The sequence below is a fragment of the Cebus imitator genome, unplaced genomic scaffold, assembly GCF_001604975.1.
Source record: "Cebus imitator isolate Cc_AM_T3 unplaced genomic scaffold, Cebus_imitator-1.0 Scaffold551, whole genome shotgun sequence".
In the NCBI taxonomy this organism is placed as follows: Eukaryota; Metazoa; Chordata; class Mammalia; order Primates; family Cebidae; genus Cebus; species Cebus imitator.
The window spans coordinates 1-144,179 of record NW_016107866.1 but is presented as its reverse complement, the minus strand read 5'-3'; the positions used below and the strand labels follow the sequence as shown (position 1 = coordinate 144,179).

The 144,179-nt window shown below is 32.9% G+C and overlaps 1 protein-coding gene across 1 annotated transcript; it reads right to left on the bottom strand.

Moving 5' to 3' along the window:
- Window positions 1-52,734: 52,734 nt before the first annotated feature.
- LOC108293853 (MAM domain-containing glycosylphosphatidylinositol anchor protein 2) lies at window positions 52,735-132,983 on the bottom strand (the record flags this gene model as incomplete). Its single annotated transcript, XM_017515448.2, has 8 exons — window positions 52,735-54,847; window positions 58,142-58,247; window positions 70,068-70,198; window positions 85,500-85,658; window positions 86,125-86,280; window positions 89,922-89,942; window positions 94,044-94,221; window positions 132,817-132,983. Coding segments are annotated over 8 exons (1,007 nt in total), but the record flags the coding sequence as incomplete, so codon positions are not given.
- Window positions 132,984-144,179: the final 11,196 nt, after the last annotated feature.

Below are 144,179 nucleotides of genomic sequence, written 5' to 3'. Positions count from 1 at the left end.
GTATCCTTGGGTAGTTATTTTTAGTGTCAGGTTTTGTTTACACAGAAACTACAGAGAAATATCTTTGAATATAAAAATTTCGAATATTTAAATAAATACACCAACGTTCATGACTTTATTCTCGAGTATTGTTGGAATAATGCAGCAAAATCATGACAAAAATATCTATAGCTTTCTTCACTTGATTGGTCTCAGATTGTGAGCTATATTATGATAAAGCTACAATTTTGTAACTGTTACTTAATAAACATATAGAAATATAGTATACAATAGAAGCCCTCTGTTTGTGGTGGGCTAGAATAAATTAACAAACCACAGAACATTCAAGAATTTCTTTTTATTAAATGAAATAAAATAAATAAATTATGTTTATTGTTTGACTTTGTGTTATCTAAATGTTAACTTAAAGCAGCATGTTTTCTTCTGGCTATTTATCTTCTATGTTGAAATAGCAGAATCCCATGCAAAGAGACTCCTTTGAAAGATTTATAGCTTAAGGCATGTAATAAGGCAGCACTGTGTTTATCTCATTCCCTCTAGACTCACTATGCTATTTCTGCTGAGTAGTGATACTGATTGAAGTATTTTAAGATTCTGCAAGAGATGTCCTGATGTGATTATAAAGCACTGAATTTTGTTCCTTCCCTGTCTTCCCACTCGATGCTATAAAAATTCATATGCGTAGTTTCACTGGTTAAAAACATTCAGTTGACTTCTCTAACCCAAACTCCTATTGAAAGCCCAGGTTTGCTGTTTCGAGTAATAGTGAAATTTATAACTTTCAAGGTCTGCATAATGTCTCTGATTCCCACAACCTAATATCCTTTTCAAAACTTTTAAAGGATGAAAGTTTCCACTTCCAATACCTAAGTATAAACCATGGAAGAGGGGATAAAGAAGGGGGTCCTCAACAAGGCATCTGTGCAAATTAATGGAAGCATTATGGTTATGATGGCCAAATATTCAGCCCACATAGTATTTTAACCAGGATGGTTTTAAAATGAAGCTTTGTGTTCATCAAAGTAATCCATGAATGTGTAATATAAACTCACAAGTCTTACAGAAATACAAACATTCCTCTCCCCACCAGCCTCTACAGTTTGTCCCCATAGAGCCACCTCCTTTTAGTTGTTTTTCCCTCAAATATTTAACTTCAGATTTCTCATGATTTTTTATTTTGCTATTTTTCAAGTTATTAATTGTGGGTATTTATTTGTCCTATGAAAGATAAAGATTTAGAACTCTTATAGAAAGTCATGTGTATGCTTCACTTTTTCTTGCACCATCTCCTGAAGTTATATCAAAAACTTAAGTCAATATTTAATTTAAAATAAGTATTAATGTATAACTAAAATTTAAGTAGTACACTGTAATTACATTTCTTTTCTTGTACAATCATTTATTTTCCTAGAGACAATAGTTTGTCATCATCATTCTTTCATTTACTTAATTTCCTATTAATGTAATGCTATTTTTTCCCAAATTAGCAGAAAAATTTAAAGTTCTATAGAGTACAGTGAGGATAGAATACAGCAAAGCTCTTTAAAGTCCTGTCCTCCTATGCTTTCTTTAATTTAGAGGCTAGAAAACAAATTTTCATCTTCACAGAATACATTGCAATATGACCCAGTCCTTGGCAATGATATGTAGGTGGAAGTTACTGAGTAGAGCTTCCAAGAATTTTTTGTAAAATGTAAGATTTGATTTCTGTACTTCTTTGACCTTCTGCTTTTTTATCTTCCTGTCTAAAGCAAACCTTTTGATTTTTTGTCTTCCTGCTTAAAGCAGTGAATCAGATGTCTGAACATGTTTGTAACCATGAGACAATAATGAGATCAAAATTTATACTCTTGTGATGTCAGGTGTTATGGGTTGAGTTGTACCCTTCCCCACCCCACCCCCAAATTCGTATGTTGACTCCTAACTGCCTGTTTCAGAAAGTGCACTTATTTGGAGACAGGTTCATTGTGGATGAAATTAGTTAAAGGTGGGCCCCTAATCCAACTTGACTGGTGTTCTTATAAAAAGGGAAGTTTGGACATAGATCCCCACACAGAGAGAAAACACCATGTGAAGATGAAGGCAGAGATCAGAGTAATACAGCAAAAGCCAAGGATTGATAAAGATTGCCAGCAAACCACTAGAAGCTAGTAGAGGGGCATGGAACATATTCTCCCCACAACCCCCAGGAAGACCCGTTGTTGATCCTGGACTTCTACCCTCTAGAATTGAGACAAAAAAATCTTTCTTGGTCGGGCATGGTGGCTCACGCCTGTAATCCTAGCACTTTGGGAGGCTGAGGCAGGCGGATCATGATGTCAAAAGATCAAGAGATCGAGACCATCCTGACCAACGTGGCGAAACCCCGTCTCTACTAAAAATACAAAAAAAAAAAAATTACTTAGGCTTAGTGGCAGGTGCCTGTAGTCCCAGCTACTCCGGAGGCTGAGGCAGGAGACTCACTTGAACCTGGGAAGTGGAGGTTGCAGTGAGCCAAGATTGTGCCACTGCACTCCATCCCGGCGATAGAGCGAGACTCCATCTCAAAAAAAAAAAAAAAAGAATCTTGTTCTTTAAGTCCCCCAGCTTGTGTACTTTGTTATGGTAGCCCTTGCAAACTAACACAGCATAATGCTGGAAGAAACCTGAGTCTCTGGTAATATTGAGACCTAAAGTGTCTAGTTCCTCTCCAGTACTGTTGTGTGAGACATGAGACACATAATTCTTTATTACTTAAAGCTGCTGTTTGTTGAGTTTTTTTATTATGAACAGCCTGCCACTTCATGACTGGTACAACTGCTTTCAATACTGTTTTCAATTTGTAAAATGTGTTAGGTAATCTATCAACAACACTTTTCTCTACAAAAGCCACTTCTTAGAACTCTCCATCCTGCCAACCCATTTTAGCCATGTTACTTCCTACTCTTGTTGAAATCTTCCATATGGGAATCCTCCTTTATATTTATTCAAGGAATTTCTTCTATTTCTTCTGTGTGTTTGATCCCATGTTTCTTAAAATCCAGATTCCTTTTCTCAAAATTAAGCTCTTAATATAAGAGCTCCCTGAGAAATAGTACAAGGGAGAGGAACTTCCTGAAAACTTATACATTAGAAAATATCTTTATTCTGTCATTGCCAAGTTTGATTGATAATTTGGCTGCACGTAGAATTCTATATAGGTGAATATATTCCATAGATTAATTATAATGTTTTTCTCATAATTTTGAAGATGTTATTACAGTGACCTTCAGATTATAGGGTTCCTTTGAGAAGTTCAGTATTCTAATTCTTCTACCTCTGTCTCTCTTTTATGCACAGGCAGACACACACACACACACACACACACACACACACACACACACAAGTTTAAATGCCCTTGGCTATCCAATATTTCACAGTTTTGCTCTTTAGTTTCTTTAATTGATTTTTCTGAATGATACCCGTTTCAATCGATTCTGAGAAACATTTTTCTGTTTTTATTTCTACGTTAATATCCCCATTCATTTTATTTGTTTTCCTTTTCTGAGAACACTATCATTGAATAGTTGGCCTCTTAGACTTAGGCTCTAATTATCTTTTTATTCATTTCAATATTCAGTCTTACTTTTTTGGTTCTAGTTTGTGTAAAGTTTCATCCTTTTGTCTTCTGACTTACATATTTAAGTATCAAAGGCTGTTTTCTATGCTCTGAATGTTCTTTTTCTCATAGTATTCTATCTCCCTCAGAACTCTAATGACAGCCTTTTGAGATGTTTGCCTGTTTCTTGCATTGTATTTTGTCCCTTCTATTTTCCTTTATTTTTTATGTTGGGTGTTTTCTTTTAAAATCTGGTGATACTTCACATTTATATTTGAAGTGAGATTCTAAAAAGATTATTGACATAGATATGTATCTGAGAGAGCTCATGGTAGCTTGCTAAAATTTCATTAAGACATTGCAGAATTTCACTATTGGCAGATCTTTTCCCCACCAAGTGCCTTTCAGTTTTTCTAGAGATGAGTCCTATAGTCTCTTATCTGAAGATCTGTATCCTTGACTATTAGATTACTATGGACTGAGCCAGGAACAAGACTACAGGAAGGGTATCAACTTTCAGTATACTGCCTTTCACTTCCCGCATCATTTGCAGCAAAGTACCTCAACATCTTATGTTGCTGAGTTTCACATTCAATTTCTCCTGAAAAATGGGATATTGCTGATTTTGGCCAACACTGAGTTGCAAAGGGAAGCTAGAGGTCTGTTCCTTGTCGTGTCTTAAACGATCGTGCCAGTTTTCAGCTCCTACTCTCTCCCCTACCTACTTTGGCTCCTTTTGTGATTTCCTTCTTAGTTTTTGCAAGGCAGAGTAGCTGGCTTTTAATTGGCTTCTCCGCTGCAGGCATGTGCCTTCATTCCTTGTTCTGCTGTGCCAATCATTACATCCATGCTCTTCTTTCCATCTTGCAAAAATATGTTGACCTCTCTTGTTCTTGTCCACTATTCTTTTCTTTCTGTATTAGATCAAAATGTTTTTATTATTCCACTGCTGTTTCTGTGATGAATTTTAGAGAGAACCGAGGGATATCCATGGATTAAATCTACCATGATTGAATGAAAATATGAGTAGCATTTAAAAAAAAAAAAAAAAACTTCTCATTGAAAAAGGAGCTATAGATTCTGCCAGGAAGGGATAGCTATAGATGGGAGGAAATGAAAGTCACTCTTCAGAACCATTTAATCTTAATTAACAGATTACAATAACAGATGACTGGTAATGAGACCAGTAGTAGAAACTCAAGTTGCATGTACTACAGCTTGTAAAAAGAATCGTAGCATTCATATTATCACAAACAAGCTAATCTTTTCCATGTTAAATGAAAAAATACTGAAACACTTTATTAAATTTCCAATAGCTGAATATGCAATAAATTGTCAAAATGTCAAATATTGTGAGCCAGCATCCTTGGTATCAACAGCAATCTTCATGTAGATTTTACATATTTTGCATATACCCTTATTTTTTAAAAATAGTGAGCCAACATTTGAAAATCGTAAAATTTCAAGTAAATAAACTGTTTTCCCTTTTAAAATATCGAATATCTGATAACCTTCCTGGCGATGTTCAGGTGAAACTGAAAATCAGGTAACCTTTCAGTAGGGATAAAGGTCCTGTTATTTGTTCTTTCGCAATAACTCATGTGTTTATTCGAATACAGTGAAATAGAGCTATCACACAGTCAACGTATATGAGCATCTAAGATACAATGTCTTGGCTCACAGGACCATAGTAGAAAGTAATGCTCCAGCCAGGAAGGATAGGGGATAGGCAAGAAACTTTTAACTGAACATTGTCTATAAATCAACTAAATTTTAAACTTTAAGTTGCTGAGTTAACTAAAAGTACCAAAATTGTGTTTTCTTTCTGTTGGCAGAAAGAGGGCCTCCAGAGCAAATGGGAATTCAGTTATAGACAAATTAAGATAGCTACACCTGCTCTCCTCAGATTTGGATTGTAAATTTCATACCCATCATAATTATAATGATATTATCCTTATATTTGCCTCACTTATAAAAATGTATTAAAAGAACATAGTTTTCTTTCCTTTTGTCTATTGCAGTCTTTATTTTTGATATATAGTTTAATATATATTAATATATAGTTTGCCCATATATACAAATTCTGAAACCTTGTTTGACAAAGATCATCTGGACAGCAGGATATCAGTACCTAATGATACTTTTCTCCATATGGGAGAACATAGTTTAAGACAAAGGGTAGTATTTTAGGAGTCTTATAACCTAGGTTCTACTAGGTTACATGTAGATTCGGCAAGTTACTTTGGATGTTTTAATGCCTGTCTATCCCCATATTCAGAATAGATTTTATAGTGACTGTTTAAACTTCATAACTTTTATAAACTAATAGTGGTAAAAATGGGTGAAAATTAAGATAAAGGCACTTAAAATGTAAAGTTAACATATTATACATGGCATTATTACATAAATAATGATTGCTGTTTTGAATGAACCCTATAATATTCTCAACAAGACTGACTTTATAAATTAATTCTTACAAGGTTTTGTCAATGAAAGTGAGGCTATTTGAAATTAGAATGCAAAACCTAAAATGCAATAAAAAAATAAAAAAGAATGCAAGACACAACCAGTGTTTATTTTCTTATTATATTGAATTGGTACCTATATAGATGAATATATTCATATGTATTGGTATGTAAATTAGGAAACTCAATATTCCATTCTAGCATAAACTCCCTTAGCTAAGAACTTAAAAGTTACATTTCCTCAATTTTCTTTTGCAGTTACCATCCTTATCCAGCAAATATGTATATCCATAAGAGATGTTGATGCAAGTAGGCTAAGTCAGATGGAAAAATAGTTAAATGGAAGGTTGTTTCTAAGTAAGGTGATAATGTTCTGAAGCAAGAAGCTGTAGCAATAACTTCCTTTTCAGCAGTTATCTTCCAATTCAACAGCATTTGAAACCTCCCAAATTGTAGCAAAAGCAAAATAACCTAGAAAAGTCTCTCTAAAATTATTTCTTTAACCTTTAAATGATGTCATAAGCACTTAATTTTCCATATTGCATACTTTTTTGTTAAAACTAGCTAGTGTGGATTGGTTGACTTCTTCTGAGGTGAGCAATTCAGACATAGTTTGTATTTTGATACCTACATGTCATTAAATGACTTTTCATGATGAACCATTTTATTCCAAAAGTGACTTGTGGGTTTCTGTAAAGGCACAATAGAGTGACATTTGCCATCTAATAGACAAACTGAAATTGAACATTGATCAAATTATTTCAGACTCTCCAGAAAAATTCCACTGTATTTGATGGCTATTTTTTCAGTTTTTCTTTCTTATGAAGATGTAGCCAGAGTAGGAAATTATTATTTTATTAAATACAATATGTGCGTATTTCCCTTTGAGTTTTACAACTAAATATGTGTTGCATATTGTGAAAGAGAATATTGAGGCTCACCTTTAAATATCTAAGATTAATATTGAATTTGCATAATCGGAATATAACCAAGAATTCATGGTCATGATCACAGGTAGATAAAAGATATAAATGAGACTGATTTTATTTAAAAATACAATAATTTTGTTGGCAAACAAAAAACAAGATGTATAAAAACTGTCTTCACTTCCATTAAACAAAATCAAAGACAAAAGATTAAAGAATGTTTCATAAAATATTTCAGTAACATATGAATATGTGAAATTATTTTAATAGTCAATTTAATGTGAAACATTGGGAAACTGCATCTAATTAGCAAAAAAAGAGGCTAGTTTGTTCTATACTTTATTATAAATGTTTTGTTGCAGTTTGTAAGTATTACTGACTTCATTAATATGGTAAATAGATTCTAAGGTCATATTCATGATCTTCACCTTCTGATATTTACACCCTAATTTTCTCCCTCCAAGTGCAGTCTGGAAGTCTGTAAATAACTGAATGCTGTAAATAAGCATGTTAGTGAAATAACAAACCCTTTCCCAGTCAAGCATCAGATGAGTCCTTCCTTAACCCAGGCCAAAACCTTGATTTTAGCTTTGTAAATGACCCAGCTAAGCAGTGCCCAGAGCCCTAACCCATAGAAATTGTGAAGTGATGAATGTGCATTACATCATGCAGTTTATGATAATATTGTTACTTAGCAATAGATAACTAATGCAGCCAATTTTATGTAATCATAACTTTATTACAACCATAGAACTGAATATTCTTATGTATTCTTATTAGATAATAAAATACACACATGGTATAAATAAATCACATAGGAAATGAATAAAATTAGTTTATATTCTATAAAACTCAAAAATATATGTTGTAAACAACTACTTGTAATCAATCCAAAAGTATACTTAAAAATGATTAATTATGAAATTTATCATATGATAATAGCAGTTTCTGAGACGCATTTTTCTATAGGTAATCTCTTAGAAGTTCCATTTGGTCAATAATGTTGAATAAACATATATTAAATATGCATTTAATATATGTTTATAAATGCATTTGCTATTGAATTACTTCATTTAACTTGGGTATGTATAACATAGTAAAGTCTCAATTATTGTGTGAGTTTCTCCCAACTATAATGACATAGCATAGTTTTCTCATTTCAAGGCTTTAATTAATTTACATTATAAGTATTATAAAAATGTTAGTTATATACCAAAGGAAAGAAATAGCATAATAAATGCTATGAAAAAATCACTAGCTTCAACAATTGTCAAGTCATGTTAATCTTTCTTGTTGTATACTTCCATCTATTTCCTCAGATTTCATATAACTATACATGTAAATATCTCAATAAGTAGCTCTAAATCCTAAAAAAAAGAAAATATTTGAATGCATTTTGCTTAGCTACCAAAATTAATAATTTCATTAAATATACTTCTGTTTTTCAATTTTCCAATTGTGTCACAAATATTATTATTTTTTACAGTTTGTTCACTTGGATCATGACTCATGTATTCAGAGTAAGTCTTTTATTAATCTATTAATATAATTTCTCCCATCTCTCTCTGTTGTTTTTTTTTTTTTTTTTTTTTTTTTTTTGGAAAATATTGATAGAAGAAACCCTTTTTTTTGCTCTGGTAAATTATTCACAATTTAGGTTCTGTTTATTGCATTTCTCCAGGTGGTATTTAGTAGGTTTCTCTGCTTCTATAAATTGACATTGATAGAAAATATATATCAGTCTGCAAGATTACTTCATGGTTGGTGTTTGATGCATATGATGTCTGGTAGAATCTCTGTATTTCTTAAATAAGATAAAAAGAAAATAATTTTTTTGAAAACTTTTTAACTCTTATGGGTAGAAGGAAAAATTTTTACATTTTTAAAAAAAATTCTAAGAAAACTTATAACGGCTACAATTTCAGAATTGTAATTTCAGGATAGCAGCATGAGAAGAACAATGATTTACATGTATACAAACAAATTTCAGTTTTTAGATTCAAGCAAATTATAATGTATAAAACTCTTTACAAGTGAATGCAAATTACGTAGTATTTATTTCAAAATACTGATATTATAAATGAATCTACAGAATTTTACAAAGACTTACAAATGAAATTAGAGTTTCATTCAAACTTGATTTTCAATGCTAATTTTCGTTAGCAGAATTCCGAAGGAGTAAACATGTATGCAAAAATGTGAATGGCCCTTCATGTTTTATTTGTTATTAGTTTTGATATCTCTAACTAGGAACACGGAAGGAAATAAATGCAGTATTGTTATAGAGTTTCTGAAATACTGGGCCAGTGGTACAATCTTTTCAAAAATATATATTTTGTTTAAAAGTGTAACCTGAGCTTACTAAGTGGATTAATGCATGAAATGGAACACACTGGATTTGATGGTAGCATTCACTGTTATTCAGTTTGGAAAGGGAAATTCATAAAAATTTCCCTCTTCATCATGCTTCTGTGAACCTGCTTTAAGTAAAAAATGGACTTCTACTGAGAATTCTGAAACAGACTTTCAGAGAAATAAAAAGTTTTCATTGAAGGGGAAAGCAATATTTGTTCTGTATTTGTATCTAAAAATATATTGAAAAGTTTGGGGGTTTTATTGTGATTACACTTTTTACAGCATATTATCCACAAATATGTATTCCTTTTATTTTCTCTCTAAGAATTTTAAAGATTTAAAAGAGCATTACGTTTTTCTCTAAAGGCAGAACTTTAAAAAAACATCTCCTGCCCAGCTTTCTCCCACATAAACCCCATAGAGATGACAAAGACCTCTCTTTGATAGATTAATAGATCAATTGATTTCTTAATAAATGTATTCTACAATAATCCTTCTTTGAGTTTTGCTTTGAAATTACTTTTAATGAGTCATTTTCTGACCTTTCTACTTAAAATAGTAACTGTACCACCATTCTACTTTCCATCAGAATTTCTTATTCTTTTAACTCTGTTCTTTTTCTCTTGAACACTTATCATCATAGAAGCTACAATATAATTTATTTATTTAAAATATTTAACCTTCCTCTCTTTCTACTAAAATATAAGCTCCTTGTGAGCAAGAATTCTTAATTTTATTACTTCTTAGTTTGTATTTTCCCAGCACTGAGAATGCCTGTTCATAGTAGCATTTCATAAACATAATTGAATGAACAAGTCCCACAGATAAATGCTGAAACAAGTTACAGCAGCTGAAGTTCTTACTTTCTATTTCATAATTCTCAGGCTATAGGTGACAGCTTTGAATGTAATTGATGCTACAGGAGAACAGAATTCACATTTTATTAAAGTGACTTGGATATTAATAACCAATATATAAATAATACTGCAATACAGTCAGTAGTTTGTATCATGTTAAAGTTATTGTTATAATGCACATCAGAAATTAAAATAATAGCTAGTGAATTAATTGCCCTGATGAAATTTTTGACTCTTTTTAAGCTATGTTTGCACAATGTAATAAAATAATTCTTACCATTTTTTACCGTATTTTCCAACTGATAAAATTAGAACACACTTTACATGTTCTTTCTTCCCCAGCTTTTCAGTCCAGAAGTGACAGGATACTACAGGCAAGGTAATTCCTTTCATTGTCAACATTCATAGGGTGACATACAATGAGTTCTACTTGCGTTTCAATTTGTATCAGCTCCCACATGCAAAGTCACATGACTTTAGAAGTGACTCTAAAAAATAAAATGGCTCTTAGAGGACTAGAGCAAAACATCCAGCCATAGTTGTAAGCCTTATAAAAAAAAGTGCAGCCCCTTGTGAATTACACAATAAAAAAGCCCCCATATAAGAGGACCTCTGAAGAAAAGAGAAAAATATATAACTTAAAATATCTTGAAAATAAGTGTGAATATGAGTTCAAAAGATAGTTAAGAGATTCATTTTCATAAGAATACCTAAGATTACACTTATAATGTGTTCTAGCATTGAAGTGTATCACTAGTTACTAAACATTAATTTACAAATAACACATTCAGTCTTTGTTCTTTTATCAAAAGAGAAAATTCTAGCTTAAATTCTATTCAGTGTGGGGGAAGGGGCAAGAAAGTAAAAAAGATTCAAATGGTTCCATGCAAGTACCACATTTTTCAAATGGAAGAACTTCTAACTGGACCAGAAGTTAATACTGCTAATGTACTTTTCATTGAAACAATTTTTAATAAGTACAAATAAATGACATTAAGGTTCAGAACCTAATATACGCCTGACAGTCAAGTCCTTTTCTTATTTATTCACCAAAAGTGTTGTGAGGATAATTAAAACAAGTACTCAATATCCAAAGTTTTAAACACAAACTTTCCTAAAAACAGAGTCATTCATAACAAGACATGCTCCTAGTGATATTTTGCAGTCAATCCTAAAACACGTTTTGATTTATAGCTCATGATACTTAGGTGAGGAACGATCTTGATAATATTTATAGCATTTTTACTTAATTATATCTTTTAATCAAAACAAATTTGAAGAAGTGATTTTAATAGAACCTGATATTACTTGGAAGTGATGAGTTACTAACATGTAGAAATGAATGAAGTTTTTTTCATGATGACTGCTTCTATAAGGAAATGACTTGTAATTAATGAATGTTTACTATGGTAAACTGAATTTAATCTAGATGATGTCTCAGTATTGCTTTCTCATAATTAATTTTACCCAAAACAATTAGTCCTTTCCATTCCTCGTCTCAGTTCTGTAGTCTCCAGACACTTCATTTATTCCATGACTTAGCATTTTTTGCTTGTTTAAATATTCTGTAAAAGTTTTTCTGTTATTCACCATGCACATCTCCATTATTTGCCAAGCATGCTTTCAGTATGTCATATTCTAGCTGAATTTTGTCCCTTTATGAATGCCTTCTACATTCTGCAAGTCTGCTTTGTTTCACAAAACAAATTTTACAGTTTTAATTATTTTATTTCTTACATTCATCATTCAAATTACTCTGATGCAAAATTTAACCTATTCCTTTTTAACTCATGATTGTTTTTTAAATTTGTATATGAATAGATAAATATTCTTTTTTTCTAAATATTCATAAATTCCCTGTGGGAGTATTATGGGCTGAGATTTTTATGCATTATTTTTTTCTTTATTTTAAAAAATATATTAGATGATTTTATGGAGATTTATAAATATATTTTTCATTTTGCTGATGTTTGATGTTATCTTTTTAATTATTAGAAATTAGATATATTAATATATTATGCAGCAGGTTCAGTGCTAAGTAATCTATATATATTATTTTAATATATTAAAATAACTCTATAAAAATTTATGTCATTAAACCCACCCTTCAATTGATGAAACTTAGGAACAGATATTCTAAGTAAATTTCCCAGGCTGGTTTTATAGCTAACAAATGAAATACTTTAAATTATGATTCCCTAACCACAAATCTTGTATTCTTTAAATATAGATTCATGCATTTTACTATATTATTAATGGACAGCAGGTTCATTTTGTTCAAGGACTGATGATGCTTTTCTTCAGTACATTTAAAAGAGATTTTTTTAATTTTGGAAAACAGATGTGCCAAAGGCTGATAATGTCCAATCTGAAGCCTTCAAGGTCAGTGTTTTAGATCTGTGGCCTGGGGAAAAGTATGAAGTTAAAATAAATAAACTAAACACCCCTTAGAGGTTTGAATATGTAGATTCAAATATATGCATCACACCTATGTGTAACCTCTGCCCATTTGGTCCTCCAGGCCCACCATTGTTTGATATCTAAACCTAAGTGGCATGGGAGGAGGGTACAGTGTGAAAAGTTATAATTATCCCAATATCTTTATTTTCCTGACCATCACACAGCCACCTAATAGATGCTTCCAGAGAATGTGAGAAGAGATCGGGACGTTGTCAGTTTTGTCCATAGTATGTAGTCAGTGTCCTCCTTCCAGTCCAGAGACTCACATGTACTAGGGCGGTATGGCTCTTTCTCAATCCTGCTTCAAGTGTGCATTTGTAGAATTATAACCGATGATATCTTTATTTGAAAAAAGAACTTCCCCAGTTTGTTTAACTATTTGTCATTTAACTTTTTTGACCCTTTTAGGGCTATTTTAATGAGAAATAGAGAGGCAATCACAGACAGAAAAACTTAGTTAACAGCTTCTGGAAGCCCTAGCTTGTGTTCACTGACACAAATATAGTATTTGGACATCAAAAAACCTCTGAAGCCAGTATTTTCTCAACCAGATATTAATTCAAAAAATGTTTACTTTTCCTTCATGTTTTTGGACCATTTGCTTTCAGATAAAATATATTCAAATACTCTATACAAACACATACATATCTAAAATTAAGAGATATCCAGAATATTTGAGAAAGTTTGAGAAAGGTCATATACATACACTTTCTAAAATAATTTAATAAAAAAATTGCATCAACTTTAAAAACATAATTTGATGAAAGTAGCATGTTTCTTTTATATTTGTCAAAATTGTTAAAGAAATGACTTAATTTAACTTGAAAATTTATTCACAGATATAATTACCTATCTGTCTTAACAATGTTTGGAATTCAAAGTCCTATGCCCATTAACTGCATATTCTCTCTATTCTCAAAGTATATTATGTATTTAAAATTATACACACCCCCATGAGTATATGCATGTGTATATATGTATATATATAAATGAACCTTGTTTTCAGATTTCAGATATGGTTGTTGTTTTCCTAGAGCTAGCATTCCCTTCTACTATGCCTCAGCTCATTTTTTATTCTACTTTCAAATGTCTTCAGAGATTTTTCATTAAAAAAAAAAAAATCTGTGCTCTGCTCTTTACAGAGTTTCTTGGGCTTTCTGATTGTTGCTATTCCAGTCATCAGTCCAGGTTTCTTTCCCAAAATTTCCTTTTTTCCTTTGCCTGATACCCTCATGCTTAGCTATTTGCTGCTGCTTCACCACCACCCATTTTCTAATCATCACTGCTTCCCTTCATCCCAGGCTCCTCCTTCTTGCTGCTGCTATTCCAAACTAGCTTCATCCTTTGCTTTCATGCCTGTATTGATGCTTCTTTTCATAAAATACTTTCCTGTTTTCTTTTGTCTATTTTTGTAGATTCAATTAAAGTCTATCTTTTGCGTAAAGCCTTGCCAAAGAACACAAATGCTGATTTTCTTCCAGATTCCTAAACTCCTTATCGTCAACAAAAAAGGATAAAGTACTTACCTAATTATTTATCCTTCTATATTGTTTATGCTGAAATTTCAAAAGTTCAGTTGTTCAAACTACAATTTTTCTCCTACAACACTTTTTCACAATGGTAGGAGAGTTGCATTATGAGAACTCTTACTAGAAAGAGTTATTAAAAAAATATGCGACCACACTAGTGGACTCCATCTTGGTTTGATTCACTGTACTAATTTGACTTAGCAGCCCTAAAGTGTACAGAAAGAGAAAAAACTCCTTGAATTACTTCATAGATCAGCAATCAGCCGAAACAGTACTCCCCAGAAGCCAACCAATCCTCAGTTGTCAAAGACAGACTTAACTCACAGAACAATCACTTTTTCTGATAAAATATTTTGGGCTTTCCCGTAATAAGACCTTCCTATGCCTGTTTGGAGTTATTGGCCTTCACAGAGAGTGCTCTTCCTTATTATGTACATAAGTTGATAAAACATACTTTTTAAAATGTAACAGTATGATTCTACTACAGATATAAAATTACTGTATGTCAAATATTGTATACAAACTTATTGAAGGAACCAATTTTCATTCAAATAAAAATTTGGCGTATAAAATATATGCTTGCACACCTTGGAGATGTTACAGGCTACATTCCAGACCACCACGATAAAGTGAATATAGTAATAAGGTGATTGCTTCATTCACAAAAACCATTTTTCTTTGGTTTTCCAATGCATATAAAAGTTATGTTTACAATATACTGTAGTCTATTAAGTGTGCAATAGCATTTTGTCTAAAAATATGTACATAACTAAACTAAAAACAGTACTTCGTTGCTAAAAAACTTATGACCATCAGAGCCTTCAGAGAGTTGTGATCTTTTTGCTGGAGAAGGATCTTGCCTCTATGTTGATGGCTGCTAACTGCTAACTATGTTGGTGGTTGCTGAAGGTTGGGTGGCTGTGGCAAATTTTTAAAATATGACAGCAGTGAAGTTTCTGCCCCAACAATTGACTCTTTATTCATGAAAAATTTCTCTGTAGCATACAATGTTCTTCAATAACATTTCACTCACAACACAACATCTTTCAAAATTAGAGTCAATCCTCTCAAATCCGGTTACTGCCTTATAAACAAAATTGATTAAATATTCTAAACCTTTTGTTGCCATTCCAACAACACTGACAGCAACTTCACCAGGTTGTGAATGTTTTTGAAATGACAACAACAATTTGGAATATTGAATAACTAGATTGTGCCTCAAGAAACCACTTTCATGCCTCATCCATAAGAAAAAAACTCCTCATCAATTAAAAATTTATCATCAGATTGCAGGAAATTATTCACATCTTTAGGCTCCACTTCTAATTCTATTCCATTGCTCTTTCTACCACATCTGCAATTATTTCCTCCACTGAAGTTTTAAATCCCTAAAAAATCATCCATGAGATTTGGAATCATCCAAACTTTTGTTAATGTTGACGTTTTGACCTTGTCCTGTAAATCATGAATGTTCTTAATTGCATCTAGAATAATATATCATATCCAGAAAGTTTTTAATGTACTTTTCCCAGATTTATTAAAAGTATCACTATTTATTGCAGCAAGAGCTGTATGAAGTGTATTTCATAGATAATAAGACTTGAAAGTCAAAATTACTCCTTGATCCATTGGCTGAAGAATGGATATTTTGTTAGCAAGCATGAACACAACATTAATCTCCTTGTACATCTCTTTTAAACTCTTAGGTGACCAGGTGCATTGTCAATGAGCAGTAATGCTTTGAAAGAAATCTCTTTTTCTGAGCATTGGGTCTCAACGGTAGGCATAAAATACTCTGTAAACCATATCATAAACTAATGTACTGTCATCCAGACTTTGTTGTTTAATTTATAGAGCACAGAAAGAGTACATTTAGCATAATTCTTAGGGCTTCTATGCTTTTCAGAATGGTCAACAAGCATTCATTACAACTTAAAGTCATCAGCTGCATTTTCTCCTAAAAAAATGAGTCAGCCAGCCCTTTGAAGTTGTGAAGCCAGGCACTGATTTCTCTTCTACTTTGAAAGTCCTAGATGGCATATTGTTTTCAATAGAAAGCTGTTTCATCTACATTGAAAATCTGTTGTTTTGTGTAGACACGTTCATTAACGACCTCAACTAGATCTTCTGGATCAAGTTTCTACTTGCTTCTATCTCAGCACTTGCTGCTTTGTCTTGAACTTTTTATGTTACGGAGATGGCTTCTTTCCTTAAACCTCATGAACCGATGTGTGTTAACTTCACATTTTTCGTCTGCAATTTCCCCACCTCTCTCAGCATTCATAGAATTGAAGAGAGGTAAGTCCTTGTTCTGTATTAGGCTTACAAGAATATTGTTGCTGATTTGATCTTTTATCCAGACCACTAAACTTTCTCCATATCAGCAATAAGGGTGTTTGTTTTCTTATCATTTGTGTGTTCACTGGAGTAGTACTTTTAATCTCCTTCAAGAATTTTAACTTTGTATTAAAAAATTGGCTGTTTGGTGCAAGAGGCCCGGCTTTTAGTTGCTTAGCTCTTGACATTCCTTCCTCATTAAGCTTAATCATTTCTAGCTATAGATTTAACATGAGAGACATGAGACTCTTCCTTTCACTTGAACGCTTAGAAGTCACCGCAGAACTATTAATTTGTCTATTTCAATATCACTGTGTCTCAGAGAATATGGAGATCAGAGACAGAGAGACAGAGAAAGGCAGAGAGAAGAACTGCTGGTTGGTGGAGCAGTCAGAATGCTTACACAATACATGTCAATTAAGTTTGCCATCTTATGAGTACAGCCCACAGAGCTCCAAAGAAATTACAATAATAACATCAAAGACCACTGAGCATAGATCATGATAACAAATATAATGAAAAGTTTGAAATATTTTGAGAATTACTAAAATGTAATAGAGAGATGAAGTGAGCATGTGCTATTGGAAAAATGGTGCCACTAGACTTGCTTAATACAGGTTGCCTGAAATTTTCAATTTGTAAAAAATACATCAGTGAAGCACAGTAAAATGAGGTATGCCTGTATTATATATATACATATTATCTAATGGAAATTACATACTTGTATTAATATGGACGAGAAACATTTGCATTCCTATCAGTTTTCTACAACAAACTAAGTTGTTTTTAATCACTCAGGAATGTAAAAAAGACTTGACAAAATAATGAAAGATACACATTCTTTTTTTCACTTTTATTTTAGACTTGGGAGTACATGTGATGGTTTGTGACACAGGTAAACACAAGTCATGGAGTTTGATTGTACATATTATTTCATCACCCAGTTATTAAGCCCATTAGCAAATAGTTAATCTTTTCTGCTGCTCTCCCCCCTCCCACCATTCACTCTCATGTAGACCTCATTGTCTGTCATTTACTTCTTTGTGTTTATAAGTGCTTATCAATTAGGTCCCTCTTGTGAGTACCTGGGTTTTCTGTTTCTACATTAGTTTGCTAAGGATAGTAGCCTGCAGTTGGATCCGTGTTCCTAGGAAAGATGTGATCTCATTTTTTTTGTAGCTGCACTATATTCCATGTTATATATGGACCACATTTTCTTTATGAAATCTGTCATTGATGGGTATTTAGGTTGATTTCATGTCTTTGGTATTGTGAATGGTGCTTCAGTGAACATTCACATTCGTGTGTCTTTGTGGTAGAATGATTTATATTCCTCTGGGTATATACTCAGTAATGGGATTCATGGGTTGAAGGGTAATTCTGCTTTTAGCTCTTTGAAGAATCTCCATACTATTTTTAACAATGGTTGAACAAATTTATACTCCTACCAACAGTGCATATGGGTTCCCTTTTCTCCACAACCTTGCCAGCATCTGCTATTTTTTGACTTTTTACTAATAGCCATTCTGACTAGTGTGACATAGTATCTCGTTGTGTTTTGGAGTTATATTTTTCTAATGATCAGTGATATTGAGCTTTTTTGTTCATATGATTCTTGGCCACATGTATGTTGTCTTTTGAGAAGTGTCTATGTCCTTTGCCCACTTTTTAATGGGTTTTTTTTCTCATAAATTTGTTTAAGTTCCTTATTGATGATGGATACTAGACCTCCATCACATGCATTGTTTGCAAAAATTTTCTCCCATTATCTAGGTTGTCTGGTTTTTGTGTTGATAGTTTATTTTGCTGTACAGAAGCTCTAAGTTTAATTAGATATCACTTGTCAATTTTTGCTTTTGTCATTATTGATTTTGGTGTCTTCATCGTGAAATCTTTGCCTGTTCCTATATCCAGAATGGTATTCCTTAGATTGTTTTTCAGGATTTTTATAGATTTAGGTTTTACATTTAAGTCTTTAATCTATTTTGAGTTAATTTTTATGTATGGTTTAAGGAAAGTGTCCAGCTTCAATCTTCTGCATATGTCTAGCCAGTTATCCCAGCATAATTTATTGAATAGAGAGTCTTTTCTCCATGGCTTGTTTTTGTCAGCTTGATGGTCTCAAATGTGCACCTTATTTCTGGTCTCTCTATTCTGTTCCATTGGTCTTTGTGCTTGGTTTTGTACCATGTTGTTTTTGATTACTTTAGCTTTGTAGTGTAGTTTGAAGTTAAGTAAGGTTATACTTCCCACTTTGTTCTTTTTGCTTAGGTTTGCTTTGGCTATTTGGGCTCTTTGTTGGTCCCATATGAATTTTAAAATAGTTTTTTTCCAGTTCTGTGAAGAATGTCATTAATAGTTTGATAGGCATAGCATTGAGTCTGTAAGTTGCTTTGGCCAGTATAGCCATTTTAATGATAGTTGATTCTTCCTGTTCATAAGCATGGGATGTTTTCCATTTGTCTGTGTCTTTTCCAATTTCTTTGAGCAGTGTTTGGTAATTCTCATTGTAGCAATCTTTCACCTCCCTGGTTAGCTGTATTTCCAGGTATTTTATTCTTTTTGTGACAATTGCGAATGGGATTGCCTTTCTGATTTGGCTCTTGGTTTGGCTGTTGTTGTGTATAGGAATGCTAGTCATTTTTGTACATTGATTTTGTATCCTGCAATTTTGCTGAAGTTATTTATCAGCTGAAGGAGCTTTTGGGCCAAGATTATGGTGTTTTCTCTATGTAGAATCCTGTCATCTGCAAACAGAAAGTTTTACTTTTTCTCTTCCTATTTGGATGCCATTTATTTCTTTCTCTTGCCTGATTGCTCTGGCTAGGATTTCGATACTATGTTGAATAGAAGTTGTGAGAGAGGGCATTCTTGTCTTGTGCCAGTTTTCAAGTGGAATGCTTCCAGGTTTTGCTCACTCAATATAATGTTGGCTGTGGTTTTGTCATGGAAGGCTCTTATTATTTTGAGGTGTAGTCCTTGAATACCTACTGTATTGAGAGACTTTAACATGAAGCGGTGTTGAAATTTATCAAAATGTACATTATTATTGAATCAGATTATTCGTAGAAGTATCTACAATACATGGCCTAACAATCCATTGTAAGAATAGTCATTGTTTTTGTTTATTTCTTGACAGAGTATATTGAGGAAGTTTTCCACCTTGTAAATTAGTAGTTTCTGAGTTATTGTTTTATTGTTATTAAGCACCTATCAGGTTCTAGAAGTAATACGCATTAGAGTTGCAAAGATTTAAACAAAAGAGAGAGGGAAAGAGACAAATTCCTGCCTCACAAGCATCTCACAGCCAGACACAGTAAAATCATGTAAAATAAATTATAAAACAATATGACAAATATGAGATAAAAGTATAAGTATAAAGTGTACCATTCACTTTTGCTTCCAAGAGTGCCAAAAAACTTTGTAAGTTTTTAGATTAATAAAGCATTTAAAAAAAATAAATTTATTTAAGTTAACAAAGTGTGAGTCTACTTAAAATTAAGGAAAGAGGACAACTGAAAATTTAGAAACACTGTAAAGAGCAAAAGCAAATATAAAAGCCCATGCTTTAATACACAGCAATTAAGATTAATCCATTGGAATTCCCTCAGACTTGAGATGGCCTTCTTCAATCTTCTTTCTTGAGTGTAAATCTTAATGTGCTATTTAAGGTCTCTAAACTCTGCACCTGTTACTTTCTTTCTAGTACTACTTTTACTGCAATACATTTTCAAGACTCTTAAAGCATTGGCTTTGTTCACCATCCTCTCTGTATTATTGCCATGGCAAACTTATTACTCTTAAATCTGTGTTTGCTGATCTTTGGGGGAAAAATAAATGTTATATTTATTTTAGAAATGTGCCGAAATATGTCTGACATTCCTACATACTTTTTTGTTTTCTTTTTTTCAGTTTCATGAAGAACAACCTTAAAGACGCTATCTCTTCAGGGCCCAGCACTTCCTTTAGTTTGGCTCCTTTCAACTCAGAGCCAACAACAACAACAGAAACCCAAAAACAAAGCAAAACAACTGTAAGTTGTGTTTTCTTTTGTTTTGTGTATATTTTATCTACATTTCTAATATTATCTTCTGGTTATGTAACAATGTTAATTTACATTGTCATGATGATTAATTGTTACTTGTCATTTTTTTTTCAGTTTCCTATTCTGTCCCTATTTTCTGTAGATTCGTTATTAAAACTTAAGATTAAAATTGGAAGAGGCTCATAGGAAAGAATTAGTTTTGTTTGCAAGTGCAAATAGTAAATAAGCTGGTTGTCCTCATACTCTGTTTCGAGATTTTGAAGGAAGTTCAAGAATAGTCAATTAATAGCTTTATTTTTAAAATATAGTTGAGTTTTAATTTATAATAACTTCAGGCTGACTCCTCTTTCAAAGAAACTTTTGTGTTTCTTTCTCTAGCCTTGCTTTACTATAAAATAAAACAAATATTTTTTCATGATTGGCCAAGTCATGGTGTCGTAGAATCAGAGGGTTTTGTTTATGATGTTTTCCGTTTATTCTATTTAGTTCTAATGACAATTGGTGTGAAACAGTAATGACGTGAAGAACACTGGTCTAGTGCTTACTTTTATCCAATACTCTTTCATATGAGCCTAATAAAACTAATCAATTTTCAAACCATTATTACTTTTGGAATTGCTCCTAGTTGAGAAAAAAATAACAATTTTCTTATTTCATCTTCTCAGGAGTCATTCTTTCTTTATCATTACCCTCATTTTTGCGATAAAATTAATTTTTTTCTTTCATAGTAACAAAATTTATGGCATCAGTTTATTAAAAGGTGTGAAGAAGTCAGCTACATAACCAGTGCTGACAGCTATAATTCATTTCCTCAGCAATCAATATGCCCTAAAATGAAATCATTTATGAAAGCATCTCAGAAAGCAATTTATAGGAATCAGTTACTACCACATGCTTGAGAGGTATTATAAGCTGTTATCTAATAATAAAGAGAACAATCTATCAAATATAACTGACCGAGAAATGATAAATTAATGGAATGATGATCAAAAGAATAGCAAAAGACATTACAACAGGGATTGTAACTGTATTCCATATTTTCAAGAACCTAGAGAAAGATTGAACGTGTTAAGTTGTATTAGTCCATTTTCATGCTGCTGATATAGACTTGAGACTGGGCAATTTACAAAAGAAAGAGGTTTAATTGGGCCAAGTGCGGTGGCTCAAGCCTGTAATCCCAGCACTTTGAGAGGCTGAGGTGGGCGGATCACAAGGTCAAGAGATTGAGACCATCCTGGCCAACATGGTGAAATCCCATCTCTACTAAAAATACAAAAATTAGGCCTGGCGCGGTGGCTCATGCCTGTAATCCTAGCACTTTGGGAGGCCGAGGTGGGTGGATCACCTGAGGTCAGGAGGTCATGAACAGCCTGGCCATCAGGGTGAAACCCTATCTTTAAAAAAAAAGAAGAAAGAGGTTTAATTGGACTTACACATGGCAGGGGAAGCCTCACAATAATGACAAAAGGCAAGTAGGAGCAAGTCACCTCTTAAGTGGATGGTAGCAGGCAAAGAGAGAGTCTGGGCAGAGAAACTCCCCCTTATGATACCATCAGATCTCATGAGACTTAATTGCTATCATGAGAGCAGCATGGGAAAGACCTGCACCCATGATTCAGCTACCTCCCACCAGGTCCCTCTCACAGCACGTGGGAATTCAAGATAAGATTTGGATGGGGACACAACCAGACACTACATAAGTAGAAACAGAAGAATTAAAAAGACACAAATCAATTTCTAGAAATGAAAATATGTTTAAGATTAAACAATACACTTGATGGAACTAACAGAGGTTATGTTTTGTAGAAAAAAAGTAATGAATTTAAAGACATAGCAATAGAAAATATCCAAAAGGAAATGCATAGAAAAATGAACAGATTATCATTGAGCTATGGGACAACTTCAAGCAGCCTAATATGTGTATTATTAAAATAACTGAAGTCTCCGCAAGAGCTGTGTATGGTGGTTTTAAAATATAACCACAAATTCATTGATATTCTTTCTTTAATATATGGAGCCTTGTATTAATGATCTTGAATGTGGAGATGGACTTATGACTTGGTTCTAAAGAATAGAATAAAGTGACAATGATGGAGTGTGACTTTGGAAAGTAGGTCATATAAGGTACCATAGCTTTCTTTTCAGTCCCTCACATTTGAGAAGAAATTAGCCGCCACGTTGTAAAAATAGGCCTATGTGGTAAAAAACTAACACCTTTTGCCAACAAGGATTGAGGAACTGAGGCATCGCATCCTGCCAACAGCCATGTGAGTGAGCTACCTTTTAACACATTCTTTAGTCCAGACAAGCCATTAGATGACAGCAGCCCTGTCCAACAACTGACTATAACCGCATCAGAGACTCTGGTTCAGAACTATCCAGTAAGCTTCTTCTGAATTCCTACTTACAGAAATGATGTAATATTCGGTTATTAAAACTGCTAGTTTTTAGAATAACATGTTATACAGCAATAGATTACTAATACACATTTTTGTGCCTAAAAAATGAGGAGCTGCCAAAAAATAATCCTATCCTGTGAGAATGACTATTAAACTGAACAGTGGGAAGAAGCTGGGAACATTTAAGACGGTTTATAAAAGCTGAAAAAGCCTAGAATAAAGTGTTTGTAGAAGCACCATGGACTTTTGGTAGGCTGTAAGTGAGGACTTAAAGGTAAGTGAGAAAAATGTAAAATTGGAGGAGAGCGGATACTTGTTATGTAGTGGGAGTTAGAAATACTGTCCCCTCTGATAAAGTTTAAAATAAAAACTACACCTAATGAACTGGATTATCTAGCTAAAGATATTCCCACCCTCTGTGTTGAACATGCTGTCTGGTGGCTTCTCACTGCTTACAATAAAATGTGAGAGGAAAGAGATGAACAATGGAAATGCTCTAAAACATTAATAGAGGTTTTATAGCATTGGAAATTATCAGACTTTCCAAAAAGCAAACCATGTTAAAAATCAAGCAATGGCTCCCAAGAAATGGTCAAATAGAGTTCACTGTAAGAAAATCATTGTCCACATATGAAACCAAAGGCATGGATGTAAAATCCTTTGTTAAGATCTCAGAAATATCAATAGGCTTGCCTCAGACAAAAGATCTGTTCAAGAATTTAATTAATCATCTCCTGGATCCTCTCAACCAAATGATAGGTTTTCAAAGAAGTTTAAAGGCATTGTCCTTGCTGTCACAGTAGAAGTCTTATGTAGAGAAGTCTCATCTTGATGAAATTTATGAGTATAACTTTTGAAAATGGGCATGCTTGGATCTGTCATGGCACTGGTAGGTGTGATTTAGTATGGTAATTATCACATAATTAAGTCTGGGATATGGCATGGGTCAAACCCAACACTGTTTTGGACCCACCCAATTTTAACCAGCTTATGCCCCACCCTGTTTTGTAAGGATCTTGTCAGCCCAGCCTCATCCTCGTCCTTGTAGCTAATGTTAAGACCTCCTTTCTGGCTGTTAGGTGAAATTACTGCTTGATGTTTTCCCCAATTCTCCTGTGACCACCCAGCATTCCTATTTTATAGATGTTTCTTTAATTAGGGGGTGGAATAGTCATTAGATACTCTGAAAAAGGAAAGAATTTTAGGAACCCTCAGTTACTGACCCCTTTCCCCCTTCTTTGGATTTGCCTGAGCCATGGACATGTCACCCTGATAGGGATTTTAGCCATTATCTCTTACTTATGTTGGGTTTTCTGTTATCCTGTGGTCTTTGCCTAGTTCTTATTTTAACTGTCTTTTGGATTTTTCCATTGTCCTGTTACCACATAGTGCTATTCCTACATCATATCCATCTCTCCTCCACCAGTTAATCTGCTTTGGAAGAAACTGATCCCACCATAACCTATGTGACTGGACTTTTTTATTTAAGACTTTAGATTTCATTCCTTTAACTTCAGTGGTTGTTTCTGAGGTAGATATATGACATACAACTAGTAATTAGGATGAATGTTAGATATTTAATATTCTGTAAGAATAGCTCCCTCTTCTCTTTTGGATGATGGTATACATGATGTGAAGCCTTCAAGTGCTGCAGTAATTTGGCTATCATGAAGGAAAGGAGTCTTATGCAAAAGCAAACTGTACAGTGAAGAAAATAAATAGAATTCTTTACTGACTATTTAGGCACTAAATTAAACAATTGCAGAAGTTCACTCTGTATCTGCACTTTCAATGATGTAAGCCAACTTTATTTAGGTTTCTTGTTACTTGTAAGTATTTGCATCCTGAAAGAATAATGTTTATGAAATTATTTTATGAAATTGGTTATGACATTTTCCTCCATAAAGCCATTTTATAATTTCCAATTGTCTAGGGGGTAAAGATACAGTTTATAACATAATCAGCCGGTCACTGCCTAAAGTAGACTAGGGAGGCTACCCTCCCCTTCACTTTCTAAACTTCAGCCCACAGTTCTTTCATTCTTTCAAATACACCACATCCTATCCTGCTTGAGGATTTTGTTTATGCTATTTTCTCCACCTGGAATGCCTCCGCTTGCCTATTCATTGAGCATATCTCACCCTGACAAATAATTCTTCCGAGACACCTTTACTTATGACCACCCAACCAGATTACATATTCTGAATATTATTCCATTTTTTTGGCTCAGTTGATAAATGTCTGCCTCCCCAAAGGATTTCAAAGCATACAAGTTACAAGTATTGTGAGCCTAGGGTACCCACACTTCTGTCTAAGCTGGTTACAATGATGAGGATTCCTACAACCTCCTCCTTCAGGTTCGATCGTTTCTAGAATGGCTCATAGAACTCAGGAAGACATTTTACTTAGCTGTCATTGGTTTATTACAAAGAGTACAATAAAAACCAGCCAGATTAAGAGGTACATTGGGCTAGGCCTGGAAGGATCCTGAACACAGAAGTTTGGGTGTACTACCCTTTCAGCATGTGAATACGTTTGCCAACTCTGAAGTTCTGCAAATATCCTTGTTTAGGGTTTTCTTGGCTTTTTTTTTTTTTTTTTTTTTTTTTTTTTTTTTTTTTTTTTTTTTTTTTTTTTTACAGGCAAGGGGTCCTGATCCAGATCGCAAGACAGAGTTCTTAGATCTTGCACAAGAAACAATTCAGGGCAAGTCCGGAGAGTAAAGTGAAAGCAAATTTATTAGGAAAGTGAAGCAATGAAAGAATGGCTCCATAGACAGAGCAGCCCTGAAGGCTGCTGGTTGCCTGTTTTTATGGTTATTTCTTGATGATATGCTAAACAAGAGGTGATTATTCATGGATCTCCTGTTTAGACTATATAGGGTGACTTCCTGACATTGACATGGCATTTGGAACCTGTCATGGCACTGATAGAAGTGTAGTGGTGAGGATGACCAGAGGTCACTCTCATGGCCATCTTGGTTTTAGTGGGCTTTCTCCAGCTTCTTCTATGCAACATGTTTTATCAGCAAGGTCTTTAAGACCTGTATCTGGTGCTAACCTCCTATCTCATCCTGTGACTTAGAATGCCTTAACCATCTGGGAATGCAGCCCAGTAGGTTTCTGCCTCATTTTACCCAGCTCCTATTCAAGATGCAGTTGTTCTGATTCACAGGCCAGTACAGTTTCAATACATAAGCATGATTGATCACATTAATGGCCATTAGCTATTAACTCAATCTTCAGCCCCTCTCCTCTCTTTGGTAGTTATAGGATGTGGCTAAACTATTTAAGCTTCAAGTCAAGACTTGGTCTTTCTGGCATCCAGACACCATCCTGAAGCTATCTAGAAGCACCTTAGTCAAAAGTCATACATTAGCATATGAAAGGCATTCATCACTCATGAGATTCCAAGGTTTTAAGAAACTGCCTACTTGCCAGTAAACAGGAACTAAGCCCAAATATACATTTTTTTTAAATGTTACCACAGACATGAAATTTTTTAATGTGGTTAGAATGGTTTATAATAAATGACAATTACTAGGAAAGACATTTTTATTTTATGATATGGTCATAAATGAGGGAACGTTTGAATAATAAACTTGTCTTTAAATATTGAACTATACTGGTTTTTGGAGATAATAAAACAAGAAAAAAAACTCCAGTGCTTCCTAAAACAGAGTTGACTCACTTCCTAAAATATCTTTTAACTATTATATATGTGAAATAAGCAAACTTCCAAAATGATTCTAAAATTATATTTTAAGATATATATGACTTTAGCTTGCTTAATTTATTTTTGTTAGTTTGAGTCTTTTGGCAGAAGAGATACTTTGGGTTTCTTTTTCTTAATTTCCAGATAGTGAAAAATTTATAATTAAGTAAAGCATTACTATTATTAATGAAATAATTTATACTTGTATATTATTATAAGGTTTTTCAATCAGTTATGTGGTACATGGTAACTGTTACATATGTGGTTGTGATTTTTTTTACACCTGTGAATGCTGGATTTATGTAATATTCTTCTGTATCCCATTTTCTCCTTGGAAATTTGCAGTGTTGAAAAATACATGGAATTTAAGATTGGACTGTTTTAGCCTGGGAGATGTTGAAGGCATAGCATCAGTTTTCATGGCAGTTGCCTTATTCTTCAACTGCTGGGGAAAACAAACAAACAAAAAAACGAATAATGAAATAAACAAAAAAATTAGGTTCTAATCAGGCATCCAAGAAATCTCTGTTTTGTCTCACATTTCAGGAGATTGAGAAGAAAATGGATGAAATAAAATGATTTTATAAATGTCTTATGATATTAATATTTCTTAGAGAACAAGCTGTTGAAATGTTAAAAGCTGCTAAAATAAGGGGATATATTTGGGAGCAGATTACATTGCCAGTTTTTCATTGCACATTTTATAGCCCTCCCTAAAGAACATGGTGTGATAACGCTCACAAATATAATCTGACATGGGCCAAAGAGTGGAAAATAATTTCTGCTAGGATACAGTACAATTATTAAGTATAATCAAAGTAATGCCCTGATCATGTTCAGTGATTTGGGAATGCATCAGAGATATTGATAATGGATGGCCTAAATACTTAATTTGTCTGAAATGAAAGAAAAAGTGACTCACAAATGTAAGAGTCTTGGATATGCCCCTGGCTGAACAGAGATGATGTGTTCGTCCCTTGAAGAAGCAATGAATCCTCATTGAAAATGGGTTAGGATATCAAGATTATTGATACTACACACATATCAAAATGAATCAATAGATTTACCCATAACACAATGAGGCTTTTGAGAGAAGCAGGGAAGCCTCCCAAGCACATCCTAAAATGGCTTGATATAGCAAGGAGAAATGACTAATCTAGGCTTTCATTGGAGTTAAGTGTGGGGCTGATATGATAGTTTCCTTATGAAATTCAGGTACCATGTGATTTGAACTTTTTGCCAGTGCCACAGGAGACAGCATATAATTTTCGGATTCGTTTGCCCAAACGTGGGACAAGAAGAGAAGAGGGAGAGGGGAAGGTTGAAATTGTCTGCAGTTTAACATTTAATATTGAGTCAGCCCTTCTATTACAATAGGTTTATTTGACAAGTCTTGTACAACAGAGTCCTGCTTAGGTATTCGGTATACCTTATCCCCAAGGGAAGGGTCCTTTTCTACTGACCCCACCCTGTGTACCACCACCATCATAGCCACTAATGTTCCAGTCTGGAAGAGAAGTTTTGCTACTGATAAAAAGAGAGGAGACCTAACTGAATCTTAATGCTAAGATGCACATATTTTTAAGAAAAACAAATAATTGTAGGGCTCTTGCTTGTAGGGCTTTTTCTTCCTCGTGGGTTATAGGTGAAGACCTCAGTGAGACATCTCTTTTAGCTGTTTTAATTTTCTCTCCTTTTAAGCCTTTTTTTAAAAAATCATATTCTCTTTTCTGGCCTTTTTGTCCATGTTCTCCTTTTAGATATCTTACTCTGCTTCCTCTTTTTATTGTGGGGAATATTTCTTTGTCTAGACTCACGTAGCTGTTTGTAATCTTATTACTAGTGGTACTGAAAATTTAAATAAGGCCTTGGCAAGAGTATGTATACAGTATGTTGGAATGCCTATTGTTGCTCACATATTGTCCTGGTCAATTCCTATGATAAATTCTCATCATAACTAGCACACAGTAAACAAGACTGAATAATTCTCAGTCACATATATTTGATAATATTCTAAACAAGTCATTGGATGTAACTTAGCACAGTGCCAGACATATAGCAAACCTCAGGAAATGTTAGCTATTATTATTATTATTATTATTGAGGGACTGTGTTAAGGGAAAAAAAAAAAAAAAAAAACTTCTTGAGTCCACAAGGGGCGTGGGTTCAAAGGCAGGAGCTTCCCAGCACCACATATCCATCCACACCCCCATCCGGCAACCTAGAGTTCTGTCTGACTTTCCCTAGCTCGGACTAGGTAGAGGAATCCAGGTGGGCCTCTTTGTTCAAAAAGCCCTTGGAAAGTTCTGGGAGGAGGGACCTCTGTTGGGCACCAAGTAGCCAAACTGGTATCAAAGATCAATCACTACAGCAGAAGTTTGAAGGAACTTATCTCATTGGATAAGAATATGAATGGGGCAGGAATAACTTCAGAGTTAAAATCCCATAGCTCCTTAGCTATACGGATTCGTAACTTGGATCCCCTCCCATGGCAGCATGGGAGCTTGCTCTCTCTCTCTTTCTCTCTCTGCCTAATAAATTGCACTCTGCTGAACTCTTTAGGTCCATGATATTTATTTGAATGGTAAGCTCATCAGGCCTTCAGGGCCATTTTCCCCATTCCTGGGGTAAGAGAGGCCAAGGAGCTGGGCACATCAGAGTGGGGAACTGGGGAAATCTTTGAGATACCCCCGCTCCCTCCCTGGGTGACATTATTGTAACATTATAACATTATTATAACTAGCACATATTGTGTTCTTGATTTCATGGTTATGAGAATAGAATTAGGAAAATCTTGGTTTGCTATCAAGGGAAGATGTATATATATATATATATATATATATATATATATATATACCCTTTCCATATGTGTATCCACATGATGGATGGGTTTTGTGATATGTTCTGCTATAAACCTTTTAAAGAAGCCATGATAATCTCTCAAACTCTCAGAATGTTAATGTGAACTTGGGAATTATGGCAAGAATTTATTTTTTTCCTCATAACATGTATCACCATCTAACATAATTTACTTTCAAAGTTATATTGATTGTTTATCATCAGTCTCTCCACAACTAAAATAAACAGTCAGGAAATCTGGATATGTATCTGCTTTGTTCACTGACATCCAAGTTTCAAATGCCAGAAACAGAATCTGGCACATAATAAGCACTCAGTAAATATTTACTGCATGCACAAGAAAGCCAATTGGTGACAGAAAGAGGAAAATAGATTCAAATAGAAATAGACATACAGAGATAGCTGAGGCACTGTAAATGGGGAGATATATCGTGCACATTCTTAATGTTCTGTTGCTTATACAAGCCTTAGATTTGAAAATAATTCTGTTCCCTAGCCAAGTAAGAGTTCCTCCTCACTGACGTTGTTACAGTCAGTCTCTTAGACCCAGGCACATCCTTACTTCTACCATGCACTGCCTGAAAAAAACCTGTTCCTGAGATCAACAGTGACTAGCAAAAACACAAACAAAAAATATCCTAGACTATGAAACAAAGCATCTACAAAATGCATTTCAAAATCATTTTGCCTCTCAATATACCATGGGCTTTTTAATATCTATAACTGAGTAGTAGTCATTATAAGAGACTTGATTATTAAATCCATTCATTAATATTTATCAATTATAAAAGCATTTTAAAGTAGACTGGCATAAAGATAGCTAGTTGCAAGATTCAGAATAAATAATTCTTAGAGTAAACTTATTTTTATTTAAAAAAGCAAACCCAGGGGTTGCTATATATGGTGTTTCTTTTGAAGCCAGAGCTGAAATATGAAAGTAAACCAATTGATTAAAACTTCTTCAAGCTTTAAATATATGTACTATGTTTATGCCCTTTTGTTCTTCATGTCCTTATGTAATTTAACATATCTATAAGGTCAGATATATTTTTTGCTTATTAATTGAATAACCTTGAATAATTAGCTCTCTACTCAAGAATGGGTGTTTTTTCCCCTTTTTCCTTTGAACAGCTTCACATTACAGTGTTTAGCATTTGCAGTAAGATTTCAGGATAGTTCTTTCTTTGAATCTCAAGTATTGAGAGAAAGCTAACTTTGTGGACTACAATTTGTCACATCAAATTTAATCCATTTAATATTCCAAAAAAGGCTCTTAAAATTTCTAACTTCTTAAGAACCTGCAGTTCTTAAACTGCTTATGTTATGGTGTATTTTTCCTTTTTTCATATGTAATGATAACTTTTCATTCCTGCAATCCTGCTCTTCTTGAATATACAGATGATCCAAATGGTAATGAAGTGATTGAGTGCTTACCTTTATGGGGTGCATTAGCTCTTTCAGACCACTTATGTCCATTTAGTAAATTGCTACTCCAGTGCATTAAGTGGAACTCCAGTAGCCTAAAATTGTTAATGCACTTAATAATTTGGCACTTGTAATTGCCAGTGATGGTGGTACATTTGCTTTCAGATTCTCATAGTAATGATTATGAAAAAAGAATTTGTGCCCAAAGAATTACATGGTTGGCCATTAGAATTATATAGGCTCTTTAAAATGTATAATAAACCCCTTTGCCATCTAATATTAAATAATGGATACTTCAGAAGATGCTGCCAAAGATTTTTTTTCTTCTCAAAATGCAGAATTTGTTCCTCCATGCAGTAAAAGAAGCCGCATGCCTATCCTCCAGTATTTCAGTGCTATAATTTCATTTTGTCCTTATAATTAACTGCATCGCCACTGGAAAAAACCTCATGTTAAAGTAAAATAATACATGTTATGGAGAGAAACAGAAATGTCAGAATACAACATTTCAGTTATGTAGCATGAAAGAGTTCTGGACATGTAATTGGCAGCATGATGACTATAGTTAATAATACTGTGTATACCTGAAAATTGCTAAGAGGGTAGATCCTGAATCTCAACACACACGCACAAAGGTGATGAATAGGTTAATTAGCTTGATAGTGGCAATTGTTTCACAATGTATATGTATATCAAAAAGTCACACTGTTCACCTTAAATATATACAATTTTTATTTGTCAATTGTAAGTCATTAAAGGTTAGAGGGAAATGATATCACAGAATGACAGGGAATGTGGCAGATCCTTCCGACAGCTGAAAGACTATACCTTCCCGTCTACAATGCAGAATCCCACATTTAAAATGCTACAGGGATTTCTTTTCTTGTAAGCATAAATTTTTTTGTATAAAAAAACAATGGTTAGTTTTTATCCAAATTGAAGGCATAATCGCATATTTCTAATTTTCTATGTTGCACAAAATGACTACTCAGTTATTAAAGGCAACCATGGGTAACAAGTAATTAGTTTTAGCCAACAGACTTCCTTTATGGCTCATTTAAAGCTACCCATTATCTCTCACTGCAGTGTGGCTCACCTTTGTCAATGTAACAATCAGAGAAGCAGCATCTTTAAGATGATGCACTTTCCAAAACATAAGCAAATGTTACGGAAGATCTAATTCATCCTCCATGTTTCAATTCTAAAAGTTCAGCAGAATTCACCATGTGTTTTCAGGCTTCTTAATTTCTTGGTATTCACTTCTTAATTAGTTGGTGGGAGGTAAACCAAGCTCTATAATCCTGAGAGGAATCCATGTAAGGGCAGTGTTTAATTGGAGGTTTAAAATCATTTGGAAATTGTTGTTACCCTTAAATATATGGTGTCTCTCCATCAGGCTGGTGTCATTAAATGTAGCTGATATAGATCATGAGTCAGCTTATAAGCCAGAAAATGAAACTACTTTGTTTATGATTTGCTTCTGTAAAATTTCTGCTGTACTCTGTGAAGAGTTTAGTCTCAGTCAAGTATAAACATAAAATGGCTTTATTTTACCTGTAACTCTTACCCACTCTGTTCTGTTACCATTATTTTTGCTGAGTATCAAAATCACTTTTGAATATTTTAGTCTGATTCCATGACTTGATATTCACCTTGGGTTATTACAACCATGTGATTAGTTACCGAGATTCTATCCTACAGACTTAAAAATGTAGATTCATGTTTACTTAATGTTCTTCCCCGTCCCCCTATTCAGGATCAGTAAACTTGTAGGGAATGTAAACTTGGTCTGTTTCTCTGAAACGGCCTTTCCACTGCCCTTGCTCTCAGGGGGTGGAACCAAAAGGAAGAGGGAAAGATGACTGTTTTTTAATGCCTGTGGCAATGTATCTGATTCCTATGATCAGTCACACATAACACAAACAGCCACACAATAGAGATGATAAAGTTGTGGTCCTTTCTATGTTGGTCATCACCTTGAGACAGTCAAGTATAAAGGGGTCCATGGGGAACCTTCCACGGGCCTGCGCACTGGGAGAACGGGGTGGAGCTCTGGGAAGTTTGCGCCCTTTGCAGTGGGGAGGAGCCTGGCCGCTCCTGTTTCAGGATGGCAGCTGAGGGTTCAATCTGTGAGATGAGGGCCTGTTAATAGGAACCCCTCTCTGGCTTGCTGTTTTTTCCGTTTTTCTTTGCACCCAGTAAATTCCGTTTCTTCCACCCTTCTCTGTGTCCGTGAGCCTAATCTTTCCTGGTTGTGGGACAAAAACCCAGCTTTTAGCTGAAGTATGGAGGAAGTCATCCTACAACAATCTCTTGTGTAGTTTATAGGAACAATAAGAAAGGCAAAAGTTTCACTGAGAAGACGCTTCATTTTAAACAGTCTCTCTAGGCATGGGGAATTTATTCTGGCTTGGGCTACATCTTTCAGTAGGGGGCTTTACTCTGCATTCCTCTGTGTGGATCCTCTTGCTCGATGTTGCAGTAAGTGAGGCACACTGCCTCTAGAAACTTCACCAACTTCTTATGTCCCAGATCTGGGGAGCTAGAAACACCAGAGATCTGTCTTCACTACCTTTCAGGAACCTACAGTGGAGAGATGGTCTTCAGTCAGTCTCACAGTATTACTAAGTTATCCTGGCTGAAATGGCACCTTACAGCCCTCAGGTGTGTGCTGCTCTGGTTGACCGGATGCTTCTGAACTTTTTAAGTATTCACTCAAACTATTTTGTTTGTTTGTTTTTTAAGAGACAGAGTTTTCTCTGTCCCCTGGCTAGAGTGCAATGGCCCAATTGTGGCTCACTGCAGCCTCAAACTCCTGGACCCAAGCAATTCTCTCATCTCAGCCTCTCTAATTCCTGAATTACAGATACCAACCATGTACCTGGCCCTATTTATATGTCCACAAGAGCTGTGGACAATACCTTCATGTTATGGTTCTCAAACTATGATGTTCATGTTTCACTTAGGGAGCTTTTAAAAATACAGATGATGGTTTATTTTAAGAATATGTACTGAGCTAAGGACAATTTATAAATATGGGCCTCACTTGGATAAACATACAGTGAAAAACAAAAAACTTGAAAATACAGACTGCCTCAAACAGACCTCCAACTTCGGTTGTGATTCCAATGTGGCTTAGCAGAAATCTGTGGGGTTCTATCATCTATGAGACAGCATGTCTGCACATGGCTTTTCTTCTGAGACGTTATGAACTACTTTTTCTTTACCATCAATATTTTCCCCAACTTCTGGTTTTTAGAATACTTGCTTCTTATATTTTTTAGAATGCCTGCTCTAGAGTATCCCTTTTTCTACAATAGAAAACAACTAATTGTAAACTCAGCCCCATCAGAAGCTAATATTAGACCAAAGGATTTAAGGAAACCTGTCCCAAAATTTTGGGGCTTAGCCCCAAGTTAACATTCTTGGCATTTGGATCTTTGTTTTCCTGTAATTTAGTGAAATTTAATTTAATAACCAATTAATTAGTAAATGCTTTGTGCTTGACACTGTTTATGTCCCAGGAATAAATTTGAATAAGGGATTCATAGTGTGAGAGAGAAGACCAAAGAATACTTATAAACAAATTAGGTAGTTACAGTATATTTTGGGAAAATTGAGGGAGCCAAAACTAACTCAACTGAGAAGGTGTATCATGGAAGAGGGAGTACATAAATTGGGTCTGATAGGGTGATTAAATTTTGAGTTGCTAGATTCAACTTTGACTCCCTCAATAATAGTTGTCTCCCCCAATGCCCACTCATCTCAGAGGACAGGAAGAATTCTAGGGCTTTATTTTTCTAATATTGAATGACAGCAAGACAAAACAATATAAGCCATGCTAATAAATGATGAGGGAACAAGCCCAAGTGAACATAAAATAATAAATTTTAGTGGAAAACAGCAAAAGATAGCTCATTGTAAAACTAGAACTTAAGAAAACACTGAGTAAAGTATGCATGAGGCCATTTTGTGCAGAAATAAAAGAAGATATCTTGGAAAGGAAGATGTCATGATCAAAATTATATTGTCAGAGAACAAAGGATATATTAATAAAATCAGTAATGCAAAGGGATGGGAAGAAGAATGTATTGGTAGAATTTACTGACTGATCAGATTCTAAAAAGATAATGAAACAAAGAAAGATAGGAGTTGGATTCTAAAATTTTAGATGTTTTCTCTGGAAATATAGATTGGAGAAACATTTAAAGATAAAGACAACTGACTTCTCTATTTAGAAGTCAATTAGAGTTGTAAATGATGTTGTAAATGATGATAAATATATCTCTAATTTTTTTAATGTCTGAAATGTGAGAGCTTACCTGAAAATAGCCCCTGTCATCCATCTTCTAAAACAAAATGTGGTGCACAGGAGAAGAGAGATATGTGTAATAATCAACACACCTCTTATAAATTTTAATATCATTTTTATATTTAAAAATCCTATTAAAAATCAATTCTAGCTTTCAATCCTAGCATAATTGTTTGAGAGATATCTGATGTCTAATTAATTCTATACATGTGTGATTCTTGCTTTTTATTTTTTTCTGTTCCCCCATTAGGGAAGAAAGAAAGAGAAAAGATGAATTTTTAGGTAATTTTCATTACTAGTTTGATACAAATGAATGCTTTTTTCTCTCTATTTATTTATCATATAGATAAATACACCTTTTTAAATTTATTTCCTTAGCTGTTCTTAAACCTATGAAGAGCAAATAATCTTACAACATCCTACAATTCCAATGCTTTCCTTCTCCCTGTCTTTATTTTTACTTATTATTTATAGTACTTGTCACAATTCAATGTATAATGAAGTTTTTGTACGTTTGTTTGTTTGTGGTGGCAGTGGTGGTGGTTGTGTTTATACATCTGTTAGAACATAAGCTACATAAATGTAGTTATTTTTGTCTTTTATGCTGTTGTGTTCTTAATATGTAGAACAATGCCTGGCTCATAGATGACACTGATTTGTTGTAGTTCTTATTATCAAATGAAAAGGGAGGCAGATACATTTATGAACCCATCACCTTAAAAATGCCCATCACATTTGTGAATAGAAACATTTTATTACAACTTAGAGACTGATTAAACAAAAATGAAACAACTTTGACTATAATATCACTATGAAAGTTGTCACTTTACAGAATCATTCAATGTGCAGAAATTTCTATAGATTAGGGATAGAATATGGTTGAAATAAAATACAGGTAGTCCTCTAAATCCAGTGATTTTATTTCTAGGTTATTCTTCTTTTATGCTTGCAACACAGCTCTGGAAGGTTTGCTTGCAATAGCTAATCAGATAAGTACTAATTTACTTGAGCATAAAGAAAGTCGGACTTGTAATAGCTTCTTTAGAAATGGGCATATTTACCCAAAGACTCTTAAATATAGTTTGTTTCTCAATTGACTGCATAGATCACAGATGTTGATAAGCCCCAGGTAGTAAATAACTTTTTAAAAATTAAATTTAGGTTTTAGGTCAGAGCTAACCTCACAAAAGACAGTTTGCTTATGTTATACCTCCAGAATTTTTAATTCACTTGCTTTATAGCTGTAACTAATAATTTTGCAAAATATCAGATCTAAGAGAAGTGAGGGCTCCGAGCAACTGACCTTGACAGAGCCTCACAGCATCCTTTCTCTAGAGTGTCTGCATTCCCTCCATTCACGATCACCATATTTTGGTAACTGTAGCAGTTTCACAAAACAAAGGGATACTGGGTTCATGCACTAAGAGTAGTTTGTAGAGATAGACTATTATCTTATTTTAAAGGTGATTCTCCTGAATTTTTCAATGCAAAACCAAGAGTGGAACCAATATTCACAAATACTGGGTGGGATATATTTAAGAAACATTTACTGAGAACTGAATAGAGCTACTGCAAATATGCACGTAAATATTTCATTCAAGATTTATTACTGTTTCCCACCAAGAAGACTGAGACTAGATTGCCTTAAATATAAAAAAGCAAAAGCTCACTTAAATTGATGGTATTAACTTGAGAATGGGCAGTGTCATACATCTTGTTCATATTGCATTCCCAGTTCTAAGCAGTGTGCGTAGCTTGTAATAGCATACTATATAGTTCTGTGGAATTCATGCATGCTTGAAGAAATGAATTCAGAAGTAAAAAGAAAGCAGAATAGTCTAATTCTAGGAAGACTGAGTTGTAAGGCCTATTTCTAGTTAGTACAGGCAAACCCATCTGCCTTTCCCTCAATACTAAGCACCTAACCAACTCACAGTTAAAAAGAATATAAATCCAAATGTAGAAAAACAAACACAAAAACAAATCAGAGAAATTGGAAGCAACAAATATTATAATTTAAACTGTTTTTAAAAGTTTTAAATATTCTTATGCCAGCAGATATTTCCTAGAACAAATTATTCCTTTCTAACAGAACACATTATATTTCATATGGGACACTGCTGTTATACTATCAAGTTTCAAAATTGATATTTTTCTAAGCTTATTCTTTGGGACAGAAAATAAATTTATTGAAGGAATTAGCAGTAGCAGTACTAGGAAATTTTTTCAGAAGAGGCATGACTTTCTTCTTTGTGTATTCATTATAAATATAAACATTAATCCTGTTTCTTTGACTTACTTATATGAATTCTGCCTTTATGAAGTTTATCTCTACTCAGTTTCAACGTAGAATTAACAGTCTAGAGATTCCTTCTTGATCTATATAGCCAAGTAGAAACAGTCATAGTACTTCTTAACAAACTCTTGTCCATGAGTGAAGGGGAAATTACAGATAGATTTTCCTTACAACTAAATCATGTCATTTCTTTAGCAATATCAGTACACTTGCACTTAAACCTCTTAGTCAGACCAAGTACTCAGTGTGTCAGAAAAGTCTTTTATATATTTTTGATATCAAAAAATTTCATATTATTACCATGAAAATTTAAGTTCTTCTCTTGAGCCTGCGTTCAGTGCTAAGGATGAATGAAGGAGACTATTGAAGTTTAAACACCATGTCTTCCTTGTACTCAATGTGACTCTGAATCCAAAATGCAAAGTGTCACAAGGGATCTGAATTTGGCTTATTCATGTGAAGACTGCTGTGTACAAATAACACTAAAATAATCGAAGTGGCTGCAGTTACATGAACCTTAGTTTATGTTGATACATTACAGATAATTTCAAACTAGGATGAACATGATCAAATTTTGATGAGAATGTAAATCTTTTTCAATATTTTATCCTTTAAACTTCTGTATGACGTACAGATTCATGATTCCTTGTCAAAAGATTAGTTTAGCTTCTGAAAGATCATCCCCATAACATTTATTCTAAATTATAAGATGTTTGGGAGAAATATGCTCTCTCTATATATATTTGTGTGTGTGCTTATTTATCTGTGTATCTACACATAAAACAATTGTGTGTGCATATATATTCATATACACATACATATATGTATAAACATGTATTCATAATTTTATGCATGTGTGTCTGTAATTATAAATAATTCGAATTATTGGCATTTCTTATTTTTGCATTAAATAGCTTTGTCAGTCTTCCCAACATCTTTAAGAATATCCCGAATATGTTCTCCATATATTATGCCTTTAAATTAAAAAATTAAACTATCACACCATTAATACATTAATTCACTTTATATCTACAAATATTATTGGGATTATGAGACAGTGTATTATAGTGATGAACGTTAAAAGACCCTGGTTTTAGTTCTAGGTGTGTTATGTTATGGGGCCTGAGAGGGTCAATTATAAAATCTCTGCACTCCAGCTTACTTATCCTTACAATGAGTATTCTATTATTTATTCTGACTGTCTCACAGAACATTTAGGAATATCGCATTAAGGTTTTATTAGATAATTTCAAGACAGTTAATTCCTATAAGCATTAATAATATTAAATATTATAATAAAACAAATGATACAACAGGAACAATAAAGTCTTTATTCTATACATTCTGATGTACAAATTTTAATGATTTTTTGAATTTTTTCTGTATACATACATTGTTATCAGTTTTGTTTCCTACATATTTAGTTTAATTCAACAAATATTAATTGAGCACCTGATATATACCAGTTTTTGGAATTGCATGAAAGGGAACATAAAACTAATAAGAAATAATGCCTGCTCTTAAGGAGCTTACAGTCTCCATTAAGGAAATAAGTCAAGGACCTAATAGTTATGATATAAAGCAAAATATCATAAAAGAGGTGCCAAAACATGTTACGGAGTTCAAGAAAGTTATCAGAATAATAGTGAGTATTTGACATGAATGTGCAAGAATGAGTAGGACTCCTACCTCAAGACCATAAGCTAGAAGTCACTTAAGTCAAGTGGAATAGTAAGATAAAGATTGAAGAATTTAGGAAGTGTTAATATGTCCTAGGGAGAGATGCTTTTCAGTAAAATTGCAATGCATAGTAATCTGGCAAGATATATTATAAACATTTAAGAAAAATTGTGGGTACACACTTAGGAGTGTGTACCTTAGTCAGCATACAACACGTAGATACTAAGGATCCCTGAGCAGGGGACCAAAATATTTGAGGCTCCACATTCATGTAAAAAAGTACGACTATCTTTAGGAAGACAAATTTGACAGGGTTACGAAGATGAATCTCAGGTACAAGGTAATGACATGAGTTAATATGCTATTACAATGTCAAGAAAGGTAAAACTGCCTGAATTTCTGTGAAAGAATGAAATTTTAGAAGGGTTAGATTTGACAGAATAAGGAAGCAATACTGATTAAATTCTGGATACAACAAATGGAGGCAAATATGATTTTATGGGGTTTGAATATACTTGAACATAGTTGATTGGAGAATGGGAGCATAATACTGACCAAATTAACCAAGATAGAGAATTCAGAAGAATTTCATAATTTAGGAGAAAAAACGTGTTTTAGGGATGAAGAGGAAGCTGATTTCTGATTTGGACTGTAGAGTATATGATTCATCATAAATTTGGAATCTATATAACAAATATAGTCTGGGAGATTGAAGTCACTTTGGATATCATCCATTGAGCTGTAGTTCTTATAATGGGTAGGATGAACGTAGACCTATGGAAAACAACTACTGTTAAAGATAAAAGAAGAAATAGGTAGTATGTGAAGCAATGGATAGTACTCAAAACAATTAGGAGAAACCAGAAAACACAGTAACACCAACATGTTTGAATTTCAAAATTAAAAATTGTTATGAACAGTAGCAGAAAGAATAAAATGACTGAAGAAAATGAATCTTTGGGAAAATCTTTGGACTTGGCTTTTAAGGGATCAATAGAGAGGAAATACAGTCTCATTTATCGCCATTTAACAAATACTTGAAACCCTCCTATGAATTTTTTTAAAGGTAAGCAAAACAAGCCTATTTCCTCTGGCTTCCTAGAGCTCACAATGTAATAAGCTGATAATTAACGGACAATAATAAAATACACAAATATTCATTTAAAGTTTTGAGGAATGTTCTAAGGGAAAGGATAAATAATAGAAAAAAAAGTACTTGGCCTAAATGATAAAGAAAGGACTTTAAGAGGATTGCATGCATAAGCTGAGACCAGGAATGAACTGGAAGAAGGAAGAGGGGGTTAGAGCAGTAGAGACAAAACAGAAGCAGACACAACCCTGAGTATGGAGGTGGCACTGGGGAAACTAAAAAAAAAAAAAAAAAAATAAAAAACGAAACTAAAAAAAAAAAAAAAAAAAAGTTCTGAAGCAATGAAGTTCTGAGTGAGGATGGTAGGATAATCATTCATTTCTTTATTTAAATCTGATGACAGATTATATTATGTGATATGTCCTGGGAATACCAATGTCCAATGTCCATCAAATGGGATAGAAGGCTGGATTGGTGAGAAGGAACTAGGTCATCCAGGTTTTATGTCCTACTTTAAGGAATTCTGTCTGTTTTTGGCGATCAATGGGAAACTATTAAAAGGCTTTAAGAAGGAGAATGTGTATAGTATTTGCATTTTAAGACAATCACGTAAGCTATAACGTAGAGAATGACTGGAGATGGCGGGATTGGATGTAAAGATCTACAAGAAGTTATTGCAGTATCCTAGCAAGAGTACATGGCAACCTAGTCTAGGATAGTGACATTTGAGATGACAAAAAGATTTGAAATATATTCCGGAGGCAAAACAAATAGATGTGGTGATTGATTGAATAGAGGAATGAAGAATGTGGAGGTATCAAGGTTGATTCCCAGGTTTCTGGCTTAAATTGTCGTGACTGTTGCTGTCATTCTAGACAAGAAGAGTACTGGAGAAGCATAGGGTATTAATACACCAGTGAGAAATACAAATTTTGACATTTTTATTCAACAATGATAATGAAACTATCAATTTAGCTGCACAATCTTAGTCCCATTTCTGACCGATAATAAGCATGGTCCAATGTTTTGCCGAAAGTAGCAGGTTTGTCCATGGAGTTTATCTCTCCATGTACAGCTAATTAGGATCGGGTTTGAATCTACACCACTGGCCTCATTACCACATGCCCAAATCAACTGAGCTAACTAGGCCAGAGAGATGAAAAGAAATGCACTCACTGTGATGGAGATTACTTTCATATGCAGTGCACTATTTTCCAGAACAAATAAATACAGTTGAGAGACTATAAATGAGATCAACAAATAATTAGCATACTGAAAAGAAGAGATCAGAGTGGGAAAATAGTCTCAAACCACATGCCCATTATATTCTAACACAGAAATTCTGCATGTTTCTTCCAGTATTTAAACTTGTCATTGTTACCAATCATTCATGTACATATTACAGTTTTCATGAACTCAAAATCAAGATTGTTTTTTTTCTTCCAAATAATATTCCCAACTTAAACTTTGAATTAAGTATGCTTCACCGAGTAGAGCATATTTGGACTCTTCAACTCACTTGATTTCCTCTGCCAATGTGCACCATTAAGTGATATTTGCCTTTGGTAAGTATCCTGTTTTCAGTATCCCAGCACATCGCTAGGACTTCACTAGGCAGACTTGTGGTTCTCCTTACTGTATGATACTTCCATATAGAATGCCTAAAGCTTTATTTTCTAGGCCAAATCTAGAAAAGATCCACTTTTGAAATATAAAAACCTCAAATAAAACCTTTCCTTGCACTGAACCATTTTCTTCCTTTTCTCTCATCAAGTGTTTTCTTTGTTCTTTTTTTAAGACAACAAAATTGATGTATGTTCAATGTAAAAAAAAAAAAATGCCCAGAAAGAAAACAGTAAATGAATAAAAAATGAAACTGCTTAGCTATATCTACGAGACAGGAAGAATCCTAGCAGTTTGGGGCATACATATTTTTATAACTATATCAGATGACATAAAACTTTATGTATTTTTTTAGCCAAACAATATCTAGTGGACATATTTGTATATTAATCCATATGCCCTATGTTAAGTTTGAGCCCATTGTCTTAAACAGATTCTTGCTTCTCTCTTCTGAAAATGAATCATTGTCTTAGTTTGGTTCTTTCATAACTAGTGTTTGAAACAAGGGTTTCAATGCAGTATTTTACCTGCATGGTGATGCCAGTCAATTCTAAGAAACATATGAGGAAGTGAGAAAGGGAAGTTAAGGCAACCAACAGAGGATTGCTCTTAATCCAGGGACCTTAGTGAGTAATAAATTTGGTCCCACTGGAGAACTCTGGGTGTCTATAAAACAGGCTCCTCAGAGCTATTCTCCCTCATGGATGGAAAGCTGAGGAGTTGATCCAAGGCTGCTGGTGTGCAGGGTGGGGAAACAGGTTAGTGTCTGGTTGTGGTGGTGTTAAATGTCTGACACTTTTGAATTACAATCATGGATAGGCCCTGGCTCCTGAAAAAATCTCTCATGTAATCAGCTGTCTTCAGGATGCACTGTTCTATTAAACCTGGAGTAGAATTAAGAACACAAATGCTTTATGTCATGCTCCCTTCTAATGGGCATTTATGGCTGTCTGATTTTTTACATGATGTAATTCCTATTAGTGATATTAAAGAGTAATTCAAAAAAATCAAGGTTGTTAAGTTGTGGGTATGTTTTGGGATAAAGAGATGCAACTTTCTTCTGCTTAAATGAATGTTTCTGTGGAATGTCAGATAATATATAATTAACTTTACATTTTAAATTCTAAATTTAAATTTAATACTTAAAATATCTTTTAACCACATTTATTTGATAATTTTACATATTTCATCATTGTTATGAAAAAAGCCAGTAATTTGAGCTAAAATAAATGTACCTAACATAATAGCAAGTCTAAAAATTTGTTTTATTTTCTATTTTAAGATAAGGTCAATGTTGATTTGAAAAGAACAATGAGGAGAAAATATTTAGTAGTTAAGACTAGACAAAGCATCCTTAAACTTTACATCAAAAAAGCACAATCTATAAAAGAAAAAAAAATAAATTGAAGCTTATCAAAATGGAAAACTTTTTCTCTGCAAAATACCATGTGAAAAAAAATGGTAAGACAAGGTGCAGTCCAGGAGAAAATATTTGAAAGTCACATATATGACCGATGACTTTGATGTCAAATATAAAAAGAGCTCTCAAAACGAAATGATATAAAAATGCATTTATCAAACAGGCAAAGGACATGGTTAGACATTTCACAGAAGAGGATATTCAGGTGGCAAATGAAAAGATGTTCAACTTTATTAGCCTTTAGAAAATGCAAACTGAAGCCACAATGAGATATCACTACACACCTATCAGAATAGTTAAAACAAAAACAAAACAGTGACAATGACATATGTTGGTGAGAATGTACAGAAATTGGGTCACTCATATTATTGGCAGAAATGCAAAGTGAAATCCTCACTCTGGAAAGCAATTTGGCAGTCTCTTATACAACTAAACATGAACTACTATGTTGCATGCCATTACATTCCTGAACATTTATCTCAGAGTAATGGAAATCTAAGTTCACACAAAAATGTGTACAGGATTCTTCATAGCAGCTTTATTTATAATAGCCCTGCACTGGAAACAATCCAGATGTCCTTTAATGGATAAATGGTTCCAAAAATGTATGTGCATACTACACAATATTACTCAGCAATAAAAAGGCACAATCTATTGATACATACCACAACTTGGATAAATCTCCAGGAAATTAGGCTGAAAAAAGCAACTCCCCAATATTTATGTATCATATGATACCACTTATGTAACATTCCTTAAGTGACAAAACTGTCGGAATGGAGAACAGACTAATTGTTGCCAGTAGTATAGGATTGGCTGGCCTAAGGGAGATGTATTGTCAAAAGGCAGCACTAAAGGGATCCTTGTGGTGATTGAACTGTTGTATGTTGTCTATGGTGATGGATACAAGAACCTAGAGATGTGTTTAAAATACATAGAATTAAATACACACATACGCACAAGCACAAATAAAATAGGGAACAGTATTAGTGGACTGTATCAATGTCAATGTGTTTATGATATTGTACCACAGTTTTAAAGGTTATCATTGAGTGAAAATGGGTAAACTGTGTATGAAACCTTTGTATTATCTCTTACAACTGCCTGTAAATCTAATTATGTCAAAATAAAAGGCTAAATGTTTACAAATTAATATTTCTCTCTAGAATATATGTACATATATAAATATTAATGGTTAACTTTTAAGAATGCCAAACTTGTGCTTATTCACTAACAATGTCTAATTTTTCTTATATTCTAAAATAAGCATAATTATTCAAAATTGTTTATATTAGAAAGTAATACCAGAGGACTTACTTCATTTGAGAGCTAATATAATTTATGTCAGTTAAATAAGAATATTAAAATATTTGAATCATTAAAGTATTGTAGAAAATTCTTACTTGTCTGTCCTCAAGATAAAACAAAATTTAAAAAAACACAAGGGTTATTCATGAAAAAAATTAAAAATTATTTAAGAAGATAGATTACTAAATTAAGCCATTATTTTGAAAAAAATATTTCTTTGCTAAATATTATACCTGATATGCATTACGTCATTTAATCATCATGATATTATGAGATAGGTACTATTACTGCCGGCCCCCCCCTTTTTTTTATAGGTGAGTAAACACTTACGTAGCACTTCTTATTTACTAGTAATGTTATAAGTGTTTTATTTATACTAGCTCATAAATTAGGCAATATACTACCCGCTATTACACATGAAGGAATTGAGGGAAATTGTATAAGGAAGAAACCAGGTAGTCTGGCTCCAGGCCACTCTATGGTGTATCCAGGGAACACTGAGGAACAGAGAATTTAAACCAACTACATAAGGTCACACAGCTACTAATGGTAAAATTAGAATTTGAATGTGTGTTCTTTCCACTACACCAATGTTTACCAAATTATGTTGTTTTGATCACATGCATCAGAATTATTTAAGCAGCTTGTTTAAAACCCAGGCCCCATCTCTCTTGAATCTAAACCTCTGGTGCCAAAATCTTGGAATTTGAATTGTCAACAACTATCCTAGGAGATTTTGATTAACATTAAAATCTGCATCTGGCTGCATTCTAATACACAAAACAGGTTTACTGTGAGGCTCAAATAAAATATCTGGAATAATTATAAGTAATGCCATATTTTATCAACTTTAATGTTTATTTTTATTTTTTCGAGTCAGAGTTTTTGCTCTGTTGCCCAGGCTGGAGTGCAATGGTGCGATCTTGGCTCACTACAACCTCTGCCTCTTAGGTTCAAGCAATTCTCCTGCCTCATGTCCTGAGTAGCTGGGATTACAGGCACCTGCCACCACACCCAGCTAATTTTTGTATTTTTAGTAGAGACAGGGTTTCACCATGTTGGCCAGGCTGATCTTGAACTCCTGACCTCAGGTGATCCACCTACCTCAGCCTTCCAAAGTCCTGGGATTACAGGCGAGAGCCACCACACCTGGCCAGTTAATGTTTAATTTTTTAAAAAACATTTTAACATCTCTGAAATAGGACTGACTGTTAAAACTGGTGTTTCTTCTAATCACAATAAAAACAGATTTCTCTCCTTCTTCATGCTATGTTAAATGGTGTTGCCTTAGATTTGTTGATGTATGCGGGTTTACTGGGTATTAAAATACAAGAGAGATTGCTTCTTAAGCACTATTTTTTTTCCTCCTGGGTCACATGTGAAAGGGTGCCCTTCTACATGCTCTGAGAGTCAGGGTTCTGGAAAAAAAGTCTTAAGTCTTCCATAATGTGTAGAGTCACATATACTATACATAAATCACTAACCCATGAACAGATAAAATAATGAGTTTGAGAACAATTTGAAAATGATAAATCATTATGTAAATGCTGTGTGTATGAATGTAAGTGTAAGCATGGGCTCGAAGTAGGATTATTAGAGAAAGTAGAAATAACTTGATAATGCTCATTTTCAAACTTGGCATATGTGCACTGAAACAGACATCATGATTTTCAACATTCTTCTTTTTCTTTCTCTAATAATAGGAAGCATATCAAAAATGAGTTAGTGCTCCAATGCTTGCTGTGCTCTAGGAAATTATTTAAATGCTTTTCTCAGATTATCTCATATAACCATCCCATCAATCCTATGAAATACCATATTATTACTGTTGCTGTTATCCCTATTTTACAGGAGAAAAAAAACCTCAGTTGTAGGAACATTAAATAAGTTGAATAAAATGACTTAATGAGAAAGTGCTAGAGTAAGAATGTTAGCAGAAGCACTTTGAGGCAGGAACTTCCTTGTTGAAATATGTCTTAAAGTAAAAGTTACTCTAAACTAACCTACATAATGTCACTTCACATAACACAGGAAGAAGAAAGTAGGCAGAGAAGCCAAGTTGTAAATAGTCACTGAAAAGGAGAGAAAGCAAGAAGAACATGTGGTAAAATATTTGCGAATGTGTTTATTGCAACCCCTTTTCAAATTTACTTGATTCGAATACTTTATTTTCACTTTCTAGATTTTATGTCGCTACCAAATGCATTTGACTATGAAATTTTCCTTTCGTCTCTCTCATACTGATGTGACCACTCATTTAAATAATTTCATTTTAAACTACATTATCCATACCTACTCATATTGTCCCCATCTCTGTGACCTCATTGTCTATGTTTCTGTTTTATAAACTCTACCACTCTGCTCTTTGAGCCGCTGCATATATCTGACAGCTAGACATTCTTCTCATTCTATCTACATTTTCGGTATTGGGTATGCAATCTGAACCTATTCTCAGAGAAATTATAAAATAAGTGTAGTCTTTCAAGTCCTATACATCTTCTTTTAGCATGCTTTTCCATCTTCTTCCTAGTCCTTTCTGGTAAGTTTTCTCAGCCTATTATTCTAGTTATTGGAAGATTTTGATCTGATAAAATGTACCCCATAATATTAGGAACTAATATCTTTCTCTTATGAAAGTATTTGTAGTTTAAAGGAAGATTGAATGAAAAAAAATAGTGCTAAGGAGGAAGGAATGGATAACTGAGTGAGAAATTGTAGAATAATTGGATCATATTCTGTAGTGGGGGATTGATTAAGAATGGATACCCTTCCAGTGCCCCCAGATGCAACTGCATTGGAAAAGCTTTCTGGATACATTCAAAATCTCAGTCTTGTACATGATATTGTCAAAATCTGAAAAAAAGAATGATGTATGTTTATGTCATTAAAAATTACAATATACATTGTAGTACTTATTTTTCATTTACTTAATTATTATTTGGCTGGCGTATGTTAGCACCATACCATCCTTATATTTTGGACTCATTGGCCTGTTGAATTGTGTTAGTTTTGCAAATGAAAACATGTAATTCAAAGCAGAAACAAGTTAAAATAATAAAAATTAAGAATCCTCTCTATTCAATGCTGTTTCCAATTTTGAAAATTAATTTGTTTCTTATTATTTTGTTCCATTTGTAAGAATGTAGTTTTTGCTACATAAATTATTACCCCCAAATAGTCTTAATTTTAAAATTTTGTTTTACAATTCAGATTATCATACAACTCTGAAAAATATTTGCATGTCTAAATACATTACACTTCAATTTTAGATTCCAAGTAATACATTCTGCAACAAAGTCTAGAAAGGAACTAAGAGTTTGAATTTAGCTGGAGCTTATATGATCCTACTGATATAAAATGAAGCATAATATTCTATAATTAGTACATTTTAGTTATCTAGATTTCCTAAAATATTATTCTCATGTATAATTCTGATATCTAACATAAAATATGCAGTATTTATCTAATTTTACTTAGTTTAAACATATAATGATATTGTTTGCAGAAACATTAACATTTGCTCTTTTATTAAGAAATACAATTGTTTTCTGTTAAAGTAAGAAGTGCTAGAAAATTCTGTTGCAAATGGTTTAAACTGTTGCTTCAGTTGGCTTCTCATTTTTCTCAATATACAGGAGATCTCTCCAGTCTATGAATTTTCATTGATTTCCTTAGTGAAAGATGAAGTTGCTGCTTATTTCTAGGTTCACTGAATAAGTTCTGGTCTAAATATGGCTCTAAATCGTAAATTATTTCAATAATCATTAATTCAGTAGTCTCCGTAGAAGCATGACTTACAATTTACCTAAGTTCAATAGAGGCTACTAAAGATGTAAAAGACACATCCTTGCAATGGAAGAGGTTACAGTTTCATTTGGGAAGCACATATGTAGACCACTAAAGACTACAGAAAATACAAATATAGGTAAGATCCTTAATTCAACTATTATACTAAAACAGCATATGAAAAATAAATAGTAATGAACACATAGTTAGAAAGCAGTTGGGAAGCTGACTTTTGAATACTGTTATGGTTCTGTTAATGTTAATTGTCACTGCATTTCCAAAATTTTGTAGATTTGTTTAGAGATATAATACCAAAAATAAAAACAAAATTATGCTAAAATGTCAGTAGGGAAACAATGATAATCAAGTTTATTTTCTGAACTCCCTTTATACTTCAGTTCACTTAATCATTGTCAAGCAATATTATTTGTTTCTCTAAGAAAACTCACGTTTAGCCAAGCATCCCCATGAAATATGTGATTATGTTTCAGATATCAGATCTATCTTCCTAAATAACATTAGCACCATTAAGCCACGATTATTTCATATATCATTCAGAAGCCTAGAGTTAATAAACTGATTTATAATTCCTAGATCACATTCATTCAGGAAGATTTTAGTGTCTGCTTGTTTAACACAATCCTATAAATGATCCCTTAGAAAGGATGTAAAAATCAGCACATATCTTAATGGGCTAATTGTGCTCACTGCAGTGTTGAGTCTATAAAAGATTTTCAGTAGTGAGAGAAATGATGGCATTTTCATCTTAAATTGCAAACATAATTGGTGTTCTAAATATCTTTTTGTTTCTACCTTAAGTGCTTATTGGCAGCAGAAATTTCCCCAAAACACTAATAGAGTATTTAACATAATTTCATTTATTGAAAAAAAAAATCCAAGGGAAAATAACATACATCTATCTGAAACTATTTAGCAGGAGGAAAATATCAAAAGGAAAATGTAATTAAATCTAAACTTCAAAATTTCAAATGTAACTAATATTCAATATAAATTTAACACAATGTATATTTGATTAAACGTACACATTTAAATATATTGATGAAACTAAAGAAAGAAAAATGATATCCTGGAAATCCAGGACAACAATTAAGAGCCATACAAAAACAAATTGAAACTAACAAGCTAATCCCTATTTTATAGAATTTCCCATTTTTTATTGAAAAATAAGAATACATTTTAGCTTAACTCATGGAAAATTAGTACAATTGAAATTAAATGCAATCAGTTGTAAATATTTCCTTGAGAAAACTATTTCAGTTTTTACCCATAGTTTAACCTCTGGCCTACTAAACATTTTGAATTCCAGTTCCCTAATTTCAATATATTCAATGTAGGTTCAGGGTAGTGATATCACCACTCGTAATTTATTAAGCTCTAATTTAATATATGTTAATAAAGTCATCCATATACAAATATATGGAATATTTCGCCCTCTCTAAGCCTTGCTTCTTTTTCTAAGCAGACATGAATATATGGATTGATTCAGAACTGACATAGTTGACGTTAGGATTTCAAGTCTTTAGTCTTTCTTTTTCTACGTAATAACAATATACATGTTTACTGATAAATATTATGGATATTCAGCAAAGAACATTTTATATTAGATTTGAAAAAAGTTCTGATCATTCTGTGGTAGGTTTTCTCTTAAGCAGAAGTAGAAAATGCCAGACATTGCTTTTTAAAAATAAGCACTAAGAAAACTAATAAACTGATTAATCACAAAGGGAACATTGTAGGAAAGGAAAGAGCTTGGGATTGAACCCTATGATTTTATTGTTTTCACAGAAAATGCAATAACTCCTCATTGACATCAACTACCCAGTTGCAAGAAGAGTGTACCTTCTGCTTTAGTGAGACACAGATGAAGCAATTAGCAATAAGTAGTCATCAACCAAGAAGCAAATTAATTTGGGGTAAAGTTTTTCCAGTTTCCATGTCTGTTGATTGGCCCTGATCTTTGAAAGGCACATTAAAAAAGAAAAGGTTTCTGGTAAAATGCATTCATAAGAATACTTGGAAATCACCATATAAAAATCAGATTATTCCATCACCATCTGTCAAATCACTAATCAGAGCAAAGAAAATCAGTCATGAAAAACACCACAGCCAGGTTCATAGAGTCTTAATTACATAACTAAATGAATTAATTGTTCTTCAGGTTACACATTTTATTGACATATATGTTTATTATAAAGTCTTTAAAATAAAAATGCATGTTTGGTGAAAAGTTAATACAGTTGTAATTTGTATTTCATCATATTTTAAAATACAAAAGAATGGAATTATTTTTACTCTATTACATGATGTAACTGACTAGCTGGGTTGTAATTCTCAATATTATAATATCATAATTCATTGCCATGCCAAAGTCAATTCTGTGATATTTGTGAAATGAAATACCTTTAGTTTAGCCTATTGCATGACATTGTGGTATACCATGCATCTTTCAAATCTTTTAAAGAAAAGTTAATGGCAGGCCAAACTTGTGACAAAATATTGTCAATAACATGAAGGTGGAAACATTTTAAACACGTATATATAGCATACTGGGATTTGTGGTAGAACTGAAAAACAAGTAACAGGAAAAAGAAAAAAAAAGTGAATCTAGGTATGCATATCATGTATTTCAGAGAAGACGCAGATTTTTAAAATGGACAAAATAAAAGTTACATTATTTTTAAATACTGCATAGTCAATGAGCATTTGATGTAAATCTTACAAATATGGTTGGGTGTTTTTTCTCACTTTAGGGTTTGTTGAAAAGTAGTCATATTAGGCATTGTTTGGCACTTCTGGCAATGTTAGTGACTTTAGTGAATTTTATTATGTCTATGATGCATTTTATATATCACTACAAAGAAATGCTGCCAATTGCAATTAAAATAGGCCCAATTGCAGAGATGTGAACATGTAGAGAGACAAGCATTCTTGAACTGATGAAATAGAATAATGCTTCTAATTAATTGGGATGAATTACTGGCAATAAGAGATTACATGGTATATTCATTCTTCCAGAACATTAAAAACTCCATTGCCTGGTTCCTTTCCTTAAAAGAACAAAAAATATTGGTATCAATTAGACTTTAAATATGTTATCAAAATGGAAAAGGAAAAATATGTTGGTGAGTCCAGTTCATAATAAATACAAAAAATATTAGGAAAAGGAAGGTAGTTGCTAAGGGTGTTTTAAAAGTTTCATTATTTTTACTAATATTAATGAAGAGCCTACTTAACAAAATTTACATTTCACTTATCCCAATCTTTTAAAATTTCTACATTTTTATCCATTTACTTTCAATTAAAGCAACTGAACATAAGATCTGAAGTGAAAAACGTTGATTCAAATTGTTTGTTGGTTTACATGAATAATCCAGAACCCACTTGAGATATACATTTTATTACCATCTCAATAAGTCTGATTGCTTCACACTTCTGATTGCCCCTTTGTTCTTCACATTCATCTACAGCTTTTTAAAAAATTTAAGCAAAATTAATTTGTGAAGTACCAGCCAGTTCTCATCAACTTCTGAAGCATTGTATATTCTTAACTGTTTGAGAGGGTGGGAAAGATTTTAGTATTTTATAAATGCTTAGTAGTAGGATTGAAACTTTTTCTTATAGTAGTTTCTTTGTGCATAATTATTTAGGGTAATAGGACATTTGACTCTTTACCTGAAAATGATATATGTATATTCAAATATTCTGAATATAGACTTTTTAAATTTAATTTTTATGTTTTATTGCAAAAGCCTCACTGAAATCAACTTAAAGATCAGGGAAGAGGGCATTGAGTTAAGATTCTCCTTTTAGATCTAAAACATTTTCATTGCTATTATTGGGAATGAAAGTGAAGAAAATCAATTAAAAAGGGTGATCTACTGATAAGGGAAAGTGGAGAAAAGGGGCTAGTTGCCAAAAAATGGAAGTCAAGGTGAAGGGAAATTTTGTAAATAGTAAAATAAATGCTCCAGATATCGTTTACTTGAATCTCTTTGGTCTGATAAAGTATATAGGTAACAGTGAAACTCTGAAAAAATTTTAATATGCCTAATTCATTCAAATAAGTTATGAAACTCATTTGTTTATCATGTTTAATTTAAAATACTTGATTCAGATCAATTCCAACTCTACCTAAATTCAAACAGGTCCCCTTTTGAACTGACTTAAAATAGACATTAAATTCTAGGTTCATATATATTTCATATTTTACCTTCAAAGGTTTAACTGTTTTGTTGTTGTTGTTGTTGTTGTTGTTTTGCATGTATTACAAATATAGGAGAGTGCATTAGGGAGTTCCTATTAAAATTTCTTTCTGCAGACATTAAGGTATGTGGAGCACTGAAGATTTATCCCATGGTAACCAATAAATTGTATAACTAATTTCATTTTAGTGATAAGTGAACATTGCTCAACAAACACACATACTGCTTGTCAAACCTTACCTGGAAAGAGGCTTTATTGAACAGAGCTGTAAAATTATACTTTAAATTGAATTACTGAATTTGCACAAACATTTCTACAGAATTGTTTTAAAAAATCAAGCTTTGTCATTTTCTACTACATTTTGTTGTGCTTTTATATTAATATTTGCAAATGTTATAATTTAATACTTATATTCCAATTACTTGCATAATCAGCTTTTTTTAATCCTGGGATGTTGAAAGAACATGTAATAGTAATACTCTTCTTAGACAAAAGTCTTTTTAAATGAAGTTAAAAGCTGAGATAATTTAAGGAAAAGGATCTTCAAATTTTCATAACCAACAGGTTTAAGTTAAATTTACAATGCATTGGAAAACTGGCTGGTTAAAGATATGATTTGTCCTCAGGTAGCTCAAAATCATTTTTACAGGTTTTTGTTTTTTTGTAAAAGTGTTTTTTAATCTTGGTAAAATAATAAAATAATATTTCACAATTTGCACAGAGTCTGACTATAGGGCAGAGGCATATTACCCTCAGAGTTTAGAATAAAGCCAGATTTTTCAGGCCCAGTTCCACTGTAGAGTTAGTATGCGCTGCAATCCCAAACATTTCCTTGTTCCCTCTAAAGCTAGGGCCAATTTCATTTCAAATAGAGGTTAGAGTAAAAAAAATCACTTCTGTGTTTTACCACCTTCTGCACTAAGTATTCTTAATAACCTTTTGCTCTGGTTGACCCATTTAAAAACCTGGAAGAAAAAAAGTGTTGCTCCATGTCTGGTCTCAATGGAAGTAATTTTCTAATGGACAATAAGCCGAAAGGCCATGGCTGTCTAGGAGGTTAAACAACAAATATCTTGTCTGCATGGGCTTACGCAGCAGCTTCGGTCCTTTTTTCTTCAGAAGCGGCTTTGTTGTCTTGCCTGTAATTTGCACATTTAGACTCTGTAGTTTGTTTATAAAATAGTTTTACACAAACCACTCTTAGCAGTGCAAGCTTCTGAGTTGAAAATTATTCAGGCTTGTTTCATTGAAGGCACTTGGTTTCCATGGCAATTTATAAAAGATGGTGGTTTGGTTTCTTCATTGGAACAGATGACGTAGTTTGGGTGTTCAAGTGGCCGCAAGCAAACTCCGATAAGCCTGTGTAATATGTAAGCCCAGGTTTACCATCCTGGATAGTAGTGCATGCAAAAAGAGACAGCATACAGTTATCTAGCTTAGCCATGGGAGAAAAATAATAATAATAATAAAGGTGGGATGGGGATAAGGTGGGGAGGAACATGAATGCTTTAAATAATTCTGAGTTCGGGTTATTTTCAAGGAAGGGTAACAGCCAAAGGTAAAAGGGCCTACATTTATTTAATTCTCTATGAAAACCTTCTTGAAAGGAAAATAAATGCCAGCTCTTCACGTACCCTGTTTACAGTGAGGTTTTTGTTGGCAGGCCATTAGGTTTCCATGGTAACAAGCAAACTATTCATTTGAAACAAAACCAGCCATGACTTTGTGCTTTGACAAGGATTTCTATAGCTCTTTTTTTTTTCTTATTTTCTTTGTTTTTTTTTTTCCAGAGTTCAACCAGATGACGCTGTAATCTTTTTAGCCACAAAAGCACCTGAAGGTCTCTTCTCTACTCAGGTCAAGATTATCTTTTATGTTTAGGTTGGAATAAGTTATACTTCCATGATGTCTTTTTATCCCCAGTGCTTAAAAAATTTGTTTTTATTGTTTTATTTGAGTCAGTAGTCAGTGGAGGAATCTTTGGTAGTTTGTTTGTTCAATGTCCATTTACAAAGACTCTTTCTTCATGCCAGTGCCTGGTGAATCTTTTATAGCCTCTGCCTGGATAAGGTCACCTTCGAGGACTTAAGATAGAGACGAGGACGATAATGGGAAAAAGCCATATATGAACCAAAATCCCAACAGCACCATCAACAGAATCTAAAAATAAGGAAAATAAAGGCAAAAAAAAAAAAGAGGAATAAGCATTCCACATAGCTACTAACACAGCCTTGATGAATAATAAAACAAGTATATGACAACATTTCAGGAAGATATTTATTTTTATTTTGTTTTGTTTATCAGCTTCATTGCTAAGGGAAGTGAAAAGGAAAATCAATATATGGTAAGGCACTTGATAAAAAGATTACAGATTTAGAATTAATATAATATGCTATGAAAACTTGTTCATAAGATATTCACTTAGGTTTGTGGTTGAGCTCAATCTTAGCTCTGCTAGGCATAGGAAAGCAGAAACATGGAGAAAATTCTCAGAAATCTTCAAAAAGTGAGGTTTTTTTGTTTGTTTGTTTGTTTGTTTTTTCAAACTTCCAGAAGTGGATAAACTTGAATACTGACAGAAAATCTCTCTAAATGAAAACTAGAAAGGGATAGTTATGTGTACAGAAATTAAAAATTGCAACTAGTAGATTATCCATATTTAGATCAGTCTGTTATCTATAAATTGTGCACGTCATTTTTTCTTTAGTTTAACTTTTAGAGGCACTATGAAGACTATTCTAACTAAAAAAATTCCTTTCACCCATCTGCCTGGAAAGTCCTACCGTAATTGGGATTTCTGTTAAAGCCTGGTGTCCAGGTGATGCCTCTTAGAATGCATGCCTTACCGAGGAGGGGTAACACGGGCATAATTCATTAACCTAGCTAAAATTGCAAAATGGCTTGCATCTAGAGGAGAGTTGAGTTTGAAAATAAAGACATACAATCATATCTGGATGGTGTGGGACACGGTACCATTTATTGCCTGGAACGAACTGGTAGCGTAAGAAATCAGGAAGAGACTTTCAGACTTCAGGCTTGTCTATACTTAGAATATAACATTCATTTAATAATCATTAATCAAATGCCCATCATCAGAATGAACTTAATAAGTGGTCATTAAATGACACAAATGTAACAGAAAAATTTCTCATACCAAATAGATTATTTTAATTCAATTAAGATTATTTCCCCTGATTTACAGATTTTAAAGAAAAATGCCCCCAGTATCTATAGGGGATATTTTCTTATTTAAAACTGCCACACATTTCTTAAACTTGCTAGTTTAACAGAAAAAGAACTAATTATAAAAATGTTCTATTGTAATAGGCCTTGTACAGTAATGAAATCCCTATGGGCTTTCACAGCATTTAACTATGGCTACTTTTATCGGTTATACTTTCTTTCTGCCCGAGGGAGTAAATAATTCCCTTTGCTTTCCTCCTTTGAAAAGTTTAAATCAATTAATTGAATGTATTTATAATATTTGTGCTTACATTATGAAAATGTAAAATTTCTGTATAAAGTTGTAACTACCTTCAGTTAATAAAATGTTAATGCCACTCAGTCACACTATGAAATTCAAAAGAAATCCCGTTCTCCTTTGAGGGGAATGCATGTTTTCCTATGCATTAGAAAAACTTTGTTCTTTTGAGCATAGCTACTGGCTTTCTAAAGCAGAACTAGACAGATACAGGGATACATTTTTACTAAATATGTTCTTTGAAATACTAAATTTAATGACAAGATACTATGAGCAAAATGGCTCATTGTTATATGCAATTTTAGTTTTTGTCTTTTGACAATACTTAAGAATTGAGTCAATTCAGTTCATATGAGCAATCAGTGAATAGTTGTATAAATTTGACTTTCAACATCTATACTGATATAGTTTCTCACCAAATACAGTAAATTAACAAAGACTGATTTGCTCTACACTTTTACGACATAGATTTTCATGCTTTTGTACGTGCTAAATAATTGATGAGTAATTTGTGTAAATTTAGTTTGCTTACTTTCTCTATACATGACCACAAAATGAAAGATTCCAGATGAGTATAAGATAATCCTTCAATTGCAGTCATTTTAACAGGAATGATTTTAATTTCATAGATTCAAATGTGAAATATGGAGATGAGGATTTTAAGCAGCAACTAAATACACAATTCTAAATCTTTGTGCATTATTTATCATGTTTTATTTATATCCCTTCTATTATAAAATGAGACTGTGATTAAAAAATTAAAGATATCATTAAGCCATAATATTCAAAAAATGGGTATAAAGTGAAAAATTATTAAACAAGCTTGTGATGCAGATAGGAGAGTTTACCAGAAATATTAGGGCTACTTCATTACTTAATATATATATTGAAGCTCTTTACAATGCTGTATTTGTTAAAATGGTTAGCAAAAGGACGGGCACGGTGGCTCATGCCTATAATCACCTGAAGTCAGGAGTTGCAGACCACCCCGGACAACCTGGTGAAACCCAGTCTCTACTAAAAATACAAAAAATTAGCCAGGCGTGGTGGCAGGTGCTTGTAATCCCAGCTACTTATGAGGCTGAGGCAGGAGAATTGCTTGAACCTGGGAGGCAGAGATTGCTGAGTGAGCAGAGATTGTGCCTTGCACTCCAGCCTGGGCAACAAGAACAAAATTCCGTCTCAAAAAAATAAAGTTGGCAAAGTTAGATTTAGAAAATATATTCACAAACTGAAGGAATAAAAACATCTATGCTGATATGGTAAGGCTTTGTGTCCTCACACAAATCTCATCTTGAAATATAATTCCCGTAAGCCCCATGTGCTGAGGAAGAGGCCAGGTGGAGGTAATTGAATCATCAGGGCGGTTCCCCCAGCCTATCCTCATGATAGTGAATTTTCACGAGATCCGAAGGTTTTATAAGGGGTTCTTCCCCCTTCCGTCAGCAATTCTCATTGCCGCTCTTGGGAAGGAGGTATCTTGCTTCCATTTCACCTTCAGTCATGATTGTGAGTTGCCTGAAGCCTTCCCAGCCATGCAGGAACTGTGAGTCAAATAATCTCTTTTTTTTATAAACTACTGGTCTCGGGTGTTTCTTTATAGCAGAACGAAGATGGACTAATTCAATTTACAATGTAAATATGTGGGAAGTATATAGATTTATCACATATTTTAATGAAAGTTTTTAAATCTTCTAGAACAAATAATATCAAAGTGTTTTAAAATCATAATTAAAAATCAAAGTGTACTTGCTTTACATAGCTCGAAATTAAAATCTCACCTCTATTTTATCTCAGGCAAAATATGTCTACAATTGACTTTAATACTTTAAAAATAACTGAAAAAACCTAAGAGTGTTAGATATAAGAAATTTTAAAATCAACTAAAAATAACTTAAAATTTAATTAAATGTTAATTTAACAGTAATGTTATTTAACATTACATCAAACCAATCTCAAACAAAGATACTTACTCTTAGTTGCTAGGTCTTGTTTTGCACATTCTCCTTCTGCAATTGATACATCATCAATAGCAATGTCACCTTCTATTCCAGGACCTCGGATACCTTCAAAAATGAGCTACAAATATGAATGAAACAAACCTAAATGTGGAGCTTTGATTTTTCAGATAAATTTCTTTTGAGAAATCAAGGTGACAAAAATAAACTTGTCAATAATCCTGGCATCTTTTATATTTGATGGCTTTCAAAATTAAAAATTGCAAAAACATAAACTTTTATCCCCAAACCAATAATTGAATCTTCCTTCCATAGCATTAGTTTTTCACATCAAAAGCTCTGTGTTGGTTTTAAATCAAAACTAAATTTAATTAAATAATACAATAAAAACTGACTACACATCCTCTTTTAATTTTTAAGGATAAGGAAAATGTTTTATTTGAAAAGTCTTTCTCTGAAATAGATTATTTCCAATTTTATATAAACATAACTCATAACGTTAGTTTCATATAAATACTTTAAAAAATGAATCAATTCTGGGTTCTTTACAACAGTAATGTGTTTATTGAAGCCCAGAACAAAGTTGTATCATCTCTGAAATTGATTTCTCACAAATAGATTGAATATGTTCCTCACATTCCCTTGTTGACTTTAAAATTTACCTCCAGCATTTCACTGCTGATACTCTATTTTTTAAACTTGAAGATATGTATCAGTCTATTTATGTGGGATATCTCATGGTATACCTTTGAATTTATGGTGCCTATAACAATGATGGTCACTGAGGCTCAGTGCATGAATATTGAAAGAATAAATGAATAAAATCAGATCATTTATTACGAAATCCTCAATACAAGGAAAATAGAATGACAATTAGCAAATTTATATTTTTTATTTTTACAGAAACAAGACTCTATGAGAATTTTCTCTATAACTCCCAAATTATTCCTTGCTTTCAGCAAAATTTTTTAATCCTTTTGAATACTATGAGGCAATTCATGCATTTAGTGGTGGGTGTATAGTTCTAGAAAAATACTTACATGTTAAAAGGAAATACCTACTGTGGTCTTTCCAAAGAATAGTTTAATAAAGAGCTGCTTCTAACATTAAGCTGGTAATGTGCACTATTAATGACATTTCTAGAATTATTTCATCACAACAAAATTGACAAAGTTTATTTTTATCAATGCCAAAGTTTTTGTTTTTGTTTTTATTTTAAAACAAATCCTCAAAGGCAAATCGGAGTTATTCCTGAACTTTTCAAGGCTGCTGTCCTGGGAAAGCCATAGTTTAATTAGAATGATTTTGAGAAAAGCTGGGCTACTTTTTAGAAATTGATCCAGTGTTCTTTGATATGCTCTCATAATTTTATCAATGGATATCTCCAGGTGGTAAGCAGAGGCATCAGCTGTCAACTTTTGTATTGAGACCCTGTCCCTCATTAAATGTAGTTCATCAAAGAATAATTTTCATGATTTGATAGCACAGAAAAATTTGAGCAGTTCTTACTGATAATATGATAAATGTGGAGTTTCCTTCTTAACTATGTTAAGAGAAGCATGTTCATAAAGATTATCTAAAGCCGTCTCTTTAAAAAACATTTAAAATGGTCTGTGTCTCTGAAGCCAAAACAGAATGGCAGCTGGAGTTCAAATATTTAGAACCAAGTTAGCAGTTTAAGAAATTCTCAGTCCTCGGATAGAACGGGAAATGAAGTATTATTTTGGCTGCTTGCAAATGATGACTTGCATTTGAGATAGGATGGCGTCTGGGAAGTAACTGGGAAGTGGCTTTAAAAAGTCTCAAGACTTTTAAACAGTACTTTATTTAAAAGGTCTATGAGAAAAGATTTAGGAAAAACATTTGAGAGAATTGAATGTGGAGAAAGGGAAGTCATACCTTATAGTCGTTAGACACTAAAACTATTTTCTCCTATTATGAACAAGGCCGAGGTGACTACATTTCAAATAATTATTATTCATACTTATTTAGAGCACAGTGTTCTTTAAGGTCTTTATAAATTGTCTCTATGAGCAAACTACCTGTGAGAAAATATTCCCTTTTTCCAAACAGTAGGTTTTTAAGTCTTGGGGTATATATTCCTTCTTTGATATGTGTTCCTGACCTGATAGTCAGTGTTAGAGCACATCAATAGTTAATATTAAATACTGCCTGTAGCGTACAATACAGGCTTTACAATGTAGAAATGGGAAACATCGGGGGCTTGCATTCTCATGTGCTTTATGTGAGGAAGTGAGATGTGGGGAAGAGTCTAATAAAGGTGGGTTAAAATACTCTGCACCTGCTCGCACTTGAAATTTACACAGATGAAGCTGAAGTCAAATTTCTTTTATTAGGAAGGATGTTTGAAAAACATCCAAAATGTTCTGTATCACTGAAGCCAAAACAAAATGGCAGTGCATGGATTTCCTATCTTAGCAATGTAAAGGTACAAAGTTTGAAGAAACTATCTATACTTATTCAAAGTACACAGGTGCTTTTGCTTAGTAAGTTATTGTTACTTCCAGGCAGGAGTCGAATAAAATGGTGAGATTTCATTAAAAATCAAAACCACATGTCATCAAAGTCATTCCTGAATTTTTCAAAGCTGCTGTTCTGGGAAACCGATAGTTTAATTACAACGATCCTGCTATTACTGAAAGCATTTCAAAACTTACTCTGCTACTGCCTTTAAAGGATTAAACAATCCTTTTTTCATTTCTTTTTTCATTCTGTCTTCCTGCCTCCCTGTGCAGTTTGGTCAAAATCAAAAGATTGGACCTAGGCTTGTGCTAAAAAAAAAAAAAAAAAAGTCCCAGAGCAGTGAAATTGTGAAAGATAGACCTTTTTGTAGTGAGATTGAGAGAATGTGTGGGGAAACCATCTGTAGTAAACATCAGGAAGCAGATTGACTAATGCAATTTAATATGTGTGCTACCTACCTACTGGCAATATGTTGACTCTAAGTCTGTGGTCTGCTGAACAGCAAAATTAGAAATCAACAAAAATCAAAGTCTCATGTGTCCAGAGGGCCTCCTATACTTAGAACATTACCTTATATGAATATTTCATCCCTTGGTGATAACAAATAAATGAAGTGGTACAGTAAAAACAAGTAGGCTGATTTGTAAATATATTTACATTTACTATTATTGATAATACATTTTGTCATTGATAAAGAAAGGTAATTTCTTTAAGCACAGCAGGAATTTTAGATATTGTGTGTAAATAAAGTAGGAAATTAGTAGTTATTGGTATAAAATTCTAGCAATAAAACTCAGTACAGTCATAATTTGTATTTTTAATATTTATTTATAATCTTGTGATGATAAAGAATCTACTTCGATAGGCCAGATAAATATTGCAGTCTTCCACAGGGTCCTTTTTGAACAGAAAGAAAGAGAAAGGTCCTGTGCAACATGTTTGTTTCCTTTTAATTTCTACAGTTTTGCTATTAGGAAGATACAGATTATTTTTTAACTGGTTGACTTTCATAAAGAAATATTTACTGCATTTTTAAATTATATTTTAATTTCTGGGGTGCCTGTGCAGAATGTGAGCTGTCATCTATATTAGGTATTTGTCCTAATGCTATCCATCTTGTAGTCCTCCACCCTTCTTCTAGCCCTCTCCTAGTCCCCCACCCCTGACAGGCCCCAGTGTGTATTGTTCCCCTCCCTGTGTCCATGGGTTCTCATTGCTCAATATCCACTTATGAGTGAGAACATGTGGTGTTTGGTTTTCTGTTCTTGTGTCAGTTTACTGAGAACAGTGGTTTCCAGCTTCATTCATGTCCCTGCAAAGGACATGAACTCATCCTATTTTATGGCTGTATAGTATTCGATGGTGTGTATGTGCCACATTTTCTTTGTGCAGTCTGTCATTGAGGGGCATTTGGGTTGGTTCCAAGTCTTTACTATTGTGAACAGTGCCACAGCAAACATATGTGTGCATGTGTTTTTATAATAGAATGATTTATAATCCTTTGGGTATATATGATATATAATCCTTTGGGCATTGTTTTATTTATCCTCTGAGTTCTTGACTACACTTATATTTCTAAATTATTGTAATTAAGTTTTATAAATTTGAACAGATTCATAAATGACTTCTAGACTAAGATCTAGACAGAGCATGTTTTACTTGACAGTGTTTTTGTGTGAGTTAGATTACACAAATATGATGTGTAGATATTAAATTTAAATAAGTGCCTTACCCAAACTTTTAAGCATTCGTAAAAGTAAGCCTTTGCTTTTTCTAGAATATAAAGATGAAAAATTATAACAGTCCATTAAAATATGATATATTTTGCCAAAGAGGATACACAACAACAAAAATGTTGATTATATTTTTTAGGAGAATGAAGACTCCCAAGTTAAAAAGGTTAAATTGTCATATTTTCGTGAATTTCCATCATTATTTTGACTACTGTTACATTATAGAGATAAAACCATTTTCCTTTCCTCTTCAGTACTTCTGAAATGCATTTGGTTTAACCGACTTGAATAAGAAATTAACAGTATCTGATACCCCTGGAGAAAATGTTAAACTTTAAGTCTACTAAAAGAGAGATAAAACCTCTTCCGTTATGTGAAACCTCTTCCCTCACACAACAGGAACATTATTTTAAATTATTTTCCTTAACTGAAATGATGAGTTTAAAATGGAAATGTTTTCACAGTGTGTTCACGCAACTCAGCAAACTTAACATATAAAAAATACCATGTAATCAGAAAATTAATTTTTGGTGAGTAAATTAAAAAGGGAATTTTAAAAAAGTATGTGGATTTATGTATTAGAATTATACCTGACAAAACTGTTTCAATTCATCAATGACAGTTTCTTACACGCATAATGCTTTAAAGCATATAAATATAAATGTCAAAATAAAGATATAGATGATGCTATAAAAGTATGTTCAAATGTAATTTCTCAGCAAGAAAAGAGTTACATGGATCACTATGAGTAAAAGTAGATGGGAGAATTAAACAATATAATGCACTTCTGATGATTTGCCTTCATTATTAATGGTGACTTTTGCAAATATTTACAACGTATTTTCTTTCTGACAAAAGACACATCAGTTCTAATCATTAATGCTAAGGCAAATGCAAAACTCTAAGACTGCATTTTGAAAATTGACAGTATATATCACTTTGAAAAACTTCAGTATATAAATATTTTTAAAATAACCATTAGTGTTAATAATGTTGCCTTTATTTTATTAGTTGTTTAGCAAACAATTGAAATATCCTCAACCTTTATAAAACAAGCTTGGAGACAACATAACAGATCTAGTGGATAGCGTTGGCTTTTTCCCTGGGGGACCTACCCAAATATGAACAGTGAGTTTAACTTCACAAAACTCTGCCAATTCAACTTGTGGGACAAATGTCAATTGGTTGTCAAAATTTCTAGTATTAAATAGTACCATGAGATTTGACTGTTGGGAAAGACAAAGAAATGCATCAACTCGTGAGCTGCAATTGGTAAATATTTTCAGTGGTTAACTCAGAAGCCTCCATTGTGTCTGTATAATTACCCTGGAATTTGGCTTAGAATGGCAGATATGCTATATAAGCATATAATGTCTACTAATGAGGACAATATTTTCTAGTTTATTATTATTATTTGTAACATAAGGCAGCATGATGTAAGGAGAACACTATAGTGTTCTATACACTATACAGGGACTATAGTATTATTTGTATTTCAGTATTCTCAAAAATTATGTCAAAACCTATTTCTAAGTCTTTAAATGAATATGTAGAAGTAGGAAATTTCCAGAATTCCTTTCACTTAAACTAAAGAAATGTAAAGAGCATTTTGTGTCTCACAATGTATTTATATACTTTACCCCTAGAAAACATTTGAAATAAACTCTGAAAGAAGTAAAACATTAAAAGAGGATTTTAAAATATTTTCCTTGGTATGGGATGTGAAATTAATTGACATTATAAGAATATATTCATTTTATTTTGTTGGAATTGCTGCCCTAATTTTTCTAAATATAGCAAAATGTATTTTCATCTCAAGCACGGAACATGCTAAATTAGTTCTAGTAAATGAACCCCAAAATAAATTTCAGTAGAATAAAACTTCTATTTGTCTTAAAAAGTACTAAACTATAATTGTATTTTCAGTTAAGCAAACTAGTTGGACACAAAGGACTGTGCAAGTAATTTTGTAAAGGATTTATGGATCAATTTAAAGTCATGCAACTCAAAACAAATAAAACAACGTAAATGTTAGTGAAAGAGACTCAAAGTCACTTATATTCCATTTAAAATTTCAAGAGGTAAAAGTTGTGCCTTCCACTTAAAGTAAATACATCTTCAAATGCTGTAAAGTTAAATTTGAGTAATATTAAAACTTCTCACAACTTAATTTATATGGTAATATATTGATAGCATTGTTATGGACTCCTAGATGTTACGTGCTGAAGAAAGTATTTTTGAGAAGCTTGACAAGTTACAAAAGATTTTTGGGTTAAAAAAATACTTTGTATAAACAATTCAAAATAAATCAGCTTTAAAATGAAACAAGACAAAAACAACAAAAGTGGCATGGGATTATTTAGTTGTGTTTCACATTTCCTTGAACAATCAAGATTAATGAAATAAAGTTCTTTGCAAATAGACCTGGAAATGTGTTGGGGAATGAGAGAACATTGATCGAAATAAAAAGATTACCTTATCTTTATTTTCTACTGGTAATTCAAATAGCTTAAAAATGTATCAACTGGAACTATTTACTTTTTTTTTTCTTTTTCCAAGACAGTCTCACTCTGTCACCCAGGCTGGAGTACAGTGGTGCAATCTTGCCTCACTGTAGCCTCTGCCTCCCAGGTTCAAGCAGTTCTCCTGCTTTAGCCTCTCCAATAGCTGAGATTACAGGCATACTCCACCAGAGACAGCTAATTTTTGTATTTTTAGTAGAGACGGGGTTTCCACATGTTGGCCAGGCTGGTCACAAACTCCTGACCTCAGGTGATCCGCCCTCCTCAGCCTCCCAAAGTGCTGGGATTACAGGCGTGAGCCACTGCGCACAGCCTATTCACTCTTTCAATTTGTTTCCACCAAAAATAGAGTCGCAGGAATGGATCTATCCTTCTAATTGAAACAACCACATAACTGGGCCAAGTATATGAAACCACAGTGTTCAGGATACAAGATATCAGATAATGAAGAAGTGTGATTCCTGAGAAATGGGAATCAAATAAGGTGAATTCTATTACTGACCAATACCAAGTTTATAGGCCATGGTGCAAGTAGAAGAAAAAAGGGTGAAGCCTTGTAGAAAATCTGAGTTAAGGAGATGAGAGTTCAAAATAACAAGGAAGGCTAGGATGTTCAGAGCAGAATACCAGAGAAAAGGGTGGCAATAGTAAAATGAGAGAGAAACAGAGAAGACTGCAGGGAGTCCCCCTCGAGTGTTTAGCAGAGTACTGACCAGCAAATGAAATGAGGAATCTACCCAATACTTGGGAAAGAACCAGAGGGATAATTTTGAGTTAATAGTGCCCAGCCTTCACAGGACTGGGAATGGCGACTGTTCCCATCCACCATATGGAAAACCCTCATAATACATGGGACATTGGGTGGAGGACTCAGAATATTCTTGCCTCAGTCATGAGAAATAATTAGCCCCATATCAAATATTACTTTAACCTAACAAATCTTAAAAGCAAGCCCTAAAATAATCAAACTGTTTCAAAGTAACTTAACTACCTTCCCTAAAAAAGCTCAAGAATATTTATAAGAATACAAAAATATGCAGTACTTATCAAGGTAGAAGTCACAATGTCTGGTACCCAATCTAATTACCAGACTTGTAAAAAAAAAAAAAAATCAAAAAAACAATGATCCATTATGAGAAGAAAAATCAATCAACCAAAACCAACCAAGAACTTAAATAGATGTTAGCAGCAGCAGGTAATGATTTAAAATTGTTATTCTAACTAGATTTCATACATTCAAAATATTAACTAAAGCCATAAAAATATTTTCTAAAGAGATTCATATTGAACTTAAAGATGTAAAATCTACTGACTTAGACGAAAAATACACTGAATAAAAGTAGATTAGACATTGCACAAGAAACTGTTGCTGAATGTGAAGACAGAATAAAAATGATCACAAATTAAACATAAATAGAAAAAAATGAAAATGCCTTAATGAGCTGTGTGACACCTTCAAGGGACTTTGTGTATGTGTGACTGGAATCTTCAAAGGAGAAGAGGACTTAGCAGAAATACCTTAAGAAACGTTAGTGAGAAAAGCCTCAAAATTTATGAAACCTCTAAATCTACAGATCCAAGAAATTCAATGAACACAAAGCACATGTAGAAGGAAGAAAAATATACCAAAGCACACCACAATACAATTTATAAAAACAAATGATAAGGAAAATCTTAAAAGCAACCTGAGAAAAAAGTCACATTACATACAGTAGGATAAATTTAAGGCTATCCACAGATTTATTCCTGGAAACAATGCAAACAATAAGACATTGGTAAAATATCTGTAAAGTTCTAAAAGGAAAAAGTAGGATGCTATTCTCAGAGGAAATCTTTCAAAAAATGAAGGTGAAATAGACATTTCTCAGAAGAAGTACAGAAGGTGGAAATAATTTAACTGACTCACACTACGAGAAATGTTAAAGAAAATCCCTCAGGTAAAATAACACTCATAAATGAAAATAGAGACCTATAAAATGACACAAAGAACACCAGAAATGGTAACATTGTGCATCAATTATACAAACCCAGCCTGATTTCTCAGTTGCAATGGGTAGAAGAGCTGAGTACAGCAGGGAGATTCACCAAGGTTTAGACCATTATGAATAAACTTTTACTCATTTGAACACTCTTGAACATCTCCTTCAAACATTACTGTACATGTCCTTTTGTGAATTTAATATGTAAACCCCAGAGTCTGTCGATTGTAGTGAACTGTAAAAACTTACTGCTCTGAAGGTACAATGACTTCATTCTTCCTGGTAACAAAAGATTAATTCACTTCTTGAAGTTCCTTCCTCTAGTCAACAATTCTGGGGCCAGGATTCTATGGCTAAGATGGGCCAAATCACAAAGAAAAGCTCCTTTCTATAAGATTGCAATGTATATTTAGAGCTGGCAAATTTGGGTTCTTTCATTTTGCCTATGAAATCCCCCTCATTCCTTATATTCAGGGGGAAACTCTCTTCAGGATTCTCCCTGCCACAACATTCTGAATAAGAAAGCCGATTCCCTTGTGTAACCAATATAATTGAAAATAAGGAAAATCTGTACTTTTGTGAATGTGAAAAAAAAACATAAGAAAAGAAGTATTTGAATAAATCACATAATTTAATATCTGCCTATATGTCATTCTATTCTGAAATGTGAAACAATTTTAGTTAAGATGGTAATTTTTTCCAGTTGCTTTACTGGCTTATTCAAATTTCTCAAAAGTAGACACTCTGTATCCACATATGAAATGTAGTTTCTGCTTCTGTGACTCAACTGAAACCATTCTGTTTACCAGTTCCCTTATAGTACTATTCCCTTACACTCAACCTTCTTTGTAATTTGAATTTCACTGTCTTCTTTAAATTCCGTGAACATCTAGATCTCTCTCCTTCTAACTCTAAAGTATATTACCTAGGACTGGACTTGCCTTCCAGAGTTCTTTTTTTTGTTTGTTTTTTATTTTTAGATGGAGTCTGACTCTGTTGCCCAGGCTAGAGTGTAATAGCATGGTCTCAGCTCCCTGCAACCTCTGCCTCATGGGTTCAAGCGATTCTCCTGCCTCAGCCTCCTGACTAGCTGGGATTATAGGCATGCAATGGTATATTTTTGTGTTTTTAGTAGAAATGGGGTTTTTCACTATGTTGGCCAGGCTGGTCTTGAACTCCTAACCTCATGCTCTGCCCACCTTGGCCTCCCAAAGTGCTGGGATACAGGCGTAAGCTGCCACGCCTGGCCTTAATGATTGGTTAATGTTCTGCATGGTACCATCCTTTAATCGACGCTTACACATGTATACTTTTCCTTGTTAATAACAACCACCCTTACAGTTTTAGGTAGCATATATAATCTGATGACTCATAAATATACCTGTCCCCAAAACTTTGGATGAACATATACAATAACCTTTTGCACATCTTTAAAAAGATATCCAGAGACATTTTATATTAACATGTCTAAAATAGAAGTAACTATATTCATCCCTGAAATTCATATATTTTCTTCTTTTGTTATTTAATGTAATGTGTAGTATAAGCATTATTCAGGACTTCCTAGTTCATGGCATTCGTGGCTACTCCCCAAATTAAAACATTCTGCTAAGTTTTACAGTGAAGCATATCTTGAAATCATTGTTTTCTTTACACCACTTCCCTGATTTGTTCCTTCATCTTTCATGTGAATTTTACAAAGATGTCCTAACACATTTGCAGACCCCATTTTCCCTCTTGAACTTGTCTTCTATATAGCAACCTGAGTGATGTACCATTTCCTCCCCAGTAAAATCTTTTGATGCTGTCCCATTGGCAAAGGTCCTTAGGGCCCTTAGGGAACCAATCTTTGACTTATTTTTGTGTGCCAAATTTCAGATTAACATCTGTTTTCCTAGAAAATTCTGTAGTATGTGAGTTGATGTTTTTGTTTATTGTGAACCTTGGTGGAATTTTTGTGTTGTAGAGGCAGTTATGTGGAAAGTGACAGTATATCTAGAATAATATCAACTTTCAGGGAAAAAAATGACTTTTAAATGCCAATATCAGTATATGCATTTTAATACTAAGGTTACTTCTATCAGTAATGCTTTGGAATTCTGTGTTCCCAGTTTACTTTAGTTTGATGATATGTTGCCATTCATTTTCACAATTGTACTTCATAGAAACAAAATGATTCTTTTATTTTTCAGAATCATATGGGAATAACTTTTATATACTTGCATATAATTGCCTGGTCTTACTCTTTTATTCTTTATCACTGTGAATGACTATGTATTTTTATCATCCTGGTTTGATTTAGATTAGATTACAAGAAAAGGTCATTCCACCAATTAAAACTTGGCATGATTTTTTATAACCTTACAACATACGCCATGAAATGCATCCAAAAAAAATCACTAGTAGAAGAAACATTCAATGCTGTAAATACAATTTCATGAAATAGATCTGAATTCTTTGAAATAAGGCAGAGCGCTATAGAAGATATATGTCATAGACTTTAAAGATACTTTATTTTTAAAATACAAAAATATTTGGATATGTAAATATATTTATATATGTATATATGTTTGCACACATTAAAATAATGGAAAAGTGTATTAACTCCATTGAAATAGTTTCATGATCTGTTGTCTCTAGCTATGATGGCCAGTGTTGAAGTCTTCAAGGTTCTGTATCTTTACTTGTAGCTGTCTTAGCTAACCCTCTAAGCTTTACTTTTCTATATAAAAACAAAGAAAAATAACTTATTTAAAGTGATCTTAATTTTAATAATCAGTGATCAGTTACTGATATGGTATTAAATCAAAGAGGCATATTTTGCTAAACTATATAAAATTTCATCAAGAAAAATTCAAACAGATTGAGAACTGATTACCAAGTTCCATTATGGTAGAAACATATATACGTAATTTTTTTTCAGGAAATAAAATATAAGCATGTTATTTGATAGAAATGGATTATATTTTTTTCCAGGTGAATCATTTAAATTTGAATAGACTATTATTTAAATCTATTACTTGATGAGTATTAATGAATAAAGGAAAAGGGCATTTCTCTTTACAAAACAGCTTTCAGAACTAAAGCAAAACTTAATCATGTAATTTTTGTGATGCTTATATCATGGAATTTCTGAATATTCGTATTTTGCTATTTGCTCAAGATCCACCTTTAATGTTATGCTCGTATACAGCAATTAATTAGCCAAAATTACTTTTCTTACCTGAAATGAAGTAATTGGATATATATTAACATGAGCCTCATTCCATCTTTGTCCTTTATTCCCACTTGAAGACCACAGTGGATTCTCTATTGTTGTTTGCCCTTTCAAACGTAGATAAACATTTAAGACACCTAAAAATGACAATGACATTTTATTTTGCATATTCATTTTCACCTCAAATTTATTTTTCCTTTACCAAACACTTGTAAACTTCTTAAACTGAAATTTTACAGAACACTCCAGTGTCTTGTCCTCTCGTCTCATTTCCTGCCTTGCTCTTATGACATTTGACCCAAAAATAACCATGTCCTAAAACCCTAAAACATGTGAATGTTGCTTGATATTGGAAAAGGGATTTAAGGATTTTGCAATGGGAATATTATTCTAGATTACCAGGGTGAGTCCTAAATGCAGTTATATGCATCCTTATAAAACAGAGGCAGAGGGATATTTGATACAGGAAAGAAGGCAATGAGAGAGAAAGAGATGTTACATGGCTGGTTTTGAAGATGGAGGAAGGAGTTAGTCACAAGGATTACTGGCAGCCTCTTGAAGCTAGTAAAGGCAAAGAAAAGGGCTTCTCGCCTAGAGCTTCAGATGAAGCCTGTCCTGCTGACATCTTGATTTTAGACCCAGAATACTTTTTTAGATTTCTGTTCTCCAGAATGATAAGACAATGCTTTTGTATTGTTTTAGGTCACAAAGTTGGTGATCATTTCTTATTTGTTACAGTAGCAATAGGAAATCAATATAGCATGTAATCGTGACTAACTTTGTCAGAATTTGACTCTAATTCTGTTGTCTTTTATTATGATTTAGCATCTCATTTTTTCAGTTTGATTTTTACCTGTCTCATTTTTCTTCCAAAAGAGGTATTAGAAAATGAAATGAAGATAGCTTTTATCTCATCATTTGATACCTCCCTTTCAATAGTTTAATGTGCTGTACACAGTAATGATACTAATGACAATGATATTAATACAATAAAATATATTTTCAACACTTATTCTAGATGAAGAATTAATCCTAACAATCCTATGAAGTACTTATTATTCCCACATTATAGATAAGAAAACTTAGAGGGGTTAAATAATTTGCTCTATGTCATACAGTAAGAAAATAGCACATGCAGGATTCGAAGTCAGAGTTTCAGAGTCTTACATCTTAATCACTAGGCAATCAGTATTTTAATAGATAATTTTTTAAAAATCAGTTTTATTAAGGTATAATTTACATGCAATAAAATTCATTTCTGCATGTACAGGCCAATAATTTTAGACTAATATGTACTACAATATAAATACTTGATCAAGATACAACTAATGTGTCTTGATTGTATCAATGTTCAAGATACAGAACATCTCCATTTCCTCAATCAATTCTCTCACTTTCCTCTGTAGTTTATCTTCCCAGCCACTCTCACGTTGGTAGCTAACTAGTGATCAGACTTCTATCACTAATCAATGATTTCTTTTATAGAGTGTCATATAAATGGAATTAGGCAGTGTATAATTTTTGTGTGTTTGGTGAGTTTCCCTCAGCATAATGTTGATGAAATTTATGTTATCGCTTGTATTCGTCATTTTAAATTCCGTGCTTAGTTTACTTATGTTTAATGTAGTTATTGATGTGTTTATACTTAAATATACCATCTTGTTGGTTTGCATTTCTTTCTTCTGCTTTTCCTTCTCCCTGTCTTCTTCTATTCCTGTTTTTCAGGAAAGGATTTTTTTCAGGATTTATAAACAAATAAAAAAAATTTAAGATTTCAATTTATTTACTGACTTCCTAACTATATCTCCTTTTACTATGCATTACGGATGGTTCTACCATTAATAAGATATAACTTTTCAGAGTCTAATTAGAGTCAATATTTTACTTCTTCATACTTACAAATTGTAATTCAAACTCCCTTCACATGTTCCACTATTACCGTATCCTGTTCATTTGACATTCTATATCTCCACAAATGTAACAAACAACCTTATACAACATTGTAATTCATTTATCTGTCCCATTTATTTAGTAAAATATGTCTTTTACTTTTGTTTACATTAAAACCTTACCTTACAGTAATATTTTTAAAGATCCAGATATTAATATATTTTCTATAAATTACAAGAAGAAAGGAAATATGGCATTTCAATTTCCACTTATTCCCATTTCTGGTGGTTTACATTTCTACTTGTAGATCTGAGTTACAATCTGGCACCTGTGGCCCAAAGGGCATCTCTCAGCATTTTTGGCAATGGTGAGCTTCTCGTTCTCGGGACAAAATTTTTCTGATTCACATAAGTAAAAATATTGTCATTTCTCTCATGTTTCTCATAAGGTTTAGAATTCAGGCAGGGTTTTGTTTCTGAGCACATTAAAGGTGTTTCATTATCTTCTGCATGTTCTTTCTGATGTGGAGTAAACCATCATTCATGTTTGTCCCTTTTCATAGTATGCTCTTCTTTCTGTCTCAGGCCACTTTGGAGAATTTCCCTTTGTCTTTGATTGGCAGTAGTTGATTGTGATGGACGTAAATATGGTTTTCTTTATATTCATCTTCCTCAGGGTTATGCTAATTTCTTCTAAGTCTTTTCCATTAAATGTTTTTTAAATTTATGTTATGTTCTTTTTTTTTAAGAGATGGGGTCTTGCTCTGTCACCCAGACTGGTGTGCAGTTGTACCATCGCAATTCACTGCAGCCTCAACCTCCTGGGCTCAAGGAAACTTCCCACTTCAACTTCCAAAGTAGCTAGTACTACAGGGGCACCCACCATGCCTAGCTAATTTAATTTTTTTTGTATGGATGGGGTCTTCCCATCTTACCCAGGTAGATCTCCAACTGTCTTCAAGCAATCTTCCTGCCTTGGGATTACAGACGTGTGTTACCGTGCCTGACCCTATTATTTCTAACAATATTTTCTGCCATGGGTCTCTTTCCTCTCTTTTGCAAAATCGATTTATATATAAGTACATAAATATATATTTTTATGAAAAAATATGAAAGCATATATATATATATATATATATATATATAATTCTACTTATTATTCTTTGATAGGTTGCTATGGCTCTGTTTATTTTTCTTCAATGTTTCCCCCTGTTTTCTCAGATTGGAAAATTTTGTCTTCAAGATCATTGACTTTTTTTTTTCTGTCACCTCCAGTCTTCTGTTAAATCTATCCAGTGAATTTTTTTTATTTATTGTACTTTGTAGTATAATTCTTATTTAGACTTTTTGTATAGTTTCTTTTCCTCTGCTGAACTTCTGTATTCACTCATTATATTTCCTTTGATTCTTTTAGCACATTCTCTTATTTCATTGAACAGATTTATAATACCTTATTTAAAGCCTCTATCTGCTAAATCCAAAGTCTAACTTTCTTAAGTTTGGTTTCTATGGAATGATGTTAACATTTTATGGCTATGAATCATATTTTCTATCTCTTTGTATATCTAGTGACTTTCAATGAGTAATGGGCATTGTAGATAGAACATTATAGAGACTCTTCAGCTGTCATCTTTCTCACAGTGCTATTGGCTCTTGTTATAGCATATTGTTAAATTATAAATTGGCCATGCTGAACTTGTATAGGCTTGGTTTTACACTACTAACGCAGATCTATGAAAAGCCAAAATTGTTTCCCAGAATAATCTAACTTTATGGGACTCAATCTCTAAATCTGTCTTACCTATGGATCTTATTGGCGCTTGCATTTGGGCTTTTTTACAGAATGTCTAGAGACGACCTTTCTCCCAGGTATGATTCTAGCTCCTAAGGGAAAGCCTCTCTAGTTTTCATTGTGTTGCTAGGAGTTCTATGAGATCCCAACACTCTCATCAAGTTTCATAGTTGAAACTTCAATATTCCATGCTGCTCTCCTCCCAGGTCTCCTTGCCCTTACCATCTTCATTGTGTCGTCAATCCCACAAAGGTTGCTATATTATAAGTCTTGGTTTTTCTAGTCTTCTTCGTGTACAGTCTACCCTTCAGCAGAGACTCATGAGGAAACCCCATGCAGATTTCTGGATTCAACCCTGCATATCTCTTTTCTTTCTGTTATCTTGACCCACAGATTCCAATGACTTCAACTGTATGGTACGCTAATCTTTGTTCCCTGACTGAGTGGGATCTTCACATTCTGCTTGAATTTTGGGGATCTGTGGCAAGGTCAGGAAATTGTCCTCAGGCAGATAACTTGACTGTCATGGAGATCACTCCATTAGTTTCTCTTTTCTCATGCATTGCAGTCTTATCCTGTTTTTTTGTTCTATTCTCTACAAATGGTTTCTAATCTATTTTGCCCATTTTTTATACTTGTTTAGGGCAGTAGGACTTATCTGGTATCATTTACTACTCCTTGGCTTTAAGACTATTTCATTTTGATAACAGAATCATATAAATTATTAGTAATATGTTAATATGTAACACTTTACAATATACATATAAATTTTCCATATAATGTATATAAACTTATTTATATGAATATTGGACATAAATACTAATGAACAGAAAAGACAGTATAACATTATCATTGAATCACTCAGAAAGTAGCCTTCTTAACATTTTGGCATATGTTGCCTTAGCTTTAAAAAAAAATTTACTTACATATGTGTAGTGACATGATGTAGTTTATCCTTCAATTTTTTAGAGAAATTTTCTTTAATTCTTTACACATAAGATCACATGTATGCATATAAGTATATAAATATGTGTGTCCACATTTTAAGCAAAAACTGCATTCTTTGTATTACAGTTGGATGACTTTGGCTTCATTTCTAAATCCCTCATTCCCTCAACTTCCTCATCAGGTAACTGATGATAACTAAATGATGATATCTAGCATAAGTTTTTAGTGAGAATTAAAGTATATAAACCATATATTATTTCTCATATAATCAGTACTACATTTATCATTATATATAAAGATATTCAACTAAGATTTTTCTATTTCTCTATTGATGTGTTAGGCTATATCAAAGCTATTCCATAATATTGAATGAATATTACATTACAGGAATAAAACATACTTTATAATACACCATTGACTTTTTATTATAAGGTAGAATCAATTTGCTAGTTTTTTTTTTTTTTATTTTGGAATGAAGCATGCATATTTATTCATATGGTTCTCAGTTTTCTTTTTTGGTTTTATCTTCGAGTGTTGCATTTTCACTTTCTGCTTCAAAATTACCTTCTATCATTTTTCCCCTTCAGGGTAGGAAAGAATCTCAAACCTGTCTTCCACAGAACTGACTTTTCACAGCATATTGTTTTTTCTGTTGTTTTGCTTCTAGTGTTATCTTTATCTGCTATTATGCTATTTAAGGTATATCACTCTTTTGTGACCTCATAGAATTCTCCTTTATATCTAGACTTTATCCAGTTCCATCTTTTTCTTGGTCCACTGTTCTCTTATATTATTTCATAAAGTTCATATTCTTATGTGTTTTTTTAAAGATGTAAAGCATATGCTGTACACATTTTACTTTCACCTGAAGTAAGTCAGTCAGTCTTTTACACCAGTTTATGCTGCTTCTGCTATATGCCATGTAAGCCTCGTTTTATTCTATGGAATCTACATTAGAACCTCATGTTTTTCTCTCTTCATTTTCTTCCTCTTTATTCATTCTTGAATAATAAGTAATCCTTTGGCATTTTTCACCAAACCATTTGTGAGGCTTCTCTTATGCCCTTTCATATAGAGTTTTATTTCTCTTAGGTTGCATGACCTTTTATTTTGATTTAATTGACAGAAAATACATCCAATCAAGAAATGGACTTTTTAATAAAACATTAATAGAATATTTATAAGACCTATCATAGTTAACTAACAAAATAGTGCATACCATGTCTTTCAGAATTCATGTATTTTAATAAATACATAATCTAACAAAAACATATTAATATGTACGACTTATCTCTCTTATATTAGTAATGTTAGGGTATTGTGTCAGTACTGAATATTGTTTCTCACTAAGGGGATTCAGTTTGCCTGTGATTATGTTTACATTTCTTAACATTTTCTTTTTACATATATAATATAAATTCAAACGAGTTATTTCTATTTGTTTGTTGAATTCATAATATGTAAAAACTATTTTGCCTAGGTTTAAAAATGTCAGGTCTGAATTATCCCAAAGTTCTTATTAGGTTTGGGAATAGGCTAAATAAAGGTGCATTGAATTGTGGTTAGATTTTATTTAAAAAGGCAAATTTTACTGGTTTTATAAGAAAAAGACACAAGAACTACAACTCATTGAGATGAATCTTTCAAATAGAATTTCAATGTCTTACATATAGAGTAATAATTATGTTATCCCAGTCAGTGAATGCAAACTACTTATTTACTTGTATATTTTAGAGGTGATGATAAAAGCAGTGTTAATCAACAAATAATTGTGAAACTTTTCTCCCAGTAAGTTTCCAGGTCTTAAGTTTATTCATGATAAATCAGTGCCAAAAGATATTTAAACTTAAATCATTTTGGTCAACAAAATTAGAACTTGTGAAATAGAATAAAGCTATTCAAGAGAAGTTAGATTAAGCAAGCTGATTCAGCACATTATAGTATTACAGTAAAAAAATTCTGAAGTGAATATGATGGATTGTGTTAATACTCCTTAAAAGTAAATTTAATCCCCAGAGACACTGTGTTCATGCCTTAGTGGACATCAGATACCAAAATGTATGTATTTAATCATCCCCAAGGATTTTCAATTTTATAGGATTTTTCAAATTCTATTTTTCTAAAATACAAGTTTGAAGAAGCTAAGCGAAACTCAAACTTTCTCTTTTCCTTAGTTTCTTAATACCCATCTTTTGGTCACCACTCTTAAAAAATCAGGTGCTAGAACTTAGAGGACTTGGTCATCTCTTATGTTTAAAGATTGCAGGCAAAAGGCTAAATGTCGTAACACAAGTGCTGTCTTATCTCAAGAGTAATGGCCAAAACTTTGAGGTTATTCATGGCATCATGCAATAGCATGATTATTATTTTAATATTATTTAGTATATATCATAATGTAAACTATAATTTGCATAAATATTTATCACTATTACCTAGTTCTTAAGTTCTCAACATAATTTTACTTTTAATAATTTTACTATAAATATATATTATATATATTTTAGATATATATATTTATATTTTTTAACATTTAATATTTAATATTTAAATAAAATTTTCTTAAAATTGCCAAGTTTACATGAATTAATTTGTAATTTGGTTTATTCCGAGTTCTGGAGACCACTTGCATACAAATCACATTGTTATTATAATCAGTAACACAGGCTTATTAATTTGAGTTTCATATTTCATGAAAGATGAGGATGTGCCAGAATCATCCAGCTCTAGGCAAGATCTATGTATATTGATAGGAAATTGCCAGTATAATTTGTTTTATACATACATAAATGAGAAATTATAAAATCATTATTTTCTGCTTGAATAGAAACAGCTACACAAAGTTCATTGATACTGTTTTTTTAATATGTAATTGCAGTGCTATCCTAAATGAAAAATGTCAGTTTATTTTCTACAGCTATTACCATTCCTTCTGGTACACAGGTGAATTTGTACCTTAGAGTCTAAAATGTTTCTAAATCGTAGCTTTCCTTTCTATTTCTGAGGTGAGTCAATCTCTTATGCAGACCTTTTTCTTCTTTGGTTCTGTCACTCTATTCTCCCATAAGAACAGTATTCTCCATTGTCATACCTTGGCTCTGTCTATTTCTCATATTCTTTGACCTTTGTTCTGCACCTCCTATATAATTACCTCTTTTGGAGGATGCTTTATATTTCTTCTCTTTCATAGATACTTTTATTTTAATCCTGTTTTATTCCTCAGTGTTCGCTTCCTTGTTCACCCATGCCATGGGCTTGTCCTACATTTTGATATATATTACTTTCTGATCTTTATTTTATTCAAAAATTTGTTACCTCAGAAAGATGATGAACTATTTGATGAATAAGAAATTTTTATCATATTTGTCTTTCATCCTCTATAGAACCCTAAACACTGTTAGGCATACAGCATGTGCAATTCATCCTACTGAACAGAAATGAGTGAATTCAAAACCTAAGCATGAAAAATACCCATTACAATAAATCCTTAATGTCAATAAAATTAGTTTGAAAAGTTTGGTACACTGGATGAGAAACAGAAGAAGTTAATTCAATTACCATCAATTCAATTGATGAAATATTTTCTATTAATTATACTGAAAATGAGACTCATATGGTTTAAAGTAGCAGCTTTCTCAGCTAGTTCATTAATTTTGTTTAAACACGCTAGATTTTAATATAGATTGTTTAAGGAACCATCGTCAATGAAGAATTAAATAGAAAAAAATGAGTTTAGAAGTAGTGGTTCATACCTGGATTCTAAAAAGATAAATGTATTAGAGATTACATATAGTTACTATATATACATATATATATATATGCACACACACATATATGTACAGTAACAAGTATCTGTAAAAAGAGGTTTACTATACACTGTAATAAAGCCATGGCTAGATTCTATCCACCTCCTCCATTTTAAAATGCATCTCATTTAACAAAGCAGTTTACTGAATGAATGTCTTCCACCTATAGCATTATTTTCCCACTGAAAGCATTGGCATTATAAGGATGAAATACAGACAGGACTTCACTGAGAGCATTGACTAATTCTTAACAGAAAGAGTGGCTTAATATTAACTATTATCAAACAGCTCACAGTTTGGTAGCTACTCCCTAATACCTAAATGGAGAACACTAAGTAGCTTTATCTATCCCCTCAGTCACCTAAGAGTTGTCTTCTGCAAGGAACTTAATTCTGATAATTTATCATAATGCAAATACCTTAAAATTTTATATTTATTCCACTGAGATTCTCCTAGAGTCAGTATAATCAAGGTTCTAAAATAATAGCTATTTATCATAGCATTCTTTCTCATATGGTGTTTAACTCCAAGGGGAAAAAAAAAATCCCAGTATATGAGCTGATTTCCTATTTGAGAATATATTTGATATGTAAGCAAGAATCTTGACATTTTAATTCTAATCAGAAGAAATAAGGTCTTTGACCAAAGTAAGAATAAAAACCAAACTCATAAAATCATGCCAAATATTATCACCTTTGCTTTCTCAATATTTTTTATAAAAATATTTTAAGTTCTGAGTTTAAAACCCTTGAATGTTAGCATATCTGTTAGAAAGCATTAATCTATTCTTGCCAACCTTTTGCTTAACTAATCTATCTTAAAAGAAATTTAATGAATAATTTCAGGTTCTTTACATTCTATCTCTACATTGTTAGATGATCATAAGGTGACATACCTGGTCCTTAATATTTCAGCTCAAAACAAAAATTTTATTTTACCCTGTGTTACGGTTTATCAATATATTAAAATTTTATTTGAACAAGTTTTATATCTTTATATGAATATCTTACTAAGTAAAGATATTGCTGATTACATTATTCAAGTGTACTTTTATAACATGCATTTCTCTTTGCATTAATTGTTAAAAATATGTGATGCTTTTGCTTTTCTTTTTGCTTTAGTTGCCAGAGCATGTAGATGAAAAAATCAAGTTGTCAATAATAAATTTATTCTTTTTTTTTTTTTTTGACAATCTATAACGTCTTCATGAAACTACCTTTTGTTTCCAAACTAAACTCCATACTTTGAAATCCCTGGTATTGTTATTCTAGTATATCCAGAAGCAAAAGTATCTAGTTTGGATCATTCTTTAAATCTATTGTGTAAATTTTGTTTCAGAGAATTCAGTATAAATAAATCATAGTTACTGTTCTCAAGGAGTTTACAATTTTACAGGGGTCAGTGTGACAAACGTTATGATAGGCATGCATATCAGGAGTTTTGGGAACAAACAGCAGAGAAAATAGAAAAGAACTTTAGCAGATGTCTTTGAATTGCCTCTTTAAGGAAGATTATGCATAATTTAAATGATTGAATAGGAGAAAAAGCACTTATTCAATTAGGTAATTAAACAAATACTTGTTTATTAATTTTTGGGGGGAGTACTTGACTATTTACATGCAGAAGAGACATTATTTCTACTCCCATAAAGCCTACAGTTCATCAGGACAAGGGAGAGAGCCTGTGAAAAGGCTCCAGGCACAAGAGAGCTTGACCTGAAAAACTTCAATTATGATTGGAATAGACCATGAAGCTACCCCAAGGAGAAGCCAAAGGGGCATATACCCTTGAGGTCCTTACTGCTTTTAGAGAAAGATCTTTACCCTGGAAGCTATGGATTAAAAAGACGTTAAGGAAATTAGTTAGTAAGCAAATGCAGTACTATACAGAGATGGGGACTCAAACTGACCATTATATTCCAAAATGCATTTCAGAACCCTAAGACTGATGTCCTCATCTCCAATCTCTTCAATTGTCTCTACATTGTCAATTACTTTGTGCTCCTATTTACCACTCTACTAAAGCTATCTCTTCTTTGAACATGTACCTCTATTTTGCAGAGAAAATAGAGACTGTTAGGGAGGCAACTTTCATGTTAGCTTGCTGTTTTTGCAGATAGAAGTCTATCTGAAGCCATGTTACTATTAATACAAATTAATTTTTCCCACTTTAGTGTAAATGGCATCAGTTTCTCTCAAGTCTCATTTCCCAACCAGAGCTCTAAATTTCTTCATAAAAAATCATCCCTATGATTTATCTCTAAGCTAACCATTTTTATTACCTTTTTTCCTCTTAAAATAAGCCCTTCTACAATCCCACATCTCTCTACTTTATCAGTTCTTTTACACGCTCCTGTTTCTTCATTAATGAACTCCTTTTCCTTTCCTCCTGTTTACTCCATAGTGGAATTAGGTTTCTAGAAATACAACTTTACTGAACCATTCTTATCAAGTACAATGAATGTATTCATAAGTGCCTTAATTTCCCTGTATGATATGATGCTTACATCGCACATTCCTTTTTAAAGAAATGAATGATATGGGCTGGGCGCTGTGGCTCACGCCTGTAATCCTAGCACTTTGGGAGGCCAAGGCGGGTGGATCACGAGGTCAAGAGATCAAGACCATCCTGGTCAACATGGTGAAACCCCGTCTCTACTAAAAATACAAAAAATTAGCTGGGCATGGTGGCGCGTGCCTGTAATCCGCTACTCAGGAGGCTGAGGCAGGAAAATTGCCTGAACCCAGGACGCAGAGGTTGCGGTGAGCTGAGATTGCGCCATTGCACTCCAGCCTGGGTAACAAGAGTGAAACTCCGTCTCAAAAAAAAAAAAAAAAAAAAAAAGAATGATGTAATTAACTTGTATTTAATAAGCTTTTGTCATTTCTAGTGATCTCATATGAGATCCCTTCTTTTTTTTGCAAGAACATTAGAAATTCAGTGGATTCATTGATAACCGAAATGTCTATCAGTAGTCATAGGAATGCTGAAGAAAATCTTTTATTATTATCAGTGGCTGGATTTTGTATCACTTACATATAAATCAGCAGGTACTTTAAGGATAACATTATAGTTTTCATTTACAACATGTTTTTTTATTCAATCAGTTTTGATGAAACATTTAACAAGAAAGTGTACCAGTGTGGCAGGGCCAACTCAACCTCCTAGCATGAAAACTCTTGTGTAATTCTCTCCCCTTGGGTTTGGGCTTGAATTACCAACTCAGTCACATTAAATGGAACAAGATAGACATTATGGGATATCACTTCAGGGTTAGGTTATGAAAAATCCTGGGCATGCATTCTCTCTCTCCTTAATGGATTACTTCCTTTGAAAAAAGCGTGCTGCCATGTCGTGGGACAGCCCTGTAGAGATATCTAAACGGTGAGGAACTGAGGGAGGCCTCCAATCAACAGTCAGCAAGAAATCAATAGCTAGTCCAATCTCTTGAGGGAGCAAAGCCTGCCAAAAATCAAGCAAGTGGGCTTGGAAGTATATCCTCCCCAAACTGAATCTTCAAATTGGGTCCTTTTCCGGAAGCTTGACTACAACCTTAGGAGAGACCCTGAGCCAAAGGCACTCAGCTGAGCTATACCTGTATTGACCCACAGAAACTGTGTAATAATAAATATTTGTTTTAAGTCCCAAAAGTTTGGGGAAATTTGTTACACTGCAATAGAAAAGTAATATAACATATCTGACTTTAGTTCAAAGAGGAGTCTTTCTCTGTAGCAATGTATTGCTCATTTCTGTATTAGATAATGATGACCCTTCTCAATGGTATACTCTCCTTTAGTCACAGTTAAAAGTGCAAAATCTATTTACAATTACTTAAGAAGTTATAAATTTAATTAGGCTATTAGAAATTCAGGACAAGTCCTCTTTGAATTTAGATTTTCAAAAGAATGACTAAAACTGAAAGTACAGTTTTAAAACCAGTGACTGTAAATGCCTCCTGAGTTTACAAATGAATAAAAGTCTGAGAATTATACATGCAAAGAGGGAAGGTTTTAACTACTGGCAGATCTCTCTAATGAACTATCTTGTCTAGTTCTAATTGATAACACAATACCTGGAACAGGTATTTTCCCCTAGATTTTAGTAAGCAGCATGCTTGCATCTTGCTGAGAGGAACCCAGGTAATAAACCTGATACCCAGCCAGCAACCTTCAGTCTGATGAAGCAAAGAAATGACACAGGGGTCAAAATGTAAATGTTTGCCAAGAAATAGAGAACTTTGCTCCCAATTTCCCCTGACTCCAAAATACTCAGAATAAAACTAGCAGAAAGTCAACTGGACATCCATTGACAATAAAGAAGCATAACAGCTGTTCAGCTAAAAGTATATTACAGTATATTACAATGACATATTAAAAGTGTTTTTAAAGTATTTTAAAAATAAAGCCCTAAAAAACTAGTCTCTTAAATAAGGTGAACATATTTTATGCCTTAAAGTAATTCAAAATATTGGTCTTAGAAATATTTATTTAAAAGTCAATTAGAACATATATTCCAATGTAAATTGGAAGAAGATTAAAAAAGTCCATGAAATATATTCAAAATAAAGAGTAAATAGAATGCACATTATTGATCAAAAGGAAGAATTAGAGTTGAGCTAATCCTACATTAGTAATAATATAGTAATCTCAAAATAAATAAAATGGTTTAGCAATTGTTAGATTTTTCCTTTCATAGCTTTTTAAGTCCGTTTCCAGTTTAGATTTTGTTTCTGAATGATTTTACCTACATTTTATGTTTATTTTCTTAAGTCAAATATGTCATTATGCTTCTTGTTTGCACAAAATCTGTAATAACTCACACCACTAATAAATAAATGTCACATAGTTAGCTAGGCTTGCCAAACCTTCCAAGAGGTGTTCTTGCAGAGTAATAAAACAGGCAGAATCTGTGTCCAGCTTTCCATGTTTGTATGATGGCTTCACTACTTAGCCATATGATGGGCATGGGAACTAAAGTTCTTTGTATTTCAATTTTGTTATCTATAAAACAGGATAATGATTTTAATAAGCACAAATGTGTATTGTGAAGATTAAGAGAAATAATCCACAAAATATCCTGGTCTATGATGAGTACTTCATAAATGTCAACTATTACTTTATTATTGGTATTATTATTGCTATTTGAGATTCAAAGTAACTTAAGATTATGAATGTCTGCCTTCTGGTTGAAGATACTAGGTATGTTGCCTAATTTAACCCAAACTACAGCTTTCTGAAATAAGAGTTGCTATTCTCATTTTACAGATAAGGAAACTGAGTTTCAGACATTTTAAGTGACTTCTTGAAAGTATTATAGTGATTAAGTGCTACAGCCAAGTTCCAGCCCAGGTCTCCTGACTTCATGTTTATAGTAGTTTAACTTCGTAGGAGCTTTCTGGCTGGGCACAATGGCTTATGCCTGTAATCCCAGCACAGGTGGAGGAGGGAAGATTGCTTGAGACCAGCCTGAGCAACATAGCAAGAGCTTGTCTCTATAAAAAAAAATAAAAATAAAAACAAATTGTAAAACAAAACAAAAAACCCAAACGCTATCCTTTTAGGCTTGTCACATATTGCTCTAATGTGAAGAATACTAGTTAATAGTATTGGGTATGAGTTTGAATCCCAGCACAACCATTTACTTGGCAGTTCATACAAACTTCTTGAGGTTCAGTTTTCTCCATGTACAAGACGGAAAGTGACATTCACTTTTACAAACTTAATTGAGATTCAATTGAGACTCTTGTAAAATGATTGACATTCACTTTTACAAACTTAATTACTTAGATTAAATAATATGGTGGCTGGCATATACTATGTGCCCATTTGTATTAGTTTATATCATATATATTTATACTATTATTTTATTAACTTATATAAAGACACTAATGTAATCCTAACTTCTCACATTTTACTTCCTTATTACCAGTGCCTTAACCCTCCCTGTGCTAATCTCTGCTTATTGAAAACATATCCCTTTGCATACCCAGAGAAATGTTCTCTTTTTGTATTGATGCATTGACTCATTCCTTACCTAGATACAGATCCACAATCCCTGCTTCAAGCTCTTTGGGGTTAGATATGCTTCATTATTCAGACTTTTGTATTGTGTTAGAAAGGTGAGAGAATATATCACTTGTATTATATTATGTGATACCTCCTGCAATGGTCTGGAGTAGAATCCTATTATTAAGCACAGTAATATTTTTGCTGCAAATGGTATAAATGCTTACACTCATTTGGATAGAGACTATAAATAAGTTCATATCAGTTCAGGTTATATATCAGGTTAACATGAAATGCCAAATTATTTAAAAAATTTGATAAGCAGTTCAGGATTTTAGAATTGCACATAAAATGGTAGACCTGTGTGATCTTTTCCCTCACAGAGTTCACTGGGTCTACCCTCAGTATAATGTAGTTCTTTGTCGAGCACAATTGTGCATCTACGTATCTTATCCTCTGTTGTTGTACAAGGTCTCCAAGGAAAGGAAATGTATCTTTATCTTTGTATGCTCTGCAGGATCTAGAATGTTCTTAAATCTTATCAGGTGTGTTTGGCATACTTTAAAAACATGGAAAAAGAAACAGTATTTCAAATATGTGGATGGTGCTAAAAATAACTACAACATGGAAACATGGCAGCGTTACTTTTCATCGTGATTAATATGCATTGAGTCATTTTCAAAGCAAATTTTTTGGAAAAAAGCAGCCTAAGTTATGCTGTGTCAATTCCATGAGATCTTGTAAAGAATTTAACTCATAGAGGGTCTGTCTAATTTAGAATTTCAAAAGAAAGTAGGCGTTGCTCTAAAAGGTCAAATTTTAATCTAAATTAGATGGTGGGGAAAAATTCTTAGTATCTTATTTTGCAATATGCAGATAAGTCATTGAAAAAGTAAATTGTAGCATTCTTTGACAAAAATTGTTTTAATGCTGTGTGTTTATGACCTTTTTTCTTTAGTTATCATTAACTTTATAAGAATCAGTAATTATTGCTATCTCACCTATATGTTGTCCATACATGTGATAAAAGAAGCTGAAACAATATGCAGTGTTTGTGGGTCCATAAGGGTTTTTGGGAGCTATGCTGAAAACAGGGCTGAGAAGTCGAGCCTTTTCGCCTTCCAATCTGGGTCGTGATGTCTCAATGTACATATAAAAACCTTAAAACAGACAAAATAAAGTGTTTAAACACATTAGTCTTAGGCATAATGAAATTTCAAATCACTGAGAAGTCTTATAGTTTTCATACAAAATAAAGATGGATAGGAAGATTTGCATCTCATTTATAAAATCTGTATGTGTATATATAACTAATAGTGGTGTTAACATAAAGAATAAATGATCTACCAAATTAAAGATAAAATGTATAAAAACTTGAGACCAAATTCGAAATTTAGACTTGAATTATCAAAAAAATTCCTATTCTCTCTACTATACACATCAGTGAGTTCTGAAAAAGAAATCATGTCTAATAAGTTTTGTAAATATCTACATTGATACTGTATAGGAAATTTAATATTTTATTCCATAATCTTCAAATATGTGGCTAAATATTAGTATTTCATATTTGTAACAGTTTTTAAAATTCCCTGATTGCCATGAACACAACAGTTCATACCCTCATACCTTCTTTGGAGCCACTACGGTCAGCATTAGGTCCTGTATTAGGAGTATATTTTGTATTTCTTGTTGCAGTACTTTGTTTGGTCCAGTCAAAATTATCTGTATCATCTTGAGTGAACAAACAAATATTGCCATCTTCAAATCCACAATGAAATTCTCCTGTTGATACATTATAATTAAATTAATACTGAATAAATTAATACAAATGTTGCAATATTTTCATAAGAAAAATGTAAACTATTATACAGCAATAATAATGCAAGATTGTGATAATGGCATGACAGCCATAATAGTGCAACTATTGCACTCTATGCACTATCTACAACTGTATAGATTACAGCTAAACATAAAAACAATCCAATTTTAATGAAAATCTAAAATAATTTACATATAAATTAATATCTTATAGAATATTTAAGACCCAAACAATTCTCTAAAACATCTAGATATCTGAAATTAAAGAATACAATTCATGCTTGAATTATAGCTGAATAATTTCCGCAACTTTCATTTTGTCAGTATAGAAACAATCAAAACAAAACTGTCAATTGGAAAATTACCTTTATTAATTTACCTGATGGTAGTTTTAAATAGGTATACTTTAAATTTATAATTTTTCATGCATGTCTACAGATGCTTTCTAATACCCACTTGCATAAATGGAAGTGTGCTTAGGGCAAGCAAACTATTTTGAAAAGTACTCATCTTTCATACTTTATCTAAATGTGGGGTCCCTGGATACTTGAAATTCATTTGAAACGAAGTAATTATAAGATATTTTAAAGATTTTAAGAAGGACTGTGATTTCTTGGATGCCTAACGTATGTTGAGTTCAGACCCAACACAAGTTCAGACAAAGACTTTTTCAACTATCTCTGAAATGTGGGTGGTAGTAGTATTTCCAGGTATCAAAGGTTTTCTTACTGGGATGTACCCTGCTTGAAAAATAGGTGTAAATAAAAAAGTTGTTAAGGTCTGCTAGAACATTATTAAAGAGTGTGTTTCCTTAAGAAAAAAATAAACGTAATGTATATTATTTCACTCAGCCTCATAACAACTCTATGAAATCACAATAATCCTTAGGCAAGAGGCTTACAGAGGAGAAAACTTTGGCAAAGGTCAGCTATTAAATGATAAAGTCAAATGGAAACCAAATTCCCTGGAATTCATGGAGATATAAACACCTAAAGAACAAAGACTTCCATTTTAGTCTCTCTCCAACCTACCTACTTGGGGTTAAATTTATTCGATATCCTTTGAAATGGAGCCCTGTTTGAGAGTATGTACCTGAATTAATTAAAAATTATTGGTACTTACAAATAAAAATAAAACAGAAGGCTTTCCTTTTAAATTTAGGGATTGAGTTTATGTTTTCTTTTTTGTATTTTAGACTAAACAATTGCTTTACCTCTTTGTCTTTATTTATATTCTATATTCTGGATAAGTAAAGTTATAGGAAATATATGTATTTAAGGGAGTCTAATCAATATATTAATTTCTGAATAAACAATATTCTACATAAAAAATTTATTAGACACATTTGTGCCACAGACCTTGTATTAAACAAGACATGACCTTTTGATGCTATCAGCTGGAAAAATAAGGTTGGTGACAGCAGTGTAGCAGTGTATGCATTTATATACATGCATGTATTTCTTTAAACATATTTTAGATATGATAGGAGATTTCAAACTGCTTTGGAGTTTTGAATCCCATAAAAGCAAAGTTTGATTTTGAATGTTCTCAGTTATTTAATTACATATTACATATGCACAAAAAGATGTCACAGAACAAATGTGAAGACTAAGGATTTCAGTTTATACATCTACTGCCAAATCTTACTTTTTATATGTTATTTAAGACTATGTATAATGAATTTTTATCACACTGTTAAACCACATTTTTTTTGTAATTTAAACTTGTTTAGAAAGATAACACAGCTTGTCTTCAAAAATCAACAATATAATTTTTGAAACAAAAATACGTGTCTTTCATAGTAAAATTAAGCAATAATGCAGCTTCTGAAAACTACAAAAAACGACAGTTGTGCCTAAAAATTTTCATAGTTTAGGCTATTTTTTATGGCGTAAGTTGTTTACAATATTATAACTAGTGTAATAATTCAAATCAAACAAAGATACTTAAGCAAGATCAATAGTCTTCATTCCTTCTAAGGACATATATCTTTACAGTAAATAAACCTATTACTGAAGAAAATTTATAAAAAGTTGGCAAGTAAAATGAAAATAAAACTCACTGGTTAAAACCCAGTAATTAATTTTTTTTATTGTTATACTTAAGTCCTGGGGTACATGTGCAGAACGTGCGGGTTTGTTACATAGGTATATACATGCCATGGCGGTTTGCTGCATCCATCACTCTGTTATCTACATTAGGTATTTCTCCCAGTGCTATCCCTCCCCTATTCCCCGAATCCCTGCTGTCCCTCTCCTAGCCTCCCACGCCCACCCCGAGACACACCCGTGTGTGTGATGTTCCCCTCCCTGTGTTCATGTGTTCTCATTGTTCAACCACTTATGAGTGAGAACATGTGGTGTTTGGCGTTCTGTTCTTCATGACTAAAACACCAAAAGCAATGGCAACAAAAGCCAAAATAGACAAATGGGATCTAATTAAAGAGCTTCTGCACAGCAAAAGAAACTATCATTAGAGTGAACCAGCAATCATTTAAAAAGCTTATTAGAATATAGGATATCTGATAGATAAAGAAAATGCAGTGAGCTGTACAAACCTTTCAAAAGTCAATGTAATATTAAATAGTAAAAGAACTTATAAAATAGGAAAGTAATGAAGTCCAGGATTTTTACAAAGATAATAGAACTGAGAATTGAATGAATCTTGAATTTTCTACTTCTTTTCTAATTACAACATGATTTTGGCAGAGTTTCAAGAGCTACACAGAAATAACTAAAGATATTTTAAATATTCTCCATTATGTGGTCTTCAAAATTTTGCTTTATTTGGTCTGCAGAAATTTCTCTGAATCCTTCTCAATATAATGAAAAAATAAAAATAAAAACTCAGGAATAAGAAACCTGATACCTAGTGGTCATTTTGTACCCACAGACACTCTTTGGTCCTTATTTAAGCTTGTAAAAATCTAATCTTAAAAATAAATAGCTCTGATTTAAAATATTTCTTCACGGTAAATCCTCTGTTGATTTAAAATTATTTTCCAGGGACAGGGAAGTTTTCATATATGGGAATATTTTTAAGGTAGATACATATCATCTTATAATATTTAATATAAAACAAAAATAACTTTTCAGAAGTCCCCAAATTTAACAATTTTACAGATTTCATAACCTAAATTAGACCAAATACGTTGGAGTGTAAAGTAGTGTTCTATGAAAGAAAGTCTCAGTTAAACCCATCAAATAGCAACTTTCTAAGTAATCATACTCGTATAAGTGGAATATAGAAATTCAAAGAAGGAAAATCAATAAATGCATAACAACAATAAAAATAATATGCAATCCCACACAAAAAAAATCCCACAGCTGCAGAAATCGCAAATATTGAGCAGGTTGGCAAATGGCTCCATATTTCAATATTTAGGAAAACCTATAAACCTCAATTATCAGTATTAAAAGACGTGTTTTTATATCCCTATCCTTTGAATTTTAAACTCTACATTTAATGCCAATTTTGCTGATTCTGAGCAATTGTGTTTTAAACCAATCTTTTATACAAAGATTGCTAAACAATTCTTTGTAAAAATGTTCTGTTCTTCATATTTATTCAATATAGTGCTATTTTGTAAGTGAAAATATACTTACTCAAATGAGGATTTACAGGAGCTACAAGAAAAGCAAAAGGAACAACAACAAAAAAAACAATGTTAGCATGGCTTGAATGTCTTTTATTTATAAAAGTCTAATCAGTGTCTCATAGTTCCTTACCAAAAATTAATGATCTTTCCCACTGTGGCCATTCAGATTTATTTCTGCAATCCATTTTGTTTTAGAGGATTGAATACAATCTGCTTTGGAGCTCAGCAATAACAACTTCTAATTACCAAAAAGACCTATTCTCAATAGCATGGGAAATTTTCCTTTTTCAAGAGTTTCTGACCTCTTAAATATTTTAACCAGTACTAAACAAATATACTCAGATATCAAAACTGAGACTGACAGTAGGCCAATCTGTAATGTAGATGATTTAACAGTGAAAACAATTATCTGGCAGAATTTTGGCTTTTGTTTTCTGTTGATTTCTACTTCTGAGAGTAAAGTAGAGAGCTCACGGCATATATGAAAATAAAGCAATCCTGATACCATGTTGTAATATGTGTACTAAAATTAATAACAACATCAGTGCCTTTTTGTTTAATTACATTAAAATACACTCATACATACACACGTGTGCATGCATACAGAGTTAAAATGATGAGCAACACATTTTGTGTTTTGGGGTACCAAAATAATTTTTTTCCAAAAAAGTAATTATATCTGCAACACAAGTACCAATGAATTTCCACTCAAAGAGTAATGAATACTTGAAATATTACTAACACTTCAACAAAAATATGTCTCATCTAAGACAAATTTGTATCTGTATGTATCAATTAACCACTTATTACTCTGTGAGAAAATTCTATTCTGGATGACGGAGAGCGTTGATGTACTTCCCCAAGATTACAATGGGCAGTTAATCTATAGTGCAGAACTTGTCTAATTTTCCATTGTCATTAACTGCCTTTATTATACTTGTGCAATACTAATAAAGTATTATGGACAAAAATGTTCATAATTGTAACATTAGTATACAAATGATGAATTTTAACAGAATAAGTTTTTCAATTATTTTCAGTATTCCTACATACAGAAGACAATTCCCATTACTGTAGTTGTTTTTCTGATTCTACATTCCACATTGCAAATTACGAAAAGAATAACAGAAAAGGAACTGAAAGTGAACTTAAAATAACAATTTTATTTTATAGCAAGATATCAATGTATTTTAAAATTAGTAAAAATTAAAATTATTCCATAGGTAATATAAAATTAAAACAATTATATGCTATCTTTCAAAGATGTAAGCATTCTTGAATTATAATTTAGTTCTAAGATAGGTTGTATGTATATGTAAAGCTCTTACTAGACTGAGTTTTAATGGAGTCTTCTCCTCCAACATTTTAGTCATCAAATTCACTGTACATAATGCAGTTAACTTTGTGGAAATTTGCAAGTCTAACTTCTAAATATTGCAGCAAGTTCATTTTCTTCTTTCATTTTAACTTGCATGAATAATTTTTGTACATATATATTATAGACTATCTGTCCCCCAAAAATTCATATGCCACTGCTTAGTCCCCAGTATAATTGTATTTGGAGATAAAGCCTTTAGGGAGGTGATTAAGATTAAATTAATCTTGGCCCTAATCCAATGGGATTAGTGACCTTATAAGAGGAAGAGGAGACTCCAGAGAGCTCTCTCTGCCATGTGAAGAAGACAGGGTGAAATGGTGACCTTTTATAAGTTAGGAAGACAGCTCTCACCAGAAGCTAACTATGCCAGTGCTTTGATCTTGGACTTCTCAGCCTCTACAAGTGTGAGAAATAAATTTGTGTTGTTTTAGCCTCCCACTATGGTATTTTGTTATGGCAGCCCAAACAGACTAACACAATGCCTCTAAACCATTAAAGTATACATTGCCCAAACCTGTATTACATAAAAATAATTTTAGTAAAAAATGTTGGAGGTCTTAATATGTATACCTAAGTATGTAAAAACAATTTTGAAAACTTGGTATTAAAAGTAATACCTATTTTCCACATCTATTTTTTATTTTATTTTGTTGCCTCAAGAGTTTTCAGCAACAACTACTGAGCTTATTAACTTTCTAAAATCTCTTTAAGTAAAGTCATAATGATCAACTAACCTTAGCAAGAAAGTAAAGATCTCTAATGGAGTGGGGAGCCCTAAATCTAGTCAGTTCTGTCATTTCACAATTTATTATCTGTGCAGGACACTGAAACTTTCTGAGTCCCAACATCTTCATCTTTTAAAGATACTGATACTAATGCATTCTACATTATACATCTTACTTTTTTGGTATAAATTGTAAGTATAAACAACTTTAATGAGTTTTTAATAGTTTTACTTCATTTTTCATGTTTTACAATAGTCACTACTTCCCCCTTTAGCAGGAAACATATATTTAAGGGTAAACACAATGGAGAACTTCAGGTGCAAACAAAGCATTCTATTATCTTTTAAACTCAAACTCTGATAATCAATGATAAAAAGAATCACATTCGACTGGGATCTGTGGCTCATGCCCGTAATCCCAGCACTTTGGGAGGCCGAAGCAGGTGGATCACCTGAGGTCAGGAGTTTGAGACTAGCCTGGCCCTGAAGAAACCCCCTCTTTAATAAAAGTACAAACATTAGCTGGGTGTGGTGGCGGATGCCTATAATCCCAGCTACTGGGGAGGCTGAGGCAGGAGATTCACTTGAACTAGAGAAGCAGAGGTTGCAGTGAGCCGAGATAACGCCACTACACTCCAGCCTGCAAGACAGTGTGACTTCATCTCAAAAAATATTTATAATATTTCACTGAAGCAATATAACAAATAGGAACTGTTTTAACAATGATTAATTCAAACCTGAAAAATACTTTGAACAATCTAGAGCTAACATTGAATACTACAATTATAAAATACACAAAAATTTCAATTTTTAAAATATGGCTGTCTTTAGTATACAGTAAAATAACATATCTAATTGCCATTGTTTCTCTTTGAGATATTCTAGATAAAAGTTTTAGATCCACTTCTTTTTGAAAGTTCCTCACTAATTTCTATGTTTGTCCAAATAGGACATTTAAGTAGTGAAGAAATATTTTATGCATATAGTGATTAAAAATAAAACTATCACTAACACACACACACAAACATTTAGCATTTTTTAACGTTAGCAATATGAAAAACGAATGGCCACCAACAACCAAAACCAAAATCCAGCAACTAAGATGTCTTTTGACATGTACATAAATATACAAACTGTGGTACATTTATGCAATGGAGATTATTGAATGATAAAAAGATATGAGCTATGAAGGCCCAAGAAGGCACACAGAAGTCTTCTGTATTTTAAGTGAAATAAGGCAGTCTAAAAAAGCTTAAACTGCTACATGCTGTATGATTCCAAATTTATAACATTCCCGAAAAGAAGACATTATACAGAGAGTAAACATGTCATTGGCTGCCTGGACTGGAGAAGGGGGAGATAAATGGGTAGAGCGTGGGGGTTTTTTGGGCAGTGAAACTATTCTGGGTGATATTGTAATGGTAGAGAAATGATATACACTTGTCTAAATCCATATAAATGTACAACACAACTGTAATGTAAACTATTGATTTTAATAATGTCTCAGTATTAATCAATTTTTATAAATGTACCACAGTAATGTAAGATGTTAATAATGGGATATTGTTTCAGGGAAAAGGGGCTCTCCATACTTCCTGCCAATTTTCTGTAAACCTTATACACTACTCTAAACCTGAAGTCTATTAATTTTATTTAAAAAAAAAACAGAAAAAAATTGATATTTTTTTTTTTACTTTTTAATAACATAAGTTCTAAAGTCATCAAGAATTTGAAAAGATAAAATGCAGACAAATATAGTATCATAACTTGTAGGATCAAAAATAAAGACATTGCTTATATCACATAGGTTCAGAGTTAACTAAATTAGCCTATGTATCTACATTTGTAATCAAATGTTACATTTATGGTGATTAGAGTTTTGGCTTTTGTTTGTTTAGTTAACAGGCTAATGACCCAGAAAGTCAATACGATAAATTTTACTTTGTGTCTAAATTTGTTAGATAGCAGCAACCAAAATTTTCCATATAGTTTAACATATAAATAATTTTAAATAAAAGGCTACTTACCACTATATTTGATCACACGAATTGTTGAATCTCCTTCACCAAATTTGGTGAGAGGAGTCAGTCGGACTTCATAAGCTTCTGGTTTAATTAGCTCTGTCAAGTTATATGTAATTAATTCTCCCTTTTGAATATTCCCATTTATTTTAATCTCCTGCTCCCACCAACGCTGCTGCCCAGCCTGAAATCAAAACAATTATATAATAATGTTCACAGACTGTTCTTCAGAGGTACCAAGAAAATTGAAAACAAATTCTGAAATTTTATTAAATGAAAAAATATATTAATACATATTATTAAAGTTCAGGTGTCTATAATGAGAAACAAATTTTGAAGATGTTTACATGCAGATGTTTGCAGGTAATTGCCAAATGATCAGAGGTTCATTAAACAGATTTAACAGATTTACTATATCACCTAATATTTAGTAAGAGTCAGAAATTTCAAAAGTATCTCTGATTTGCTAGTTGGGAGAGATTAAGTTTAGCTACTTCTTAGAACTCTTTATCACATTAGTAAACATATACATTCCATATATAACAGTTCCTGTATCATCTGTGCATTAGAAATATAAAACAAAGACTAAATCCTTAACTTTTTCAAGTCTATTAAAAAGACAGGCACAATAAACAAATGTATACTATAAAATTTCAGTTATATGTCCAATAAAGAAAAATAAAAAATCACAAGCGGATTAAGAGTCATAGTGGGAAGGTTGCAGAGGGGATCCTTTTATCTAGTTAATCAGAGGACATCTCCATAAGAATGTTGGAAACTTAAGATGAATGCTAGGAATTTTCCATTGGATTTGGCAAGAGGGAGCAATTGTCACCTTGAAATAAATGGTGTCAGAATAATGAAGATGAAAATGTGATTGCAATATGTTAGAAGAAGAATGAGTTTCACAGTGCTTTTCCCACTCTAAAAAATCACAATGCTCAGATAATTTTATAGCACAGTTATCAAAATGTTCAGGAAACAATTCTAATCTTTTATAAAATCTTGCAGGGATTCTTAAAAACACTCTCCAGCTATATTATTTAATTTAAACAAAAAATAGGATTGTACGAGAAAGAAAAATATGTATACAAAGTAAATTCATTAAGTTTTAACGGTCATTTTATATCCAGTATTGTTTCTCTTGCAAGGATGTAAGGATTGCTTAACTTTGGAAAGTATATTAACATAGTTAACTGGTAAAAGAAGAAAAAACCTATTTCTACTAGATGGAGAAAAATTTGGGAAACAACCACTCATATTTACAATAAAACTATTAACAAGCTAGAAATAGAAGGCAACTTGATAAAGATGATCCAACAAAAAGGTAGATGATGTTTTATTTTTAATGCTTACATTAGAATTTGTTTAGAGTTACAACTGAGAAAATGTTCAACATAATCTATTTAAAATTGTACTTCAGCAACAATAAAGTATATAATACTTGGAAAAACAAAAGCAAAATAGATCTATAGAGCTATGTAGGAATCTCTCTCTGTGTTTCTTTCTCTCTCTCCTTTTCTCTCGCTTTATCCTTCCATATACATATAATACTTGAATGTCTTTTACAAGCACTCTGAAGCTTTCTTTATTAAATTTATGCATATAATTTATTAGATGAGATACTAGGTAGCCCACAGCTTTGTTATTATAAATTGTGATTTTAAAACTATTAATATTTTAATGACTTATACAATAGTGATTTTTTAAATTGTCCTTATATTCATATATATATATACATATATTTATATATAACAAATACAGTCCCCCCCCATATATATATATGTATAAATACACGCATAATCCTGCTTTGCCTTGTAATATGTGTCTATTATTTTTCATACCTGAAATCTATGGTGTCCTTTTTCATGGGGCTTTTCTCCTTTTATTTGCTTGGTTATTTTTCACTGGGTGCTGATAATGTAGCTTAAAATTCTATTATTGGGGGTTCTCGGAGGCCTATGACAAAGACATATTCTATAGATATACTGTTGTTTCTGACATGCTCCTAAGGGCATCAACCATATGGTCTACTTTTACTTTGATTGTGAAACTCTTTGTTGTTACAAAGAGTGGAGAAGATCCCTTGGTTGGAGAAGGCCTTGAGTTTGCCTTGTTCTCTGCCTCAGTACTGTCATACACATTAACATGGATAAATTTCCCAAAACTAATATTGAACGAAAATGAATTTTGAAGTAGATATGTTATAAAATTTAGTTTTAAACTATGTATTTTAAAGAGGATGTATAGATGTATGTATTAAAGTATAAAGAAATGAAGAGAAATAATAAACAGTTCAAGGTACGGTTTGCATAGGTTAGGAGAGTGTCAAGGGAAAACGATGCAATTGTGAGTGGTAAAGAAAGGACTTCAACTCTACTGGGTGATTTTTTGTTTTGTTTTGTTTTACACTAATGGTAGATATAAAAATTATGATTACATTATTTTGTGTAGGCCTGAAATGTTTCTCTGTTTTTAATAAAGACTTAGAGAATAAGAGAGAGAAGTAATTTTGAATTTTCTTAAAACTCTTTCTCCCTAGACTTCCATGACAGTGGTCTCGCTCATATTACTTCCCATGTCTGCATCTTTGGTCCTTATTTTCTTTTCCTGTGTTCTCAATGTTGATGTTCTCTAGAATTTTAAATTTGGTGTTTTTGGTACTTTGTACTAGTGGTTCTCATATTTCTGCAAGCATAAGAATCACTGGATGTCACTGTTAACCAAAATTCTAGGTTTCAACCATCAGTAAATATGGTTCAATGAGATCTATAAATATAATCTTTAAAAAGCATCTCCTCTCCCACATAGTAATTTGGATACAAATAATCCAGAGGCTACATTTGGTGAGGCACAGATTAGTCCTGCTAAACCACCTCATTACTACCGGGAGCTTCCTCTAATATCTCTGTATTGATAACTCCCTAACTTGTATTTTAAGCTCAGAAAATTAAGAAAAAATACATCTATTAGTCTACCATGTGCTACTATTTTAACTGTATTATGCTTATCCTCATATTTAATATACCACAAACCCTAGTAAGTAGTAACTATACTTAGTCCTATTTCATGAATGAAAAACTGAGGCAGAGAGAGGTTAAGGAAACTCTCTTAAGTGGCAGCTTCAGAATGTGATTAGACCCAAAATGACTCTTTCTCCTTTGTTTTCCCTGAATTTATTGCTCTTTTAATTGTTTTTAGCAGAGCCCTTATATATTTAGTTATAATACACTATGTCTGGTCATTAATTTGATAGAAATGTGATGAGATTAAGTGCCAGCATACAATGTATATTTAACTGGCTTCCAAGGAGTACAGCAGAAAATCCAAGTTATTTCAGTGAAAACTGCGTACAGTCACTGAATTTACATACAGTGGTGAATGATAAAAAACCTAATTTCACAGAAAGTACTTATCTTTCATAAATAAGCATGCATAGTTAATACTAGGTATTATGAAGCTTCTTTCAGTTATGTAGGCTAAAATTCTATAACATAATATAATTGACAATACTTTTACCGTTTTAAAATTTTAGATATTTATATATATGAATAATAGACAAAGTGCTATGATTTTTAAAGACAGATAAAAGCAATTTAAACACACAAAAATATTACAGAATAACTTATTTGACATTTTACTGTTACCTAAAGACACACAAGTTTAATCAAGGTGTACTTTTCTGGGTGTTAATATAAGTTTAAATAAGAGTTTACTGCCACTGAAAATTTGAAGTACATCATAAAGGAGACACTGCAGTTATTCTCTTCTTATAACGAGTGTTCTACTCAAGTAATTTCTCAGCAGATACACTGATGTTGTTACTTATTACAAGCTCCAATGTCCATAACTCGATATGTGTATTAAAAAGCAATAACTTTGATTCCAAGTCTCTAATATAAGCTGTAATGAAAACATACACTTCAGCAGTTGGCAGAATAAGCAGTTAAATACTTCATATTGTATCTCAGCTGTGCAAAATGTAAAACTGGAAAACTAAATGTAATGTTTGCACATACACGAAAGGAAATGCAATATTATTCCACTTACTGAAAGTAATACCAGAAAATCCTCAGAGAAGATAGGTTCTAAACCATACTGCAGATAACAGCCCCAGATCATACTTACAAGCATGATGATATGTAACTGTGAAACTATTTTCTTCATGTCAATTTAAAAAATCCATTTAATTTGTCTTGTTTCCCCAGGAGATCTATTCCATTCATATGATTTAGAGGTTAGCCTAAAGATCCCCAAGTACCCTAAAGTGAGGCTTTTTATTAAAAGCTGTAATTTGTTATTTTTACTACAGAGGATAATTAAAAAGCTATTGCTGAAAAGGTCTCAGGAGGAAAAACCATGTTAATTTTTTCTCTTAATTATCTCTTCTCTAAGAAACAAAATTAGCTCATTTAAAAGCAGAAGTATGCAACAGATTCTGAAATATGAAGGGAATAAAAGTGACCCTGTTTTCCTTTTTTTTTTCTTGGACTGTAAATCTTTTTAACCACTATAATGAGCTCCATTGAAAAGTACCAGGTAAGTGAAAACTAAAACAGAAGAAGAAATACAACCGAATACAAGGCACATATGTGTGTTTATTTCATTTATTTTTATATAACTCTGTAAGAGAGAGATTGAGATATCCATTTTATAGGAAACTTCTATTCATCTTTAGCAACCATACTGATAATAAAAATAATAGCTGACATTAAAAATCCAGGTACTACAGACCCTAAATCATACACATGAATGATTATCCAACGGAATGTGAACTCATTAAGGTGACATTTTCATGGATTAAAATCAAATTGTCCTATAATCCCAATGTAACACTGATTTTAAGGTAAACTATTATTTTAATAACCCCTTTTAGGGGAAAGGAGATAGTAAGTAACACGGCATTAAATGAATCTTATTTTTATTTTTGTCTAACAATAGCAAACATTTATTCAGTGAATTATATGTCTTGTCTTCTTTCATTATCACAGATTTGACTATTATCTTCTTTACATTCAGAAAGAATTCTGAGTAGGAACTTTTCACGTCATGGAAATATTTTGCTTATCATACTTTGCTTATGCTATTAACACCTTTAGAAGTGAAGGTGTATCTTTTAGATATCGAGATGTTTATAAATTTTTGTTTGCCATTGGTCTTTAGAATCTTGCATTATTTTTCTTAATTGAATTATGTCTCAATTAAAGTGAAGAGCTTTCCTTGAAAACATCCTGGCATGGTAGAAAAGAGAATTCTTATTGTTTGAACTCAGTCAGCTTCATCTGGTCTTTCTAGTTGTGGTGCGGTGTCTAGCATCTATAGCATTTATTGTTTATGTCCTTGGAAGTATCTTGGCCTTTAGTCACTAGTTCTACTCAGTCTGCATTTTTCTTAGGCAAATCACGAGTTCCCTGAGTTTAACAGTATTATCTTTGCCTTTTCTTTTGAAGAGTTGTGGGATTGGTGAATCCTGATAGCTTCCCCAGAAATACAGTAAAGCAAAGAATTAGCCTAAAGAACTAACCAGGCCCCATTCCTTGGAAATCTGATTCAGTCTACCTTACTATGCTACTTGAGGGGTCCTCGAAGTGGGACTCAGATCTCGGATTTTCTAAGCAAGTCTTGCAATCTTCCTCAGCTACTTGTTGGGAAGTGAGCATACATCCTTTTCTATTCTGGTAGGTTGTAGGTGCCTTTTATCAGGGAATCTCTAGTACTGACTCTATTGCTATTCTCTTACTAATGCTAAAATAATCCTCTTTACCATGCCTGGAACTCTGTATTTGCATAGGGTATTGCTCCTGATATCTTTATTCCTGACATAAAGCATTTCAGAACGCCACACTGTTTCTCCCCTAGCACCTCCTGCCCACTTTCACCACCATGATCTCTATTTGATTTAAATACTAGGCTTTCAAGGCTTGTTTTTGCTTGGGCTTTATAAAATCTACTAAAAGTTCACTTATCACCTTTCTTGTTTTGTGCAGGTGTGGGTTGGTCTTCCCATTCTTGTGCCATAAACCTTAGCCTTCTCTGTTGTAATTTTAAGTAATGAGAGAGCCTTTATAAAGAGAATTACAAGAATAGGAAAATTCATTTGTTAATTTGTCAAATTCTCAACTGACCTTTTCCACCAAAGTTTTTAATAGCAAACTACTATAAACTTGCATTTAGTTTTCAGTATTTTGAAAATCATTCCCTATAGTATTTGTTGTTTATATGCCCTTTAGCATCAGTTACTGATTATAAACAAAACAAACACAGCAGCCCTCAGGTAAAGACAGCATTGAATGTGTCCACAGCATCGGTGGTCTGTCATTCATGTAGTTTAGCAAGCTTTCTTCCTTCACCTATCTTAGTGAGTTGCTGCTGTCTGAACAGATGTGAACTGGCTACGCAAGCAGAGTCTCTGGTAAAGCTCACCAGTAAATGAAAGGCCTTGCAAATATATTTCAAGGGATTTTTTTTTTTTTTAAAGAAAACTAAGCATTAAGCAGAGAGAACAACGTCTTTAGTGACATCCAAGGGAAATATTCTTGCTCAGTGATCACAGGAATAGAAGAAATAGAAAAAGTAGAAATGGAAGTTGAGAAAACATGGAGTCTAAAACTTCCTCCATATATTAAGGGTGTTATGACAAAGGTAAAAATGTAGTTCCAAAAAAACTATGACAAATATTAAAACAGAACTTTGAACAAAAGTAAGTTCTTTTAGTAGCTTGAAGAAAATTACTGCTCACACACTAGCTAAAATTGAAGTGAAGCTGAAAACAAAGACTGGCGTTTTACATAGTGTTTAATATGTAGTACATATTTTATGTGACTTTGCATTCCTAATGTGGCAGTTTAAAGTATATTAAAGAGATATATGATGATATTTAGAACATAGCCTATATTTATTGAGTGATTGCTATGTTCTTTTAGTTAATTTAATCCCAAGCAAATCAGTGAGACAGCAAATTAAATTGTTTCTATATTTTTATATTTTAACCCTTTATATTAAAATGTATAGAATTATTGTTTCTAAATATAATTCTAGAAAAATAAAATGCTAAAAATGAAAAAAAAATAAATATGGTATCTCAGAAGACATACAGAATAAATAATGTTCAAATGAATCTTGTTAGCCTTTCTTATTCCTGTCCCTTCGTAGTATTTGAAAGGTAATTGCTAACACTTACCTTAGAGAATGATTAAATTTTTTAACTTGCACATTTATGTTATATTAATATAATTTGTTGTTTTATATAGTTAGCAGTAAGTTTAATGAATTATAATCATGATTAAATAATTATATTGAATAATACTGTTTAGCTTCATGATTTGGTAGAGTAAAGGCTTGACATTTAATGAATAGGACATAAGGTGAAATTTAGATAAATGTGTTTTTTGTTGTTGTTTTAGTTTCTAAAAGAATAGGTTATTAAAAGATAGCAGATATATGAGTCTAGTAACTACAACTTCATCACCAAAGCATTTCCTTATTGGACTTTTTAAATGATGAGATTAACTTTTTAATAATTATAATATCGTAATAAATAATTTAAGATTTAAAAATGAAATGATATTAGTATTTTTGCAAGTTTCCTATCTAAACTTACAAAAGTAAATGTGTTATGTAGAAGTTAATATGAGACATTCTGGCTCATAATGTCACTTTAGTCAGAGTCATGTTAATATACCCCCATCTGTGGGGAAATGAGCCTCTTATGGAAGACATTAATCCTTAAGATACAATTGGCAATTTTATTAAAAATGTTTTTTTAAATAAGATTACTTAAGGAAAATGATATAAAAATGTATTTACAAAGCAAAACAATATTGAATTCGCATAAAAACAGACACATAGACAAGTGGAACAGAGTAGAGGGCCTAGACATAAACTTAAGCATATACAGTCAACAGATTTTTGACAAGTCCACCACGAAGACCCAATGAAGAGAGAACAGACTCTTCAGAAAATAGTGTGGGAAAATGAATATCCACATGCAAAAGAACAAAACTGGCTCTTACACACAAATTAATTCAAAATAGATTAAAGATCTCTGCATAAGACCTGAAGCTATACAGTCCTAGAAGAAAATGGGTGAAAGCTCCTTGATACTGGCTCCAAGAAGAAATTTCTGGATATTTAACCAAAGCATAAGCAGCAAAATAAAAAATAAACTATTGGGACTACATCAAACGAAAAGCTTCAGTACAACAAAGGAAACAATTAACAAAATGCAAAGCCACAATGAATTGTAAAAATCATGTGTGAAACGTATTATCAGATAAAGGGTTAATGAACAAACTATATAATGAACTCACACAACTCAACAACAAAAAAACAACCCAACCCCGCCAAAATGAGCAAAAGACAATAGATATTTCTTTAAGGAAGAAGTAAAATTGGTCAACAGGTAGATGAAAAGGTGCTCAATATCACTAATCATCATGAAAATGAAAAACCCATAATGAAACACCATCTTACATCTGTCGGCATGACTCTTATAAAAAAGACGAGATAACAAGTATTGGCAAGGGTGTGCAGATAAAGGAAAATTCTGCACTTTTAGTGGGTATAGAGATTGGTTCAGTCACTGTGAAAAACAGTATGAAGCTTCTTTAAGAATTTAAAAATCGAACTACCATATGACCCAGAAATCTCTTTTCTAGATATATAGCCAAAGGAGATCACTAACTTATAAAGACAGCTGCACACTCATGTTTATTTATGCATATTCACAATAGCCAAAATATGGAAACAATCTAAATGTCCATAAATGAATAAATGGATAAAGAAATTGCAAGGTATACAGTTGAATAGCACCCAGCTTTAAAAAAACAAGATACTGCTATTTGCAATAGCAGATGGACCTAGAAGAATTATGCTAAGTAAAATAAAGCAGACCCAGAAAGAAATATAGTCCATAGTATCACCTATATGTGGAATCGAAAACAAAACAAAACTCAAATACACAGAAATAGAACGTGGAAAGGTGGCTGCCAGGGGTAGAAATGTGAGGAAAATGGAGAGATGGAGGTCAAAGGGTACAATGTTCATTTATGTAGGATAAATAAGGATAGAGATTTATTACAGGACATAGGCCCACAGTTAATAGTATTATAAAATAGAAACTTACTAAGACAGCCAATTTTAGGTACTTGTACCACATACACCCACATACAGACAAAAGAGAACTATACAAGAAAAATAGGTTAATTTGCTAGACTGTAGTAATGATTGTATTATGTGTATTTATATAAAAACGTTGTATACCTTAACGTACAATAAAAAATATACTAACAGTACATTCACATTTTAATGCTATAATTTCTAGAAACAACTTTGACAACTACATTATTCTTTACATAGGAATTAAAAATGTAATCAGAGACTGAGCTATTTTAAAAATTATTTTCTGTGTTTTTAGCACAAATTGTACTGTCAGTCTGCCTTAACCATGATTTCAGCCAGTAGTGTGCTTAAATATGAAATTTATAATGTCAACATTGATATTTTATAAGTTTTTTAGACTTCTATGTATTATGTCCCTTAATTCCACCACCAGACATCAGAAAGGCTTTCCCTTTAATGGCACAATTGATTCATTTTCCACAATGTTTAGAATTGCAGTTTGGGGTGATAGTTGGGAATACACAACAAAAGTACTTTTGTTTACTAAGAAAAAAAATATAAAATTTTTTGTGGACTCACTATTGCCAGATATTTTGCTAAATATTTTGCACATTATCTTAATTTAAATCTTATAAAAAATATCTATTGAGGTTAGTATTCTTATCTATTTCCTCAGTTGAAGTAAGAGATAAACCAGTGAACTTTCTCAGGTTATACAGTTGGTATGAAGCAGAAGATAATACAGAAACCCAATATTGTCCAATTTCAAGGCTACTCTCATAATCTTAATCACTATTCTCCATTTCTTCTTCTTATATTAAATTTGTTGCTTTCACAGATTTTCCTGACAAATGTGCATTGTATTCACATTCCCGTAGAAATTCATAAAGAATTTTTTTCACCATTGGGAAGGCCTAATTATGTTTAACTCAATTACATAGCGAGGGGTGACAGAGGAAGAAAATAAATCTAGCTTTTATCCTTAGGACAAGGGTCAGTCATACAAAAAGCTTTTGATTTTGTGAGACCTGACAGTTAAAGTGAATTCAGATTCTGCTTTCAATTTTATTTAGAGACTCCATTGGACGTGTGCTTTGGTTGTGCTGAGTTTGTGCTCATAACTGTTACATAAATCATTAAATGACAGGGTATTTCATACAGCCTCAGGAAAGAATTTTTATGTATTACTGACATATCCCCTCTACTATGTATTTATTACTTCCATCTGTTAAAAACAAAACAACAACACTGAAAACCACCCAAGAGACCATGTGTAACAGTAAAAATAATCATTCTTTAGCTGGTTCTGATAAATTACTCTGAAAGAATAACTTGCTTCTATCAAGTTTGAAAATTACAGTTTCTAATTATTTTCTTGTCATGCTTGGATCAGCAGGTGAAAGGACACCTCAACCTAAAAATTAATTTGTTATAGATTTCAACCTTGATAAATTGGAATTAAGCAACTCAGTCACTATCTTTTGTTAAGTAGGTTTTTTAAGGAATACTAACAATTTCTCCAGGAAGTAGAAATAAATTAGGGTTTGAGTTTTTAGTTTTTATTCATCTTGGCATCTGATATGGTTTGGCTGTGTCCCCACCCAAATCTTATCTTGAATTATAGTTCCACTAATCTTCACATGCTTTGGCAGGAACCGAGTGAGAGGCAATTGAATCATGGGGTGGTTACCCAAATACTGCTGTTCTTGTAACAGTGAGTTCTCCCAAATCTGATGGCTTTATAAAAGGCTTTTACCCCTTTGCTCAGCACTTTTCTCCTTTATAAATAAATACCTAGTCTCAGGTATTCCTTCATAGAAGCATAAGAATGGACTAAAACTATCTATTTTATATAAGGGGAATCATAATCACTTCCTTCTATTATTTGTGAGAATAGCCAGGTACACTTCTATAAATCTACAGGATTTTTTTTTTTTACTATTGCTATGTTCTGAATTTGTTACTAATAGTCTTATATTTTGATTATGTAATGACACCTGGCCCTTCCATGTATCACTGATAACTTCCTTTAACAGTCTTTCAACTGAAGTTCTTGCATCTGTTGAGTACCGATTACTGTCTACACTACTATTGGTACTAAAGTTCAATCTTGTTCTCCTGCTTAAATTATTTGAGTCATGACTCTTTTGTAAAGTTATTTATAATAATAGTTAACATTATTGAACACCTACTGTATACTTTGATGAATTCAATTTAACATGGTTAAAATGTATAATGTCACTATGGATATTTTCTAAGTTTTGTTAGGCTATTTTAGCTTAATGCCACTTAAATATTAATTTAGGCAGTCATTTTGGTTAATATATTTTCATAGACTTTATACCATAGAGCATATTGATATAAAAATTTAAACGTACTGCTGTCCTGTAGCTTTAATTCAATTATTGACAATGATAAAAAAATTAATTCTCAAAGTGTCCCAAAATTGTATACATAGAAGAACAAAGGTTAAAAAGAACAGGCAATGCTTATTGTTGTTGAATACTTATATAAATGTATAGAGATTAGCATCACTTACTACACTTTGGATTCAAAATGTCAATAATACTTTCTTCTCATAGAAATCACAAAATATTGACTGATACATTTATTCATTCATTTAAAATCATCTAACTTATGTTGACATGATAAACAGAAGTAACGAGGAACCAAGCAGAGTAAGCTCTTTTTATATTATATATTACATTATAAATGTTATAATCCAAAGTTTAAACATTAAAATTGGGAGTGTAAGGGAGAACAGACAAGAGCATGAGCATGTTATCTACAACATATTCAAACATAATTTAATATAATTTCAAGCTCTGTATACATTCCCTTTGAGCATTAGAAAATTCAGAATTTAAAATTACCTGAATTACAGTGTTTTTTTTTAGTGATTTTATGGCCAATGAAACATAATAACTTTTTCTTAATAAGTATATAGGACAGTATGACAAGAAATGCTACTTGCTAATCTTTTCCCAGTCCACTTACTCATTAACAAGAGAACCCAATTTTTAGCAGTGCTGCATTTCTGAGCATCCCTCTAATAGACGTGGTCATATGACCTAGTCTTGGTCAATGACATGTAAGTGGTGGTGCTGTGTGAGGCTTCTGGGAATGCCTACAACTTTTCAGTAGTAACTACTGAAATAGAGATTTATCAGTAGGATTCTTTGTTTAAAGAAATGCCATAAACGTGCCTCCCAAATGGCACAAAGTAAATTGATAATTGAACTAACCAATGACAATTTAGAATACATATTTTAAATGTTTTTCAGAAAACCTTAATGTGATATCTATATTTATTCATATATGAAATCCATATTGAGATTATTGTTCTAACATATTTATATTTACTAAGCATCTAATCTAATATCACTTGCCACTGAAGTATGCCTATGTTTAAATATTATTTAACTTAATATCATCCTCATATCTGTACTGTATATTCCTGTCAGTTTCTAGAAACATGTTTTTTAATAATCAAAGATTTCTTAATGCATTGCTTTAGGAAATTAACAGAGAAACACACGATGTCTTATACAAAGATGTATATTAAGGTCATTTGATATTTTGAAGGGCAGATATCCACAACATTCTATTTTAATGGGAAATGTTGCATAATATCATAGATTGATTCAGACATTGAAAGCCATCTGTTGAGATCCTATGACTTAAACAACTTAGACAGTCTTTGTTCTTTCTCCTTAGAGGCTGAAGTCTAACCTAGTACCTTTCTCATTGTGTTATTCTGAGGATTAAAAGAATTAATACACATAAAGCATTTAAAAATGTTTAACAGAAAGTAAGCATTATATAAATGTTAGCTAATACAATAATGTATTCCTACTACCATTAATGACTAAAATTACTGAGTTGCAACTGGTACATGTGTAGAAAGGATGCAGTAAGAGTTTAATTATCACTCCAAATGTATAATAATATAATAATCTGGAAATATATAATATGAAAAACATGGAGATATGACTTTGCTTAGAAATAGTAATAATCTTTATTTTTGAAAATTAAAAAAATTACCAATATAAATGATAGCTAGATCCTAATTTAAAACTAAAAAATGAAACTATAAATTTTTACAAGTAAATATTTGAGAGTATTTTTAGATCCTCAAGTGCCCTATGTTTTCTAAGAGGACATGAAATTCAGAGACCATACAGTGGAAAAATCATAGAAAAAATGTAAAAATATGAAAAAAACAAATGAAAAGATAAATGTATGGAGGACTATTTCCAAAACATGTGACAGAACCCTTCTTACTATAGTCTGTATAATAAATAAGAAAAATGTTAGCAATTAAAAATATAATATATAAATGGAAAACGATTTGGAGGACAAGAGTTTATTTTGGAAGAGACTCTGGTAGTTTCTCTGGTAAGAAATTGAACTTAGTGATGGTGGTAGATATGAATAAGGGTTGAAGGACTTGAGGAATATTCAAAAATTATTTTGGTAGAAATTGTTGACAAATTGGGTAAGAAAAATAAAATGGAGAAAGATGTCAAGGTACATTTTCTTGCTGGCTTGAGCAATGGGACAGATAATGACCATTTGGTCTAATGGGGATCACACGAGGAGGACAGGGTTTGAGATAGAACAGGTTAGAATTTAGAGGCGTTAACTTTGGGAGGCCACTGAGGTATCCAAGTACAGATTTTTCAAATAAATAGGTCTAGGTAGGTAACATTAAAACTCTGACAACTTCATTCATCAATATGTTCTTTGGCACTTGACAAATAAGGTGAAGTATTATAGCAATCACATATTGCGTTTTGGCTCCTTTAAAGAAAACAACCAAAGAAAGGAAGTTGGGGAAAGAAGAAATCTATTTACTCCAGGACAAGACTACAAGACTGGATAGGAGGTGAGATTTGGCAGGAAAGTGAAATATTTCATTAAGGTCAGACAACTGACTAAGAACAACAGGTGTCAATCATTTTAATCATATAGATGACATCAACAATAATGAAACAGTATGAAACTATTAGCTTAGGATAAAGAAAGAAAGTTTTAAATTGTCTACACTGCAGTTCTCAGTTTAAAAAAAAAAAGAAAAAAAAAAAACTAACAGAATATTTGCCCCTCCTCAAACCTAGCCTTCAAGACACCATTAAATTAGAGGGAGATTCATGAACCTAAGGGAAAAATTGCAACTCCTAATGGAAAGGGGATTATGTCGCAAACAGGAAATAAGTTAGCATGCGATATTTTATTTTTTCTGTCCCATACCACATCATCTTCCTAAGTCAATCATTACTGAAGATTTTCCCTCTGAGGAAAAAAAATAATAATTATACCAGGTAATATAGGTCAGGAGCAGATAAAATTTGCAGGCAAATTAGCAACCTGAGTATTTTCTCTCCTCCCCATCCTTTTTCCCCCAAAGTGATTACATGTGAAGCAGAAGTACAAGAAATTTCCCTGAGAGTTACAATAATGTATGGAGAGGAGTCAGGTCCAGTCTGGAATGCCATATATACTCTGAGATGAGTCATTGGTCCCATACACTTTATTTGATTCTCAAATTCACGTGGTTAGAAAGAAGTTACAATTTGAGCTTTAGCTTATCTCACAGAAATGTATTACTACCCAAGACAATTGACATGGGCAAAAGAATATGTGCTCACCAAAAGAATAGGAACTCTCAAAGAATGTGTGGCTCACAGAGAAGCTCAACCATGATAAATAATGATAGCAAAGAACTTATGAAAGCTGAGGATGCAATTAATGTTAAATTTTTAACCCAAATGTAAGATTAAAAATTTAAAAAGAACAAAACTATCCTCAAGAAAATAGAAGTGATTTTGTAAGTTGTTACCAGGCAAAAATGTAGCTTTAAGACCTTTTAAACCCTTTGAAAAATACTGGGTACTGCAATACTAATTGCAATAAAGAATCCAACAGTTAGGCTGAATTGCAAAATGGATATAACTTAAGAGAAGGTTTTGAACCAGATTATGTCAAACAGCACTTTCAGAAAGCATTAGTAAAGTATGATTTAAAAATTATAAAATAAGTTTAAGAAATATGTAGGAAATGAATGTGTAAATATCCATATATACTTAGGTAAGAAAAAAAGTAGTCACTACTTGAAAATACAATGGTACAATTTTCTAGAATATTACCTCATACTTTTCACAATGGGCAAAAGACATGCACAGACATTTGTCTGAAGAAGATATACAGATGGCAAATAAACATCCGAAATATTAGCCATTAGAGAAATACAAATTAAAACCAAATAAGACATGACTACACATACAGCAGGATGGCTGAGATAAAAATCCTGATAAGCATATATAGAAAGTGACTCACTTATATATTTCTGAGGGGAATGTAAACAATAAAACCACCTCAGAAAATAGTTTGGCAGTTTCTTTTAAAAGTAAAAATTGACTTATACACCACTCAGCTTGCACTGCTGGGCATTTATCCCAGAGAAATAAATAATTTTTTTTCACAAAGGACCTGTACATGAATGCTTATAGCACCTTAGTTTTTAACAACCAAAAACTTGAACAGCCCAAATGTATTTTAAAAGAAGAATTATTAATCAAACTGTAGGACATTCATACCATTAGAATACTACTCAACCATGAAAAGAATGAACTATTGATACATGCAGCAACTTGGATTAATCTCAAGGAAATGATAGTGAATATAAAAGTTAATTTCAAACAAATAGATATTACATGATTCCATTTATGTAGCAACTGTGAAATAATATTATAGGAATGAGGATTAAATTAGTGATTTCTAGGGACAAGTGTAGATAGAAGAGTAACATAAGGGATTTTCTGGTGATGATACAATTGAGTATCTTGTTTTCATTATGGTTACACAAAGCTACACATATGCAAACACACACAAACAAATGAGTGCATGTACAATGAGTGAACTCTGATAAAACTCATGGATTGTACCAATGTCAGTTTCTTGGTTTTCATAATGTATTTGTGTTTGTGTAGGATTCTGGCTTGGAGGGGACATAGTGGGAGAGGGTTTCACGAAACTTTCCTGTAAACTTGTATGTAACTTACTATGAATCTATAATTATTTCAGAATAAGTGTTTTTTTAAAAAGAAACCTTCCATATTGAAAAGGCTTTTAAAGAACTGAAGGGGATATGTAAGGGTAAGAAAAAGATACAAACATGACACACATGAATACTTAGACACAAACCTGTTATAGTAAATGTTAAGAATATCAAAGAAATAGAAAATATTGGAAAATCTAATAAGCATGAGTATTCAGAAACAAAGGATGGAAAATCAGATTTGGCATGCTCCTTGAGGGCATCTGTGCATACAAGAGACAATGCAGCACTATTTTCAAACTATTAAAGGAGAAGAAAATCAAACCTAGAATATTCAGCTAAACCATCCCACATGTACTTATTCATTTACTCAGCAAATATTTACTGTACAACCACTATGTGCCAAACAGTAACAGACATTGAGGACAATGCAGAAAATACAGTAGAGAAAAATCTCTTACTCCATGCTGTTGTAAAAGCAATTCAATTAACCTGTAATGCTCACCACATGTCTCAACCACTCTGGAAAGCCTTGTTCATACCTTTTCCTTTCCCTTAATAACCGAGGCTCACTGCTAGGGCTTCAGGATGGTGAGCTGAGCCTGTGACCAAAACAGCTTTCTCTGAACCATATTGGCATCGCAATCTTAATTGAAGAGCTATGGGCAAATCTGAAAGTAAACTCAAAAAGGAGAACTGTGGTTTGTGTGGAGATCTTAATTATTCATCACCATGAGCAATATTGCTTGGGAATGAGGATGACTTTTAAGCAATTATTTCATAAAGCATATCCAGATGCCACTAGATATAAAAGCATGACTTACTATTTGCCCTCATTTTCTCCTTGTTTTTCAAGAAAGAGTTTTATGTAAACCATATGCCATGGTAGAATAGGTGTAATGTCTTCATATAAATAAAGATAACTATTTTTAGTTTATTTTTTCATAGTATTACCATGACCTCAATTTTGAAAGTGTTTACATTTGTTTTTTTTTTTGAGACGGAGTTTCGCTCTTGTTACCCAGGCTGGAGTGCAGTGGCACGATCTCGGCTCACCGCAACCTCCGCCTCCTGGGTTCAAGCAATTCTCCAGCCTCAGCCTCCCGAGTAGCTGGGACTACAGGCATGCACCATCATGCCCAGCTAATTTTTGTATTTTTAGTAGAGATGAGGTTTCACCTTGTTGACCAGGATGGTCTCGATCTCTTGACCTCGTGATCCACCCGCCTCGGCCTCCCAAGGTGCTGGGATTACAGGCTTGAGCCACTGCGCCCGGCCAAGTGTTTACATTTCAATTTTTATTACTGTTTTTGTTTACTTCCCAATGTCAACATAAGAGATAATTAGTGGAATTGTATATTTGCCTCAGAGCTCTTTTCAAAATAAATAAAACTTTGCAGATGTTGTGAACCCACGTTTTATCTTTCCTCAGACCTATTCCCTTCCTCCCTCACTACAGGGAAGAACTATATACAGTAGGTACTTTTTTCTTTTCCCAAATATGGTTTTATACCTTTCTGGCATATTTCTGAATACATAGAAATTATACAAGAATAAAAATCTTATATCCTTCCAAAATATTTGCTTTTTTTTTTTCTATGCTAACAGAAATTTTTCTACAACTAAAATTTTGTTTTTTAAGCAACTGAAATAAGATAAGTATGGCATTGTATTGATGCAGAATGTATATAATACAAGGACTACAATGAGTTCCTTCCCACTATTCGTCTACTTTTATTGCTTTGTATACGGCCATGATATTTTCATGCTTTCAACTAATAATGACTAAGAATCTGCTTTATGTTCAAGGTAATGCTATCTAGAATTTTGTGGTAGAGAAAATACGCATTTTCTCAAGAGTTATACTACTTAATGTGGCAATACTTCATTTGCTGTCATTTCTAAGGTACCAGGAATACGCAGACCTAGTTAAATATGCAGATTAATCAGTGTTTCTTTTCCTTATTTTACAACCTAATGATAGCTGCAGGAGGCAAATAAGGGGGAGGGGCCCAGAGAATCTCCCACTGGCCTGCACACTGAAAGAATGGCTTGGAGCCAGGTGAAGTTTGTCCCATTTGTAGCAGGGAGGAGCCCTGTTTCTTCGGTTCCTGTGTTGTGACCTGATATTTAATCCATGAGATGCGAGTACTGGCAGGAACCCCTCTCATTTTGCTAAGAGTTGTTCTTTTTTTTTTTTTCACCCAATAAATTCTATTCCTGTTACCCTTCAGTGTGTCTGCATGCCTTACTTTTCCTGGTTGTGACACAAGAACCCAGATTTAGCTGAACTAAGGAGCAGAAATTCTGCAACATTAACCTTCCTTTTAGCATATATTTTAACAGAAAATGAAGGGCATGGGGTTTTTTCATGTCAAGAAACACGTTCTTTTAATTTTAGTGTTAGGGCACAGTTAGCCTTGTGTAATCGTTATAGGTAAGAATGACAATTACTTATATATTTTGACTTTTTACTACCTCAAAACAATAAATTTTATTTGAATGATTCAAAAGTTTTATGTTAGAATCTTAACCAAAATGTCTAATCCTATACTTGACTTGGGAGAATGTCATTCTGTTTCCAATAGATGAAAGCATGTCCCCTCCTCATCTTTATTATAGAGCCATTGCATCAGATAGTCAATATAATCAGATTTTTCTCCTAAAATCCCAGTTGGAGTTAATATTAGTCTAATATATGTGCCAGTTACATTATTTTTAATATGTGGCATAATGGTAAGCCTGTTTTACTCCGTGGCAAAAAGTTCCTACTTTATCTTGGTTTATGGCTTTGCCCATTTACTAAACATGACTGTGTGATTTATTATGATAGCCTCATTTCTAAGCAAGTTTTTTGAAGTTGAAATAAAATTGAATACTTAATATATAGCAATTTCTTCACACTTTCTCTGTGTTCATCAAATATGGTCAAATCCAGATTATAAAATTATCAACTAAAAAGGAAGATTTTTAAATAATGTTGAGTCAATTAGAACTGCTTTATAACCAAGGGTGTTTTCAATGTATCCGTTTGTTATTGAAAAGAAGATATATATAAAAATGGCCGAGTTTGAGCCAGGCATGGTGGCTCATGCCTGTAATCCCAGGACTTTGGGAGGCTGAGGCAGGTGGATCACTTGAGGTCAAGAGTTCAAGACCAGCCTGTCCAACATGGTGAAACCCCGTCTCTACTAAAAATACAAAATAGCAGCTGGTGTGTTGGCACATGCCTGTAATCCCAGCTACTCAAGAGGCTAAGTCAGGAGAATCACTGGAAACTAGAAGGTGGAGGTTGCAGTGAGCAAATATCATGCCTGGGAGAGAGAGGGAGATTCTGTCTCAAAAAAAATACAACGGGGGTATACATATATATACAGATACATCTGTAGTCTTTCCAAATGCTTAACTGAGGAGGGAAAGAAAAAAAAATAAGGTCTTATTTTGAAAACATCCAGAACAGTGGCCACATTTCTTTTCTGATGGGTGTGGTAGGTATCAGTATCTAGAACATTGGTTGTGGAGGGTGGCAATTTTATTGTATTTGAAATATTTTGTTAAGGAATGATATTTCATATGGCTATTAATATTGATAATAGCATTAATAGCAGAAGTGCTAATTAGGAAAATTGGTTCAAAATTGGGTCTAATCTACAAAAGAATATGTAGCTATACAGAGCTTTGATAAGGCTAAGCACTTTTATGTGCCCAATACAATCCACCCAGAAGCAACCCCAAAACAACTGCTAATTACTCACGATTGTTCAAATGTACTAAGAATATTAAAAAAAAAATCTTACCAAAGCCATTTTTCATCAAACATTTTTATGTCTGTATTACACAAGCTAATGTGTTCAGTGCTCATATCCACGTTTTCTTTTAAAGAAGTAGAGGTCCATAAATAATGAAAACATATATGGTTCTAAAGCCTTAAACTCCTAAGATGAAACTTGACTAGAAACTCCAAACTCAGGTGGATTCTCTTTGACATATTCACCTCAAGGCTCTCAACATCCTTGTTTCTTAGAAAATTCACACTTGTACCATTAGAAGATTACCTCCAGTTTCTGAAGTTGTATTACCAGGATAGTCTATGTGGACCCACTGGAAATAAATGGGGATCTCTATAACTATGGGAAGGGATGTGGAAGCCACACTCTATTAAAACAAAAGTAATGCAACATGCAGGGACAGGCCTATTCAAACCAGACAACCAGGCAAATTTTTAATGTTTCACAAGATTCTTCTCTATACCTACATGATTATCTTTTGTTTCTTTCTTTTTTCTTTTTATTTTATTGTACTTTAAGTTCTGAGGTACGTGTGCAGAACATGCAGGTTTGTTACATAGGTATACATGTGCCATGGTGGTTGGCTGCATCATCACCCCATCATCTACATTAGGTATTTCTCCTAATACTATCCCTCCCCTAGCCCCCCAGCCCCTGAGAGGCCCCGGTGTGTGATGTTCCCGTCCCTGTGTTCATGTGTTCTCATTCTTTAACTCCCACTTAAGAAAGAGAAAATGTGATGTTTGATTTTCTATTCTTGTGTTAGTTTTCTGAGAATTATGGTATCCAGCTTTATTCATGTCCCTGCAAAGGACATGAGCTCATCCTTTTTATGGCTGCATAGTATTCCATGGTGTATATGTGCCACATTTTCTTTATCCAGTCTATCATTGATGGGTATTTTGGTTGGTTCCATGTCTTTGCTATTGTGAACAGTGCTGCAATAAACATATGTGTGCATGTGTCTTTATAATAGAATGATTTATAATTCTTTGAGTATATACCTAGTAATGGGATTGCTGGGTCAAAAGGTGTTACTAGTTCTAGATCCTTGAGGAATTGCCACACTGTCTTCCACAATGGTCAAACTAATTTACACTCCCACCAACATTGTAAAAGTGTTCATATTTCTCCAGATCCTCTCCAGCATCTGTTGTTTCCTGACTTTTTAATGATTGCCATTCTAACTGGCATGAGATGGTATCTCAGTTGTAATTTGGTTGTAATTTGCATTTCTCTGATGACCAGTGATGAGCTTTTTTTCATATGTTTGTTGGCCTCATAAATGTCTCCTTTTGAGATGTGTCTGTTCGTATCCTTCACCCACTTTTTGATGGGGTTGTTTTTTTCCTGTAAATTTGTTTAAATCCTTTGTAGATTCTGGATATTACCCCTTGTCAGATGGGTAGACTGCAAAAATTTTTCCCACTGTGTAGGTTGCCTGTTGACTCTGATATAGTTCTCTTGCTGTGCAGGAGCTCTTTGGTTGAATTACATCCCATTTGTTAATTTTGGCTTTATTGCCATTGCTTTTGGTGTTTTAGTCATGAAGTCTTTGCCCATGCACATGTCCTGAATAGTATTGCCTAGGTTTTCTTCTAGGGTTTTTTATGATTTTAGGTCTTACTTTTAAATCGTTAATCCATCTGGAGTTAATTTTTGTATAAGGGTAAGGAAGGGACCCAGTTTCACCTTCCTACACATGGCTAGCCAGTTTTCCCAACATCATTTATTAAAAAGGGAATCCTTTTTTGTCAGATTTGTCAAAGATCAGATGGTTGTAGATGTGTGGCGTTATTTCTGAGGCCTTGTTCTGTTCTATTGGTCTATATATCTATTTTAGTACCATGCTGTTTTAGTACTGTAGCCTTGTAGTATTTGAAGTCAGGTAGCATGATGCCTCCAGCCTTTTTTCTTTGTTTTTTTTTTTTTTTTTGTTTTTGTTTGTTTTTGCTTAGAATTGTCTTGGCTATGCGGGCTCTTTTTTGGTTATATATGAAATTTAACGTGTTTTTTTTCCAATTCTGTGAAGAAAGTCAATCATAGCTTGATGGGGATGGCATGGAATCTACAGATTACTTTGGGTAGTATGGCCATTTTCACAATATTGATTCTTCCTAACCATGAGCATGGAATTTTTTTCCTTTTGTTTACATCTTCTCTTATTTCCTTGAGCAGTGGTTTGTAGTTCTCCTTGAAGAGGTCCTTCACATTCCTTGTTAGTTGTATTCCTAGTAATTTAATTCTCTTAGTAGCATTGTGAATGGGAGTTCACTCATGGTTTGGCTCTCTGTTTGTCTGTTATTGGTGTATAGGAATGCCTGTGATTTTTGTATACTGATTTTGTATCCTGAGACTTTGCTGAAGTTGCTTATCAGATTAAGGAGATTTGGAGCTTAGATGATGAGGTCTTCTAAATATATAGTCATGTCGTCTGCAAAGGGAGATAATTTGACTTCCTCTTTACCTATTTGAATACCCTTTATTTCTCTTCCTTGCCTGATTGCCCTCGCCAGAACTTCTAATATTATGTTGAATAGGAGAGGTGAGAGAAGGCATCCTTGTCTTGTGCTGGTTCTCCAGGGGAATGCTTCCAGTTTTTGCTCATTCAGTATGATATTGGCTGTGGGTTTATCATAAGCAGCTCTTATTATTCTGAGATACATTCCATCAAAACTTAGTTATTCAGAGTTTTAAGCATTAAGGGTTGTTGGATTTTATTGAAGGCCTTCTGTTGGCACACATCTATTGAGATAATCATGTGTTTTTTGTCTTTGGTTCTGTTTATGTGATGAATTACCTTTATTGATTTGCCTATGTTGAATCAAACCTTGCATCCCAGGGATAAAGCCAATTTGATCATGATAGATAAGCCTCTTGATCTGTGGTTTGATTTGATTTACTGGTATTTTATTGAGGATTGTGGCACTGATGTTCATCAGGGATATTGGCCTGAAATTTTCTTTTTAGCTGTGTCTCTGCCAGGTTTTGTTATCAGGATGATGTTGGCCTCATAAAGTGATTTAGGGAGGATTACCTATTTTTCTGTTGTTTGGAATAGTTTCAGAAGGAATGATACCAGCTCCTCTTTGTACCTCTGATAGAATTCAGCTGTGAAACCATCTGGTCCTGGACTTCTTCTGGTTGGTTAGTTATTAATTGCTGCCTCAAATTCAGACCTTGCTGTTCATCTGTTCAGGGATTTGACTTCTTCCTGGTTTAGTTTTGGGAGGGTATAAGTGTCCAGGAATTTGTCTGTTTCTTCTAGATTTTCTAGTTTATTTGTGTAGTGGTGTTTATAGTATTCTCTGATGTTACTTTGTGTTTCTATGGGATCAGTGAAGATATGGTCTTTATCATTTTTTAGTGCATCTATTTGATTTTTCTCTTTTCTTCCTTATTAATCTGGCTAGTGGTCTCTCTATTTTGTTGATCTTTTCAAAAAACCAGCTCCTGGATTCATTGATTTTTTTTTTTAAGGGTTGTTTTTTATGTCTGTATCTCCTTCAGTTCTGCTCTGATCTTAGTTATTTCTTGTCTTCTGTTAGCTTTTGAATTTGTTTGTTCTTGCTTCTCTAGTTCTTTTAATTGTGATGTTAGGATGTCGATTTTAGATCTTTCCTGTTTTCTCTGTTAGTGCTACAAATTTCATTCTACACACTGCTTTAAAAGTGTCCCAGAGATTCTGGTATATTGTGTCTTTGTTCTCATTGGTTTCAAAGAACATCTTTATTTCTGCCTTCCTTTCATTATTTATCCAGTAGTCATTCAGGAGCAGGTTGTTCAGTTTCCATGTAGTTGTGTGATTTTGAGTCAGTTTCTTAATCCTGAGTTGTAATTTATTGCACTGTGCTCTGAGAGACTGTTTGCTATGACTTCCATTCTTTTGTATTTGCTGAGGAGTGTTTTACTTCCAATTTTGTGATCAATTTTAGAATTCGTGTGATGTGGTTCAGAGAAGAAGGTATAGCCTGTTGATTTGGGGTGGAGAGTTCTGTAGATGTCTATTAGACCAGATGTCTAGACCAGCTCTGCTTGGTCTAGAGCTGAGTTCAGATCCTGGATATCCTTGTTAATTCTCTGTCTCATTGATCTAATACTGACAGTAGGGTGTTAAAGACTTCCAATATTATTGTGTAGGAGTCCAAGTCTCTTTGTAGGTCTCTAAGAACTTGCTTTATGAATATGGGTGCTCCTGCATTGGCTGCATATATATTTAGGATAGTTAGCTCTTTTTGTTGCATTGATCCCTTTACCATTATGTAATGCCTTCTTTGTATCTTTTGATCTTTGATGGTTTAAAGTCAGTTTCATCAGAGACTAGGAATGCAACCTTGCCTTTTTTTTTTTTTTTTTTTTTTTTTTTTTTNTTTGGTTTCCCTTTGCTTGGTAAATCTTTCTGCATCCCTTTATTTTGAGTCTATGTGTGTCTTTGCACGTGAGATGGGTCTCCTAAATACAGCACACACATGGATCTTGACTCCTTATCCAATTTACCTGTCTGTGTCTTTGATCCACTCTTTGGCAGTGGATCTTAGCTTGCTGGTCTCCATGGGGGTAGGACCCACTGAGCCAGACCACTTGGCTCCCTGGCTTCAGCCCTCTCTCCAGGGAAGTGGACAGTTCTATCTTGCTGGCTTTCCAGGTGTCACTGGGGTATGAAAAAAAACCAAACAACAACAAAAAAAGAACGGCTGCAACTAGCTCAGTTTCTGCCCAAACAGCGACCCACTTTTGTATTGGAAGCCCAGGGCCCTGGTGGTTGTGTAAGTACCAGAGGGAATATCCTGGTCTGTGGGTTGTAAAGACCACGGGAAAAATGCAGTATCTGGGCAGGAGTGCATGGTACAGTCCCTAATGGCTTCCCTTGGCTAGGGGAGGGAGTTCCCCTGCCCCTTGCGCTTCCCAGGTTAGGCAACACATCACCCTGCTTCAGCTCACCCTCCTTGGGCTGCACTAACTGTCCAACCCATCCCAGTGAGATAAACCAGGTACCTCAGCTGGAAATGTGGAAATCACCCATCTTCCGTGTCAATCTTGCTGGGGGCTGTGCACCAGAGCTGTTCCTATTCGGCCATCTTGCCTGGAGACCCACAGTTCTCTTTTATTTCATTTCATTCTCACAATGTCATTATTAATTAAGTTCCCATGATATAAGTTCTTAAGTCCTTAAAAACTTGCTTTATAAGAAGAGGTATGGACAGAAATTATTTCAGATATTCAATGAAATTTGCAATGGTATAATTTTAAGATTGGAAAGGCTATTTTCAAGCAGTTGGGATTTCTTGAAATCTATGACAAATATAATTGCAGGAGCACAAATAAAACAGTTTCTTTCTTTTTTATTTGCACTTGGCAAGTGTATTTATTCTGCTTCCAAATTCCGTTTTACAATTTTATTTATGTTGTTTTGAGATTGCATGCAGATTATCTCATATATAATTATTGTACCAATTTGTGGTATTATGCGTATGCTCACTAAACAGTGAACATATTGAAATGCATGCAAATGCAAGTAGAATGAAAAAGACTATGTAATGTTTCTTAAATCTTAAAATTTATCAAGTTATTATCTGGGTATCCAATATATTACTAAAGTCTTGTAAAACAGTTACTTTGTTGCTAGATGCTTTGAACATCAGTATGACTGTGACTGATGATCTACATGACAGAAAAAAAATTAAATACTCATAAGCATAAAGTTCAATTCATGATAACAAAAAGAAAAAAAGTCATGTTTGTTGAATTCTTTGAAAATTAGATAACAGAAACAAACAAAACAAACCCACAAATCTCCTCTTTGGTGAGCATAGTTAATCTTTGTTGAAAGTATTAAAAGAAACCAAATTAAACATAAATCCCTGAAGGTCAACAGCTATATAGTGGGGACTGAAAACATGCATAGTTGTATAGATAAAATTGTTGAAAATTTAAATAAAAATATTTTATTGGCTGGGCATGGTGGCTCACACTTGTAATCCCAGTACTTTGGGAAGCCAAGGTGGGCAGATCACGAGGTCAAGAGAGCAAGACCATCCTGGCCAACATGGTGAAAACCCATCTCTGCTAAAAACGCACAAAAAAAATTAGCCAGGTGTGGTGGTGCACATTTGTAGTCCCAGCTACTCAGGAGGCTGAGGCAAGAGAATTGCTTGTACCTGGGAGGTCAAGGCTGCAGTGAGCTGAGATTGTGCCACTGCACCCCAGCTTGGCCAACAGACAAGACTCTGTCTCAAAAAAGAATTTTTTTATATTAATAGAATTCATAAAATGTTCAAAATTTACAATAGCACATTGTCATTCTATAAAACAGTCATCAAAAATTTATTAATATTATATAATTAATACAATTACTATTGATATTGCATATTAAGCCACTCTGTCGTAGATACTGTACTACTATTTCAGAAAGGAGTGACATTTTTCTTGCTTTTGAAATGATTTCATTTATTTATCTGTACAATGTATACCCCCAAAATGAGTGCATAAGCTTACTTAAAATGAGATTAGTCCTTAAAATAAAAATTAAAAACATCATTTTACTGAGAGTTTGCTATGTGCTACTAAATTCATAGTCTTAAAATATTTAAAATATGAAGTAATAGTTGAGACCAGAATTACTTTACTTTCTTTTTGTGAGTAGAAAGGTGCTTAAGAACTGCTGGATAAACCTGGATATTGATAGAAACACTGAGCTTTGCATTGTCTTGTTTTATAAAATAAAATATCATGGTCCTTTATAGTAAAACCATTAATTTAAAAAAAAGATAATTACTTTTAAGGTGCATGTCCTTTTTAAAATTTTATAAGATTTCACTATTCTATCACTGATATAAATCAGAGCATATATTTACTTGCCATGTGTTAGCTAGAACTCTGCACTCTAGAACAGTCTAACAATGGGTTAATTTATCCTTTAGAATGCAATTCTATGAAGGGAGATAATTTTCTTTGTTTGGATCACTGTACTCCACAGTCTAGTATTTATTGAAATGATGTATAGTCATAATAGTCAATTACTCAGTAGAGAGATGTCTTTCTAGATCAGAAGGAAGTCATTTTGCCCACCGTGACAAAATGTGCCATTATTTAAATTTAGTGACACATTAAAAATGCATCCCTAATACTCAGACTAATTACCAACTGATTCTCATTAAGCAATTCCAATTACAACACTTCATTCTTTGCTTCTCTCATTTTTTTTTTTCTTGGAGATGGAGTCTTGCTCTGTCGCCCAGGCTTGAGTGCAGTGGCACAAACTCGGCTCACTGAAACCTCTGCCTTCCAGGTTCAAGCACTTATCCTACCTCAGCCTCCTGAGTAGCTGGGATTACAGGTGCATGCCACTATGCCTGGCTAATTTTTGTATTTTTAGTAGAGAAGGGATTTCACCACATTGACCAGGCTGGTCTCAAACGCCTGACCTTAGGTGATCCGCCTGGCTTCACCTCCCAAAGTGCTGGAATTATAGGCGTGAGCCCCTGCACCTGGCCTGCTTGTCTTATTTTCCCGCAAATCAGGTGTGGATTTTGCATTTTCATATCTCACTAACAAGTGTTTTTCAATCCTCTTATTCTAAAAATTTGAGAATACCTGCTGATTACTCTTCTAATTTGCAAAATGCCAATTCTCTTCTGTTGACATCTATATTATTCTAATGATTAGATTCACCCTACATTTTTGAATGTAGACCTCTGTTGTTCTCAGGATCTACCACTGTAAATTTTGTCCAAGAGACTTTTGATGATACATTGCCTACAGAAATAGATATTATATATATTCAATTTACATGTATATCATTTACATAGGTTTTTATTTTCCTATAATGTGTTGCTCTTCCTTCTTAGCTGAATTTTGTGACACTTTTTTTTATGTCATTCATGTCACTGCTGAATGCTAACTTCTTCAAGAGGCATTCCTTGACCACACTATCTCGTACAATAGCAATGTCACTCATTCTCCATTAACTGACTGTATTCTACCCCCCCAAAAATTATTAGTACCTCGTATTACAGTAGCTGTTTATTTGTGTACAGTATTTGTATTTCTTTCTAAATAAAAAGGAAAGTTTCACAAAGTAGGAGTTTTTCCTAAGTATATTAGTAAGGTTGTTTCTGTCTTTTCATTAGCTCAGAGTGAAAGGCACATCTTTGTCCTAGGAATTAGAATATTATGTACCAATTTAAAGGCAACGAAAAGAGTTTCAGGCACCATCATGATATATTGACATAAGTCCTCACAAAGAAACAATAACTCACACATATCATCACACTACTATCATATCAAAGATAAAACCAAAATGATCCTTAAAATTATAATTTCTAGTGCTTATTATAAAATATGAACTAAAAATTTGAAGTGGTATAAACCTCTTTCAAAATTTCAGAAGCTAAAAATATAAAACAAAAGCTATGTGCAGTGCCTACAGCAGGCTGACTGAAAGGGGATGGAAATCGCTAAGGCTCTATCTCTTGATTTCTAGCACTGCATATGCTGACTGGACCAACTCTTCCCTTCAAAATTTTATGTTCTGTCACCTGCCTCTTAGTTTTTGTGGCACTAAAACCCCAATGAATTCTTTGGAGCTATTTGGGATTATTCTATCCTATTTACAAATTGTGATTATTGAGATAGAAAATTCAAAATAATTATGTAAGTAAGCATGAAAATGTGTTGATTGAAACATTTAGGAGTCTTAACCACTTTTAAAGCAGAATTAATTGCCTCCATGGCAATGCCTCCTAGATAAACTCGTAAGTTCTTATTTGTCAAGAGTTTGTTGTGCAAGTGATCTGTCTTGTAGGTTTCTACATATCCAGACATATCCATAATATATCCTTAAAATATATAGATCTAAACTGTATGCCAACTCTGAAGATTTTTAATTTCTTATTCCTGAAGATAACTTAGGGTTATAAATGTAGCCACTAAATTTTTAGGTAGTTTAACTTACCTCATATAATTTTTAAGAATAAGTAAAATGTCAAATGAACATGAGAATTCACTGCTTCATTTTAATCACTTTTCTTGATTATTTGAAATTAGAGTCCTTCTTTCCCCAGATTAAAGCATAAGTCCACTCTCCATCAAGATGTTTGAAAATTGTCCCAAATTAATGAACATGTGGGAAAAGTAAATATCAGCCTCTGCTACCTTCTCAAATTTTCAATCATTTGACATACAGCGTGAATATTAACAATGCCAGTTTTCCCTCTGTCTCTGTTTTATTTGTTGGATAGCATTAATTGCTTTCTGAAATAATTCCATTAATTTTTTGTCTGCTCTCTACTCTACCAAACTAGAAGCTTCATGAAATCCTGGATATTTTCTGTCTGGTGCACTTTTTATCCCATGTCCACATAATAGAATATAATACTTCTAATTGCAAAGGAGAAATCATAGAACATTATGGCTTTGGTGGATTATTTACAGGAGCTCATGTCACATTTTATTGTTCTCTTCCATACTTACATAAGGGCATGTATTTAAAAATTTATTCATTAACTCAGTCACTCATGAAACATTTATTGAGTCCTTGGAGCTCTTTGTAAATACTTTCATTATTTGGAATAAATGGGTCAACTTCATAATGCAATCTTTACTCTTATTACTGTAGTATTCTACAAAAAACTTAAAAAGTAGATCTTTTTGAGGTTTTATTTTTAGAAAATCAAATGTACTATTAATATATTCAATCAAATATTGTTAGAAAGGCAGGACTTAGTCGTATTTTGAGCTCTTCACAAGTATTTGGTTCTTTTATTTCTTGCAAGTTCAAAGAGGAGCACTTTTTTTTCTTTTTTCCATTTTAGCCTCAGTTAAGTGGCTGCTTTGGTGAAGAAAGTGTAAGCAGAAGCACCGTATGTCCCTTTCAAAATCAGGAATTAAGACCTGGTCTCCAAAATACAACTGACATTGCAAGGATCATTTTCTATCAATACACAGAAGCACTTAACCTAGTTCACTAACATTAATGGGATACTAAGATACCTTGTATTTGAGGAAAGGATAATCTAAAAATTACAGAGAAGATATTGCAAAGGAGAAAATACATCTAAATTGAAACTTTTTAAAAATTCCTTTTTAAAAAATTTATGAAAAAAATTTATGACCTATCATTACAGTACCTTATGTTATAGCATAAACAAATATATCTTCAAAATTAGCTTATCTAAACAGAGAAGCTGCTTATTAACTATAGGAAATTACCTATGAATTTTGTATTGTGTCATTTTGCTAAGATATGGATCTCGAAAGGAAAAGTTTTAGTTTAAGATCTTTAGAACACAAAAACAAAAGAACTGCACGGATATATTAGAACATTGCAGATATTTTTAGATTTTAACTTAAAGTCTTCCCTAGATTTTTATAAATGTTAGAATTTTACATTTCCTTGAAAACATTCCATTAAACCTGTGCCTAACACCCATCTCAATGACAGTTAATTTTCGTTTTTAAGATAGACAATCATGTTAATAATATGTTCTTCATATATAGAATTGAGACAAATATTTACATGAATTGACATAAGGTTCTCTAAAGACAGCAAGCATGTAAGTAGTGAACATTGTCTTCATCCCTGCCCTTTTGCTTTCTCCCTTCCCCCAGCCTCCATTCAATCGTCAAATCCTCCAGATTTTGCCACATACATTTCTCTCAAATTTGAGGTCTTTCATGCCTCAAAATAATAAGAACCATCTATGACAAAACCACAGCCAGCATTATACTGAATGGGCAAAAGCTGGAGGCATTCCCCTTGAAAACTAGCACAAGGCAAGGATTCCCTCTCTCACCACTCTTAATCCATATAATAATGGAAATCCTGGCCAGAGCAATCAGGCAAGAGAAAGAAAGAAAAGGCATTCAAATAGGAAGGAAGTCAAACTATCAGACTTCATGACATGATTCTGTATCTAGAATACCTATGGTCTCAGCCATCAATGCTCATCAGTGGTAGACTAGATAAAGAAAATATGGCATCAAAGAACACTATACAGCCATAAAACAGAATGCAATTATGTCCTTTGTGGGGACATGGATGGGGCTGGAGGCCATTATCCTTAGCCGATAAATGCGGGAATAGAAAACCAAATACAGCATGTTCTCATTTTATAAGTGGTAGCCAAATAATGAGAATACATGGACACGTAGAGGGGAACACCACACACTGGAGCCTATTGAAGGGTGGAGGCTGGGAGAAGGAAGAGAATGAGGAAAAATAACTAGTGGGTCTTGGGCTTCATATCTGGGTGATGAAATAATCTGCACAACAAACCCCCATGACACACGTTTACTCATATAACAAACCTGTACATGTACACCTAAACTTAAAAGTTAAATAAAAAAGATAAACAATGCCTATGATGTCTAAACTATTACCTTCAAATTTCTACTCAAATTCTTGCTTCCATCTTTTTAGAATGGTTTCCAAAACTTGAAGTATGTTAAAGCAACTAAAACACTCTATGATCTTTGCATTTCTTTCTTGAACATTTTAAAACAGAAAATGGAGGCTTGGAAAACAGCAATCCCTTATTGAGTAGTTGTACAGCAGTAGTTATGTAGTTTTATTGACAATTTGTCATGTAAAGCATTAATTATTCAAAGATAAATATTGTTTCAATTATTTTAGTTAAATCTTTTAAATGCTGTAAAAGAAGTCAGGTTTCTGGTATAAAAGCCGTACAAAAATATGGATGACTCCATACTTCAAGATAATTTAAGACACTTGAAATATAACTGAAAATGATAAAGCTAAACTAATAGTCACTTATTAAAATTAAAAGGAGCAATTGATAATAATGATCAATTCAAAATCAACTGCAAGTTTAAGTGAAATGACATGTAAGAAAACCAATTTTACCTTAAGCTAATTGATATATAAACAAAGAGTTAAGATCCCATGGCATATTCCTGGTCATAAAAAAATCATCAAACTTCTAAATAAAGTTCCCAAAACTTCTAATGTTAGGCATAAAATAAATGTGAGCTATACATACATTTAAAAAATATTAATAAAAACAAAGAAGATAATTTTTACCCAGTTGTTCCAGTTGAGGGTCATAGAGTGGGGGCAGGGCTTATCCCAGCAGCCAGGGTACAAGACAGGAACTGACAGTAGACAGGACTGCATCGTATTGCAGGGCACACTCAGACACTCACTCACTCTCACTCAGACTGGGAGTGACTCATTTAGACATGCCGATTCACCTAATGTGCATATCTTTGGGATGAGAAAGGAAACTGGAGAAAATCCACAGACAAGGAAGAACACGCAGCCTCTAAACAGACAGTGGTCCCAGCCTGGAACTGGATTTTTTTCTCATCATTATAACCATATGACCTTAAACAAATGGTGTCATTCAAGGACCTCCTGTACTTTGCTCATAAGCAAATTTGCATTATCATCTTTTAAAATTTTGTTTGTAAATACAAACTCACAAATGCCCATTCACACATCCTTCTTAGTTCCCATACAAGTATCAGAATTTTCTACTACGCAGTTCTTTTTTGCTGGGAATTCTATGACTAGTGTCTTCAGATGAGAAATTTATGCCTAAATTTCTGCCACCTTCAGTTCTCATTTCCAATGCTTCTGGCTTGTAAATTAACATATTGACGGAAAAGTGTTCACCTAAATTCTAGTAGCATGTTTCTAACTAGGATAACTGTTTTATGCTCCCCTATGAATCCAACCTAACAAGTGTATATAAAAATACTTGTAAACATGGATTAAAAATATTATCTATGTCAATAATTTAACCCTCTTTCACTTTTTAAGTATTTTTGACGTGGCTTGTTTCCCCACATTTCTAATTAATTTTTTCAAACAGTGTTTCTAAGCAGAATTAAATCTATACAAAGGCAATAGACTCAGAGAAAATCCTCAGGAAGTATTTGATGTTTTCCAAGACAAGGTACCTTTATTTTACAGAGCCTTCTACATCCATCAAGGGTCCATCCTTCACCAGGTTTTTCAAATTTAATATTTATATATTCCTTGTAATAAATACATTGTAAAATTGGTATTTGCAGGAATTAACCAGATATTTATAATATTCTTCTTTTGGAAGATGAAGAAACTTCACTTTTTACAAATGACATATGGCTTATTTCTTTTCCAGAGCCACAGAGACCATTTACAAAATGGTTTCTCTACATTTCTCTGAGTCCCTGATTCTCTCTCATCTCTATATGTTTAATGCTTTCCAGAGCATTCACTAAAGAAATTGAAGTGAATTGCAGAGAAATAAGATCACTATCTTTTACAAAATTATTCCTCAAAACAAAGTCAACATTCAAGTTCTGCCTATTTCTGCATTTTTTAATTCAATTTTTCTTCTCCCCTTTTAATTCTAATCTAAATCATCAGTATATAACCCAAATATGTGCCTGTTTTATCTGTCTCTATTGTAATAACATTCAGTATACTCAGTATGGTATTATAAGATTGGTCTATGGAAGATGTCATTTTATTCATGATTTCAGATTATACAAAGAATCCAGATTATCTATCAAATCTCCATAGATTTTCCTGGGCTGGCATGAAATGGCTTCTCCATTTCATGGAGCTGTTGCAATAAAAATCTATCTAAATGGCTTACATCAAGCACAAATATTATCCCAATTTCACTTGTCTTATTCTACCATTCTCTTTTAGCATCTGTAGACTATACAATCTATTAAGCCTTTAAGAAGCAATAATAAGCAAATATTCACTAAAATAACTTTTTAAAATGTTTTAACTGGAAGGAGAAATAAGCAATAGCTCAACCATTATAGTCACATTTGCTGAAGACCAAAATTTAATTGGTAAAGAAAGTTAACCAACAATCAGTTGTATCAAAAATATCTTTTTTGCTTGGTAATTTTTGATTAGTAATTAGTGATTACTCGTGGTCATCATTTAAGAAGAAAGTTTGGGGATAAACCTTTAAAACTAACAAATAAATGAAGTTTGCACATTAGTGATTATGTCTCTTGGCCAGCGACCTGGCAGTGCTAACTGCCCCCATCAGTTTCTGTGGTATTGTGTGTTTATTTCTATTATACTTGCTTTTATAAGACATTGAGGATAAAAATTCTTTGTTTTTAAATTCCTGGCAGTTACCTCATATAATTTAATTAAAATTGTATTGCTTGGGAGAGCAAATAAGTATGATAATTCTAAATATTTTAATACATCATGACTTAAGACAGGAATGGGTCAATTAAGGGTTTTTTAAGGATAAAATCTCCTATTTTGCAAAGATAGTAAAAAAGTCACATCATTGTGTATTTCCGTGGTGAATATAAAAAGAAAACTGTATAAAATCATTTATTTAAAACTGTAATTGTGTACATTTCAAATGAAGTCAAATGATGTTTACATTGCTTGGTATGTTTAGATAACTTAGAAATATTTTCTTGTTTTTTTAATTCCTTAGATAACAAGGAAAGTAGACATTCAAATAACAATTTTCTCTTTCCTGTTAAGCAACAAATGAAGCAAATAATTGGAGGTTAGTAGCTGTCTAAGGAGATTAAACAATTGCTTAGCTGAGCCCAAAAAGTACAACTTTGTTAGGGCATAACATTTCTGAGAAAACTTTTATGCACAAATTAATTTTTTAGCTTCTCATTATGTATTGGTTCTCTTTTTAAGTTTCTTAAAGCAGTGATTCCAGAATTTCAGTGCTTTTTGTTACTAGATATAATGCATTATTTTATTTAAAAAATTGTGTAAGTCAATACTAAAATCTTAGACAATTTTCCTAATCATATTTAAGTATAGACCATACAGCTTAAACAAAAGAGTCAAGGTAGTGTTACCAGAAAGCTAAAAGGAATGCTGGGTTCAGTTTATCAACACCATACATATATGAGTTTAATAACACAGCAATGGTTTTTACAACCCTATTTAATTAAGACTCAGTAATAAGGTTTCTAAAGATTTCTGGATTAAAAACAAGGTAAAGTCTTAAGAACTGAATTCTCTGTTAGCATTAAAGAATCTAATTTGTTTTCAGACTTCATCTCATATACAAATGCATTATGTAATTAAGGCAATGTTTGATATTAGGAGGTGAGATATTTTCTACTAGACAACCCAGGTATTTTATGGATAGAATAAATTATTTACATCTATAGGCTAAAAATAGAAATATTGCTTAAAATAATAAGACTTTAAAATCACAAAATATGTAACATAAATTAATCCTTTGAATAAAATTTGACCTTATAGTAAAAGACATGAACCACAGCTATTAGGACAGAAATCCATGTATTTAAAATGTATATTGTAGGCTACACGCCTGACTCGGTTTATTTAAACCATCCAAGTTACGTTTACTGTGTTCAAAAGCTCATTGATTTAGCATTCTGAAATAGTTTGGGAGACAAAAAAGGCTACATATGTGTAACATAAAAATCTTCATGAAAATAATAAACAGCTCTGAATTCAAGAGTGATGTCTTTAACCAAAGGTGATTTTTAAAAGTTAGTATCTGATTGTGCCCTAAGATAATATCGATATTTAAATGTAAAGGAGAAATTTAAATTTTCTGAGATAATATAAAAATGCACCTGTTTACATTAATGCCTTTGTTTTCTGTTACTGAAAGGGGATTCTTTAAAAAATTACATCAATTTTATCCTATCTAGAATACTTTTGTCCTATCATCCTAAACTTTTATGTGTAAGTGAATCTTCAAAGGCAGTGTTGCTCACTGGGGCCATTTTGCATGTAGAGATGTTTTATGCAGGAGTTCAGTGCAGAGGATATAGTTGTGGAAAATAAAATGAAATGTGTATATATGCTCCTTCTCTTCTTACACTCCATCTACAAACAGCAAGACCTTATTCACATTGGCAGAATAGCACAAAGTCATTACTCTTTATTGAAACTTCCCTGAAAGATATATCAAAGTTTTCTCTCCTATGGAAAGAGTAAAATTACCAATTAGAATACAGCATCATGAAAAGCCCCCTAGAAAAATATATTTATTTCTAAACATAAAAGAAAATCCTAAGAACAAAGGAGCCCAGAAAAGAACATATACAGTTGCAGGTAAAAAGTTAGCTTCAAAAATTGAGTAGGGGAAAGATTTGTTTTCTGGACCATGGTTTATTAGACCAGAAATATGTTTTTGTCTCTAGTGGATAGCATGCATCTTACAAAGCCTGGAAATAACAGTATTAGTAGGAGATTTACTGATCTGATCAAGAAGGCTTTAAATGAAGACTCATAGGGGGAGAGAAAAATGTGAATCAATAAAACAGATCTTACAGAAGACAATAGGTTGCAAATGAGAATAAGACAGTAAAACGTCTAGAAATTATTTTGTGAAAACTATGACTTGAAATAATGCTTAGGCCTAGGATATAGAGTATCCTAAATAAAATTAAAATAATAAAAATATTAGACATGTTCAACTCAAAATGTACTCTCAAAAAATCCACATACAACACTGACAGATGAGTATAAGAATCACCATAACTGTTTGTACAAGGAGTGCCCTGCACAAGAGTACCTGGCCTGTGGAACAAGTGGAGGATATATTCCACGTCACACACCAGTTGCCTGACAGGTGTAATCTTCAATTTACAGGGTAAAAACCCAGGCTTAGATATGTTCAGAAACATGCTCAAAGTTATGTAGCTATAAAAGTATGAGGCTATATTGGCTAGAATTGGAAGCCAGGTGTGTCTGGAATTCATTACTGAAAAAACACACAGAAAAGGAAAATTTATACATACCTATGGACACTAAATAATTTATTGTAAAGAAGGAGAGTAGGAGAAAATTTACTAATTTGTTCAAAAGGAACAATACAATGACTGAGAAATGTGTGTCACTGAATATCAGGGAGTTACACACTAGTTTTATGATTAAAAATATAAAAAAATTAATTTGGAGATATTCACACCAGGAAAGGAAAACAGAAGAAGAATGTATCACTGGAAAATGGTGTAGCAATTCTAGCAAAAAAAAATTACAGAAGATAGTTTGTGGATGATTACAAGATATGGATTACAAAGAGAAGGCTTAAATCGTGGGATCTCTCTTGGGAGGAATTCTAACTCACTAAAACTTGGCTTTTATATAAGGATTTTGATTTGCATCCATAACACAGATATTGAGTGTAAACAAAGGTTCTGAGATGCATAAGAATGTAGGAAGAAGATGATGAGTAGGGTTGGGTAAATTCTATGGGCTGAAAACACGCAGCTAGTAATGGGAAGTTACTCAGAGACTCCAAGAAAATATAACTGAGGAAGAAAGTGAGAAACTGAAGATATACTTATGACTCTATCTTGCAAATAAACCTATTACCAGAGAATAGCACAAAAATCACCTAAAGAAAATAATTAATTTCACAAATGAAAATTTAGTCATAGATTTAGATTTTTTAGAAAGTATGTACAAAGAAAAAAATGAATGTGATTAAACAACGTAGTAAGGAGTTTTTTTTTTAAAGTAGGAGGTATGTAAAGTCAAGAATGCTTTACATACTCCAAATATGAAAATTTATAAAATATTAGCTGTGTTAAGAAAAAAAGAAATAACCCACAAACTGAGGGAGAAAGAACTGCCAATTTGTTTTGTTGCTGTTGCTTTATATATTCTCCGTTAAAGGAAATTACCAAATTAGAATGAGTAGAACAATATTAATATAGATTTTGGTTTTGCTCCAATTTACCTGCAGACCTTTTTCAATGAGGGATAACCGGAGAAATAATCGTGAATGATGCACTATGGTCTGCGGCATCTGCAACCTGTGAGCACTTAGTCAAGAATCCAGTAATTATCAAAGGCCAGGATGTTTTCACTAGGAAAAGCTCTTTCATTTTGTTGAGATTCTTAAACAGGCATACTAAGAAGATGCAATTTACAGTGTATCTTAATGTGAGTAATGTATCATACAGGTATTTTATTGTAACCTTGTGAGTAAGATTTAAAAAACAATGGTTTTATGATAGAATAGCTGAATGAATTGTTGGAGGTTGATCGGTCTTAGTCCGTGCAAATTTTATTCTTTCTACCATCCCAACTCAAAAGATTATTCGGTGATTTAGTTAAGAAAGTGGAACATAAACTGCCAATCTAGGGATAATACAAAGTTTTGGGGGAGAGCTAATAGATTATGTAGTGATCAAATCTTCAAAAATGTTTTGTTATGCTGAAATTGATCCAGATAAAATGCTAAGAAGAAAAAATGTGAAGACCTACATTTAAGTTTCAAAAATATCATTTATACAAAGGATACATGAGTTTAATATTTTAACTCTTTGAAAAAGATATCATTTTTTCCACAAAATCCTTGATCTTCAGCCCCCTTAAGAAACTATCATACTTTAATTTCTTCTCATTTTACTAAAGTATTTCTATTTCTCAGACGTATTAAATTAGCTTATGCAGCATTCTGTATATACCTTGAACTCCTAAAGTAAAAATACGTCTGACTTCTCACTTCTTAGGAACCAAGACAAATGATTATGCATTATAGGTGAGTGGGAACACATCTGAATTAAGTTCCTTTTATAAAGTTATACCATGTAATTTATCTCGCATATCTAGTGATGAAGGATTTTAGAAGGCCCAAACGCTGTCACTTCAGTATGTCTACTGTCATAGTGAAAATTGTGTAAATTAATTTCAAAGATTATGTAACTCAGAACAGTTTGTGTAGAGTAATACACAGTGAAAACATACATATACATACATATACATAAAATATGTTTTGGAATTCATGCAAAACTACTAGAAAAATGATAACAAGGTCTTCACAGAGGTGTACAAAGTAAAAAGGTCATCGATTAGGTTTCTCACCTGCCTGATACCCAACCGATATGCAACAATCCGATCCACTGCATCAGGATTCATCTGTGTCCATTGTAGACTGTAAGAATAAACACGGTGTCTGTTCTGCCATACAGGATTGTAGGTATCATAATAGAATTCTGGAGCATAGGCCTTTCCTGAAAACAGAAAGTGTGCTTAAATTTGAATGATGGCATATTGTAGTGTAAGCATATTTATTCCCTTTGGCCTTTTTACCATTTCTGATATATCTTCCATTAGTAATTATTCTATGAGAAAAGTCCTATGCTTAAAATCCATTCACTTCTCTGGATACGTTTTGAGAACAGATGTGACAATTCCTGGTTGATTGAATGAGCAGTGTGAGAACAGAAGAAAGATGAACACAAAAGTATTTGGCCTAGGTGATGGGAGAAATGGAATTTTCATCAAGCAAAATGGAAATCTATGGGAGGATGAAATCTGGAGAGAGAAGATCAAAGTCATTTTTAAATAATTTGAGTGATCTAAATGGATACATCAAATATGCAGTAGGATATAACTAGTCTGGAATATAAGAGAGATCAAAACTGGAGCTATCATCTTGCTAACCATAGGCATGCAGATAGAATTTAAATTTAAAGCTATGAGACTGATAATATCACCAAGGGAGTGTGAGGAGACAGAGAAGACGAAAGTCTAAGCACTGGGGCAATCCAAGGTTAAGAGTTATGGGAGGAGATAAAAACCACACAGAAGCCTGAGAGGGAACAACTATAAATTCTGGGAAAACTAAAAATGTGGTATCCTAAAGGTCAAAAGAGGTATTTCAGGAAGTGAGTGATCCACTGTGTGGAAAACAATTAGTGGACATGAAAATTTGTGTTTGTATTACCTGTAGCTTTCATCAATAAAGTGAACTTAATAAAACTTGAAACAATTACTTAATAACAAACAATGTGGTCAAGATTTAGCTTATATTTAGATTTTTAAACAAATGTTAATTACATATAGTATACATAGCACATACAAACCATCTCATTTTTTTTAATTGCCCAAATGAAAAGTTTACATACCATTTGGAGTATAGATCCAACTTCATAATATTCTGAAGTATATTTTTTCTATTACAAATATCATATTTATTTAATAATACAACAATATTTAATGAGAACCTATTCAATGCAAAGTATTGTCCTAGGTATTAGGAACATAATGAATGAGGAGGTATGGCCTCCTCATTAGTTGAAATTAATTAAAATTTTTTCCAGACTTTTCATGCAGCTTTGCAATTCTTAAGTTGAAAAGCTGTATTTTTATCATCACTTAACATCTTTAACATCATTTAACATCTTTTCTTTTTTAAAAGAAATTAGATTAGGCCAGCTGTAGTGGTTGACGCCTATAATCTCAGCACTTTGGGCAGCAGAGGTGCTTAGATCTCTTGAGCCCAGTTGTTAAAGACCCACCAACCTGAGCAATATAGCAAAATCCTGTGTCTACAAAAAAAAAAAAAAGAACCTGGCATGGTGTAGTGCACCTGTGGTCCCAGCTTCTCAGGAGGACCTACTTGCTGAGGTGGAGATTCACCTGAACCTGAGCCTGGGGAGGTGGAAGTTGCAGTGAGCCAAGATTGTGCCACTGCACTCCAACCTGAGAGACAGGGCCAGACCCTCTTTAAAAAAAAAAAAAAATAGCAAAGTTCCAGATTAGAGGAAAACAACATACTCAGTGAAGGAATCAGTAATCAAAACATTCTTGATAATTTGTATTTGAAACAAAATTTTTCAAAATGAAATTGAGGTGAATTTAGTAGTAACTGAATCAGACAGCTAGAGGTTTTAACTAAATACACACATCCATGGCCGGGCACGGTGGCTCATGCCTGTAATCCCAGCACTTTGGGAGGCCGAGGTGGGTGGATCATGAGGTCAAGAGATCGAGACCATCCTGGCCAACATGGTGAAACCCCGTCTCTACTAAAAATACAAAAATTAGCTGGGTGTAGTGGCATGTGCCTGTAATCCCAGCTACTCGGGAGGCTGAGGCAGGAGAATTGCTTGAACCCGGGAGGTGGAAGTGGCAGTGAGCTGAGATTGTGCCACTGCACTCCAGCCTGGCGCCTGGTGACAGAAAAAAAAAAATACACATTAAATACCTACAAACTTAATAAAGAAGTAATGAGCTGCTTAGATAAGTGATATAAACCTGGAGTATTATCATTACAAAGTAGTTATCTAGATTGAACTGCAGAAGTAAAAGTCTAGTGTTTATTTTCTATGAGGACTGGGGGGATTGCTTTTGTTGTTTAACCAAGGAGGAAACCTAAGGGTGATTAGATTCAGTTCTAAGTAGCACATTCTGAATAAAATGAACAATTCATTCAAAGAGAATCAAGAAGAGATTACAGGCACAACTAAGGGTTATTTAGCAAGGAAAACAAAAGGAGTATCTCTCAAAAATGGGCAAATGGTTTTCTAAAAGTTGAAATCAATCACAGATAAAATCAGACTAAATGTTAACAAGTCTATGAAATAAGATGAATACCAGTGATTGCCTATTAAAAGGGTACATATTTTGACTTAGAAATGTTCTACCAGTAGTCTTTCAATATGGAATGGCCTACCTCAGTAGACTATAAATTTCCCTTCACTTGAGGTATTTAGTCAACACTTGAACAGTCATGTAGCAGGGCTGAGATGGGTAGCTGCCCACCAGATGGTCATTTAAAATAATTTTCAGTCCCAAAACTGAACTGTAGGCTGCTATAAAATGTTTGCCTGTCAAACTAGATTTGATATGTTAACTAATTTTAGATTAAATCTGGCTTAAATATGGAGGAATTGGCACTTCAAAATTATCTCATAACATTTAAAAATATTCCTCTTGAAAGGCCATATATTTATTGTAAAGAATAATGTCTTTCCAAATATAGTATTCATAAGGATGAATTCATCTCTAACGTGGTGACCAGGAATCCAGACATTCTCAAATACTCCAGGTTATTCTGGTGCAAGGAAATACAGACCTTACAATTTGGAATGCTTTAAAGAGGCTGAAATTTGTCTCCTGAAATTACCTCCAAATCTATATAACAAAAAATGTATCCTAAAGTTGTAAGAAACTTCTCTTTGGTCTTCTTCCTCCCCTGAGACTGGCAGCAGCATGCCTGATCCAACAGCTAGAATCTCTCTGGGGCAAGACTGGGAGACATCAGATAATGAGGATGGAGCGAAGTAGGATAGAATAATGACAGGAAATAATCAAAGCACTTCAGGAAGTAGCTATCCTAGTGTAGTTGACTTTTGTTGACTACCACAAGGCTAACTGGCTGCATGCCATGAATGCAAATTGTCATTATTCTAGGAACATTATTTATCTAAATGAACACCTTAGAGGTTATTGAAATAGTTTTACCCTGAAGTTAAAAAACAGATTCTCATGATCTTGTAAGTAATATGAATTTGTTTATCATGATCTATATTCAAGGTAGTAAAAAATTAAGCTCCAATGTAACCTACTTAAATTACAAATAGATTAAATTTCACTATAAAATTCCACCATCATCTTTATATTTAATTGCAAACTATTACAAACACTTTCCAATGTATTTTGTTTAATGCTTTTTCTGCATTGGGTAAATCACAGGTAATATTTTTTCATGGAGCATTAGATTAGAAAATACTTGAGAGATTATTTCAGTGCCTCATAGATAAAGAAATTAAGGTACAAGGTGGAGATGTGAATAACATATGGAAGACTATGTGAATAATCAAATACAATAAGATCTATTACATTTTTTTTACTTTGAATCATGAGATTAAAAAAGAAATTAGAGAAAGTTTTATTTAGTTGAATAATCATATTACCTTGGAAACAAAGGTTAAAAAGCATTTTTAGATAGTGTATAAATAGTAGTGATTGGTAATAAGTAATAGCTAATCAGAAATAATTTTGAGTTGTTATGATTAAACATGGGCAGGCTTGCTTATGTCTCAGAACATAGTTTCAACTTTTTCTGGGGAAAAGCTTTAAAAAGAAAAAATGTTTCCTGATTTTATTGAAAAAGGGCATCTTAAAAATTTTTGAAACCAAACACACTTAATTTTGTCCTCTAATTTCAGAGCCAATTATACTTTATGCTTATATGCTCATTTGTAAGAAAGAAAGTGAAACTAAGGAAATATCCGTATAATAATCTTGGGCTTTGACATCCAAACATGACATCTACTGGTTAAACAGGGAAATAATTCATAAGTATTTTTTTCTATATTTTACCTCAGGCATTTTAATTCTTCCAGTAAGCATATCAATAAAATTTTCTTACTCTTTCACATTCTAGTTTGATTCTTATGCAATGTTGTTCCAATCTACATTTTTTTCAGATTTACTGATGTAGAACTATATTCATTAACTGAACTGGGAGGTAATTTTTGGAATCATTAGGTATGATTCTATATAAAACTTGGATTTAAAAAAATCCCTAAAATATCTATATGGAAAAAAAAATTGTTTTTGAAAATATTTTATGGATTTATATAAAGATACAGATATTTTATTTTGCAAAAAAGGTTTTGAAAAATGATTATACTGAGATTGAAAAATATAATTTTATGCATAAAGTTCAAACTTAAATTAAAAACAATTATTCCCATTATGAACACTTAAAATGTACTTGGATAAAGGAACTGATTTTAGTAAAGTCAATACTGTTTTTGAAATAAAAACAAAAGAAAGTATATAATAGTGATAAAGACCACATATATCTTGCTTTTGAAAATAATTCACATTTTGGAAAATAGGCTGTAGGGAGATAAACTTAAAAGAACTACACAGGTTTATAGGACATGTTTGCAAATTTAGGGATATCTATTAATTTTTCACTTTGTAAAAGAGACATTATATAGCTAATATTGCTTTCCTATGAAATGCTGACAAATCTGGGTAAATAAAATGAGCTCATTTTATATCAGATTGCACAGTCTCAGAAAAAAACTCATACAAAACAAATTCTGGTACAGTTGTTGGCATAATTGACTGAAAACAACAAATTTATAGCTTTCATCTAAAAATGCCAGATGAAATTATACCAGACATCTTTTTAGATGTATGTTTGCAAGCAAGAAAAGGAAGTCTCTAGGGATCAAAAAACACTGCTGAAAACAAAACATTGAATAAGAGTTTGGGGAGAAAAATAGAGTGCTGTTAGTCTTTTGTACCCTTGGGAGATGGATTTTCAGGCCCATGGGAGATAAGGTTAATACGCTACTGCTAGATGAGAAGTTGGTAATGGGCCACCACATATGACCAAAATCTATAAAAGTTATCGTTTCAGACACAGCGTATACTAGAAAAAAAATTGACTCTCACCAGTACAGGAAGATGAGAAAAAGTATTTACATTGCCATAAAAAAATGTTTCTGACTAGTATACTGCTGAAGTGCTTGAAAAGAGCCAATGCCAAACTGGTCTTGAAAGACATGCTGTCAACTTAAAGTGCATTGAATTCCTCTAAATCCCAATGATTATAAATTCATAAATAGCTTGGATACGCAAATATAAGAAAACATTCCATTGTGAGAGATTAACAAGGTGAATAAATAGAAAGATTAGACTTCAGATAATAGGAAAAATAAAATAGAATTTAGGGCCGGTTGTGGTGTCTCATGCCTATAATCTCAACACTTTGGGAGGCCAATGTGGGTCGATCATCTGAGGTCAGGATTCTTAGACCAGCCTGACTGACATGCTGAAACCCCATCCCTACTGGAAAAAAAATACAAAATTAGCCAGGCATGTTGGTGCATGCCTGTAATCTCAGCTACTCAAGAGGCTGAGGCAGGAGAATCACTTGAACGCAGGAGGTAGAGGTTGCAGTGAGCTGAGATCATGACAAAAAAGAGAAAAAAAAAATGGAATTTAGGCTGGGCTCAGTGGCTTACTCCTGTAATCCCAGAACTTTGGGAGGCCAAGGTGGGAGGATCACATGTGGTTAGGTGTTTAAGACCTGCCAAGCCAACATGGTGAAACCCTGTCTATACTAAAAATACAAAAATCAACTGGGAGTGGTGGCTGGTACCCTTAATCCCAGCTACTCTGGAGGCTGAGGCAGGGGAATCGCTTGAATATGGGAGGCAAAGGTTGCAGTGAGCTGAGATTGCCCACTGCACTCCAGCCTGGGTGACAAGGCAAGACTGCCTAAAAAAGAAGAAGAAAAAGAGAATTTATGAGTATAATTCATGATACTGAAACCATACAATAGAAAAATATAAACAAACACCATGGAACATTCCATGAAAGAATAATTGATAACCTCTATTGGGACTAATGAAAGGCTTTGTCTGGCATTTTAATTGATTTTAAAGAAGAAAAACATCAAATACCTCAGACAAGTTTGGTTCATGAAGGAATAATAAAGAAAAGAAATAAAGAATGACCTTAGATGGAGAAAAATGAATATATTATCAATACTTTAGAAACGACTAAAGGATATGGTATTGTTACCACATGCAGTGTGCCCTTCTTTCCTGCCAAACTCTGCACTTCTGAAGAACAAGGATGATATCAGCTCTTACCAAAATGGCTGACATAATTCATGTGCTTGCATAATAAGACAGGAAAAATATGTCAGTTCCAACTTGTGAAACATCTTAGTGATATATTAAGATGTTGAGTATTTTCTTTAAAGTCCAATTATTCTGAAATGATTTTAACCAGTCCTCATGTAAATAGGAGAAAAGATTTTATAGTGAATTCACTGATACTCATTTTTTAGTATGAAAAGAATTCAGTGATGGCAAAGAATTGAATAGAAGCCAAATAATCAAAATGGTGGTAAGGAAAGAATTTCACAAAAAACACACTTGTAAAGTATCAGAAATAATAAAACCTAATTTAAAACTTCTCAAATGTATACCCAAGGTAAACTTAAACACCGATGATACACTGATTTGAAAAAAAAAAAAGCCTTCTAAAAATCATGTATATCACAGCTCTGAAAGCTAATCAGTATAGTCAAATGATTTGAGTGTCAAAGTCATATTGTGTTTACATACACAGACTGGCTAAGGCAGTGAGTTATATATTAAAATGTTAGGAATAACATATAAAAATATACGCAGCTCTCTGTCATTCCTCCATAGGGCAAAACACAGAACATGCAATTATTGGAACCAGAATTACACTCTCTTCAAATTAATGAATCTTGAGTCATATTAATTAGAAAAGAAAAGATAAAACTGAAAATGTTTCTACAGAAGTAGTAAATTTTTAATCAGGGAAATGATACGCATTTATATTTTACAACAGTAACTGCTGGGAAAGAAGCTAATGGATTGAATGAGTGAGAAACCTGAGGCAGGAAACTAGTAAAAAAAAAAAAATAATACTGCCTACAAAAAAGAGATATGTGATTTGAGAAATGAAGAAAAGCTGATTAATTCAAAAGTGATTGCACATAAACTACTGATCAACATGTGTCTTCTGACGGGATCCTGGGCATAGACTCCTAAATTTTCGATCTTGAGGGGCTGAATGGGCACTAGCATCTCTAACTGAGATGGAAAATGACTGTGAGCATCTCATCCTGGAAAAGGGAGTGAAAAATTTCATTATGTCTTGAAATTCTGTCCTTCTGAAGGCTTATTGTTTAGATTCAAAGCCATATAAAAGTATGTCATGAAATTGAGAGCATAAAGAGTAATTGAGGACAGTAAGATTTAATTCTGTCAAGTCAAAATAAAATTTTTAAAAACAGCAGTATATTCATCTCTTATCTATATTTGGCATTTAGTTGTATTTAATATTAGGTCTTACCATATTAAAATTAAGCAATGCAGGAATTATTACTCATTTGATGGTTTCTACCTATTTCTTTGGCTTGAAAGATACTAAGTTAATAAGAAGGAATTTTAAAATGTTAAATTTTAAATTTTAAAATGTTAAACATGCCAGTAGTATTTAATAAAATAATTGTATCTGATTTTAAAACAATATCTTGGAATTAAGATAAATGTCACAGCAGCAATAAAACTGAATGTCATTAATAGTCTGTTCAACAGTGATAACTTATCAATATGTGTGCAGGAAATAAAAACATAACTAATACAACTGAAGTCAATGATAACATCTCTCAGTTAAAGATTCATTTTTAAATGAATTCATTTTATTCAATTTAAATTCATTTTAAAATGAATGCAAGATGTGTGTAACAATTTATAATTCAACTAAATCATTTACATCAAGTGCTTTTTTACTTGAGATAGAGATGTGTTTATCAATACTGTGTCTTCCTATTTAGGAACAGCGAATATATTTTTCAATGATGAGTCATTATCATGACATTATTTTTAAATTGGAGTATAGCTGGTTTATCCCTTACTTGAAGTTATTTTCTTCTGCTGGAAGCAGAGCTGTACCTATCACACTAAGGCAGACTACACTGTGACTACACTTTACCACTCAAGAACTTCCTAAGAATATATAGTCATGGAAATCAGGTTTACTGATTAGTTAAATAATAAAACTATTGATTATAGTGTCAGTCTTTACAAATAAGGCTGAGATCTTTATAGAAAGCCTTTAAATCTGCTCAGGCATAAGGTACAATTGCTTTAGTTACAATATTATGATGTCTCCTGTAGGTCGTGTCTCTTCAAATTAAAACTGCTGAAAAAATTAATTTCTCATTTCCCAGAAATGATTTTATTTAAAACACTCTGTGTCAAGTTAGTATTCCTATTAATCTGGACAACTTGTTTATAAAAATCAGTTTTAGCATAATTTAAAAAATTCATTCACAAAAACAATACTTTTAGCCAATATATGAATTTATGAACTGATAAATTCATAATAATATGTCTAGAGCATTGTTATGAAGAACATATATCAGGGGAAAGTGGGAACAAGCTTTATGGAATTCATGGATAAATTCACTTATAAAAGGAATTCTGTTTCCTCTCTTGCATTTACAGATTGATCTTTTAGATTATGTCTTCTTTGTAACTATTAGAGTTTACTAACATTGAATCTCACTCTTATCACTTCACAGCAACAAAAGCTTTGTAACTCAGTATTTTATTGAATAAATCAATCAGCAAACTTTCCACATGATTTCACTTCTCCTACTCACTTTCTAGTGACTCAGCATGCCAATAACGGAATGTTTCTAAAGCCCCAGTTTTTAGCTTCACACACTTTGATCCCATAAACCAAAATACGTTCCTCCTGCAGTTTGTCTCTGCTTTTCAATTATCTATCTTTAAATACCAAAATCATGACTATGCTTCCTTCCTTGAGTTAACTCTTTTTTCTATGATAATTATCTACATCATAGTACTTAGAATTTACTTAGGAAAACATAATGTTATTCCAAAACATAAGAACTCCAGAAAATGTTTTCTATAAAATTATTTTTATCTTTTTGAGGCCCTTTCCCAGATTTAGACATAATATAATTGAGGCCAGTAATGTGTACTGAACAATGCAAAGCAACCACACCATTTCACATGTAAACATAATTCTTAGTTCATGGGACATATAAAAACAGTTGGCTGGCTGAATTTGGCTCTGGGGTCACAACTATGACCCACAGTTTCTAAGCTCTGTTCTAAATCATTTCAGGATGTGACATTTGCAATTTATTAACTACTAAGTTCTTATCTGAGAGTTTAGAATATACTATGTTTGCATCTTAAAAAATGTCTTTCTCAGGCTTGACCTGTCTGCCAAATTGCTTATTTTAAACAAATATGCCATTTATGTAGGTAGGAATCATAGCTTTGGTGAAGAGTGAAAGTTATCCACATTGAATCTCTAACTATATAGCTAGCAAACTGTAAAAACTGAAAGACTCCAAGCCTAGATTCCCGGTGCTAATTTGAATTATGTATACTTAATATTACATCAAATCCCTAGGAGGAAAATGAACCTCCTAGATTTGGGACCTCCTAGATATGAATGCTGGGTCTTTGGAATTGCTTGCTTGGAAACTTTGCTAATTACTCCTCAAGGTGAAGGTTACAAAAGATGTATGATTTATGTTATCTAATTTTGACAATATAGTTTTCTTGGTAGGGCAAATGTCTAACTGAATTATAGAATGTCTGAGAATACACAAATGACATTTTAATTTAGCAAGTTAACTTGGTAATTGAGTATAATAAAGGCAATGCTACAAGTATTTTTAGCTTTCAATCAATATATATTTTAAATAATATAAATATATAAATAGTATTTGACCTGATACATGCTTAAGACACATATTTTTAATAAATTCATATAGTCCATGATTCATATAGTCCATGATATAATTTTTTTTTGAGGGAGTCTCACTCTGTCTCCCAGACTGGAGTATAATGATGCCATCTTGACTCACTGTAACTTCCACCTCCCGGGTTCAAGTGATTCTCCTACCTCAGCCTCCCAAGTAGCTAGGGTTACACACCGAGCTAATTTTTGTATTTTTATAGAGAGAGGGTTTTGCCATGTTGGCTAGGCTAGTCTAGAATTCCTGAATTGAGGAGATTTGTCCACCTCAGACTCCCAAAATGTTAGGTTTACAGACATGAGCCATTGTACCTGGCCTGAGATTATATAATTTGGGAGGATGACAAATGCAAAATTCACCTAATTATGCAATGAGTTGACAGGTTATTTGTGCTCCTATTTTTATTTTCAGAATTGGCCATGTCATTCCAATTCTGAATATTCATTTACAACTGAAAACTACTTCATGACTATACAAAACCCAAAGAAGAAGAAGAAAAAAAAAAAAAAGACTGAGAGGTTCAATATTTCTAACATGTAATACTCAAATGTTAACAAAACCATAAAGTCTAACAGAATTTGTCTCCCACAGATAATTAAAACTTAGTATCAATTGCACTTTGTAGATGCAGTACAAGCAATACTTTTTAAAAGTTCTCTAGAACAAATTGAAAGAGATTTAACATGTCATCAGTGTATTTATTATTATTATATTTTAAGTTCTGGGGTACATGTTCAGAATGTGAAGGTTTATTACATAGGTATACATGTGCCATGGTGGTTAGCTGCATATATCACCCCATCATCTACGTTAGGAAATTAGTTATTTCACCTAATACTATCCTTCCCTTAGTCCCCCAGACCCCTACTATCCCTTCCCTAGACCCACCCACAACAGCACCCTGTGTGTGATGTTCCCCTCCCTGTATCCATGTGTTCTTGTTGTTGAAAACCCACTTATGAGTGATAACATGCAGTGTTTGGTTTTCTGTTCTGTGCCAGTTTGCTGAGAATGATGGTTTCCGGCTTCATCCGTGTCCCTGAAAAGGACATGAACTCATACTTTTTGATGGCTGCATAGTATTCCATGGTGTATGTGTGCCACATTTTCGTTATCTGGTCTGTCA